The 144,179-nt window shown below is 46.6% G+C and overlaps 2 protein-coding genes across 2 annotated transcripts in view; one reads left to right on the plus strand and one right to left on the minus strand.

The window, feature by feature from the left end:
- Nucleotides 1-39,379: 39,379 nt before the first annotated feature.
- On the plus strand, nt 39,380-94,643 carry LOC144932397 (POU domain, class 6, transcription factor 2-like). Its single transcript, XM_078856409.1, has 10 exons — nt 39,380-39,425; nt 57,831-58,344; nt 61,025-61,128; nt 61,953-62,145; nt 67,901-68,157; nt 71,718-71,858; nt 73,310-73,528; nt 92,287-92,413; nt 93,158-93,326; nt 93,560-94,643. Exons 1-10 carry the CDS (start codon nt 39,408-39,410, stop codon nt 94,197-94,199), a joined length of 2,382 nt encoding a protein of 793 aa, XP_078712535.1. The 5' UTR covers nt 39,380-39,407; the 3' UTR covers nt 94,200-94,643.
- A 4,519-nt stretch (nt 94,644-99,162) lies between these two features.
- COL18A1 (collagen type XVIII alpha 1 chain) overlaps nt 99,163-144,179 on the minus strand; it is a 58,450-nt gene continuing 13,433 nt past the window's right edge. Inside the window, exons 3-44 of the mRNA XM_078856422.1 lie at nt 129,374-129,726; nt 128,010-128,198; nt 126,331-126,408; nt 126,119-126,235; nt 124,781-124,976; nt 124,486-124,548; nt 122,848-122,990; nt 122,018-122,044; nt 121,119-121,325; nt 120,719-120,745; nt 120,541-120,603; nt 120,276-120,362; nt 119,709-119,768; nt 119,190-119,327; nt 118,991-119,044; nt 118,825-118,869; nt 118,432-118,560; nt 117,568-117,630; nt 117,422-117,457; nt 116,934-117,005; nt 116,785-116,820; nt 116,245-116,331; nt 116,066-116,119; nt 115,691-115,726; nt 114,254-114,316; nt 113,969-114,058; nt 113,097-113,132; nt 112,916-112,969; nt 112,652-112,705; nt 112,443-112,532; nt 112,241-112,277; nt 112,039-112,128; nt 111,810-111,859; nt 111,577-111,714; nt 111,046-111,184; nt 110,847-110,917; nt 106,473-106,601; nt 105,951-105,992; nt 105,384-105,746; nt 104,363-104,560; nt 103,382-103,497; nt 99,163-103,154 (exon numbers count right to left, since the gene is read on the minus strand). Coding sequence (XP_078712548.1) covers nt 102,935-103,154; nt 103,382-103,497; nt 104,363-104,560; nt 105,384-105,746; nt 105,951-105,992; nt 106,473-106,601; nt 110,847-110,917; nt 111,046-111,184; nt 111,577-111,714; nt 111,810-111,859; nt 112,039-112,128; nt 112,241-112,277; nt 112,443-112,532; nt 112,652-112,705; nt 112,916-112,969; nt 113,097-113,132; nt 113,969-114,058; nt 114,254-114,316; nt 115,691-115,726; nt 116,066-116,119; nt 116,245-116,331; nt 116,785-116,820; nt 116,934-117,005; nt 117,422-117,457; nt 117,568-117,630; nt 118,432-118,560; nt 118,825-118,869; nt 118,991-119,044; nt 119,190-119,327; nt 119,709-119,768; nt 120,276-120,362; nt 120,541-120,603; nt 120,719-120,745; nt 121,119-121,325; nt 122,018-122,044; nt 122,848-122,990; nt 124,486-124,548; nt 124,781-124,976; nt 126,119-126,235; nt 126,331-126,408; nt 128,010-128,198; nt 129,374-129,726 — 4,340 coding nt within the window. The 3' untranslated portion in view covers nt 99,163-102,934. The remainder of the gene's footprint in view (nt 103,155-103,381; nt 103,498-104,362; nt 104,561-105,383; nt 105,747-105,950; nt 105,993-106,472; nt 106,602-110,846; nt 110,918-111,045; nt 111,185-111,576; nt 111,715-111,809; nt 111,860-112,038; nt 112,129-112,240; nt 112,278-112,442; nt 112,533-112,651; nt 112,706-112,915; nt 112,970-113,096; nt 113,133-113,968; nt 114,059-114,253; nt 114,317-115,690; nt 115,727-116,065; nt 116,120-116,244; nt 116,332-116,784; nt 116,821-116,933; nt 117,006-117,421; nt 117,458-117,567; nt 117,631-118,431; nt 118,561-118,824; nt 118,870-118,990; nt 119,045-119,189; nt 119,328-119,708; nt 119,769-120,275; nt 120,363-120,540; nt 120,604-120,718; nt 120,746-121,118; nt 121,326-122,017; nt 122,045-122,847; nt 122,991-124,485; nt 124,549-124,780; nt 124,977-126,118; nt 126,236-126,330; nt 126,409-128,009; nt 128,199-129,373; nt 129,727-144,179) is intronic.

Below are 144,179 nucleotides of genomic sequence, written 5' to 3' on the forward strand. Positions count from 1 at the left end.
GCAACAAGAGCTATCGTTCATCGCCAGAGCGCTCCAAGCCGGTGAGCGCGCACAGCCGCGTCGTCCAGAGCCTGAGCCAACACAGCCTGAAGTAAGGGCGAGTGTCCATGTGAAATTGGCAGCGATCAAGGAGAGAGCGACGACGATATCATCGCACACTGCCGAAGGCGAGCATCGTGCCGACTCAACAATCATCCAGCAGTGGAGAAGCCTGGAGCTGCCACCAAGAGAGAGAAAGCGCCATCGAATGCGCCGTGTGTTTGATACACACACACCGACCAACACCCAGTGAGAACAGACAAGACGTCCAGCAGCGACGACGGAATCATCGCGCACCACGATGGCGGACATTGTGCCAACGCCGCTCAATCGAGCAGTGGAGAGAGAAAGCAGCACGGGCTCGCTGCGGCCACGCCCAAGCGAGAGGAACTTCTCTGGCTGCTGGTTGTATCCTCCCCCACCCCACAAGCTCCGACACAGCGCCCTGCCTCTGCTTAAAATATTAATATTACAAGGGGACAACGCACACACAACACACACACGAATAAGACTTTCAAAAAGTTATCTTTGTGTTTCAAAAAGGGTTGCCATTTCAAGGTGGTGCGTTCAATATCAACTGATCGTGCTAAGCAGTTGCTGCCGTCGAGTTACATGAATAAGAATGTTTTAGTCATTTATTTTCGTTAATTACATAATCTTGCCGATGAATCTATTGACGTATACTTTTGCCTTTGCATATTAGATCATATGTTTGTTTAGAATTAAAATTGCTTAACACCAAGTGTTCGAGTGCGTCTTTCCCAGTCCATGCAAAACTGTCTTATTCATAAGAACTGTTACCTGCGATGAGATATGAAGTTGGAGACCTAACATAACATAACCACACTAAGATAATCAGTAAATGTTTAATCAAAAATAATCGTTTTATCCAGATTGATACAACTCTGGATAACGAAGCTAAGCCTAATTATCATAACTGCACACATTAACATAATCGCAAGCATCCGCATAAATTACTACGATTATCTCCGTGATTATCATAATTTATGCATATAATTACACACATTAACATAATTTATGCGATTTGCGCATTTTTTTTTGGAAAATTAGTAATTTTCATTATTTTTATTAAAATTTCATAATCCGGCATATACAACAGCATTACCAAACTTGTACTTTTTTCAGCAACATTTTCAAGATCATGTGCAACTCCATGCGTGTTTGCTAAAAATAGAATTCCAAACACTTCATTGAGGTGTGCATGGTAAGTTTATCTCGCCTCATTGTACTTGTGCATTCTGGAAATGCTAAATAAGTGAATAATATTGGTTTGTTTTTTGAGGTTAGATCGCATAAATGTGCCGTAAACCCGCCACCACCCGACACAACTAATTAGTAACATTTGTTACATGAACAGAACATACTAATTCGTTACTAGTGTAATGAGTGGCTCGGACACGATAAGAACTTGAATCGTTTATTAATAAATCTTCGGTACAGTTGGTTGTCTCTCGTCTCTCTCACTCGCACTACTGCTGCCCCACGCCATGTGGTGCTGCAGGCTGACGGGGCGCTAGGAAGCGGTTGAGCGGCTGGAGGTTGCGCCGCCACGTGGCCGATTGAGAGGTCGGGGCAGCAGCGACAGGGAGCTCCTCTTGCTTTTTCACACACCGACCCCGCACCTTGCTCCAGCCCCCGCTTATATACGCTCCCCGGCGACTAAACCCCGCCTCTGGCCACGCCCCTCATGAAACCTTCGGGAGCGTTCCAGAGGCTTCCCGGGTGGCTCCGCCCCATTACCTTTGGCCTAGATGTAACCCTTCCCCTAGATAACCCATAACTGCATATCACACAACACTCCACATAATACAGGAGATGGCGCTCTCATTACACTAGTACAGCACCACCAGTGTGTTGTAGAGCAAATTGACAATGTATTGACCAATACCCCCCGCTTTTTTAATTAGGTCGGATCTTCGTGGGATTGGGTGTACATTGGCGATGTTGCGTATCTATCTCTCCCTACTGTGATCCTTATCAATGCAAAGTGATTTCGGTGCTTGTGGTTATTGGCAAAAAAACATCTATAAATCCAACCTTACTTACAATGTTGCTTCTAAATTGTTAAATGCATAGTGTCACTTTGCTTCAATGTTTTATGATGCCAGATGACATGTAGAATTTATGGGGCTTAAACAGATTTAAGGGCTGAGTGAGCAGCACACATCGGGCCAGCAGCATGGAATGGTGAAGCACAGAAATTAATATATGCCCCCCCTCCCCCCCCGTTAAACATTTATAAATGAGACCTGGGGAAAATTTCACACAATCTTGTGGTGCAGCAAGTTGAAGAAACACAATGCCTTGTATTAATATTATAATGATTTTTAAGATTGTAATGCATTCTTAAGTGCAAAGCGATTAACTAGCTAATAATGAGAATAGGTTTTCCCCTTTTTTCTGGCAAAACAGGTGTTAAGATGTTAAAACACCAAACCGAAACCTTTTATTTTGGTACTGGCAAAGGAGGTCCCATGATGTAGCTAGTAATGCTCTGACATGATCCGTGGAATATTGTGAATTCATTTACAGTCCTTAAATTATTTGTTCTTGTTGTCGTTCCCACCACACCTTCGATGTGCATGGTTGACTGCTTACGGTGAGAAATAAGTTCACCATGCAGTCAACTGCTTTGACATCCTTGGAAATAATTTTATATATGTGTAGGGGTCTTACGGAGGAAATATGTGTCGAGCTGATATGTATGGGATCCTACGGGAAACTAGCACAGTGGGCGGGGCTACGTCAGTGCACGGGCAGGTGCCCTCTACGACGTCCGCGCTTCGGACGTTACGATCCCCCGGGGCCCCACCCCTCAGGGAGGGGGATGTATAAAAGGGGAATGTATCGGGGGGCTAGAGGAGAGTTGGGTTAGCTAAGAAGAGAAGACGGAAGACGTCCGAGATAGAGCCCTGGTCTCCCCCTGCTACGCCGTCCTTGTCAGGACCACGCAGGCTCGAGCCAGTGGCGTGGTGCCAGAGCCAGAGCCAGTGTTGGTCTGGACTCTGAGTACCGGGCCCAACTGACCAGTGTCGGGCCAAGATAGCCTCCCCTAGTCCACGAGAGGATGACTCTGAGGCAGGCTAGGGTTAGCTAGGAGGTGTGTCCTCAGATAGACGGGTGAGGGGGCCAATACCCCCTCAAGTGTGTATGTCACAACGTTTGTTGTAATAAATTTCAGTGTGCCTCAACCCCGGGTGTCGACCTGTATTCGACGGTACTACATCTGGCGTCAGAAGTAAACAACAACGAACATGGACACGCGCCGAACAGCTCGGGCCGGGGTGCAGGAGGCGGAGGACACCGCGGGAAGTGCGGTACCAGAGACGGCTGATGGGGGCAACGAGCAGCCGGGACCGAATGCGTCCTTACCGGGGCATCGGGAGGAAGGGGAGTTGCTGTCCGACGGGCTGTGGCTGGCGCACGCGAGGTTGGCGGAGCTGCTATACGCTGCTGCCGCCACACTCGAGACCATCACTCGGCTGGGGGCTGCTGGACCACCGCGGGGCGAGGACAGCCGACGGCCGTTGCACCTTCCCGCCATTTCTACCGACGGCACTTTTGAAAGTCCCGCCATCGCCGCAGCAGCTGCCGAGAGCGTGGCCAACCTCAACTTGGGGTCCGACATCGACTCCGCTGGAGCTGCCGCGTCACCGCCTTCGGACGGAGCGTCACTATCTGCGCGACAGGCGATTACAGCTGCCGTTCGTGCTGACGCTCGGCCGAGTCGCGGGGACATCAAAGTGCGGGCCTCCACGGCGGTCGCTGCACTACACCAAAGACTGCCCCCGCTAAAGGAGTTTGTGGCTGAGGAGGGCGACTGGGGGGGATTTCAGCGGCGCTTCTTCGCGCATCAAGAGATGGCGGGGTGGTCAGACGACGAAGCCCTCTGCGCACTACCGGCGCTCCTTGACGGCGACGCCCTCGCTGCTCTTACGTCCGCATCGAGGGACAAGCGCTCTACTCTTCAGATGGCGCTGCAATTGCTGGCTGGGGTTTACCGACCATCGGCGGAGTGTAGGCAGCGATTCTACGACCGCCAGCGGGGTGCGAAGGAGTCGCCCCTCGCCTACTGTACCAGCCTTCTGGCGCTCGCAAAGACGGCCTTCCCTCGTATGGATGACCAAGGCGTCGACGCCATGGTCACCGAGAAGATCCTTCTGCTGGCGGACGACCTGGACGTCGCCATTGTCGCGCAGGAGGACGTGGAGATGGGTTCCCTCCAACCGGCGCGGCTCCTCCACGCCAACCTCCTGTCGCAGCGAAGGAAGGCCAGCAGGGCAGCTGCCGGCCGTACGGTGGCTGCCGTCACCTCACCGACGGAGGAGGTCTACGCCGCCAACTTCCGACAGCAGCAACGGATGGGAGCACGGGCGGACCGGGATGGGCCGACCCGCTCCGACCGCCCGTCTTCACCACCTGCGCTCCCGCGCTGCTATAACTGCGGCGTCCGGGGCCACGTCGCCTTGGGGTGCCATTCCCCTCGACAGCGGGGGACGACGCCTCGCCGGGACGCCGGCCCTCCTCCTCCTCCTCCTCCTCCTCCTCCTCCCAAGCTCCACCGACATGACCCGGCGAGTCGCGGCACCCCACATGTTTGGCCAAAGCACACACCCGTTACACATGTACACACCGCAACGAACGGGGGGCCAACATTGCACACCATGGGGCCAACACGAACCACTATGGGGACCGAATTCGAACCCGCCCAGTGGTCCGTGTTGGCCCATCGCGTTCTAGCTGCGCCGTCGGGGTCGTCGGCCGTAGTAGGATATATTGACGGGGTCGAAGTGCGTATCCTCGTCGATACAGGTGCGTCGGCAACCATCATTTCGGAACTAATATACAACATTCTCCCTGTCCAAAGTCGTCCCTTGCTACCGGTTAATGTGCCATTCTACGCTGCTAACGGGGGCTCACTGGGTATCATGGGGCAGATTCGCGCGCAAATTTCGATCGGTGATATTAAATTGTCCGGCCCTATTTTTGTGTCCTCCTCGCTGGCGGTTCCGTGCCTGCTGGGGACGGATTTCTTGGGCAAAATGCCGATTTGGATCATGATTAACCAGGGTTGCATTGAACTCCCGTCGGGACGGCGGATGGCGTTTTTGCCTTCCCCTACTACGGATCGCTCGGCGCTCGCGACGGTACCCGCGTTTATAGTTCAGACGGTTCGCGTGCCGCCGGGGGCACAAATGTTGGTACCCCTGAAGCTTCGTAGGCCCTTCGCTAAGGGTGTTGGGGACCAGGGTGTCCTGCTCGGCCCATCTAGGGCTGGGGTTAGCGGGCCGCATTTGATTCCCGCTCAGACCATTGTAAGGGGGGACGGGGACCCATTCATCGCGGTCCTCAATGTGGGGTCGCAGGCCGTGGTAATTCCCCAGAGGACCGTGCTTGCTCACGCAACGCCGGTGCCCTGTGAGGAGTCTGTCGCAAATCACGTGCACGCTGCCACTCTGCCGACTCCACATTCGGACACCGATGAAGGGTGGCTTGAGGCGCTTTGTGCGGGATCGACGGACCTGTCGGATGTAGAGCGTCAAAAACTTAGGACACTATTGCGCGAATTCGCCGATGTGTTTAGTCAAAACAAATTCGATCTGGGCTGCACCCATTTGCTGCGTCACCATATTGATACTGGTGACAGCGCGCCCATACACCAAAATCCCTTCCGGCTGAGTCCCGCCGAGAAGGACCATGTCAAATCGGCTGTTGATGACATGTTAGCCGCCGATATAATTTCTCCCTCTACCAGCCCGTGGGGAGCACCGATCGTTCTGGTAAAGAAACAGGATGGATCGTTGCGGTTTTGCGTCGATTTTCGCCGCCTCAACAAAATTTCCATTGCTGACGCATACCCGCTTCCCCGTATTGATGAATCACTCGACGCCTTGGCGGGGGCGCGATTCTTCTCCACATTGGATTTGCTTTCGGGATTCTGGCAGCTTCCTCTGGACGATGAATCTAAGCCTAAAACCGCATTCCGTACGCCACATGGTCTCTTCCAATTTAACCGGTTGCCGATGGGATTACACTCGGCGCCGGCGACTTTCCAGCGATTGATGGAATTGGTTTTGGCTGGATTGCAGTGGGATTCGTGTTTAATCTATTTGGACGACGTTATCGTCTTTAGCAGAACATTCGACGAGCATCTCCAGAGGTTGCGGGCCGTTTTCCTCAAAATGCGGGCTGCTAATTTGAAATTTAAACCCCAAAAGTGTCATTTGTTGCGCGAATCAGTACGTTATTTGGGGCACATCGTAGGGCGCTCGGGTATTGCTACCGATCCCGCCAAAACGCAGTGCGTCAGCTCCTGGCCGACTCCCACCTCGGTGGGAGAGGTCAGGAGCTTTGTGGGTTTCGCGTCATACTACCGACGCTTTGTCGCGGACTTTGCCACCATTGCTAAACCCCTGCACGCTTTGACGTCAAAGGGGGTCCGTTTCCATTGGGGACAGGAGGAGGAGGCTGCGTTCCGCTCACTTCGGGACGCTCTGGTTAATGCCCCTCCCCTGGTTTATCCAGATTTTTCAAAACCCTTTGTGCTCGATACTGACGCGAGCAACACAGGTATTGGGAGCGTGCTGTCCCAGGTGGTCGAGGGCGTCGAACGGGTGGTCGCGTACGGTAGCCGAGTGTTGTCTCCAGCGGAGCAACGATATTGTGTCACGCGTCGGGAACTGCTGGCAATTGTCTACTTCATCCAGCAGTACCGGCCGTATCTGTACGGACAGTGTTTCACCGTCCGTACAGACCATGCAGCGCTACAGTACGCCCTGCGAGTCCAACAACCATCGGGACAATTGTCTCGATGGCTGGAGGTTCTCCAGGATTTTGATTTTCAGACCACGTACCGTAAGGGCGTTCGCCACACCAACGCGGACGCCCTGTCACGCATGCCGACCACCCCCGAATGCGCATGCCTCCTGGGGTCGGGTCGGTGCAGGCATCCTGCTGAATTGCCTGTCCCGGTCTTGGCGGCTGCTGATGACGCCGCATCAATGACTAATTCTATCGCACAACAGGGTTCTGATTCCCTGTTGGGGTTGCCTGCTACGGAATGGGGCCGGTTGCAAATGGAAGATACTTCCCTCCTTGCGTTGCGCCGCCGCGTCAGGGACCGGGGGCGGGGGAGGGGTGATGCCGACGCATGGGAAATGCTCGGTGGGTTGTTAATGCATTGGGACGGGAAATCCCATCGCCACCGGCTGGTGGTCCCTTCGGGGTTACGGGGTAGGGTGGTGTGGGCCGCTCACGAGCGCCTCCTCCACCTGGGTACCCAAAAGACCCTGGCCTTGCTCCAACTTGATTTCTTTTGGCCGGGCATGACAAGGGATGTCGGGGATCTATTAGGATCGTGCCCTAGATGTGCGCAGCGCAAACCACCAGCGAAGGAGTCGAACCCGCCCCTGCAATCTATCAGGGTTTCCCGGGTGAACGAACTCGTCGCGCTGGACATTCTAGGACCGTTCCCCGCCACCCCTAGGGGAAATAGGTATTTGCTAACCGGGGTTGAATATTTCACGCGCTGGCCTATGGCCTGGCCCCTGGCCAACCAGTCGGCGGCAGCCATCGTGGAGGCCTTTGTCCAGGGATACGTCCTTGACAAAGGTGCTCCCGAGAGGCTGCTGACCGACCAGGGTAAAATTTTTTCTAGCAAATTGCTCAAACAGGTCTGTGAGATCCTTGGCACTAAAAAGATTCGCACCTCTCCATATCACCCACAAACCGACGGGATGGTCGAGCGGTTGCATCGTACCATCACGTCGATGCTGTCGCAGCACGTTTCTGACTCACAGACGGATTGGGATTTGAAAATTCAGGGGGTCCTGTCAGCATACCGGTTGGCCCCCCATGCTGCGACGGGATTTTCCCCCTTTTTCCTTATGTATGGCCGCGAACCGGAGCCACCTGTTCAGGCCCAACTGCAGATCCCGGCGCCGCAGGGAAAAACTCAATTGGCCGAACATGTTAAATTCAACCTGGAAAAATTAACGGAGGCTCGGGATGCTGCCATGCAGAATTCTGCCAGGCGACAGAGGGCTAATGAGCGCCTCAGAATGGGTCGCGCGCATGTAATACAGTGGAAGCCGGGGGACAGGGCATGGTTGCACTGTCCCCAGGTACCGCTCGCGTCCTCCTCTAAACTGCTGCGACCGTGGCGGGGTCCCGTCGAGGTGGTTGAGGTCCTGAGACCTCAGTGCGTGCGCATTCAATGGGGGAGGCGCCGGTGGTTTGTACACCCTGCCAGGCTAAAACCCTTCGTTGCGGTGCGAGATCCCACTACACACGCGCGTGGCCAAGCATGTGGGGGGGCGTCCGACTCAGAGGGGTCTTCTCCGTTGCTCCCGCCTAACGTGCTGCCGGCTGTCCCACCCCCAGGCGCACCGGGAGTGACGGGCTCACGCCCGACGACCCCCGCAGGTGATGCTGAGGGTCTTGCGACGTCGGCAACAGACTCGCTCTGTGATGAACACCTGCCGGCCAACGACCTGCCGGCCGATGACCTGCCGGCCGCGCCTGTCCCGTGTGACGGGCCTGCGGTGAGGACGCGTGCAAAAATGCGCAAACTCTTGTGAAAAAAAAAGAGAAGAAAAAAATTTTTTTGCGTCTTTTGTGGCTTCTCTTTCCGGTGTACATTCGCATGTTGTGCTCACGGTGTGGGGCGTCCGTGCTGTGTTCCGGGCACGTGCCGCGCTGCGTTGTACGATTATTGGGTGTGTGTTGTGTGTGTTGTGTGTGTTGTGTGTGTTGTGTGTGTTGTGTGTGTTGTGTGTGTTGTGCGTCTTCTGTGGGGGGCTGGGGGGGGGGACTCCAGGAAAAGAAACACGTGTATATACGCTCGTCCTACGGTTTTCGTATTTATTCGCGGGGGGGGTTCGTCGGGTTTTTTTTCTTTCTTCCTGTTGTTCTTCTCGTTGCGTTATTGTTGAAAAAAAAAATGAGGCACACGCTGGGGTATCGAGGGCTGAATAAACTTTTATTGTCGATGTTGCAGCCGGGACGGCTGCGAGCTGTACAGGGGGGGGTGATGTAGGGGTCTTACGGAGGAAATATGTGTCGAGCTGATATGTATGGGATCCTACGGGAAACTAGCACAGTGGGCGGGGCTACGTCAGTGCACGAGTAGGTGCCCTCTACGACGTCCGCGCTTCGGACGTTACGATCCCCCGGGGCCCCACCCCTCAGGGAGGGGGATGTATAAAAGGGGAATGTATCGGGGGGCTAGAGGAGAGTTGGGTTAGCTAAGAAGAGAAGACGGAAGACGTCCGAGATAGAGCCCTGGTCTCCCCCTGCTACGCCGTCCTTGTCAGGACCGCGCAGGCTCGAGCCAGTGGCGTGGTGCCAGAGCCAGAGCCAGTGTTGGTCTGGACTCTGAGTACCGGGCCCGACTGACCAGTGTCGGGCCAAGATAGCCTCCCCTAGTCCACGAGAGGAGGACTCTGAGGCAGGCTAGGGTTAGCTAGGAGGTGTGTCCTCAGATAGACGGGTGAGGGGGCCAATACCCCCTCAAGTGTGTATGTCACAACGTTTGTTGTAATAAATCTCAGTGTGCCTCAACCCCGGGTGTCGACCTGTATTCGACGGTACTACATATGCATGGCTTATATTTTGCACAACTCCTGTATACCAAAAGTAGGTACACAATGTGTAAAATCACAAATAGTGCTGATTCTTTAAATTAACATTCGTACTCGGCACATGAGGTGCAGAATGATGAAGGTGAAGGGAAAATGCTAACTGCTGCTAGGGCAGGTGGCTTTAAAAATTCAGTGTGGCAAGGCGTTCTCATTTATTACGATTACCACTCTCATTGTCTGCAGGGAAGGCAGCCATGGCGTTCGCTCGCCTTCACTCTCAGAGGACAGAAAATCAATACTGTTTAATAAAACACGGCGCTGAGCCCCTCCGCTGCTCGTCCAACCTGCCCCGCTGAATTCACGCATCTGCACACTGCGATGTGGCCATGGCTGCACCGCTTTCACCCAAGCATCGCAAAAGGAGCTATATGGATGGGAACCCAGGCGCGATTTTTAACGAAGGTGCCATGTCCATTGAAACCCTCCAATCAGGTGAAGCATGTTTTTCATTTAAATAATTCTCAAATATAATGCATTAAGTGTAAAAATGTGTGGTTGTGACTTCAGAAATGTTAACCGAATTTAACTGCTAACCTTGTATAATTTGTTTTGTTTACAACGTGATTTGGTAATGCAGAAATAATAAAGTAACAATGTCAATGGATATATACTTGGACTAAAAAATAAGATGTTCCCATTGCCAATTGTATGGGTTGGTGAATGCATTTGGCAATAGACTACATTCTAATTACTGAATTTACAGCTATGGCTGTTAGTTGATTAACCAGTTCTAGGAATGTTGCAACTACATCAGCAATTGAGACTAGTTGATTGGTCCACACCCGAGACAGCTTTCCTTAGAGACTAGGCTCTAAGGAAAGCTGTCTGGGTGCTAGACCACCCAGATTCTATGGTCTTCCTCAAATTCATAAAGAAGGTACTTCACTTCGGCCCATCGTTTCCACTATCAACTCACCTACCTACAAACTGGCCCAATTTCTGTCTGAGACAAGACTACCTCAGCAGTACGTAACTCAGCTCACTTGGTCTCTCTAATTAAGGGCATCTCACTGTCTCTAGATGATTTGCTTGTCAGCTTTGATGTAGTCTCTCTGATCACCAAGGCTCCTGTACCTGACACCTTAGCAATAATTGAAGACTTGGTCCAACGTCGTACTCAAAAATTGTAAATGTTGTGGTTTCACGCTTCAACACACCGGTGGGCTAAAGTAGTGAACTATTTGTCTTTTGTCAATGTGACACTTTTTTGCTGATTGGCCGTGTCGGGTGGTGGAGGGTTACGACACATTTATAAATAACGCGATCTAACCCAAAAACGTTATTATGAATAATATTAGTCGCGAAAGCCTACGTGTTAAACTATACTGCATCTCCTTACTGGTAGGAGCAAACCATGTTTTTGCCATAGTGATACAAAAACAACCATAATCCCAACCAAGGCAATTTACACAAAGTATTCACAAAGTACCCACCATACTGCATGGTGTTTATTTCTTCCAAAAAGCGCAATTTGGACATGGAGTCACCGTGGAGTGTTCTCACGAGTAGGGGGTGCTGTTATGTATTAACCCAATTGAGTAACTTGCGGGTATTTTTTTTCACATTTTAGCTGACATGGAACAACAATGGCCTTACTCTGAATGACGTCGCGATCTTTAACATCCATGGAAATGTATAGCGAATATATTTTGGTTGATACGCACCATTTGAAATCGTAGATTTGGACCGTAAACCTCTGCAACGAGCAGCAAACATACTACAGCTCGGCTGCGTCATGACCCCAAGTAAAAGGACATTTGGGGGGGAAACAAAAAAAACCTTGTCACGCTAAAATTAAGGTATAATCGGACCCTTTAACAATTAATACTATTGTAGTAAGTATTCAGGAGGCTTTGGCGACGGGGTCGGAGGCACACTTATTTATTAACACCAACTTGTGCACAGTAACGGGTACACACAGTACTTAAGGGGGTATCGTCCCCTTCACTCGGCTAACAGGGAGACACAACATCTAACCCCGCTAACCTACGCCCAAGTCCTCCACTACGGAGTTAGGGGAGGCTACCTATCCCAGCCCTGGTCAAGCTGGGATCCCGGCACCCTGAGTCTCCAGACCGGCTCTTATAAGAACATCAGTCTGGGCTCTCGGGGCCACGCCACCGGCTTGCCCTGGTCGGCCCTGACAAGGACAGCGAGCCAGGGGAGCTCCGGGGCCTATTCTAGCTGGTCTTCAGTCTTCGCTGGTTTAAGCTAATACTCGACCTCGAGCCCTCCGGCTCACCACCTTTTATAGTACTCGGCCCCCGGGAGGGGCCCGTGGGGGATGCAGGTGCGGACGTCGGTGTGAGCACCTCCTCTGTGTACGGCCCTAACCACGCCCCTTGTGTTTGTTAGCCATCCGCGCCCATACACAATTACACCTCTACATCACCCCCCCCTGCACAGCTCGCAGCCGTCCCCGGCTGCAACAAAATCAAAATAAAGGTGCATCCCTCCCCAAAACCGTGTGTGCCTCGCGTAATTTTAACAAGAACAATGACAACCATAACAGCAACAACAACAACAGGAAACAGGAAGAAAAAAAATAACCCGACGCACCCCCCCCGAATAAATACCCCATTCCGCAAAACCAACATATATACACGCGCTCCGGACGCCTCCCCCCACCGTCCGCAAGGGCCCCCCAACGGCCGACCTCACAATAGTCTGCGCGTTTTGGCGCGCGTTCTCGCGGCGGGCCCGTCACAAGGGCCCGTTCCGGCACGCTCAGTGGCGGTGGTTGACGGTCCGGGTGCGAGAGAGTCTGGTTTCGCTGCCGAGTGACCCCCGACCCCCCCGGGAGGGGTTGGCGGTCGTGGACCCATCACTCCAGTTGCACCTGGAGATGGAACAGTTGATGTCAGGTTAGGCGAGAGCAGCGACGTCGGGGAGTCGGCGGACCCCTCACACGTTTGGCCATGCGTGTGTGTGTGCGAACCACGGGGCGGCGCAATGAACGGTTTCAACCTTGAGGGGTGCACGTACCACCGAGGCCTCCCCCATTTGACGCGTACACATTGCGGCCGCAAGACCTGTACGACCTCCATGGGCCCCCGCCACGGCCGTACCAACTTTGACGAGGTCGCCAGCGGCACCTGGGGACAGTGCAACCATGCCCTGTCCCCTGGTTTCCATTTGAACACATGTACCCGCCCCAGCCTAAGCCTCTCGTTCGCCTTCTGGCGGAGTTCAGAATTTTGCACGGCCGCTTCTCGCGCCTCAGATAATTTGCCGATGTTAAATTTAACGTGTTCGGACAATGTAGACTTCGCCTGAGGCGCCGAGAGCTTCAGCTGGGTCGTCACAGGGGGGTTAGCCTCGCGGCCATACATTAAAAAGAAAGGGGAAAATCCGGTGGCCGCATGGGGAGCCATCCTGTAGGCTTGCAACACACCGGCAATGCGAAGGTCCCAATCTGTCTGGGATTCCGATACCTGCTGGGACAGCATGGATGTGATAGTCCAATGCAGCCGTTCCACCATCCCGTCAGTTTGTGGGTGATACGGGGAGGTCCGAATTTTCTCCGTATCCAAGAGGTCGCACACCTCGCGGAGGAGTTTTCCCGAAAAATTCTTACCCTGGTCAGTCAGCAGCCGTTCCGGAGCACCCTTGTCGAGGACATAGCCCTGGACAAAGGCCTACGCGATGGCTGCTGCCGACTGGTTGGCCAGGGGCCAGGCCATAGGCCATCTCGTGAAGTATTCGACCCCTGTCAATAAATACCTATTTCCCCTGGGTGTAGCGGGAAATGGACCGAGAATATCTAGAGCATCGAGCTCGTTAACCCGGGAAACCTTTATGGACTGCAGCGGAGGGTTGGACCCCCTCGCTGGTGGCTTCCGCTGCGCGCATTGCGTGCACGACCCCAGGAGATCCCCCACGTCCTTTGCCATGCCCGGCCAGAAGAAATCGAGCTGGAGCATGGCAAAGGTCTTGTGAACCCCCAAGTGCAGGAGCCGCTCATGCGCAGCCCATACCAGCTTACCCCTCAATGCTGCAGGCACCACGAGCCGTTGGCGGCGGGATTTTCCGTCCCAGTGCATTAAAAGCCCCTGGAACAACCCCCACGAGTCAACGTTCGCCACCCCCTGACCAACCCCCCCGGTGCGATGGCGCAGAGCGAGGAGGGAGGTGTCCTCCATTTGGAGGCGTCCCCACTCCGTGACCGACAACCCCAGCAACGAATCCCTCCCTTCTTGCTCGATAGGACCCGAAGCCGAAGGCGCATCGGCGGCGGCCACGAGGACCGAATTGGTGGTCACGTTCGGGGGCCTACAACGCCCCGAACCCAAGAGGCAAGCGCACTCCAAAGTGGGTGGCAACCGCGACAGGGCGTCAGCGTTCGTGTGGCGGACGCCCTTATGATATGTGGTGACAAAGTCGTAGTCTTGGAGAATCTCCAACCATCGAGACAACTGCCCCGATGGTTGTTGAACCCGCAGGGCGTACTGTAGAGCCACATGATCTGTACGGACGGTGAAACGCCGACCGTACAGATACGGGCGGTACTGCTGAACGAAATAAGCAATTGCCAATAATTCCTGACGGGTAACGCAGTACCGTTGTTCCGCCGGAGACAGTACCCGACTACCGTAAGCCACCACATGCTCTACGCCCCCAATGAGCTGGGACAGCACGCCCCCAATGCCCGTGTTACTTGCGTCTGTATCGAGCAAGAAGGGTTGTGAGAAATCGGGGTAATTCAACGGCGGAGCCCCCACCAGGGCATTCCGGAGGGCGCGAAAAGCAGCCTCCTCCTCCGGCCCCCAATGAAACCTGACTCCCTTGGACGTCAAGGCATGCAATGGTTTTGCGATCGTAGCGAAGTCAGCCACAAACCGTCGGTAGTACGACGCGAACCCAATGAAACTCCTGACCTCTCCCACCGAGGTGGGAGTTGGCCAGGAGCTGACGCATTCCATTTTGGCGGGATAAGTGGATATCCCCGAGCGCCCAACAATGTGACCCAAATACCGCACCGATTCGCGGAGCAAATGGCACTTCTGCGGTTTAAATTTCAAATTGGCAGCCCGCATTTTGAGAAAAACAGCACGCAACCTCTGGAGGTGTTCCTCGAAGGATTTGCTAAAGACGATGACATCGTCCAAGTAAATTAAACACGAATCCCATTGCAAGCCTGCCAAGACCAGTTCCATTAACCGCTGAAAAGTTGCTGGCGCAGAATGTAAGCCCATCGGCAAGTGGTTAAATTGGAAGAGACCTTGCGGTGTACGGAAAGCAGTCTTAGGTTTGGATTCGTCATCCAGAGGAAGCTGCCAGAATCCAGAAAGTAAATCCAGGGTGGAAAAGAATCGCGCCCCCGCCAAGGCATCGAGCGACTCATCCATTCAAGGAAGCGGGTACGCATCTGCCACAGAAATTTTGTTCAATCGCCGAAAGTCGACACAAAACCGCAGTGAGCCGTCGTGTTTTTTCACCAAAACGATCGGCGCGCCCCACGGGCTGTTGGAAGGGGAAATGATATCGGCGGCTAGCATGTCATCAACAGCCGATTTGACATGATCCTTTTCGGCGGGACTCAGCCGAAAGGGATTTTGGCGGATTGGCGCGCTGTCACCCGTGTCAATATGGTGTCGCAGCAATTTAGCACAACCAATATCAAATTTGTGTTGACTAAAAACGTCGGCAAATTCTTTCAGGAGAACTCGCAGCTGCGCACGCTGCGAGTCGAACAGGTCCACTGATCCCGCGCAAAGTGCATCCAGCCATCCGTCATCACAGTCCGAATGCGGTCGCGACGGAGGATCGGTGGTTACCTGACCCACGAGTGGTTCCTCATAGGGTGCCGGCGTTGCGTGTGCAAGCACGGTCCCTTGAGGAACCACGGCCGTTCGCGATCCTACATTAAGGACTGCAATGAAGGGGTCCCCATCCCCTTTCACCATGGTCTGAGCCGCTAGTAAATCGGGGCCATTGACCCCGGCCCGAGATGGTCCCAACAAGACCCCCAAATCCGCAACCCCCGCAGAAAACGGCCGACGCAACCTAAGAGGGACGAGCATCTGAGCCCCCGGGGGTACGCGCACAGTTTTTGCCACGAGCGCCTGCACGGTCGCAAACGCCCGACGCTCCGTGGCGGGGGAAGACAAAAACGTTACGCATCGACCCGATGGGAGCTCGATGCACCCCTGGTCGATCAAGATACGAATGGGCATTTTGGCTAAGAAATCCGTCCCCAACAGGCACGGAACCGCCAGTGAGGAGGAAACCAAAACAGGGCCGGATAATTTAATGTCTCCAATGCAAATTTTGGCGCGGATTTGGCCAATGATGCCTAGCGAGCCCCCGTTAGCAGCATAGCATGGCACGTCAACGGGGAGCAAGGGACGACTTTGAACGGGAAGAATGTTATAAATCAAATCAGATATAATGGTCGCCGACGCTCCTGTGTCAATTAAAATCCGCACCTCTACCCCATCAATATGACCGACCACGACCGACGATCCCAACGACGCTGCAACGACACGATGGGCGAGCTCCGACCACTGACCCGGTTGGAGCGCTCGCCGCATTTCAGAACAATCGGACGCAACGGCCGTCGATTTGCGAGCCCTGTTCGGTTGAGCGCGTGAGTGTGTGTCGGATGTGTGCATGGGCCAAACGTGTGAGGTGCCACGACTCGCCGTATTTCTCTGCTGGAGCTTGGGTGGAGACGGCGCGGCGTCCTGACGAGGTGTCGCCCCGCGCTGACGGGGAGCCCGGCATCCTGAAGCAACGTGGCCTTGAAGGCCACAGTTGTAGCAGCGTGTGAGCGCCCCAGATGGCCTGGGCTGCTCCTGGCGGCTCGGTCCATTCCGAGCCTGTGGTGCCGCCGATCTCCATTCCCCCCGCCGCTCCACCCCGCAGACCTCCTCCGATGGGAGGGTGGTGGCCGCCATGGCATGGCCGGCCACCCCCTTGGCGGCCTTGCGACGCAGGGACCGCAAGCCCCCGTGGATGTGGCGCGCGACCAGCAAGGACGACATCTCTGCGTCGTCTTGAGCCAAGACGGCGACGTCCAGCTCATCCGCGAGTAGCAGCAGCTTTTCAGCCACCATAGCGTCCACTCCCTCCTCGTCCATCCGCGGGAAAGCTGCCTTTGCCAGGGCCAGGAGAGCCGTCCGGAAGGCCAGGGGCGATTCGTTGGCGCCCCGATGACGATCATGGAATAGCTGCCTGCAGTCCGAAGGCGGGCCATAGACAGCTGACAGCAGCTGCATCGCCAAGTGCAGCGTGGCGCGCTTTTCCTTAGGCGCCGAGGTGAGAGTAGCCAGGGCGTCGTTGTCCAGCATCGCCGGCAGCGCGCGTAGTGCTTCGGCGTCCGTCCAGTTCGCCATCTCCTGATGAGCGATGAACCGCCTTTTGAAGCCGCCCCAGTCTCCGTCCGCGCCCACGAATTCTTTGAGAGGCGGCAGTCGCTGCTGTAACGCGACGTCCGTGGCTGCGGATCGCGCTCCGTCGTTCCCAGCAGACGTTACAGTGTGGGCGGGCTGCGAGCATGGCATCGCCAGTCGCTCCGTTGTTGACGCGCTGGCCGGTGTTGATGATGTCACGGCTTGTGCTTGGCCCTCAGCAGTCACCTGACGCGGGCCGGCCCCGCCCTCTGCTCGCACTGTAGTGATGGCGGGAAATTTAACCGCGAGCCGCGTCGGGGTGGCGGGAAATGTCGCCGCGCGTCGGCTGCCGTCGTCGTCCCGCGCAGCCCCTCCAGCCCCCAGCCGCGTGATCTCCTCTAACTCGGCGGCCGCAGCGTAGAGCAGCTCCGCCAGGCGGGAGTGAGCCAGCCGAAGTCCCTCGGCCGACGCATCCCCCCCTTCCTGTCGTAGCAGCGCGGGTGTACTCGGCCCCGGCTGCTCCGATCCGACCTCGGCCATCTCTGGTGGCGATTCGGCCGCGGTGTCCTCCATCTCCGACTCCCTGGTACGTGTCGTCCCTCGTGTGTCCATCGTTGAACGTTTACTTCTGACCCCAGATGTAGTAAGTATTCAGGAGGCTTTGACGACGGGGTCGGAGGCACACTTATTTATTAACACCAACTTGTGCACAGTAACGGGTACACACAGTACGTAAGGAGGTATCGTCCCCTTCACTCGGCTAACAGGGAGACACAACATCTAACCCCGCTAACCTACGCCCAAGTCCTCCACTACGGAGCTAGGGGAGGCTACCTATCCCAACCCTGGTCAAGCTGGGATCTCGGCACCCTGAGTCTCCAGACCGGCTCTTATAAGAACGTCAGTTTGGGCTCTCGGGGCCACGCCACCGGCTTGCCCTGGTCGGCCCTGACAAGGACAGCGAGCCAGGGGAGCTCCGGGGCCTATTCTAGCTGGTCTTCAGTCTTCGCTGGTTTAAGCTAATACTCGACCTCGAGCCCTCCGGCTCACCACCTTTTATAGTACTCGGCCCCCGGGAGGGGCCCGTGGGGGATGCAGGTGCGGACGTCGGTGTGAGCACCTCCTCTGTGTACGGCCCTAACCACGCCCCTTGTGTTTGTTAGCCATCCGCGCCCATACACAATTACACCTCTACACTATGTTGCGTGTTTATACAAAATTATGTATACTGTACCAAAATACTAACCCAACTTCCAGAATGGAATGATGGCACAAGTGAAAATCGCTGTTTCCAATAATAATTGGGTTTCGGGGCCCAGGGGTGCAGTTGTGGGCATGATTTAAAAACCAACCCATTTTTTTGTATTAATGGATGTGACCTAGCAATCATAAAAAATATGTTTTAAGATAACCATGGTCGGCAATGAAAGTCTGAAATCCGGAAAAAGCGGTTGATTGGGGCTTGATTATCTCAGCTGGAGCTGTCTGGGTTCACGTGGGTTTGAGGTTATGGGGCCCTAGAAAATATTGCATGAGAAATTGAGATCTGAGATCGATGTTTGCAATTCACAAATTGTGGACCGTGGGGACAAACATGGAACCATAACGCATGAAAGCAGAATCTTTAAATTGGGTTTTTTGCTTATCCACATCTTAATGGCAAAAACATATATGTATAATTGGATTGAATTACTCTCTTCAGACGGCTGAAGGCGTTCATCCAGCAGTGAATAGATTCCTGCTGGATTTAGCTATTTGAAGCACATGCACCGAAGGCTTTCCAGCTACGTCGTCGGGTTAGACAGTCATCTAGTTCCTAAGTGCCATCCACAGTCTCTTTGATCTCAGGATTTAATTAGCAGAAGCCATGCATTTGATAAAATTGGTTTGACGAGACCCTCCTGGGGTCTTGATTAGTGTTGACCCCAAAGGCGCCACAACAAAGGGGTGCTCTTTGGTGAAATACAAAAACAAGGTTTTAATTCGAGGAATTCGTGCTTTGGAAGCACGTCGACAGGAAGTGTACACCCCCAGTAGGTTTTGGAGTTGAGCATGATAAAAAAAACTTTATATAGAAGGCTATATGAAGTATTAGTTTAACTACCCGGCTTCACCCGGGACTTGGATTCACTACGCCCGGCCGCCTTTGTCTCCCCAGTGGCAATGTTCACACACACCACACCAGTTACTTGTTTGAGGCTGAGTCGACCGAGGGGAGGCCCAGGACCGGTTCAAATAATCGTCACCGGTGGTGGCCGTGAGCAGGAATCGAACTCGGGTCGCTGGATTTGTAGCGCAGCGCGATAACCACTGCACTACCGCTCCCCAACAACCGCCATTCGCCACTAAGTGGCGGTGACGTCACCACGACGCTTGTGCCAGGCCAAGTGCACCTTGAGGCCACGTGAAGTGTCGAACGCCCGCTGGCAGGAGGTCATGGGGCAGACCCAGCAGGTGCCACGGGTCGACTGACCGAGTTGACCGAGATGACTGGCTGATGCACCACCTGTGCTCCCTACTGTGCCAACTTGCTGTGCTCTAGCCACCCGGCGCTCCGTTAGTTGTTGTGAGCGTCGCTCCTCCGCCCTCCGTTGTTGTTGGAGGGCGACTGCCTCCAACTGCCCAGTAGCGTCCTTCACGAGCCTCCTCCACTGAGGCCGATCTTGACACCGCTGGTACCAGTCATCGGCAAGTCCACTCAGCTCCAAGTCCTCCCGAACCACATCACTCCATCTCTTCTCCAGCCCGTGCCGCGCCCGTTTAGCCCCCTCGATCCGGCCGAACAAAAGCTGTTTAGGCATGCGGTGGCTGGGCATGCGGGCTACATGACCCAGCCAACGCAGCCTTGCCTGCCGGAGGAGCTCACCGATGGGACTTTGCCCAGATCTTTCAAGGATTTGTGAGCTCCTCACACAATCCAGCCTGGTTAAACCCAGGATGGATCGTAGGCAGGCCAGCCTAAATGTTTCCAACCGGCGAAGATGCTGCATTAGGGGGGTCCATGTTTCGCAAGCGTAGAGCAGGGAGGGAATGACCGTGGCCGAGAAGACCTGAAGCTTCGTGCGGAGCGACAGACCAGGTAGCTTCCACACAGCGTTACGCAACCGATGAAAAGATATTGCCGCTCGACTGATTCAGAGTGAGACCTCTGCTGTTAAACTGGAGCCGGTCATAAGCACACTGCCCAGGTATGGGAAACTCTCTACTCTCTCCACAACTTCCCCATCACCGATTGGGAGTTGTGGGGGTGGAGTGTCCGATGGTACAAAATACCCAGGCAGGTGCTTAGTTTTGGTGGGGCTGATGGTAAGGCCCCACCTCTTAGTGGCACGCTCCAGTCTCAGCAGCAGCGTCTCCAACTCCTCTTCTGAATGAGCAGCTATTACCAAATCATCAGCATACATAACTTGGTTGACCAATAGGGAGCCATCCCTTGATCGCACCCGGGCGTCGATCAGCCTCCCATTATATCTGTACCAAATGGAAATTCCTCCGGTACAGCTATTGAAGGCTTCACGAACTACGTAGTCGAAATAGATGTTAAATAATGTGGGAGCCAAAGGACATCCCTGTCGCACCCCAAGGTGTACAGGGAAAGGCTCCGACTCCCGGCCACGTAGTTTTACCCGGGCCCGCTCACCATCATGAAGGTCCTTAATGATCGTGAGCAGAGGGTCAAGGACTCCGAAAGCACGAAGAACACCCCAGAGCCCAGGACTATTGATGGTATCATAAGCCTTGACCAGGTCAATAAAGCAGAGGTGCAGGTCTTGTTGGAATTCCCTACACCTCTGCTGTAGCAGACGGACAGAAAATATGGCATCTGTGCAGGACCGCTCTTTCCTGAAACCGCATTGGGGTTCCGCAAGCCTCTCCTCAGCGTGCCTAGCAAGGCGATGTTAAATAATCCTTGCCAGGACCTTTCCCGGGGGCCCATCAACGTGCGGGGTCGGTGTGTGAAGATCAAGAGGAGCTCCCCGTCGCTGCTGCCCCGTCACCTCCACCTGCCACGTGGCGGCTCGACCTCCAGCCACTCAGCCGCTCCCTAGCGTATCGTGGGGCAGCGCAGCCACCCGAGTGGTCAACATCCGCAGAGAGAGGAACCGAAGCTGTACCGAATAATTTATTAATAAATAAATGGAAGTTTTACTTGTCGGAGCCACTCATTACACATTATCCCCCCCCCCAAAAATACAAAAGTCTATATTTATACTTTTTGCATGGTGTACAGTCTGTAAATTACCCACATGCTCCTCCTTCTCACCAGTGATAGCCAACATGTTCATGGAAAAGTTTGAATCAGACGCCATCCAGACATCCACCCTGCGTCCTTCCCTGTGGAAGAGGTATGTGGATGACACTTTCGTCATTTGGCCACATGGCCTCCCAGCATTGAACCACTTCTTGGACCACATCAATTCCAGACATCCATCCATCAGATTCACCATGGAAGTGGAGAAAGATGGTAAACTACCATTCTTAGATATTCTGTTTGAGAGGAGACCTGACAGATCCTTGGGACATTCTGTCTACAGGAAAGCCACCCACACAGATTCCTACTTGAAACCCGATGCCCACCACCACCCATCTCAAAATAATTCTCTCATCAAAACGCTATACCACAGAGCTCATGGCATTTCTGACCAACACCACCTGGCCAGTGAATTAAGACATGTACATCGGGCCCTCAGGATGAACGGATACTCTGACCGCACCATCCGCCAAGCTGTTTCTCCCACCATACAGAAACAACTACATGAAACTCCGATCAAAACTATCACGTTACCATACATAGCAGGCGTGACCAAAAAGATCTCCAAAATTCTAAACAAACATAAGATTCAAGTCAGATTCAGTACAGTACATCAAATCTGTGATCTAATTCCATCTGTGAAAGATGTCATTCCTGACTTACAATACCCTGGAGTCTACAAATTGAGTTGCAGTTGTGGTGATTTCTACATTGGAGAAACGAAACGTCATATCTCTGATCGTGTCCGCGAGCACAAGTCAAATCTGAAACACGGCAAAACTGATTCTTCCACCGTTGCCGATCATTGCTACAATGCTGTGGGCTCTCATGAAATTGTCTTTTCCGAGACTAAGGTGCTCTGCAAGCCTCCTGGCTATCATCAAAGGTTTGTACACGAGGCCATCCCAATATACAAACCCAGACATAATTTCAACCGTGATGATGGGTACAAACTTAGCAATCAGTGGAAAGATGTTATTAACCATGCAAAAAAGATTTAACTACACATATTTGGAGCATTCCTGGCAGCGATTTCAGCCGCACCACCTCTACATAACAAGAGGCTCAGTCAACCATTTTACACAACAAAGACTCATTTCCTGGCAGCGATTTAAGCCGCATCATCTCTACATAACAAAAAGGCTCAGTCCCTTTTACACACACCTTTACATCATCCACACCTAGTTTACACAACAAAGGCTCATTCCTAACAGCGTGCTTCAGCCGCACCGAACCTCACAAAAATAATATTCAGGGCCTACCTTGGCTCCTCCCACCCTCAACCAGTATATATACAAATACTGTTTCTTGGAATTTCTCTCACTTGATACAGCTATCGTGCTGTGACAGTTCCACCTGAAGACGGAAGCTTGTGTTGCCTCCGAAACGTCGTGATTTTTATTTTATTTTTTATTTTACTTTTATTAATTTTAATTTTTTACCTACGTGACTTTACCGAAAAAACCTAAGAATATGAATCCTTGCAGTCACGAAAGCTTCAAATCTAGAGCCAAATTTCAAGTTTGTTGCATGTCGGGAAGTATGCTAAACATTTCGAACAGTCACACATATTTACAAATTTCCCTTTTATATATAGAGATTTATGAAGAAGCCACTAATTTTGTTATATTCTCCACAATGACTACATTATAATTTTGTCTTTATGCATATTCATTTCATTGCTTATTTTTCCTTTAGAATCCCAACGAAAATGTGATCTCTAGAATAACCCGTAGGTGCCAGTGAAGAGTTTACTGAGTGTGTAATGCGCGCTCGCGGCACGTGGCAGGCAGTGGCGCGTCAACCGGGTTTCCATGGGCACAGGTATGTTTGTGTAACTGGGGTGCTGTGTTGATTTGAAGCCTTCGTGACTGCAGGAATCCATATTCTTTGGTTCTTTTGGTAAAGTCACGTAGGTATAAAATACAATTAAAATAAATCACGACGTTTCGGGCGCAACACAAGCATCCATCATCAGGTGGGAAAGCATGGTCTGCTGCTGAGGCAGACTGTTTTAAAAGGTTTGAAATGGGTGTAGCTCAAGGGTCATAAAGAAGTGGGCGGGGCTAGTGATGTTAATGTGTGAAATTAGCATGTACAGTAACTGTAAGATAGGGGAGCGGCCTCCTCGACGAGGACACGGAAGTAGCTATGTTATTAACCAGGTAAAGTCTTAGCTGACTGTGTTTCCATCCAACCTGCCTATGTCAGCTGTTATTTCGACTCTCTGTCTCTCTCTATGCCTCTCTCTTAGACCTCTCATGCTCACATGTCCGTTGCATTGCACTCTCATGCATTTGGATTGCACTTTCATGCTCATGTCTTTTGGATTGCACTCTCAAACTCACAGGCCCTTTGGATTACACCTGTTGGGTTGCACTCCCTCGTCGAGGAGGCCGCTCTTTATCTCCTTCTTTTCTACAGTTACATGCTAATCTCTCACATTAACATAGCCACTTCCGTGTCCTCGTCTAGGAGGCCGCTCTCCTATCTTACAGTTATATGCTAATTTCTCACATTAACATCACTAGCCCCGACTACTTATTTATGACCCTTGAGCTACACCCATTTCAAACCTTTTAAAAGTCTGCCTCAGCAGCAGGCCATGCTTTCCCACCTGATGATGGACGCTTGTGTTGCGCCCGAAACGTCGTGATTTATTTTATTTTATACCTACGTGACTTTACCAAAAAGAACCAAAGAGTATGGAGTGCAGTGGTTATGGTAACTGCAGTTCAAAATCTGTCATATTAATCGGAATCGCACAGTCACGATTGGAAAACAGCACAGACTGTTACATGTAAGTATTGTTTGCGATACATAGATACGCAATCAAAAATATACGTTTGCCAATACAGTATATATAGTATAACGCTATATTGTACTTATGAGCGACAGGTTGACTGATGTTAATGTAACAATGTTCCCGATGGGTTGGAGCCATGAAATGTCCATTCGAGCGGTTTCGTGCTCTCTGAGAATAAAAATAAACCTGACATCTGAACCGCATCTCCTGGGTAAAATAAACGGTAACCAAAAGGTCATATCCTAAATATATACAATTAGGTTCCCTCAAGTTATTATGACCCCCGAAAAAACACCACTTGAAAATAACTTCATTGGGGTCAAATGCATGGTATGTTTTCGCTATTTCCGGAATGTGAAGTCTTAAACGCGTTTTTAAACAACTGTCCGATCGGTTGGAATCGCAACAACGGCAAAGACTTTGGTCCGTGAAAACATCACGCATTCGTGATAGCTTTGCGCTATATAATATCACGAATACCAATAGTACACCTTATTTTATTGTACTGCACCTCTGATTAGCACAGTTGGCTGCGTACGGTGCGAAAGAAGTTAAAAAGATACATTACTGTTTAACACGAAGGATTTCGCGACCAATATCATCCATAATAGAGGGGTTTTTTTGGGTAAGATCGCGTAAATATGTCGTTAAAACCCGCCACAGCCAACTAGTAAGGGTTGTCACGTAAACAGAACATGCCAATTCGTCAATAGTACCGGTGTGTTGGAGAGCCAAGCCACAACATTTACAAACTGAGTACGACGTTTCGCCAGTAATTACAACTAGCTTCATCAGGCGACAGCCAGATTTGTGGAGAAGTCCACCTGTTTCGTTCCTTATATAGAGGCGTAGATATGTGAGTAAACGTACATTATGCATGTGCATTATGCGAGCCCTTTGATCTTGTCCTTCCTGTCTATTGTGTGTATTAAAATATCCGTACCAACGGTAATCCCTATTGCATCATCAAGACAGGAAGGACAAGATCAAAGGGCTCGCATAATGCGCATGCATAGTGTACGTTGACTCATTAATCCCCCCTTCCCTCCACTTTGTGCAAGAGCGCAGAAGTGTGGTCATCACATCGACGCCTATATACTGTATAAGGAACGAAACAGGTGGACTTCTCCACAAATCTGGTTGTCGCCTGATGAGCTAGTTGTAATTACTGGCGAAACGTCGTGACAACCTTTACTAGTTGGCTGTGTCGGGTGGTGGCGGGTTTTAACGACACATTTATATATTTATGTGATCTAACCCAAAAACCTCTATTATGGAGATACATTACTAACACCGGTTTTGAGTTCGAAGTATTTTGGCACGCAAAACTGTTTTTATGTGTCCGTTCTCTTAGAATTTAGAGTAGATAACATCCAAGTGTATGTGAGGAATGAACATCGGGGTATCTATCATCTATCTTCATACTCTGGGAGACCTTGCGCTGTGCTCGTCTCGGTGGTTTTGATTTAGGCAGCACATGTCATATCTGGGTTTCAATGCCGGGGTCTTGACCCTTTATTAACACAACCCACCTTTTGGCCAAGCGACGTAAGTCGAACCAAGTGGTGCTTATTTTATCTGCCGCAAACGGGACTATGATGACAATAAACTGTAAGTGAACTGTCGGGATTTGAAATTACCACCTTGATTTTGATCATGGGTTCCCACAATGTGCACCTGTATACATATACAGTCTACAATAGCCTATGTTTGTATATACTGCATCGCCTACACACTATGACATACAATACCTATGTATGCTTCGAGGATGCTGACTTCATATAACGTCCGATTGCATGAAAAATTTGATGCCAGCGCTAATTAAGTCATTGTTAAATATATATATATACTGTTGGATATATACTGTGAAAGTATGAAAGTAGTTTCTCCAGCGTAACCAGCCCGTGCATGGGCGCTGCGCGTCGAGGCGGATGAGCACGGGCCGGGATGAATCATGATGCCCGTGCGCGGCACAGAATGATGTGCTGATATAATTTAAAAGCGGGGTGGGGGGGGAACAGCCGTGCGGGGTAGTGGGGGTGTGAATGCAGCACCGCCTTGAGCACCAGTAAAACCGAGCCATTGTGAAGTACTTTAATAGGCTTCCGAGGTTACGGTGGTGGCGAGCATTAAACTGCTTTCGCTTGAGCCGTCCGGGACGTTTGGTGCTGGGCGCGCATGTGGTCATGTCCGTGGGAGGATTCGTGCCGAGTTCTGCCCCACAAACACAAAAGTTAATCTTCTGCAGCACCGGACGTGCCAAAGAAGGGCGAGTTGAGGTTGGAGCCCAGGTGCTGCTGTTTGGGGAAGGTGAGGTCTGCTGTGTACGCACGCATGGACCTCTCATTGTGCTCCAGTGTGACTCGACGATTAATTCTGCTTGCTACGTGTGCAATAATATAATTGTCCACTCATTGAATACATTTCCCGTCTACGGTGTTATCATTATCTCGATACTACTGCGTAGGCTTTTATCGCGGGGTGTGCTGTATAGCTTATCCGATGCATTTTCGAGTTGTACCGCCTGTTGTTCGTCGGGATGTCCGACGTTTCGTTCCACGTGCTGGGGGGGGGGCTACTTCAGGAACTTGATAAACCGAACCAATTCATTTGCTAAAGAAGTTCCCACTAGCACGTGCAGAGAAACATCGGATATCACGCTGATAAGAACACGCGGTACAATGCGAAAATAAATCGGAGAGTTTCTACTCCGTCGTCTTTAAACATCGCAGCGTCGTGCGCTATAGGGCTTGTGTAACGAGACGCGGAAGAGATGCCCTGCTGTCTGACAACTCGACGTGAGAGAGTTGCTGAGTGAATCTCTCTCTCGTGTGAGACACGAATCGCCCTCGTACAAGCTCTGCTGGTGCGCATTTTTTACACGTGTGATACGTGTGCTTGTAGCGGCCTTACACCCTACAAGTCAAGGTTTTTGTCCTACTGCGGAAGTTTTTGTGGGGTTTCTATGCTGCACTTTGATGTGCTTTCACGTTGTTCTGTATGTTGTTTGGTACAGTGGACGACGTTTCGCTGCACATGCTTGGGGAGATTCAACCTGGATAATAAATCAGGATAACTACATTTATCTTGTAGCCCAATGGTAGCATTTGCATACAATCCACAAATTGCACTGAAAGTAACTAATCAGATATTAGGTTTAAGTCGTCTTACAAAGTAGGGTCGCGTGGCAGGTAGGTGGTCAAGTCGTGTCGTCACTGATAATGTCGGTGGGTTAACGGAGATTATCCGCTCCTCATTCGGGGAATATATATGTTGAACTTAATTTCGCACCGTACGTAGCCAACCGTGCTAATCGGAGGTGCTGGGAAAGGACAGCAAACTAAACACATATGCTGTGTGAACACCGAACCTTGTGTAATAAACGACTCTGTCAGGCTCTCTTGGTCTCCGTTGTCGCTTATTTAGGTTCTTCGTATCGCACCCCGCTGGTCCTCGGCCGGACCCGCGCCGCCTCCGCCGCGCGCCCCGCGCAAGCTCCGTGTGGCCCACCAGAGGTGGGACAAAGTCATTGTTATGCAAGTCCAAGTCGAGTCGCAAGTCATCAAATTCATGACTCGAGTCTGACTCGAGTCCAAGTCACATGACTCGAGTCCACACCTCTGTGGCCCACACTCGCCACCAGCCACACCACTCGCTCCGTGTGCCCCGCACACTCCGCTAGTCACTCACTAGCCACGTGTGCCCCGCACACTCTGCTAGTCACTCACTAGCCACGTGTGCCCCGCACACTCTGCTAGCCCCTCACACACCGCTAGCCCCGTCTACCCCACGCACACCGCTGGCCGACGGTGTGCGTAGGTCTACGACCACGTGGCAGATGGCGCCGCTCCACCACGTGGCAGATGGCGCCATCTTCCGCACTGCCCAGCATGGCTTCCCCTATTCTCGCTCCGTTCCAACTCCTCGATCTCTTCCGGCTCTCTCCCTATATCCTTCCCCTCACGTGACCCTGACTCCTCCTTCCCGTACTGCCCCCGTCTCCGCCCCCCTTTCACCTCGTCTCCCATTGGAGCCGAGGTGAGCAGTGGCTCCTCCCACATGCTCCGCCGACCAGGCTCCGCCCCCCAATGCTCCGGGCCGTGTGATTGGCGCAGAGACCAGCAACCACCCCGTTTATGTTCGCATTACACTTGGAACACCAATACTTTAGTCGACCCCCACTTATTTCAACAGTACACCACTGCTGGTAGTAAGTCTAATTATACACTATGTAACACAATTTTTATTCCTGGGTACTAAGTGTTATTTTTTTATTTCTTATGCCTAAAAAGTATAGAAAATGTCTTATTATTCCCCACAAACTTTGCTTTTGTGACTAGGACTTTATGTGAGCGAAAGACAAATGCACACGTTTTCTCATTGAAAATAGGTATATTTCAAAATATCACTGTCCTGGTCACAAAAGCAAAGTTTGTGGGGAATAATAGCCATTTTCTGTACTTTTGAGGCATAAGCGATTAGGAAATAACACTTACTACCCAAGAACACGTTTTTTTTACACTGTTATACACGGAGCTGTGGTGCCAATGCTAGTCCACGCTGCGCTGCTGTGCGCGGATACATATGAGACTCCACTGGAGTAGTCACTATGGTGCATGTTTCGCGGTTGTGCTGTACAACTCCCCGATGTGTTTTCGGGTTGTATCGCGAATTGTTTGACATGATGTCCGACGTTTCGTTCCGCATGCCGGGAGCTTCGAGAAGTGCAGAAGCGAAGAAGGCCCCAGTCGCCTGCGAAAGTCGTCTGGAAAATCGGATGCTTTCCGTGACAACTTTGTTCCTTTCCTTGACTAATTATATGACTAATTATTCGTCTCTGTCCCTGTGAGAGTCTGCGTGTCCGTGTCTACTCAGGCATGCCCACGCAGCGCTGATGTAAAGACAGTACAGGGCGATAGAGGGACAGTGGCTCCCCAGGACCATAGTTACTACTTAATGTGCTAATGAGGATTGATGGGACGAACGTTGACAGGGTCACGTGAGGGGGGAGTGCGGGACCCAACGTCCGTGAAGTGTAATTGACAGAGCCACGTGAGAGTTCGGGAATAGGGGCGTGGCCGGGGCGTGCGAGGGATAAAAGCCGGCGCGAGCCGGAACTGGTGGCTGTTGTTGTGGAGAATCGCCGTCGTCTTTGAGTAGTCTTGATGGCTAGAGTTACATTGTCTCAGAATAGAGTCGTCTAATTACACAAGTGTATATAGTCACTCGCGGTTACGTGTTAAGTTGTCAGCGGACTTTATTCATAATAAATATAAAATAAAGAACAAGACTGTGTCTCTGAGAGCTACATTACACTACCATTAATCACGCCGAGTGGCTATTGAGAACAAAGGGGATCTGTGATAATGCGTGGGAAATTGGGCACAAGGACAAAAAAACAAAAACTCAACATTCGACAACGCCCATCATTGTTTTTTTTGTAAAGGACCATTTCCTAAACTGTCGCACATTATTACTATTATCATTTCTTCGGGGAAGTGTTATTGACGGTTGTGTGGAGTGCATTTTTTTTAACGGATGTTGTTGGTTTACGAGAAATTCGGGGGGACTCTCCGTGTACTGCGACTGTTGCCCTTCCTCTGAGGTGGTGGATCTGTTAGCCGTGGACCCGGCTTGGACACCGTGCGCCGGGGCTATCGTTTCCTCATGTGAACGCCGTTCTTAAACGTCTGCTATTTTAAATTATTTTCAAAATCATCAACGCTTGTGATCTATATACTGCTCAATGTATTGCCTTCCTACATTGTCGCTTAAGCATAACTCCTTGGAACGGGTGCTTGACCATACTTCATAACAATAGTAACTGTCGGTTTGAAGTCGCGCTACCTGACATTGGAACCCGGAATGAGATGTTAAACGATTACACATTTATTTCAACATTTGAATCGACGTATACCTACACACAAAACGAAATAAAAAGTACGTTGAATATAGCACTGCTTGTTTGACGTATGGGTAACAACACCTAGAAGTCCAAAACAGTATACACAGATGTATTTACTTAGGATTTTTTTTTTATAAGTGCATTAATTAAGAGTGGCAACCATCGTGTGATATAAAAGTACTGTTACTTTTTAAATATCTATTCACATCGGCACAGACGCATACTCCAGCTGAACCATATAAAAGCGAATCGGCACCTTCGGAGACAACCCCTTCAGAGTGTAGGGGTGTTAGAGAGAGAGCCGTTATGCATGGCAGCTTATGGGAAACAAACACAGTGGGCGGGGCTACGTGAGTGCACGGGGGGGGGGGTGCTCTCAACGACGTCCGCACCAGGCAGCCCGGGGCCCCACCCCTCAGCGGGGGTGGAGTATAAAGGGGGATGTGTCAGAGGGCTCGGGGCAGAATGCTAAACCAGTGAAGACCGAAGATCGTCTAGCTAGAGCCCTGGACTCCCCTGGGACGCCGCCCTTGTCAGGGCCGCGCAGGACCGAGCCAGCGGCGTGGTCCCGAGAACCAGAGCTAGTGCTCTGGGACTCCGGGTACCGTAGCCCGACTTACCAGTGTCGGGCCAGACAGCCTCCCCTAGCCCGTTAGTGGAGGACTAGGAGGTAGGTCAGAGATAGCTAGCAGTGTATTCCCAGCTAGCCGGGTGAGGGGGCCGATACCCCCTCCAGTATTGTATGTCCGCGGCTGTGACAACTGTTGCGGAATAAATACGTGTGCCTCAACCCCGGGTGTCCAAGAGTCCTCAACGGTATTACATCTGGTGTCAGAAGTAAAAATCTATGAACATGGACACGCGCCGGTCAGCTCGGGTCAGGATACCGAGGGCGGAGGACACCGCTGCAGTCGGAGAGCCCGGGACAGGTGAAGAGAGCACGGAGCAGTCGGGGCCAGATACGGCTACGCTGCAGCAACAGGAGGGTGGAGAGGTGTCGGCAGAGGGGCTGAGGCAGGCGCACGCCAAGCTGATGGAGCTGCTGCACGCCGCTGCCAGCATGCTGGACCACATCACTCAGCTGGGGGCTGCTGGACCGCCACGGGGCGACGAAAGCCGACGACCACAGCCCCTTCCCGCCATTTCGGCGGAACACCAATTTGAAAATCCCGCCATCACCGCAGCTGCAGTTGAGGGCGTGGCCGGCCTGAGCATCGCGTCCAATGGCAGGCATACAGTACCTGCCGCGTCATTGCCAACGGACGGGACGTCACCACGGGTGCGACCGGCGATGCCATCGGTCGTGCGCGCCGAAGCAGAGCCAGGTGAGGGGGACGAGGAAGGGCGACCTTCTGCGGCAGCCGCTGCGTTACATCAGCGACTGCCTCCACTCAAAGAATTTGTGGGCGAGGAAGGCGACTGGGGCGGCTTCCAGCGGCGCTTCCTCGCTCACCAGGAGATGGCGAAGTGGACGGACGCCGAGGCTCTCCGCGCGCTGCCAGCACTCCTCGACAGCGACGCCCTCGCCACTTTAACATCGGCACCGAAGGAGAGGCGCTCTACGCTGCAGACGGCGATGCAGGTGCTGGCTGCAGTTTACGGTCCGCCGTCAGACTGTCGCCAACTTTTCTACGATCGCCAGCGGGGGGCAAAGGAGTCACCTCTGGCGTACCGCACAAGCCTCCTGGCACTGGCAAAGGCGGCCTTTCCACGGATGGACAACGAAGATGTCGACGCCATGGTTACAGAGAAGATACTCCTGCTGGCGGACGACTTGGAGATCGTCATCGTCGCACAGGACGACGCGGAGATGTGCTCCCTCCAAGCAGCACGACTCCTCCACGCAAACTTGCTCGCGCAACGACGCAAGGCCAGCAAGGCAGCGAGCGGGCGTACCGTGGCCGCAGCCACCCTCCCGGCGGAGGAGATCTGCGCCATCAACCATCAACGGCGGCAGGGAGCGGGAGTACGGGCGGACCGGGGCGGCTCGAGCCATCCCGATCATCCGTCGTCGTCACCAGCGCTCCCGCGCTGCTACAACTGCGGCATCCGGGGCCATGTCGCCTCGGGGTGCCGCTCTCCTCGGCAGCGCGGGACGACACCTCGACGGGACGCCGGCCCTCTTCCCAAGCTCCATCATCATAACCCGGCGAGTCGCGGCACCTCACATGTTTGGCGCACGCACACACCCGCCACACACTCATACACCGCACCGATTGGGGGGCCAATATCGCGCACCATCGCACCAACACGCACCGCTCTGGGTACTCAGATTGAACCCAGCCAGTGGTCCGTGTTGGCCATTCGTGTTGTAGCCGCGTCGTCGGGGTCGTCAGCCATTGTGGGGCACATCGACGGGGTTGAGGTGCGCATCCTGGTCGATACGGGAGCATCGGCGACCATTATTTCGGAGTTAATTTACAATATTCTCCCTGCCCAGAGCCGTCCTTTGATGCCTGTTAACGTGCCATTCTTTGCTGCTAACGGGGACTCACTTGGCATCATCGGACAGATTCGAGCCCTAATTTGTATCGGGGATATTAAATTGTCTGGGCCGATTTTTGTTTCCTCCTCGCTGGCAGTTCCGTGCCTGCTGGGGACGGACTTCCTGGCCAAAATGCCGATTAGGATATTAATCGACCAGGGATGCATTGAGCTCCCGTCGGGCCGACGCATGGCGTTTCTGCCATCCCCCGGTACGAGTCGGACGGCGTTCGCAACGGTGCCGGCGGTTGTAGATAGAACGGTGCGCGTTCCTCCGGGGGCACAAATGTTGGTTCCTTTGAAACTTCGGCGGCCCTTCGCTAAGGGCATTGGGGCCCAAGGGGTTCTGCTGGGGCCATCTAGGGCCAGGGTTAGTGGACCTCATTTACTTCCGGCCCAGACCATAGTAAGAGGGGACGGAGACCCCTTCATCGCGGTCCTCAATGTGGGCTCGCAGACGGTGGTGGTCCCGCAGGGGACCGTGCTTGCTCACGCGACGCCGGTGCCCTGTGAGGAACCCGTCGCGAATCACGTGAGTGCTGTCCCTGCGCCGCGACCACATTCGGACAGCGATGAAGGGTGGCTCGAGGCGCTTTGTGCGGGATCAATGGACCTATCAAATTCAGAGCGTCAACAGCTTAAAACGCTACTGCGGGAATTTTCCGACGTTTTCAATCGGGACAAATACGATTTGGGTTGCACTCATATGCTGTGTCACCATATTGATACGGGTGACAGCGCGCCAATACGCCAGAATCCGTTTCGGTTAAGTCCCGCCGAAAAGGACCATGTCAAATCGGCTATTGATGACATGTTAGCCGCCGACATCATTTCTCCTTCCACCAGCCCTTGGGGAGCGCCGATCGTCCTGGTTAAAAAGCAGGACGGCTCGTTGCGGTTTTGCGTTGATTTTCGGCGCCTTAACAAAATTTCGGTTGCCGACGCATACCCGCTCCCACGGATGGACGAATCGCTGGACGCCTTGGCGGGAGCGCGATTCTTCTTCACATTGGATTTACTTTCGAGATTCTGGCAGCTTCCTCTGGACGATGATTCAAAGCCTTAAACTGCTTTCCGTACACCGCACGGCCTGTTCCAATTCAACCGGTTGCCGATGGGACTCCACTCAGCGCCGGCAACTTTCCAGCGTTTGATGGAATTGGTTTTGGCTGGATTGCAATGGGATTCGTGCCTGATTTATTTGGATGACGTTATCGTCTTTAGTAAAACTTTTGACGAACATCTCCAGAGGTTGCGGGCGGTTTTCCTAAAGATGCGGGCTGCTAATTTGAAATTCAAACCCCAAAAATGTCATCTGTTACGCGATTCGGTGCGTTATTTGGGACACATCGTGGGGCGCTCAGGTATTGCTACCGATCCCGCCAAAACGCAGTGCGTCAAGCTCCTGGCCGACTCCCACCTCGGTGGGAGAGGTCAGGAGTTTTATTGGCTTCGCGTCGTATTACCGACGTTTCGTCGCAGATTTTGTGACGATTGCGAAACCCCTACACGCTTTAACATCAAAAGGGGTTCGGTTCCACTGGGGTCAGGAGGAGGAGGCTGCTTTCTGCTCCCTTCGGGATGCCCTGGTAAAAGCGCCTCCCTTGAGTTACCCCGATTTTTCTAAGCCTTTTTTGCTCGACACCGATGCGAGCAACACAGGTATTGGGGGCGTGCTTTCCCAGGTGGTTGACGGCGTGGAACGGGTGGTTGCGTACGGCAGTCGGGTGTTGTCTCCGGCGGAGCAAAGATATTGTGTCACCCGTCGGGAACTGTTGGCAATTGTCTATTTCATCCAACAGTATCGCCCATATCTGTACGGTCGGCATTTCATCGTCCGCACAGATCATGCGGCACTGCAGTACGCCCTGCGAGTTCAACAGCCATCGGGACAATTGTCCCGATGGTTGGAGATCCTCCAGGATTTTGATTTTGAAACCACCTACCGTAAGGGCGTTTGCCACACAAATGCTGACGCTCTGTCGCGCATGCCAACCACCTCCGAATGTGCATGCCTCCTGGGGTCGGGACGTTGCAGGCCAGCAGGGGACATACCGGTTCCGGTCCTGGTGGCCGCCGGCCACGACGAAACATTGGTTCCAAATTCAATCGCACAACAGGGAAAAGATTCCCTGTTGGGGATGCCCGTCAATGAATGGGGGCGCCTCCAGATGGAGGATACCTCTCTCCTCGGGTTGCGTCGTCGCGTCGGCTGTGCTGCGCAGGGCAGGGGTGATGCCGACGCATGGGAATTGGTGCATGGTCTGCTGATGCACTGGGACGGAAAATCCCATCGACATCGGCTGGTGGTCCCTTCGGGGTTGCGGGGCAAGGCGGTGTGGGCCGCACATGAGCGCCTCCTACACCTGGGGACCCAAAAGACCCTCGCCTTACTCCAACTCGATTATTTTTGGCCAGGCATGACGAAGGATGTCGGGGATTTACTGGGGTCATGCCCTCGGTGCGCGCAACGAAAACCGCCAGCACGGGTGTCTAACCCACCCTTGCAGTCAATCAAAGTGTCCAGAGTTAACGAACTCGTCGCGCTGGATATTTTGGGCCCATTCCCCGCCACACCCAGGGGCAATAGATATTTGTTAACTGGTGTGGAGTATTTTACACGCTGGCCTATGGCCTGGCCCCTTGCCAACCAGTCGGCAGCAGCCATCGTGGAGGCCTTTGTTCAGGGTTATGTCCTGGACAAAGGTGCTCCGGAGCGGCTGCTGACCGACCAGGGCAAAACATTTTCCGGTAAATTGCTCAAAGAAGTCTGTGAGCTCCTGGGCATGAAGAAAATTTGTACCTCCCCGTATCACCCGCAGACTGACGGGATGGTCGAGCGTCTGCATCAGACCATCGCGTCAATGTTGTCACAGCAGATGTCGGACTCACAGACCGATTGGGACTTGCAAATTCAAGGGGTATTGGCGGCGTACCGGATGGCCCCCCACGCAGCTACGGGATTTTCACCCTTCTACCTCATGTACGGCCGCGAACCTGACCCGCCTGTTCGTGCCCAGCTACAGATCCCCGCGCCTCAGGGAAAAACTAAATTGGCTGACCATGTAAAATTTAATTTGGCCAAATTGACAGAGGCATGGGATGCTGCCATGCAAAACTCTGACCTCCGTCAGAAAGCGAATGAGCGGCTCAGACTGGGTCGGGCGCAAATGCTGCAGTGGAAGCCGGGGGACAAGGCATGGCTGCACTGTCCCCAGGTGCCACTCGCAACCTCCTCTAAGCTGGTGCGGCCGTGGCGGGGCCCTGTGGAGGTGGTCGAGGTTTTGCGACCGCAGTGCGTGCGCATCAAATGGGGGAAGCGGCGGTGGTTCATCCACCCCTCTAGATTAAAACCCTTCGTTGCGGTACACATCCCCACTTCACACACGCGTGGCCAAACATGTGGGGGGTCGACCGACTCACTGGGTCCGTCTCCATCGCGCTCACCTAATGCCTTGCCGGCTGTGCCACCTCCAGGTGCATCAGGAATGACGGGCTCACGCCCAAATCACCCCTCCTGGGGATGCCAAGGGTCACGCGGCGTCGGATGAGGACTCACTCCGAGACGGACAGTTGCCACCTGACGGTCCACCACCCGGGGTTACCCCGTGTGAGGGGCCCGCTGCACGGACACGCGCTATAATGCGCAGACTGTTGTGAGGCCGGAAGATGTGTACATAGGTTGTGTTCATTGCGTGTTGTGTGTGTGGTGGGTTCCCTGCAAATTGTGTAGACTGTTTTTACGGAATTCGTATTTAATCGGGGGGGTGCGTCGGGTTGTTTTCTCTTCTTGCTGTTGCGTTCTTGTTGTGTTGTTCTTGTTATTGTTGAAAAAGAGTGAGGCACACGCGCGGTCAGGGGGTAAATGCGCTTTTATTGTCGTTTTTTTTGTATGTTGGCAGCCGGGACGGCTGCAAGCTATGCGGGGGGGGGGGGGGTGATGTAGGGGTGTTAGAGAGAGAGAGCCGTTATGCATGGCAGCTTATGGGAAACAAACACAGTGGGCGGGGCTACGTGAGTGCACGGGGGGGGGGTGCTCTCAACGACGTCCGCACCAGGCAGCCCAGGGCCCCACCCCTCAGCGGGGGTGGAGTATAAAGGGGGATGTGTCAGAGGGCTCGGGGCAGAATGTTAAAGCTAAACCAGTGAAGACCGAAGATCGTCTAGCTAGAGCCCTGGACTCCCCTGGGACGCCGCCCTTGTCAGGGCCGCGCAGGACCGAGCCAGCGGCGTGGTCCCGAGAACCAGAGCTAGTGCTCTGGGACTCCGAGTACCGTAGCCCGACTTACCAGTGTCGGGCCAGACAGCCTCCCCTAGCCCGTTAGTGGAGGACTAGGAGGTAGGTCAGAGATAGCTAGCAGTGTATTCCCAGCTAGCCGGGTGAGGGGGCCGATACCCCCTCCAGTATTGTATGTCCGCGGTTGTGACAACTGTTGCGGAATAAATACGTGTGCCTCAACCCCGGGTGTCCAAGAGTCCTCAACGGTATTACAAGAGCATAGAGAAGTCAGGCTGAATGTTGCCAATTGGAGATATTGTTTGTTCAAAGCAGTACATTGGAAATAGATGACATTTCTAGGCAGTTGCTCAGCACACCACTTGTGTCTTAGCTGTCTCACATGATTTCCCAAACTGCAATCCTTGCGACAAAGCACACCGCCACGTCTTTTTGCGTTTACCAATTTACTTCCATTCAAATACAAGTTCAGCCGTTCCACGCTGCACTCGCCAGATGATTGTTAAGCACGTCCCACGTGACGTGCACAGCAATTGACGCTGTCTTTTTCGCAAACGCGCGTGCATACATACGGACACTGAGATTTCAATTTCAATTTGAATCGTCTCTCGATTTTAATTCTCAATTTTAATTCTTAAAATTTGTATTCTTAAAATGTATATCTGGGCGTCTGTGTACATGATTCCACGTTACACAGACAGCATTGAATTGCTAGGAATGTCACGTGTTAACAATTATCGGGTGCGTGGAAGGACGGAATATTTGGCGTAAATTTATAAACGCAGGAAATCAGTGGCGTGATGGGTCTCCATGACTGCTTTATGCCAGTTCTTGGTATTTACTGTATAGGTGAAACGTGTGCTGCTGTTTTTTTCTTTGCTACACCTTGACGAGCATCCCGCACGTGTAACAACATGCAGTATTGCTATCACTTTGAATCTTAAAGCATGGACTTTTAATTGCATAATTTATCGAGTTCCCACACTCACTCTGCCCCGCGCTGTGAGTTTACTTAAGTACTGATGTAACCTGTATGGAATAACCAGCATCGAAAAAAAGGGACATAATTATATTATAATACCATGCTATTTAACAAAGTAATGATGTTGAATTGGACATGCTTTGATGTTAAACCACGATTAGATATGTGCTTTGTAAAATGTGGATGTGACAAGCATTAGATTTGGTCAAGTGAAAATGTTAGACGTTTATATTTTATATGTGGTTCAGCACTTGCCTAGATTTTATCATGTTGAAATGTTACATGAATTAGGTTAATTAATTATCATAATTGCAATCCAAATTTAAATATTCATACCCAATGATCACATCTATGAAACCTACTTAAATCAGGAACAAACTTTTATTACGAGGCAAATGGCTAAATGTATCTGTAAATATTTCCATTCATCCGGTTTTTATAAAATTTATAAGAGTTACCATCATAGTTATTTTCAATGTGCTCATCTCTTGTACACACCTTTTTGTATGTGTAGAGTAATAGCGCTGGCTGCTGACAGAAAGTGGTACTGACAGCATAGGGCAGTATACACGTCAGCAGGGACAGTATATACTGGGAAGAAAATAACTAAGGGAAAGCTCAGGAAGGGGTCCATCTGGAAGCCACGGGAACCTGCTAGTAGGTTCCAGAAGGGGGGCGTGGCAAGGGTGGAGCGAGGCCACGACAGGAGGATAAAAGGGAGCCCTCGGCGAGAGCTCTGGGCTGTTACTGGAAGTGGATCCCCTTACTGTGTTTCTGTTCGTCACCTTCGTTGCCGTCGTCTTGACCATCACTGGGCACCGCTAGCTAGACAGCCTGTCAACTGTACTAGCTAGATAGTGCCGTCGAAATAGACGGATGTGCGATATATATAATTCGTGTGTAACCACGTCGGGCGTTTGTAGTCCCCTTTGCGTGCAAGAATAAAGAAGGTGCCTTAAACTATCACTGTCTCCGAATTGCATCATTACATATGTTTAACAATTTAGTAATTCAGAATTAGATCAATAATTTATACAACAGTATGCCGATGTGTAATTCAAATAAACCTTTTTATTAAAGACACGCTACAATAATCGTCAATATTTAGATCAGCATTCCAGAATCAGAATTCAGCTGTTTATAAAAAATAAAATAATCGACTTTATTGATTCATAATAATATTATATACATGGCATATTATAGGTTTTTTTTATTGTCAATTATTGAAATAAACATTTTAGGTACCATAACAATTCTTTATATTCACCATACTATTGCTTTTCACTAAAATTTGGAGAAGATCAAGATACCATAGTGGCCAAAGCTGTTGATGCCACCAAACCTTGCGAACTGTTCCCACCCTCCGCTGGATCTCGCAGCAGCTGTATGATCCAGCGCGACCTCCATCGTAGACACGCGACCTCGCCAAAACACGTTAATTTAAACCCACGTAATTTGTCAGAGTCCCTTTATATCTCCTCCACATTCCGCAGCCCACGTTTCTGTTAATGCGTGATATTTAAAAGTCCACGGCTGACAAAACTGTAATACCCATCCGGAATTTTCTCTGGCAGCACGGCGCACCGTGAAGGTCTGACCTCTCCCTTGACCACCATGTCTGATGGGGTTGGGGAAGTGTGGCAAGCCCCATGGAGCCGGGGCGGCCGTTCCTCTGGCTGAGAGGTCCGCGGCTCGTGGGGACGCTGATGACATCCAATGGACAGGTAAGGCTGATGGTGTCTCTAAGGCCGCATCTGTACTCCCTTCACCCTGCACGCAGCTCGTTACTGACAGCGCCGTGCAGCTGAGGTATGCGGCAGCGCAACCAAAGCGTGATGCTCATGGTTCAAGGAGCTTCTCTTTGGGAGATGCTAACTCTCTACACCTCTTGTATGTATGCTCTCTGTGCTCCCTTGTCAACGCCGCATTCATTTAAAGTGAATGCCATTATTACAAATGAGATTTATTTATTAAAAGTGTTCAATGAACATTATTGTCATGGTATAAAATTATCAGCTCGTTTAGGAAGTTATGTCAATAATAGTACATTCGAAACCCAACTTACTACTTGGATATAAGTTAAGGGTGGTGGTGGGGGTGGTTAAGTAAGTATTTGGTAATTGTGTGATAAGATAAACAACTATTTCCCTGACTATTTTAACGTTGTGTTTCTGGTGATAAATTATATATATAAAATGTAAGAGCCTTAAGCAATTACCGTCTCCATACGGTTTGTAAATCAAGATCTTTCACAAAGTCACCTTGTATCCAACCATTCTCCCACGATATGTCTTGTTATTTCGGAATTTAAATGTTTAACGCATTGGTTTTATTGGGCCATACTGAATAACTATATCTGCAGAGGTGTTGTATTTTCCATCATCCGATACAATAGTCATATGCTTTCAGATTTTTTACTCCAGAAAAAATATGAGATATGAAGAACGGTCAAACTATGTAACATTTCATCTCATTAAATATGTTCTAAAATTGGAAACATTGGAACAATGTCAAAAATCATGAGCTAGCCTGCGTTATTTTTTGTTCTTTTATTTTAGATTTCTCTTGATGTCTCTTTGATTAATCCGACGAGAGCAGGTTGTAGGTTAGACTTGTGGGCTGGCTGACAAATCAGTGGCGGCAGAGCTGTCAGACAGGATCAGAGCGAGCTTTCATCAGTGAGATTCGATCCACCCGATTCCCTGTACGAGCTTGCTCCTGTGACCATCTGCATAATATTTTTCAACAAATCTTTAATTTCTTAGTCACCAGCTTGCGTCGTTATGTTTCATCAATGCGTTGTATTAAAGTAAGACACTATTAACCTTTTACTTTTATTACAAAAAACATTTTCTTGTAAAAATATTCTATTCGAAATTGTCTTTCTGATTGCTGAAATTACATGGAGGGGAGTAGGGGTGTAATTTCGGGAGAGGAGAGGCAGCGAGTAATGCTACACTAGGTCAAAGGTCGCCCAGTGCCAGACCTCATCTGACATATGTCACATGTTTCCATGATAACGCTCTAAAAAGTGCCCCGTTTGCTGATATTGCTAGGACAGCTGGACCTGATAGGTTGCGGCTATGATGGATGTCCTACACTGGAGGACTGACCAGCATGCATTAAAAGCAGGTGTTTTATTAAATCTATTTTGATCAAATATGCAAATGTGGTAGCGTAATGCACAGTTTCCATGCATGTTTGCATATTTTAATTCATTTATTTACCAAAGAAATATGTTTTAATTAACGCAGCTTCCCCTTGAGTATTTCACGAAATATCCTTTTAAATTGTAACGTCCACTGCAATGAAGTGTAATGTTTCATATATTCCAATACTCGCATTGTTTTCTACAATGGAATAAATACAATTAAGTATTATATTTTTTAAAAATCTAGATGTGTTTTTATATACATCACAAAGTGCCGTAATCAGATGTGTGATGCTGTGTAAAAATAAATGCCCTTTGTTGACATATATTATATCCATTCAAATACAGATTTACACAATCGGCTCACGATCTGGTTTCTTCGTTCATAACTGGAATTTCAAGCCTAAAATAAATGTAACTATGCTGTAATGTTTAACACGTAGGCTTTCGCGACCAATATTGTTCATAATCAACGATTTTTGGGTTTAGATCGCGTTATTTATAAATGTGTCGTAACCCTCCACCACCCGACACGGCCAATCAGTAAAAAAAAAAAGTGTCACGTTGACAAAAGACAAATAGTTCACTGCTTTAGCCCACCGGTGTGTTGAAGCGTGAAACCACAACATTTACAATTTGAGTACGACGTTTCGCTGGTAATTGCATCCAGCATCATCGGGCAATTCGCCAGAATGGTGAGGCTCTGCTGTGTCTCCCGTTCTTATATAGAGCAGCAGCAGGGTGACGTCATCATTAACTCATTAACTCATCAGGTGCAAAGATTTGAGGGGGGGGGGGTTATTGTAATTATATACTTGATTAGTAATAAGGCTATTGTTACGATGCGAGTTGTAGATTAGTAATCATTTGGAATGTGTTCTATTGTGATTATGCTACATTAATAATCAGTTAGTGCTTGTTTCCCTTATAAGGAATTGTAATGCATCTTATTTAATAATACGCTTCCAGGCCGCACTAAGCCTGTAGCTGTCTGAGCGATTAAAGTTATTTCTGTTTCTCTCAATCTCAATGGATTCTCTAATTAGTCTTTGCCAGTAGTAACTAGTTTTACACAACACTTCAACGTTGTCAAAATCAATTGAGTGTCCCTGTTGACAAGCATGTTCTGCCACTGCCGACAGTTGTGTTTGCGATAGTTTAATATTTCTCTGGTGTTCTTTTAGTCTTACACTAACGTTACGCCCTGTCTGTCCAATATAGCATCTGCCACATACACAATTAATCCGATATACACCTTCTGTTGATAATTTAGGTAATTCGTCTTTAGTGCACGTTACTAATTGTTGAATTTTGTGTACTGTACCAAATCTTACTGTAATGTTTTGCTTTTGCAAAACACGGGCTAATTTGTCAGTTACTCCTGAGATAAATGGTATTTTTATTGTTTTAATAATCTGATCGCTTTCAGCAGTGTTGCTTTGCGATCGTGATATGAGCAATTCCTAATTAAGCCAAGGGCTTCAAAACCACCTAGACTGTATGGGCTACCAAAGATCCATAAAATCGGCATCCCTTTACGACCCATAGTCAGTACAATTGGCTCTGCCACATATAAATTAGCAAAATATGTAACTAAACAAATACAGCCCTACATCGGTAGGACATCATCATTCATAAGAAATTCAGAACATCTTGTGAATATGATCAAAGATATTAAGCTTAACCCTAATGATATTTTGGTGAGTTTTGATGTGATTTCGCTATTCACTAAGGTTCCAGTGAGCGAGTCGCTTAAATTACTTGATACACTGGTAAAGAATACAGATTTACCAAAAGATATTCCGAAACTCGCTGACCATTGTTTAAATAACACTTACTTCTTATGGAGAGGTGAATTCTTTAAACAAAGGGAGGGAGCAGCAATGGGCTCTCCTTTATCTCCTGCTATAGCAAATTTGTACATGGAAAACTTTGAAACCAGAGCACTTGCCTCGAGCACATTAAAACCATCCTTTTGGTTTAGATATGTGGATGACACTTTGGTTGTCTGGCCACATGGTAAAGATACACTTAACGATTTTCTAAATCATCTCAATGCACAAAACCCGGCCATTCAGTTCACCATGGAAATGGAGGTGAATAACACACTCCCGTTCCTGGATATTTTACTTGGGCATGGCCTAAATGGTAAAATAACACACAGCGTTTACAGAAAGCAAACACACACTGATGCCTATCTGAATGCGAAATCGCATCATCACCCAGCTCAGAAATCCTCTCTAATCAAGACGCTCATACATCGGGCTAAAACAGTGTCAGATGATGAAAGTCTAGTGAGAGAGATTAAACATGTTAAAGAAGCACTAAGACAGAATGGCTACAATAATGCTCAAATTAACAGAGCACTAAATGCCAAATCACGATCGCAAAGCAACACTGCTGAAAGCGATCAGATTATTAAAACAATAAAAATACCATTTATCTCAGGAGTAACTGACAAATTAGCCCGTGTTTTGCAAAAGCAAAACATTACAGTAAGATTTGGTACAGTACACAAAATTCAACAATTAGTAACGTGCACTAAAGACGAATTACCTAAATTATCAACAGAAGGTGTATATCGGATTAATTGTGTATGTGGCAGATGCTATATTGGACAGACAGGGCGTAACGTTAGTGTAAGACTAAAAGAACACCAGAGAAATATTAAACTATCGCAAACACAACTGTCGGCAGTGGCAGAACATGCTTGTCAACAGGGACACTCAATTGATTTTGACAACGTTGAAGTGTTGTGTAAAACTAGTTACTACTGGCAAAGACTAATTAGAGAATCCATTGAGATTGAGAGAAACAGAAATAACTTTAATCGCTCAGACAGCTACAGGCTTAGTGCGGCCTGGAAGCGTATTATTAAATAAGATGCATTACAATTCCTTATAAGGGAAACAAGCACTAACTGATTATTAATGTAGCATAATCACAATAGAACACATTCCAAATGATTACTAATCTACAACTCGCATCGTAACAATAGCCTTATTACTAATCAAGTATATAATTACAATAACCCCCCCCCTCAAATCTTTGCACCTGATGAGTTAATGAGTTAATGATGACGTCACCCTGCTGCTGCTCTATATAAGAACGAGAGACACAGCAGAGCCTCACCATTCTGGCGAATTGCCCGATGATGCTGGATGCAATTACCAGCGAAACGTCGTACTCAAATTGTAAATGTTGTGGTTTCACGCTTCAACACACCGGTGGGCTAAAGCAGTGAACTATTTGTCTTTTGTCAACGTGACACTTTTTTTTTTTACTGATTGGCCGTGTCGGGTGGTGGAGGGTTACGACACATTTATAAATAACGCGATCTAAACCCAAAAATCGTTGATTATGCTGTAATGATCACAAATGATAGATGCTCAGTTAAATAGTGTACTGAGGTAATTGCTGCGATATGTAACGCAAAATGGCTTTTGCTGTGAATTCAAGAGGCTTATGACTGGTAGCATAAGGTATGCAAAGAATGTAGTGGGTTTCATTAGAACCTGCTGTGCTTTGTGCTCTTTACCATAATAATAATAATTGTCTTTAGTGAAGTCTCATTAAATATAATGTCCTTTATTTTGTGGTGTTATTTATACATTTTAAGAATACAAGTTGTGAAGAAGCAAAGTTTCCTCTTGTAATAAAGGTATGCTGGACAAATAATACAATTTCTAAAATAACCAGAAACATAATAACTACCTTAGACAGACATATCTCTTGACGATAATTACGGGCAGCTCCTTGTGGCATTGCGCAACGTTATCACTCTGATTGTCGTTCGTATACAGAGAGTATCGTATATTTTGTTACGGCATTTTAGGTGAATTTAAAGGACTCGCATAATGCACATGCATAATGTACGTTGACTCAGTAATCCCTCGCCCACTTTACGCCACATCCACGCCTATATATATATCTGGCTGTCGCCTGATGAAGCTAATTGTAATTACTGGCGAAACATCGTACTCAGATTGTAAATGTTGTGGCTTGTCTCTCCAACACACCGGTGTGCTGTACTAGTGATGAATTGGCATGTTCTGTTTACGTGACAACCCTTACTAGTTGGCTGTGTCGGGTGGTGGCAGGTTTTAACGACACATTTATATATATACGCAATTTAACCCCCAAAAAAACTCTATTATGGATTAATTTTAACTGTGCACATCGAAAGGGATGTTTAAGAACAGATGCATGTGCGATTGTAATTCGCAAAATTGTATTTCTTTGTTCCTCATTATACTGCCGCATTTGTGTGAAACATTTAATGTAGTAAATACATCAAAATGCTTGTGAAGTTAAGTGCCTCGCAAGCACACATCCCATAAATACATATGAATAATAAATAATGGATGAGTATTTTTTTTTAATGACAAAAGGTGATATTAAATATTAATTAGCTATCAGCAAGCGTTTCGGAAGGGCCATTTTCACGGATACCTTTTCTGTGCTTTTAAATTACCCCCAGCACAAAAGCTGTGCACACAATGTTCTCTTTAAAGAGAGGCATTTTGGCTGCATACAGCAATTGAATGGCGATACCTTTTGTCACTTCACAACAGTTGTTATTTTATTTCGACAGTCGTTCTCGGTAGAGTGCTGTCACAAACGAGTCCCTGATGGTCCGGGACATTGTTCATCACAAAAATTGCTATCGACTTTTCTGAGGCACATTTAACGACAGCTTAAACTATTTTTATTGATTAACATTTTCATAGATTATATTCTGTCATGTCAAGTGGAGAGTATGTGGTAGTATAGGCTCTGTGTGAGCGACCCCGGCACACGCGCCACTTGTAATCCGAGGCTTGAGTTACCGTCGGGGTTTGCTCTGGTTGCGTTGATGTGTGTACCTGGCGGTACTCTGTGTGCGTTTGTGTACATAGCACTCTGGGTATGTGTACACAGTGGCACTCTGTGTGCGTGTGAACACGGTGGCACTCTGTGTGCGTGTGCCTACACAGTGGCACTCTGTGTGCGTGTGTACATGGTGGTACTCTGTGTGCATGTGTACACGGTGGCACTCTGTGTGTCTGTATGTAATGACAGTAGATTCAGCCTGCAGTGCGAATGGACTAGTGGCCACGGGAGGTAATGACAGGGGAGTCAGCTTGCAGTACCAGTGGACTGCTGGCTGCGGGAATGATCGAGAATAGGAGCGTGACCAGGTGACGAAAGAGGACGGTAGAGTCTGCTGGTAGAGCGAGCGTTTAGAATCAGCGAGAAGGTTCGGGAATGGGGGCGTGGCCTTGGACCGTATATAAGGGAGATGCGCGGGAGACTCTGGGCTGTTGCAGTGTGGTCTCCGCCTGTTCGAGTGTGAGCATGTGGCGCCTTAATAAAATATACCATCTGAAGACAAGTGCGTCGAAGTCGTCTTTACATGTACATGGTGGCACTGTGTGTGTACATGGTGACACTCTGTGTGTGTGTGTCGCAGCGTGGTTCTCTATTATCCAAGAACCTTGATGCAGGATACATGTTAAACTGTGTGTACCTTTGTGGTGTGGTAAGGTAGCATTTAGTGCACTGCACTACGAACCCGGTTACTCGAGTTCAATTCCCACTCACGGCCAACACCAGTGACAAACTAGGTAAATATCACCACTGGGTAGACAAAGGCGGCCGGGCGTGGTGTTGGCCACTCACCCCTCATGTGCTGTGCCGGCTTTCATCGGTGTTCGCTAATAGCACTTGCTCTAAAACTGTCTTTGTACCCATGTCACAAATAAGAAACACATTCCTGCGGAAGGAGCTGGTCGGAACGTTGGGTTCCTCCGTCAATGGCCAGGGTCAACGGCGGCGTGGTGTATTTCGCAAATATGCCCGACTGTGAGGGCGGGCACAAGCCGGCGTGAGTAGGTTAAACGTTGAGTTTTATAAGGGCACCACGGGGTGACCAGCCCCTCCCCACCCCCCACCCAGCCCCACCCTCCCCACCCAGCCCCTCCCCACCCTCCCCACCCAGCCCCTCCCCACCCTCCCCACTCCCCCCAGCCCCTCCCCACCCAGCCCCTCCCCACCCTCCCCACCCAGCCCCTCCCCACCCAGCCCCTCCCTGCATGACGGACGGACGAACACAATAATCCCCTGTGAGCTGGTGTAACCAGGAGGTTCCTATCAGTAAAAGCGAATTAAGCTTAAGCTTAAACAGTGAGTAAAAGTGTTATGTGCACGTTTATCAAATGTACGTATTTTTTTATTATTTTTCTATATACGGGGCTTTACTGAAAGACCCAAAGAATATGACAATGTACGTATTATTAACATATATTCTAAACAATTTAAACCAGATGTTTGAGTAAACCAGTCTATTTAAAGCTTTCGTGACTGCAGGGATTCATCTTCTTGGTTCTTTCGGTAAAGTCACGTAGAAGGGAAGTAATAAAATAATAAAAATTAAACATAATAAAACAATTCTCACGACGTTTCGGCCACAACGCAAGCAGCCGTCCTCAGGTGAAAACCAGGTCTGTCGAGGCGACAGCGTCTGAATGAAACAGCACACGTGCTTGGAGCATATATATAAGCTGGGTTGGAAGGGGGGAAAAGGGGCGCCTTGACAAAAGAATATGTATATCAATAGGAATTTAGCATATTTATGGGAAATGCAGGTATGTGATTAGTACTACTTATGCCCGTGCATTATGCAGGATTAGCAGCATCAAAGGGAAGGGATATGGGAAATGCAGGTAGTACTAATCACATACCTGCATTTCCCATAAATATGCTAAATTCCTATTGATATGCATATTCTTTTGTCAAGGCGCCCCTTTCCCCCCCTTCCAACCCGGCTTATATATATGCTCCAAGCACGTGTGCTGTTTCATTCAGACGCTGTCGCCTCGACAGACCTGGTTTTCACCTGAGGACGGCTGCTTGCGTTGTGGCCGAAACGTCGTGAGAATTGTTTTATTTTTATTATTTTATTACTTCCCTTCTACGTGACTTTACCGAAAGAACCAAGAAGATCAACCAGTCTAGACAGCAAATAAAACAATGTAAATTTAAATTTATCATATTCTTTGGGTCTTTCGGTAAAGCCACGTAGATAGAACAAATAATAAAATAATAAAAATAATAACAATATCACGACGTTTCGATCGCAACACAAGCAATCGTCATCAGGTGAAAAAATAGCGGGAGAGCTGCTGAGAATATATGGTGGGAGCGCTGCTAAGGAACGGAGTTATAAAGGTTTGAGATTGGTGTAGCTCAAGGGTCAGTGGGCGGGTCTAGAGATAACATTTGCATGTAAATGTAAAATCAGAGAAATCTTGACAAACGAAGCTGTGGGGGTGGCCATTGTATTGTGAGAGATTAGCATGTCAATGTAAGAAATTTGCTAGTAAATGTAAGCTCGGAGACAGCTCGGAAAGAGCCATCGCCACAAGCAAATTTCTTACATTGACATGCTAATCTCTCACAATACAATGGCCACCCCCATAGCTTAATTTATCAAGATTTCTCGGATCTTACATTACCATGCAAATTTCATCTCTCGCCCCGCCCACTGACCCTTGGGCTACATTAGTAAATGGCGGCTTGCCATCCTTTTCCACCTCCATGTGGTGATGGCTCTTTCCGAGCTCTCTCCGAGCTTACATTTACAAGCAAATTTCTAACATTGACATGCTAATCTCTCGCAATACAATAGTCACCCCCCACAGCTTCGTTTGTCAAGATTTCTCTGATCTTACATTTACATGCAAATTTCATCTCTAGCCCCACCCACTGACCCTTGGGCTACATCCATCTCAAACCTTTATAACTCCCTGCCTTAGCAGCACTCCCACGATATATTCTCAGATGCTCTCCCGCTATATTTTTCACCTGATGACGATTGCTTGTGTTGCGATCGAAACGTCGTGATATTGTTATTATTTTATAATTTGTTCTATCTACGTGGCTTTACCGAAAGACCAAAAGAATATGAGTTCCTAAAGTCACGAAAGCTTTAAGTCATGATTTAAAAAAATCATTAAATTAAATGTAAAGTTTGATTGAATTATACCCGCTATTTACATCAGCAAATATGTCTGACCTCGTGAGAAAGAGAAACGTGTTACGCGTGTTCATCTTCATAAATGTGATTGATTCGTCATTCTACGTCTGTTGTCCCCATTATTAGGACAGGGATAAGTCTGTATACATGTCGGATGTTTTTTTCTTTCTCAAAGGCAAGTGTCTTGCTGCAGTTGGTCAATTGATTATACTAGCAGCTTTCAGCTGCCACACCCATTTTAGCCCAGGCGAGGTGCATTAGCTCGAATATACTCATCGTGTCTCACTGCATTCAAAGTGGAGGCTCAAAAATGAATGTTGAGTAGTGGTAGAGGGGGCATAACTTATTCAGGCAAGGGATGATTATTTTATTTATTTTCCCTTACAGAAAAGTGCCATTGTCAGGTAGTGTTATAAATAGAGAGGCTAAAGTCAGCTTTCATTAAAAGCCACAATAGTTATGTTAGATGATCAACATATGGTATCAAACCATGTAAAGCCTGCATCTTCAACGCAATTACAACCATGAGGACAAATCTGATGAAAATGAACTGTTAAGTGGAAAGTGTTATTGGGTTTTCGCAGGTTTTTGAGACCGAGTTATGTATCTGTAAAATTAAATGTTTTACTTTACACGTAATGGTCACATTTAACATCTCATTGCTGTGTCGAAAATTGCACACCGTTTCTGGATCACAAAGCATCCTTGCTAAAACACAACATGTGTGTGAATTATTCAAGTATATTATATAACACAGCATAAGATGACGATTGTGTACTTTCATTGCTGTAAAAAATAAACGCAGCAGATGATTGAATGGAAAATATAAACACAAATATGAAGTCACATTCCTCTGTTCAAGTTATTAAAGTCATGCCGTATTTGCTTAAAAAATACATATATCAAAAGCTGTTATGATAAAAATGTAAATTCCCCTTGGCATATCGCGAGATAAACTGGATTAGTCCTAATACCCACTTCAGCGCTGATTAAAGCCAGGTTGGGGTAGAAGCTTGGCCTTAAACAACGGTAAACACTCAATCACTGCTCAATCATTTTGGGGTCAGGTACTAAATTGCAATTTATTATTAAGTCAACTATTCATTCAATCGGCTTTATTGGCTTCTGGTGACGTGAGCCCCTCAACCTCGGACTAACTTTGACCTGGGTTGTTTCTAATTTTATTTGTAGGTTACAAATGATGGAAATAGACTATATTAGGGCTTTTACATGTGAAGTATTGGAAATGACGGCAGGAAACTCCTTGACGGGTAACACACTTTTTATTAAATCTTGACTTGTCACAATACAACGTGTGGTCTCTATTCTTCCGACTGCACACTTCACTTAGCTCGTGTAGACTCTCTGCCTCTGGCTACACTCTTCACTTAGCTCGTGTAGACTCTCTGCCTCTGGCTACACTCTTCACTCGTCTCGTCTAGACCCTATGCCTCTGGCTACACACACATCACTCGTCTCGTGTAGACCCTATGCCTCTGGCTACACACACATCACTCGTCTCGTGTAGACCCTATGCCTCTGGCTACACACTCATCACTCGTCTCGTGTAGACCCTAAGCCTCTGGCTACACACTCTGCATGCTCACACTGCATGCTCACCCTACACTCCGCCTCTGGGTTACACAGAGTCCCGGTCCCCACAGGACAGCGGGACTGGGTACCGCAGGGCCCTATCTCTTCCTCTCCGTCTTCAGTCTTCGCTGGTTACACTCTCCCCGTACGCCCGTGCGCATCACCTTATATAGTCCCTCCTCACGGGAGACGGAGCGGATGCGGACCTCGACGTGAGCATCTCTCCTTAGTGAACCAATCACGACGCGCTATCTCTACGATCCGTTTTCCCCCAGCGCGTGTTTCCACTCCCCAACCAATCACGCCGCGCTACCACCTGGATCACTCCCTCTCCAGCGCGTCACCGGCACACAGCCAATCAGCACCACACAACCCACGACCCCGCGCTGACCCCTGATCCCTCACCGTCAGCGCGCGTCACCACACACACAGCCAATCACGACGCGCTGGCACCCGATCGCTACCCCAGCGCGTATCACCACTACATCACCCCTTCCCACATAGCTCGCAGCCGGCCCGGCTGCTAACCAACAACATCACACAACGTTAACACAACAAAACCCCCACCCCCCAGTGTGCCCCGTAACACAACACAACAACACAACAGCAACCTATGTACAATTTGACAACTAACACAAGAAAAGTCAACAATAACACACACAACACCTTATAAGAAGCTATATACAGCCCGACGAACAACATAATAAAAGCGATTTCCAGAAAATGAACGCGCCCAGCGTCTCTGTGACTAACGCAGTGACGAGGCGCTCCAGCTTCCTCGACTCCTCACATGGTAGGTCATGAAAAGTAGCGCGACCTGGCGCGAGTCCGTCTGGCCGGTCCGTCATATGGGACGGGACGCTGACGACCGTCCGGTGGTTCCGGCTGCTCTAGACGGCGTGGATCGGGCCTGAAAGGACCGGCCCCGCCGCGAAGATCCGGCCGCCGGTGGTCGGCAGCTGTCAGTTCCGACACACCTGGGAGGAGATCAGCCGGAAACATGTGAGGATCAGGCAGAGACATTTTCCCCTTTGGGTCGTCGGTCACGTCACATGCTCGGCCCTCACGACACAAGGGGAGGCCATATGGAGGCGAGAACGGTTTCAGTCGGGAGGGGTGGACGTACCACCGTCGCTTTCCCCATTTTATCTGAACGCACTGGGGGCGTGCAACACGCACGACCTCCACGGGTCCCCGCCATGGCTTCAACAATTTAGGCGACGTAGCCAAAGGTGCCTGAAGGCAATGCAGCCAGGCCCTGTCACCTGGTTTCCAGTCGTGCACGGACACCTTTCGTGCACGCAACCGCTCGTTAGCAATTTGGCGAGCCCGCAAATTAAGCCGTGTGGCCTCCCTCGCCTCTGTCAGCTTATGAATGTTAAATTTAATATGTTCTGCCAATTTAGAATTAGTTCGTGGTGCGGACAGGCCAAGCTGCGTTTCCATGGGCGGGTCGGCTTCCCGACCGTACATCAGATAAAATGGGGAAAACCCCGTCGCTGCATGGGGGGCCATTCTATACGCGGCGAGGACCCCCGGGACCTGCAGGTCCCAATCAACATGTGCCTCACACACCCGCTGGCACAGCATAGAAGTCAAGGTCTTGTGGATCTCTCCACCATCCCGTCCGTCTGCGGGTGGTACGGGGAGGTACGCACCTTCTTAGTACCCAACAGATCGCACACCTCTTGCAGCAATTTACTTGAAAAAATTTTCCCTTGGTCGGTCAGCAAGCATTCGGGAGCCCCCTTGTCCAGGACGTAGCCCTGGACAAAGGCGTCCGTCACAACCGCCGCCGACTGGTTGGCGAGTGGCCACGCCATAGGCCACCGGGTAAAATATTCGACCCCCACCAACAGGTACTTATTACCCCTAGGCGTGACTGGAAAGGGCCCCAGAATATCGAGCGCAACGAGCTCGTTAGTGCGCGAGACTTGAATAGATTGCAGCGGTGGATTAGCTGCCACGGGCGGTGGTTTTTGCCTGGCGCACTCAACGCATCCCTTCAGAATATTTACCACGTCGCTCCCCATTCCCGGCCAATAATAGTCACGCTGAAGCAGGGCAAGCGTTTTGTTTACTCCCAAATGCAAGAGGCGTTCGTGTGCGGCCAAAACAACTTTCCCCCTCACAGCAGAAGGCACCACCAGTGCATGCCGCCGGGACAAACTGTCCCATCTCATTAACATGCCTTGTTTAAGTACGTAGGAGCCAGTTCGCTCCTGGTCCTCTTTAGGACCCCCCACCCTGCGGCGCAATGCTAGCAGGGAGCTGTCCGCCATTTGGAGGCGGCCCCACTCACTCAGCGACAGTGAGAGCAGCGAGTCCTGATCCTGAGAGGTAGCGGGGACATCCCCGATTGGTGCGCCCGCGGTCGCAGCCAATGCCCCCATATCTTCCACAACCGGCGGTTTACAGCGCGCCGATCCCGATAGACACGCACATTTCTGACAAGGCAACAATCGCGACAGGGCATCGGTATTTGTGTGTCGCAACCCCTTACGGTATGTGGTCGTGAACTGATAGTCCTGGAGGACTTCCAACCACCGTGACAATTGGCCCGAGGGTTTGGCGACCCTCAATGAATACTGTAGCGCCGCGTGGTCCGTCCGGACCGTAAAGTGACGACCATAGAGATACGGTCTGAACTGTTGTACAAAAAAAACAATGGCAAGCAGTTCGCGACGGGTGACGCAGTAGCGCTGCTTCGCCGGAGACAACACCCTGCTACCATAAGCGACCACCCTTTCGACTCCCCCAACGACTTGGGATAGTACCCCCCCAATGCCCGTGTTGCTAGCATCCGTATCTAGCAAGAAGGGACTCGCAAAATCCGGATAGCGCAAGGGTGGGGCACCCACCAAGGCGTCCCGGAGGGAGCAGAACGCGGTCTCCTCCTCCGGTCCCCATCGGAACTTCACTCCTTTCGCCGTTAGAGCGTGCAAGGGTTTTGCAATAGTGGCGAAGTGCTCAACGAATCGGCGGTAATACGAAGCAAAACCGATGAAACTGCGCACGTCTGAAACTGACGTGGGTGTCGGCCATGAACTGACACAGTCCGTCTTCGCGGGATCGGTAGAGATCCCCGAAGAGTCGACAATGTGACCCAAGTATCTAACGGACTTACGAAAAAGGTGGCATTTGGCCGGTTTAAATTTTAATTTAGCCGATCGCATTCGTAAGAACACCCCTCTCAATCGCTGGAGGTGTTCCTCAAATGTTTTACTGAAAACAATGACATCGTCAAGGTAAATCAAGCACGTATCCCATTGCAAGCCCGACAAAACCAACTCCATAAGGTGCTGAAACGTCGCTGGAGAGGAGTGAAGTCCCATGGGTAACCGGTTAAACTGGAACAGGCCCCCTGGAGTCCGAAATGCTGTCTTAGGTTTAGACTCTTTGTCGAGTGGCAACTGCCAGAATCCCGATAATAAATCAAGAGTCGAAAAATATCGCGCACCAGACAATGCATCGAGGGACTCGTCCATCCTGGGGAGCGGATACGCGTCAGCCACAGAGATCTTATTCAGGCGACGGAAATCTACGCAAAATCGCAAGGACCCGTCCTGCTTCTTAACCAGCACAATAGGTGCTCCCCAAGGACTGGAGGAAGGCGAAATAATGTCGGCTTCAAGCATATCGTTAACGGCCGACTGAACATGTTCCTTCTCAGCAGGACTCAGTCGGAAGGGATTTAGCCTGACCGGTGCCGCATCGCCCGTGTCAATTTGGTGGCGTACCAAATTCGTGCACCCAATGTCATACTTATGTTTACTGAACACATCAGGAAATTCCATTAGTAACTCGCGCAGCGCACCCAACTGCACCGCTGACAAATTGTCCGAGCCCGCGCACAGCGAATGGACCCATTCAAGGTCCTCCCTCGGTTCAATGTTCTGCGTGGGGCTCGGATCAACGTGCACAACCAGCCGCTCATCCGCAGGGACCCGCGCCGCGTGAGCCAGCACGGTGTCCTGCTGAATGACGGCTGGCCGCGACCCAGCGTTTAAAACCATCACAAACGGATCCTTGTCAGCCCGAACCAAAGTGTGAGCCACCGACAAATCGACCCCCCCGACAGCCCTGTTAGAAGGACCCAAAAGCATGCCTTGTTCCGAAGTCCCCCCCACCCATGGTTTCCGCAACCGGAGGGGAATTAACATCTGTGAACCCGGGGGCACGTGCACGGTCTGTGTCGCCAACGCTTGTATCGTAGCGCACGCCGTCCGAATCTCAGTAGGGTTCGTCAAAAATAAAATACGGCGACCCGATGGTAGTTCAATGCAACGCTGATCGATGAGAATTTTAATGGGCATCTTAGCCAAAAAATCAGTGCCCAATAGACAAGGAACCGCCAAAGAAGACGAAACGAAAACGGGTCCCGACAATTTGATATCTCCAATGCAAATGGACGCCCTAATCTGACCGATAATGCCCAATGATCCCCCATTAGCGGCGTAAAATGGCACATCCACTGGGAGCAGCGGACGGCATTGGACGGGGAGAATGTTGTAAATGAGGTCCGATATAATAGTCGCCGACGCCCCCGTGTCCACCAATACCCTGACCTCGACCCCATCAATAGATCCCGTAACGACGGATGAACCCGCTGAAGCAGCCACAATTCTGTGCCCCAACTCCGACCATTCAATGTCTCCCCGGTCCCGGCCGAACCCCCCTCGCCGAACCGAATCCCCGAACCCTAACCGGCCCTCCTCCGCCGCCCCGCGACGGCCCATGCGTGTCGAGTGTGTGGGCCGAGCATGTGAGGTGCCGCGACTTGCCGGGGTTTGTAGGGATGACTTGGGGCCTTGGTCGTCGTCCAGCCGAGATCCCATGGCGCGCTGACGTGGAGCGCGGCAACCGGACGCCACGTGGCCCCGGAGGCCGCAGTTATAACACGTGATGAGGGTCGTCGGAGATCTCGGTTGCTCCAGCTTGCGGGCCGATCGTAGAGGCGACCGACCCCCCGACCTCCAGTCCCCTGGTCGTCCCGCGGTGAACGCCTCCTCTCGTGGGCTGACGACTTGGGGTTCGGTGATCACCGGACCCGGAGCTGAGGCCACGGCAGCGTTGCAGACGACCCCCTGTTTGCGTTGAAGGACCTCGTGCGCTTGTATACTCGTAGCGACCCGCAAGGAAGAAATATCGATGTCGTCGGCCGTGTTGATGGGGACCCCCAGGTCCTGCGCCAACTTAAGCAGCTGCTCCAAAACCATCGCATCCTGGCCCTCCTCATCCATACGAGGGAATGCGGCATCGGCGAGAGCCAGCAACGCCGTGCGATAGGCGAGCGCGGTCTCCGTGTCCGCCTTCCGCCTTGCATCAAAATGATGGCGACACGCCGAGGGAGGTCCGTAGACCTTGGCCATGAGACCCAGCGCTGCCTGAAGCATGGAGCGGTCCGACCTCCGTGCTGACATGAAGGCCGCGAGCGCGTTGTCGTCCAACATGGCAGGCAGTGCCCGCAGCGCCGTAGCGTCGGACCAGGCGGACATCTCCTGATGCGCCAAAAACCTGCGCTGAAATTGGCCCCAGTCCCCGCCTTCCGCCTTGAAGGCTGACAGTGCGGGAAGGCGCTGTTGAAAAATTAAGTCGTCCTCTGCCTCGTGGTTCCTTCCCGCCGCCCCGTCGGTGTGTAAGATGGCGGCCCCAGTGGCGGGTGTCTGATGGCGGTCCGCAGCGCGCGTTGATGACGTAAGAGGGCGCGCTTGGAGAACCGCCGCCACGTGGCGGTCGCCGTTCCCGCCAAAAGTCGACGCAGATGAAATGGCGGGAATCGCCAAGTCATTTTGGCGGGAATCTGCGGGGCGACCCTGTAGAATGTCCGCCGCCGTCCCCGCTCCAGCCGACGAGCTGATTTCCGCCAGGATGGACGCGGCGGCGAGCAGCAGCTCCGCCAGACGGGAGTGCGCCTCGCGGAGCACGGCATCGGTCCCCAGTCGCTCATCCGGCGCCGTCGGCGGATCTTGCAGCGTGGGCCATTCTTCGTCCTCGCCCCCCGATGGCAGCTGGCCCGGGTCGTCAAGGTTATCCTTGCGGTCAATCCCGTGGGTCCGACTGGTTTTCCTTGTATCCATGCTTGGAAGACTGTTTCACTTCTGACGCCAGTTGAAGTATTGGAAATGACGGCAGGAAACTCCTTGACGGGTAACACACTTTTTATTAAATCTTGACTTGTCACAATACAACGTGTGGTCTCTATTCTTCCGACTGCACACTTCACTTAGCTCGTGTAGACTCTCTGCCTCTGGCTACACTCTTCACTTAGCTCGTGTAGACTCTCTGCCTCTGGCTACACTCTTCACTCGTGTCGTGTAGACCCTATGCCTCTGGCTACACACACATCACTCGTCTCGTGTAGACCCTATGCCTCTGGCTACACACACATCACTCGTCTCGTGTAGACCCTATGCCTCTGGCTACACACTCATCACTCGTCTCGTGTAGACCCTAAGCCTCTGGCTACACACTCTGCATGCTCACACTGCATGCTCACCCTACACTCCGCCTCTGGGTTACACAGAGTCCCGGTCCCCACAAGACAGCGGGACTGGGTACCGCAGGGCCCTATCTCTTCCTCTCCGTCTTCAGTCTTCGCTGGTTACACTCTCCCCGTACGCCCGTGCGCATCACCTTATATAGTCCCTCCTCACGGGAGACGGAGCGGATGCGGACCTCGACGTGAGCATCGCTCCTTAGTGAACCAATCACGACGCGCTATCTCTACGATCCGTTTTCCCCCAGCGCGTGTTTCCACTCCCCAACCAATCACGCCGCGCTGCCACCCGATCACTCCCTCTCCAGCGCGTCACCGGCACACAGCCAATCAGCACCACACAACCCACGACCCCGCGCTGACCCCTGATCCCTCACCGTCAGCGCGCGTCACCACACACACAGCCAATCACGACGTGCTGGCACCCGATCGCTACCCCAGCGCGTATCACCACTACACATGTAAAAGACTGGCCAACATCACCGCATTTCTGATCAAGCTCGGCTACATTTAAAAGCATGAACATGCCACACAGGCCTACTTAGATGCAATATTACGACTTAGCAGTGTGAGTTTAAAAGTAACGTGGCACCACAGTCCCAAATCTGACAAATTATATTTGATTTGTGTGACATCACCATTGATCAATGTAAGTATGGTTCGAGACATATCTGAATTTGGAAAATAATGTAAATACAACATACCACCTACATACGGCCACACGGCAATTTGACTGGTGTGAGATTATTGTCTGGCTCGCTTTCCCCTCCGATTAGCACAGTTGGCTACGTACGGTGCAAAGGAAGTTCTACATACATACATGTAATAACTTAGCCACCCTTTTGTGTTGTTTTGTTATTTTGTGGTAGGATGCAATGATCTCTGAGCAGCATCGCCAGCTGAACAGCAAGGTTCCGCCTCTCAGTTCATCCCTGCTATTGAGTGGCAACTGTGAAAAGAGACGGCTGTTTGAAAGTTCAAAGGACACACAGAACATTGTTTTGGCCAACACAGAGAGACTTCCCACGTTCAACACTCAGGCAAACGGCCGATACCAGTCGACAGTGTTCACGGACCAGAGACAGAAGCTGACGTGCCTGGTAGAGACTCAAGACCCCTTGCTGGATTGCAGGGAAAGCATGAGAGCAACAAATAGCAGAGCCGAGCTGCAGGATGCAAACGAGCCGGGCAGCTGGGCTGGGACACAGACACCCGAGGACGGAATGTGCAACATTAGACCACCAGCAGAGAGCCAAAATGTGCAGCTGCACCTGGGCGTGCCGAACATGGTGGAGAACAGGAGTGCAGGGTTGAAAGAGCCCATGATTATGACCATGAGATCAACAGAGGGCCGACTGGAGGAAGAGACACACGGCAGCTTTGGTGAGTGTTGAAAACTCGTTTCCTATTTTGTTCATTAATTGCATTGACATATTGCCACATTAGAACTAAAACTTGATTTGGCGCTTTCGTGTCTGCAGGAATTACTCTTTGGTTCTTTCGGTAAAGTCACGTAGAAAGAGAAAATAATAGCATACGACGTTTCGATTGCAACACAAGCAATCATCATCAGGTACAAATGACAGAGAAAACAAAACCTAGTAAACTTAGAAATATAATGTAATACAACACAGATAGTCGGCAAACATAACAGTCGTTTCTCTGTGTGCCTATGTGTTTGTCTCTCTCTGTGTATCTGTGTTATCTCTCTCTGTTTACGTGTCTGTCTATGTGTCTCCTGTTCTGTGTTTAATCTCTCTCTCTTAAATGTTGCAATCTTTGGAAGAACGTAATCAACCAGGTATGGTGCTGACTGTTATGTTAGCCGACTATCTGTGTTGTATTACATTATATTTCTAAGTTTGCTAGGTTTTGTTTTCTCTTTCATTTGTACCTGATGATGATTGCTTGTGTTGCAATCGAAACGTCGTTTGCTATTATTTATTATTTTCTCTTTCTACGTGACTTTACCGAAAGAACCAAAGAGCAACATTAGAACTGACAATGTCCCCGCAACTTTTTTTTAAGTACAGCAAAAACACATACTTTATGCACTTAATATCATCATCTAATAATAATAATAATTTATAGCTCTGTCAATCCGCTGCTGAATGAACGCCTCCTCACATTGTGTCGGTCGGGGGGTTATTTAAGCACGCTTCGTGCTAGTCAGCATGGGTTCGTGAGAAAGGAGGTACCATGACTGATCTAGATATTACTCTCCACTGATGTTAGCTGGGGCCAGTAATTGAGTTCAGTTTGCCAGGTTCGTCGCATAGTGTGCTAATCCATGCACGACTACTGTTGAATGTCAGTTCCATAGAATGTAAGGTAATATTTGTAACTGGTTTTCAAGCTTTTATTTTATCAAAATAAGCATCGCTCGCAAAAATGTTTTGTGTTCTAGTAATGTACATCAATTGTGAATGTGTCATTTCCTGGCAGTGATTTTCAATTGTATGGTCAAATCTTGTATACATCGAGTTATGCTTCAAGCATTTAGCTTGGGTATTGTCTAAGACAAGTCATGCCGAGTTCCTTTAGCTCGAGAGACTAGCTGTATCGGGATCAAACTGATGTAAATCAATAGGCACTGATACAACATAATTCATTTATTTTGCTTCTGCCTTTATTTGCACACCTTAATTAATCTTATAACATTTTGTGTGTTTATAAAGAAGCCTGTTGCGAGACATAGGATGCACAAATTAATGTTTAAAAATGCTACTAAACACATTCACATTGTTGACATGTCCTCAACTTATGATTAAAACTGTCCTGCATATTAGCCATAGCCATGATCAATTAATTGACTTTCAGAACAGTCCAATTGTGCCAAAGAGTTAAATGCCCAATGCATTATTTGTTTATGTAAATAACAGGCATTGTTTATAAAGTTAACACTTAAAACGTGTATTTTTCAGGAGGAGACAGTGGTGTAGCGTATTTGTTTCTTGTTCATGCGAGTGCTTGGGTTCGGGGAACACTTCATCAATCTGACATTGGGAGGTTGGGCAGTGGCAAGTTATATGACTGTGGAGTTGGTGTATTTTATAACCATTTTTCACTTGTCTCTCTGAGTTGGGGGAATTTCTGACAAAAGAACAGAGAGCTTCAGGGCCTCCTCCACAAGAAGTGTGTGCGTGAAGTTCATTAAGGAATAGATATTAGAAATGTGTACAACCATTGGTACGTTTAATTTATTATTCATTCTTACACCCATCGCACCTTTATTTGTGCACCTACAAAATAATAACGAATTGTGCATTGTAAATATAGTTTAAACTCTACGTTATGCAATAAACAAAACTCATACGTGCGTGTTTCACCGGAAAACATGTATGCTCAAGCGCTGGTGTGCCAACAGAATTACTCATCTGCGACTAAGAGCGCGTTGGTAATTTGCTTCCTTTTCTTGCGCTGTCTTTGAGCCCCACGAGCCACGCAGCATCCTGTGATCCAATTAACTTTCTCACAAAGATGCACGGATCCAGGCTCAGCGCCAATGACTACTTTGTTGCAAGAGCTTTGCTAATCAAGTCTATTTAGAATCTTTAAATGCCGTGCAACTGCGTTCTAAAACGTGACCAAAAACAAGTGATGCACTCGTGTGGTAACAGGTTTGGACATTTTGCAACATGTTCTTTTTTTTGGGAGAAAATAAAAAAGAAAGTCAGCTCTTGGTTGGACCAAATGGAGATTTATTCTGACCAATGGAGAGAAAATGAAGTGCACTTTTAAGTTGGCACGGCCCGATTCCGATTACCTGGGACACAATGCGTGCATGAATAATTCCAACCGACCCAGTAATGGGAAACCCTATTTCACGGTGCGCAAGGTTTTCCCCGCAAAACAGCCAAAAAAAGTTTACTCGTTTTAGCGTTATTAATTTAACCAAGTTACGTGCCAGCGTTGATATGATGCTGCATCTGAAAACCTGCCACCCAATCGACCAGTTGCACTCTAGTGTCGTTCTTATTGTTTCATAATACGTCACCTGACAATAAATGTTGTCGGGTGAGGTTTGCTTAATTGTGCACCTGCCTTGTGGTCCGTGCTGAAGAGTCAACGGGAACGCCGTCCTTGCCGGCAATGGGGACGGCCGAACAGCGGGCATCGCCAGCCCTGCAGCACCTGGCCTGCCAGAGCGGGCCATCCCCCATACAGGTAAAGGTACAGCCATGAAATTTCTTGCTAATGCCACTTCTTGCAGAAGGGACTCCACTACAGGGAGTTATAGATATCCTCCTTAAGATGGTATTTGGACTAAACTTTGATTCTATCCAGACATTTTTGAAGAGGTGGGAGTACTCACACTTTACCCCACCACAAGCTACCTGCTGGTCAACTGTGGTTTACTCGTTTATTCTGCTGATTCGACAGAAGTGGTGAGATTCAAGAAACTTGTGCATTGTTTAAAATAACAAAAAAATTTGTTTTTGCTCCATTTTCTACATCAATGTACAAGTTTACAATCAATGTCACAATACAATATATAGATAACTGCAGAGTAATTGTTGCCACCGGATAACTGTCTGGCAGCCTTCAAGCGTATCTCTAGTTCCTCAGTGATTGTGAGATGCAGTTTGTATGAACGACGCGATATAAAATTAATCAGATTTTTTTTATTTCTTTCAACAGGGGAGTTGACAGGGGAATTTATTTTGCATATGCTCTACGAACACAAGCATATAATTGTACTTTTTTATGAGCATTTGTTAAATATTAAAGTTAACATAATAACTAGCATCGTTAGAAGTATTTTGCCACACTATTATTGGAATCGCATTCAAATACTGCTGCCTAGATGTTTTCCGGTCGTGCATGATGTCGACGTGGAGCAAAACATTGGACATCATACCGAACAACACTCGGTTCAACCAGGAAACATTGCAGAGGCTATCACATTCAAATATTTATGTGGAATATGGCATTCGGAAAAAAAAACAAGCTCACTCCCCTGCCGTCCCTGATGTTTTCTGTGTCGAAAGCTCATGACTCCGCTGCTGTTACCATTTGGAATGGCGGGGGTGGGAGCCGGTCTGGGCGGCGGTGCGACGAGCAGAGTGGGGCACCCTCAAGGCTTGGTTCTCACACTGCCCTCACCTCGGAGCCTCACTACCACAGCAGCAGCAGCGTCCAGTGGCCTCTTGGCGCTACCGCTACCGCTGCACAGCCTGCAAGGTACCAAAGCCGTCAACACGTCAAAGCGCCCTAAAACACTAAATCAATGTGAAGTACGGAAACTACGGAACGCAATATGGAGAAAAATAATATCTAGCAAAACCAGAAGAGGAGTGAACTACAAAGAAATGAATTGCGTAGAGTAGTGTATTATTACGCAACGAATATAAACCATGACTATTAAGACTTGGAGATATCCCAGGAGAGGAATCTGGAAAATTAGACAATGGAAAAACCAGGACAGGTGGTAACCCTAAATACCAGTGTCACTTGTTGTCAGTCTCACAACAAACGCAAACACCACCCTCACTAGTAATACCACTGCCATCCCTCATTAAACATTTAATATATTGCTGGCCAATGGTATTTTGGTATTTTTGGCCTGTGCTGAGCAACCCCAATAAAAAAAAACTGCCACCACCTCCGTCATTGCCGCAACAACGTGGTAGTAAATTCACAGTATCAGATTGTCAATTCATCTTATGATATATGGATACCTCCATATGGAATGCAAATTGTTATGTGCTCAAACAAATTGAAGTACAGCTTTGACCGTGTGATGAGAGATGTTTTGAGCACTGGCCTCAAACAAAGCATGAGACAAACATTTCGTACAATCTCAGCCATTTTTACTGAAAGTAGCTCATACTATGTCAGTCCCTGCTTTTAAGCTTGGTTTCTTGCTTCTTAGGTACTCAGAATTACAGGGTTGTTTTATTTTGCTTACTGTACAATGGATTAATATTATACATAATAGGATTTAAATGTGTTGTGTGTATATTCTATGGTCTTAAATATTGTTGAATCGAACAGGAATAGCAACAAAAATGCATTAGTGTTTCCATCACAGTGATAACATTCTCATGCCAGCATACCCCATATGATGGGAACTGATTTATATATCATTCCTTGCTTGTTAAATCTGATCAATGGGTTATCTGATCCAATTGCTTAACAACTAAATACAATCAAGTTCAGATGATGAGGATAAGATTTTAAGGCAAGTATGCAATACTGCATTACTCAAATAGTTGATGTATGTTGAACTTCAGATAATAGTAACAGAAACATGTGTAGCTAGCAGTCATGGACTATTTGAACAGACTTGTTAAGGATTTAGTTATTCATTAATGTATCAATTAAAATAGATTCTTACGCTCACAATCCTTGCATAAGATCAGACACATCAGAAGTTTTTATGTAGGATTGAATTGCTTTTTTATACCAATATAGACTCGATAGATGAATCCCACGTTATAGTTTATAGATTCATGTTACTGTAGACTCAAATCCAGTCACAATATAGATGCTTGTATTGATTCACATCACTATAGCTATATCACCTGTTTGCATTTTCTCCGATTAGCTGATGAGAATGTGACCTGATATTGGTCCGGTCAGATTGCAAACCCTGTGCTATTGGTCCAATCATCCTTGAATTTAATTATTCCAAGAAAGTAGATTTAATAATGGCTGTCGGTGACATATTTTCAGAGATAAAAAAAACCATCTGAAATGCCACCTTAAGGCTTAAATATTATTGAGTGACCTTTAATCACTAAAATCCAGCGACCACGTTGTAGTCCATTACTGTGCATTCTAGAGCAATTACACACGTTCACAAGTGACTGCAGAGAAGGAGCCCGTACAGTTGTATGCATCAACGCTAAAATTAATTGGCTGTTAAATGCCAGTTTTGATTGCCATAGATACAGCAGCATGGTCCCAGAATAGCACATTGGACTGGTGCACATCCCTGGAGGGTTTTGTTCTGGAAATGGTCTTCAAGGACAATAACAGGTTTGTTTCTAAGATAATTATCCATGGTCATGCTGGAATGTAAGTGCATCGTCTATTTCTGTAATTTTTCAAAATTAAAAATCTTAATTTGCAAATGAAATGTATAAACAATGGTCAATTAAGTATTCATAATATAACTTTGAATATCATTAATTAAGTAGTATTGATTTGTAGACATTGCATGAAAGCACAATACCATTTAGGACATTTTAGTGAGTGAGAATTCGAATGTGTGTGTATGACAAATGTACAAGTCTACAAGTTATATCATGGTAGAGGCATAATCTGTCAGACACACAGACACATTTAGTTTAACACGTCGTACTCAGTTTGTAAATGTTGTGGCTTGGCTCTCCAACACACCGGTATGCTGTACTCGTGACGAATTGGCATGTTATGTTTACATGACAACCCTTACTAGTTGGCTGTGTCGGGTGGTGGCGAGTTTTAACGACACATTTATATTTTTACGCGATCTAACCCAAAAACCTCTATTATGGAGAGATACGTTTAGATTCAGCACAGGAGTGAACACGATACACAAAACGGACAATGAAAAACCAATACTGTGATACTAGAAGTGTCTGTGTATGATACAGCTTATAATCACAACCTTTGTTGAAATGCCATCATATTCATGCAACATAATTGGGAGAAGATCCATGTTTTTTTATTAATTTGTTTACTTAAAGTCAAGATCTTCACTAGTGCTTGCGTTTGTGTTCCTTTAATATAATTTCTGATGTCACATGGAAAGATTTGGCTTTTGCTCTAGCTTCATCATAACGTGTGTTTCAAATCCACAAGGGAGTGCATTTAAGTACTGCTGCCAGCAGACGGCAATCAGAAGCAATTATGATGCTTGATCAAAACTACACTACTTGAATGAACAAATCGGTTCAGGAGGTAGGTGTAGTGGGTATGATTGAATGTTACGACCTAAATCTATTACTGCTATTCATGCTCCAATAACTTTGCTGTGAAATCGATTGAAAGCTCGTCTTGGGCACTGTACAGGTAAGAACCCTCTTAGAGGTTTTGTATTTAATTCTCAAGGGTCACCCTCGTATTCGAGACACAAAATTAGGTCATTTATGACAACCACCTAAATAAACAAATATTTAAACCAAAAAGTATACTTTTCCAATTCAACGTCATCTCTATGGGCCATCAGCTGGTAAAATATATTCCAATGAACTGAAATTAGTGGACACAATCAAATTACCCCATACATACTTGAAATGAAAATCCTCATGCTGCAGCAACAGCAGTGTTCAGCATCAAATTGTGATTGTTGCTTGTGAATAAAGTTTGCAGAGCAGAAAGTATTGTTTTTTGTATGTCTTTGATCTTTAATAAAAATTTGCTCCTGTGTATATCAACTCTTTTAAGCATGTTAGAGTTATTTCCATTAATTTGAAGTTGTCGGTCAGGGAGATAAGAGATGGCTTGCCATCCATCATTAACGATCCTGCAGCATGTGCCTGGTGCTTTATAAGGCGGCCTGCTATCTAGGGCCAGTGAAAGGTACGTTTGATGCCTACAGTTCACATTTCCAACACATGCTAAAAAGAACCATATTACTACCATAATAATGAATGGATCGTGATTCACAACCGAGCCCCTCAACACTTTTGCTTCAAACAGGTGTACATCTACACGCAGAGCAACAAAAAAATATATTGAAGTGCAAATATTTTAAATGTATATCACGTGGGGCTTTTCTGCGTGAGTTCCGAGGAGGAAATAGAGGAATTCGAGAGGGGGGAGGCTAACAATAGGCAAACCCAAACATGTACACACGACGGCACGGCCTCCACATCCCACACGGCGCCTCGCGACCCTCTGCGTGCTGACCCCATCTGCCTCAAAAACCCATTTTACAGCAAGCGTGGCGGTATCGATTCTTTTTCCCCTCCAACCCCCTATTTTGTGGGTATAAAAAAATCACCACGGGAATAAATTATGCATTGGGCTTTGGTGTGCGGTGCGAGGAGTGTGGTCCTGACAGGCGTGGGTGTGGCGGCTGGGTACGGCTGTAATCACACTGTCTCCTCCGCTCAACGTGACGGGACGAAGGATCAATCCCGTCACACAAGCGCGATCGCCTCCATGACACTGGTCTCAGCCACAGCAATGACCGCCAAACACAAATAAGGCCTTCCTGTGGGTTTTTTTTCCCACTCCCACCTTTGGATGTCTGTCCCTAAAGGAGTTTCAAACAAAGCTTTCGCGTCTCTAACTATAAACGCAATGCCGTGTACAAAAACGTTATGACGTTATTGTTTATATTTGAATTGTTTAACTTCATTCTGTTGTACCTTGACTATACTTGTACAATATTGTACCGTTTTATGAAATGTGCAGACATAAAGTGGATTTTAATTGTTTATTTATTTATTTTTGTTTACCAAATTTGGGGATTAGCGCAACGGTGATGGAAACTTTCTATAAGTTTCGTTGGCAGTGCAAGCACGAGGCAATATCACGAGGCGATATCGGACCTTCCTTCTGCAGCCACTGTGCACTGAATGCCAGAGGTGTGGACTCGAGTCATGTGACTTGGACTCGAGTCAGACTCGAGTCATGAATTTGATGACTTGCGACTCGACTTGGACTTGCATAACAATGACTTTGTCCCACCTATGAGATGTGGACTCGAGTCATGTGACTTGGACTCGAGTCAGACTCGAGTCATGAATTTGATGACTTGCGACTCGACTTGGACTTGCATAACAATGACTTTGTCCCACCTCTGCTGAATGCTCATGCAGCAGCGCGTTTGCACATGATGAAATACGCAATGATCCCTTTACGAGTGATGTGCTGACGATCTTGCCACCATTAAAATTGTATTTCGCTTCAGAACTATCGATTTCCCTTCACGTTTGGGGCAGCTTAAACAGCGACTGTCAAGCCGACATCATAAAGCAACCGTATATCATGGACGCTGTAAGACTTGGGCAGAGTGCCTTTAATGGCTTTGCTCAAAATGCCACTTCTGCTGAATGCACTATAATGGTTGTAATTTTGATAAGGCGTTTTTGTCATTTCCGTTTTTTCCTGTTCAATTATTTTCTTTTCTTCTCCTGAACATAGTATGGCTGCAATAAAAAAAAGTTTGCAGAATAACAGCCAAGGTAAAGGATGCAACTGAGATGCTGCACACTACGGAGATGGTGTGATGGGGTAATTTTAATGGAAAATGGTGTAACGAGGCCTTCATCCAGAAGTGGATAGACCATGGCTGATGATAAACATGATATATTTTAGATGTTAACATGGAAATGCATATTTTTGATGGGTATCAATATTATCTCTGAATTCAAAATCTCCATATCGATGAATGTTAACATCTTCATGTCTCAAGCACCAATGTATAGTTTATAGATTTTCGAGAGTCATCATCACGATCTATGGGCAGATAGGCCGCAGGTGTTTGGTGCATATTTCGTTATTTGTTTCCACTTTCTCTGAGAGACATAAGCCTTTTTATTAAAAAAAAACTATTTCATACCAGATACAATTAAAGAAGATGCATATGAATGATTTGCCCATAAGCTTTTGTCATGAGGTCCATTTGGCTGAAGAATTGAATATCTCCAAAACAAACATTATTGATAAACCATTTTGCTTTAAGTATTTTGAGAAATAATTAGCCACATAAACAACAATTAAAACACCACAAAAGGGTTCTTGAAAGATGGATACACACACAGACGTCATCAACCATGATAAATACACTGCTGGATGAAGACCTGCCCACGCGGTCTCCATCGCTCACAATCCTGCAATGCAGCAATCCACATGCACTAATTTCATCACTCCATCTCCTTGATCGAATTACTCTCGGATACGTTCCATACAAAGATAAGTGAATGATGATGTAAAGGAGTTAAATTATACACTGTTTAAACGTACCAATACAGTAGTGTAACGACGTTTTCCATTGCAGCTACCTCCTCTCTCAGTACGCACCTCCAGCATCTGCACCAGCTGCAGATGCTGCACCAGCAGTCACAACAGAGCACCCCTCTGAGCTTCCCTTCCACTGTGCCGCCTATCGTCGGTGCCCTTGGGCAGCCCTCTTGCAGCCAGGATGGCGTCCTGCCAGAGACCCACAGCCACTCGCTCAGTTGCATCAGCAGTGGCGGCGGCAGCGGAGGAACATGCCCAGTGGCCGCAGTGGAAGACAAGCTCAAGTACAACAGAGTAAGTTACCAAAACCCGCGTAACATTCACACAACTGGCATGGCTGGCCGTTGTGGTGAAGGAAATGCAAATCCTTATCATTAAAAAAGGTAAAAGTGCAGCCCTGAAATATCTTGTTCATACCACTGATCATGGAAGGGCCTCCACTCGAGGGCATGTGATCTACTTTTCCACACTGACCAGAGGTCTTGGAAGAGATTGGAAACTCTATGCTTTAACCACACCAGACGTGATCTGCCGCTTGACTGTTTTCTCCGAAGGCGATGTTGTCTATTGTAGCACAGGAGAACAAAAGGCCCACAGCAATTTCCATTATTAAAGAAGGAGCTCTTAAAGGTAGTTTGTAATGTACTTCTCTAAACAAGGAGACATAAAGCAGAATGGACCATTTTAGATTTACGAGGAATATTGGGGATGACTTATGAGACTTAAAGGTTTATTTTTAAAACTATGAAAGAGCCAATTTCATGTGAGAAAATAAGGTTTGCATGAGAGTGATGAACATAAATGTTTGAATAAGAGCTACATACTTGCATAATATGTCTGCAGTGGTCTTACACAGTATAAAGTACTATAATAACCTTAATTCTAGATTTGAAGCTTTCGTGACTGCAAGGAATCATATTCTTAGGTTTTTTTTTTCGGTAAAGTCACGTAGGTAAAACATCAAAATTAATGAAAATAAAATAAAATAAAAACATTAACATTAAAAACCTTATTCACACTGTTGATGGGAATGGAGACGATGAGGACTATAGTGGCAGCATTTATTAAAACAAATGTTACATAATTTCACTTCCGCAAATTACATTTGAGAATGCAGGAGTGTTAATTTCTGAAATGTGATCACTTTGTATAGCTAAAAATCCTACAGCAATACTAAATTTGAAACTAGTTATTGTATATTAAAAATAATCAAAACTATTTTAATTTTAGCAGGTAAGCTCACTGACTTTACATATTGTAGATCTTTTTCAGAAATGACCTGGCAACAAATGATAGCTCATCGAAGTGGCTTATCATGTGAACATGAAGAGCAGCCAAATACCCTAAACGCATGTTTCTAAATGTGGAGGGAAAAACCGAGGGACCCCGGAGAAAACCCCACGTGACCACAGGGAGAACATGCAAACTCAAAATATACAAAAGTCAGGTTCGGAATCGAACCCACGACCTTCAGTATACCAGGCGAGATAGTTAACATCTCACCACCGTAGCACCCCCTTATATAAATAATATAAAAGGTAGGGCATAAAACTACAATGATAGAACCTGAAGAAAGTTGAGAATGCAATTGGATCTTGAAATGCTTTTAAAAATACCCAAGCAGCTTAATGCACACTTCGACGTTGCTATCATATGTCAGCATACTGCCTTAGAACTGCAGTAATATTTCGTGCACTCTTCTCCTAACATGTATATAACTCCAAACCAGTGTAAATAAACCTTCTCCCTTGACACCCGTTCCTCCCCTGAACACTTCAGTTCCAGAAATCAACATGCCCAATGAGCAGTCAGGGGCAGCATTGAGTATATGTATTTGTACCTGGCATGGGCCTTTCTAGTGGCTATTTTCCCTCGAATATATTTTATCAGCCAATGTAAGCAAAAAATCAAGGCCACTGCCAATACGCCCAAAAATCTGTTGATTGACCTGTACATTTGGTAAAATGTGTGTCGTCACAATTCGCTCTGAGAGTTCGGCACTGTGAAATTGCTACCAATGCTGCTTTGGATCCACTGTTTTGGAATAAGAAGCTTAAGAACTATATTTGCTCAGCAGTTTGTTCCAGATGAAGGCTCACTTTTTACAAATGCATCTCATGGCTGAAAATCCAAGTGTAATTTTGCTTGCATTAATTTAATATTGATATTACATTATAGCAAACGCTACGGTCAGGTAATGTTTCAACCAGGCCAATATTAAATGAATACAATCCGTACTCATATTCCCTGTATGACCACTGGCGGAGCCAGTGGGGGGGGGGGGGGGGCACGTGCCTCCCCCCAATGATCCGATCGAAATTAGGGATTTCGATGGGGATTTCGATCGGATCATTGGGGGGCACGTGCCACCCCCCCCCCACTGGCTCCGCCAGTGGTCATAGAGGGAATATGAGAACGGATTGTATTCATTTAATATTGGCCTGAAAATACTGGTTCCGCCATTGTCTATGACCAATGTAATACTCGTGGGATAGAATAAAAAAAGGTTTTTTTTGCAATTTTTCATAATTACTTAAAGTTGCCATGTTATCTATCTCATTAATAACAAAAAGGTATATGATTAATTGATCAAAGTGTGCTGAAGGGATGGTTAGGGTACCTATGCCTGATTAAAACCCTCTTTGAGCTTAATGACAACCAAAGGTATATATTTAACTGTACCAGCATTCTCCAAAGTTCAGCTTATAAATTAAACAATACCAACTTTAAGCAGTACCGAATGTAAACGTCATAATGGATTTATGTAATATACATTTGTCTGGGTTAAGCACCGAAGCAGTCTGAATACATGAATATAGAAAATAATTAGTTAGTTACATTTAATGCTCATGTTTACACCTATTTGCCACGAAATGGAAGGTAGCCCAGAGGGAAAATTGTTCGTGGAATCTTTCAGTCTGAGAAGCAGAATGACTGCACTAATTCGTCACTATTGGCCCAAGTACCTCCTTAATCTTCATATCGTGACATTGTAATATGAAACATTTTTCAAAGGGTGCCGACTTTACTGTTGGTAAAAGTTGTTGTTGAACCGTGTTTAATTAATCTGATTTAATTTACTGACAACATACATGATACATATCCTATATGTTGTCTCTATTTAATTTAAAACTGCCATTAAGATGACTTTTGAGGTATTTTGGCATCCTGATCAACGAGATGTAATTCAACATTTGATTATATTAATACCGTTATCAGCAGTGCTGCAATCTGTGCTTCTCACTGGGTGAGATGGTTGACTTAAACAGATGCTTCATGATTTTAAGAAAAAACCCATTTTCACTCTGTCAAAACCAGCAATTCAGCAGTCTTGCGCCTTTGGAATTGCAAATCTATATCTAAACTAGACTGCAGACTGAGCGTTAGTCATACATTATACGTAAAAAAAACTGATAATTTTTCCATTGAAGTATATCTGCAGATTTTCAGTTGTGTCATGCCATCTGCACACAGGATCCCAACTGGCCAAGCCAGAAGCTTTGATGAATATTTCAGATACCGGTCACGAGAGTGGTTTAATGTGCCATTCTTTCGGACCATCATCTGATCAAAGTCAGCCGTAACACTTCTTCTACTTCTGCAATTTCTCTTCCCACCTGGGTGTTGCCGTTTTTGTTTGAAGCCAGAAGAGTAGCAGGTTTATAATCCATCACGCCTACAAAGGGAATTAAAAGCAATGTCAGTTAAGAAAAGGGCAACGTTGCAAACACATCCTAGCCAGGCACTAATTAGAATGTTTGCAAATCCCAGAATCCATTGTGAGCAATGTATTTCACGTTAATACGAATATAATAGTATTATGACCTGTGTTTCATGGTAACACCATCTGTCAGTTGCTGGCCAGCCAGATGACACCGTCGGCTATTGCAGCGATGGCTGCCAGCTTCACTCCATCCTCCAGCCAAATACTGGCGAGCACCCTGCCCTGCCTGACGGGGCTCACTGGACAACTGGTCACCACCGCTGAGGGCCAGGTGTGTGGAGCAGCAGCAGTGTCAACAGCACTCACCCAGCCCAGACACATACTACCTCCCATACTCATCATCATCAGCCATGATCAATCCTCTGGTGGATAAAGACCTCTCCAAGCCATCACTATCTCTCAAAATTGCACAATGTAATAGTCCACCTAACACCTGAATAGGGGTTGGTTTCCCTCTTGTACCTGACTAAGAATAGCATAAGCATGGTTACAAACTTGTCACCTTGTTTGATGATGCAAGTTATTTTATGATGCTGCATTGGTAGTGGTGTACGAGTACAATTGACAAAACATCTCCACACATACGTGAACAACAATGCCTTAACATAATAAAATATAATCAGTGAAGTTTCTGGCAATGGCCTTTATAGCTCATTATAATAATGATCATCATGGTCATTCTCAAGATCATCAATCAATAATTATCATAATCAACTAATTGATCAAATACAGATATATTATGGACATACCTGATTCTTATTCATATTTCTTAACTTTCGAGCTACAGCTGTAAACACATTCCCTCCTATGCTCAACTTAGATAACACTGCACAATGGCATACAACCACCAAGCTCAAGCGAGTGTCCCACTGGGAGAAACACCATAATACTTGACCATCACCAATACTGCACTTTCCAAACTGTTGGGTTTTTTCGTTTTCCAAAGTAATACTCTTATATAAGCGCGCAACTTTATCTATCTGTAATGAATGCTGTCTTTCCGTCGTTTTCATGCAGGGGGCGCTGCAAACCTACGCGCCCCCTGCATGAACGACGGAGGCACAGGGACAGACGTTTGATTATGTTGGAATCGATCTGCAGATGGCGGTCTTCTCGCACGGCCAGCTCTATGTCGCCTTATCTCGATCCCGCAATCCCAAACAGGTGAAAGTCCGAATCGAGCCGAACCCCTAGCAAGGCTATCTACTTAATGACGAGAGAAAATTCACACGAAATGTCCTTTTCAATTAAGTCTTCCAGATGTAAAATGATATAAGCTTGTAATGAAGAAATAAAATGATCTAATTCAAAACATAATACAATTCAAAGATGTTTCATTTTTAAACTTCAAAACGGAGCATCGGATGCTTGCGTGAATGCGTCATTCGTGTGCAATTTTTTTGTGACTTTCCTGGCCGAAGGCCGTAAATGGTTGTGAGGGGCGCCACAGGTGCCCCCGAACAACTCCTTGTATTTTAATAAACTTGCAAATGTACAGCACACTCCAAGGGCAAACACAAAAGCACACATTCATGCACATTGTGCCATGTGTGAATGTAAGGTGAGCTAAGCAGGGGGGTGGGGGGGGATGAGGCATAAAGGGAGATGGGGCGTGGGGGGGAATCTAAGGTAAGACTCCCTTGATAACAAATGTCCTCTTTTGCTGTGTTTTTTTTGTTTAGAAACATGTTTACTTACAAATGCCACCATTGTGAATTTCAGATCATCGGAGCCATCCCCCTGGTAGGAGGTGCAGCTGGCACTGCGGCTGGCTCAGCGGGGAGTGGGGTTATGGGCGTCCTGGCAGTGCAGTCCATGACCCCGCAGATCCTGACCAATGGACAGGGCCAGGTGGTGGCCACCGTCATCGGCAACCAGATCCTGCCCGTGCTCAATCCACAGGGCATCATGCTGTCAGCCATCAAGGCCAGTCAGCAGCAGGTAGGCGTGGTTTCATGACTGAGAATGTGAATGGAGGAGTCACGGAAATGCCTCTGAAAAATATTTACTCTCATAATGTCATCATCCACAATCAGTTTTGTCAGGACTATAAATATTTAACATACACACACGCACCATTCATGTCTATACAAGAATCATTTATGAATTTGGTAACATGTATCCTTTACACTAAATACACCATAGCGTATGCACATCTAGAGAAAATAAAACACTGTACTCACAAAGTTTCCGATATACGTACGTGTTTAGCAGTATTTATTATATAAAAAATAAAAACATGATACTGTTGCCAGTGGTGTACAAGTGTATTGACTCCAACACGTTGGTTGTAGAAAAGGTGTGAGAAGATTTTATTATCTTCTGCAGCGTGCGTTCATGTAAATTTCCACCATCAAAGTGCCCCGAGCCTTCCCTGATCCTCTTCCCGCTCTTTCTCTCCCATTTTCCTCCATCCAATCACTTCTCTCCTCCCATCCCTCATCACACCTCTTCTCATCTCCCATTTGCTGCGCGCACCTTCCTTCCGCGTCGGGAGGTACAGTGAGGGAAAAAAGCATTTGACCCCCTGCTGATTTTGTACGTTTGCCCACTGAAAAATAAATGATCAGTCTATAATTTTAATGGTAGGTTTATTTGAACAGTGAGAGACAGAATAACAACAAAAAATCCAGAAAAACACATGTCAAAAATGTTATAAATTTATTAGCATTTTAATGAGGGAAATTAGTATTTGACCCCCTCTCAATCAGAAAGATTTCTGGCTCCCAGGTGTCTTTTATACAGGTAACAAGATGAGATTAGGAGCACTCCCTTTAAGAGTGTGCTCCTAATCTCAGCTCGTTACCTGTGTAGTGGTGATACGCGCTGGGGTAGGGATCGTGTGCCAGCGCGTAGTGATTGGCTGTGTGTGTTGGTGACGCGCGCTGACGGTGAAGGATCAGGGGTCAGCGCGGGGTCGGGGGTTATGAGGCAGTGATTGGCTGGGTATCGGTGACGCGCGCTGACAGCGATGGGATCCTGGGGCAAGCGCGCGGGGATTGGTCAACTAAGGGGGATGCTCACGTCGAGGTCCGCATACGCTCCGTCTCCCGTGAGCGGGGGCTATATAAGGTGGTGCGCACAGGCGCACGGGGAGCGAGTGACCAGCGAAGACTGAAGACGGAGGAGGAAGAGATAGGGCCCTGCGGCACCTAGTCCCGCTGTCCTTGTAGGGGCCGGGGCTCTGTGTGACCCAGAGGCGGAACCCTGGGACCCGGGGCCGAACGTCCGTGTGAGGGCCGGCCCTTGGGACTCAGAGGTTGTGGCCCACGCCCAAGCTGGGGTGGGCCTGTAGGCTCCACGGACGTTACGGGCTGGAGTGCAGTGTGAGTATGCAGTGTGAGCATGCAGTGTGAGCATGCAGTGGGAGCATGCAGTGTGAGCCTGCAACGTGAGCCATAGTAACTACACGTGTCAGGTGGAGTGTGTAGTGGGAGAGGTAGTGACCACACGTGTCAAGTGAAGTGTGTGTAGTCAGAGGAATAGTGACCACACGTTGTATCGTGACAAGTCAAGGTTTAATAAAAAGTGTGCTACCCGTCAAGTGGTTTCCTGCCGTCATTCCGAATACTTCAACTGGCATCAGAAGTGAAACAGTCTTCCAGGCATGGATACAAGGAAGACCCGTCGGACTCACGGGATTGACCGCGAGGATAACCTTGACGACTCGGGCCAGCTGGCATCGGGGGGAGAGGACAAAGAAATGCCGACGCCGCAGGACCCGCCGAGGGCGCCGGACGAGCGACTGGGGACCGATGCCGTACTCCGCGAGGAGCACTCCCGTCTGGCAGAGCTGCTGCTCGCCGCCGCGTCCATCCTGGCAGAAATCAACACGTCGGGAGGAGCGGGGACATCGGCGGACATTCAACAGGGTCGCCCCGCAGATTCCCACCAAAATGACTTGGCGATTCCCGCCATTTCAACTGCGCAGACATCTTTTGGCGGGAACGGCGAGCAACACGTGGCGGCGGTTCTCCAAGCGCGCCCGCTTACGTCATCAACGCGCGCTGCGGACCGCCATCAGCCACCCGCCATTGGGGCCGCCATCTCGCAGACCGACGGTGCGGCGGAGAGGAACCACGTGGCAGAGGACGACTTCATCTTCCAGCAGCGCCTTCCCACATTGTCAGCCTTCAAGGCGGAAGGCGGGGACTGGGGCGCATTCCAGCGCAGGTTTCTGGCGCATCAGGAAATGTCCGCCTGGCCCGACGCTACGGCGCTGCGGGCACTGCCTGCCATGTTGGACGACGACGCGCTCGCGGCCTTCAGGTCCGCACAGAGGTCGGACCGCTCCACGCTTAAGGCTGCGCTGGGTCTCATGGCCAAGGTCTACGGACCTCCCTCGGCGTGTCGCCATCACTTTTACGCCCGACGGAAGGCGTACACGGAGACCGCGCTCGCCTACCGCACGGCGTTGTTGGCTCTCGCCGACGCCACGTTCCCTCGTATGGACGAGGAGGGCCAAAACGCGATGGTCTTGGAGCAACTGCTCAAGTTGGCGCAGGACCTGGGGGTCCCCATCAACACGGCCGACGAGGTCGATATTTCTTCTTTGCGGGTCGCAACAAGTATACAGGCGCACGAGGTCCTCCAGCGTAAACAGGGGGTCGTCTGCAATGCTGCCGTGGCCTCAGCTCCGGGCCCGGTGGTTACCGAGCCCCAAGTCATCAGCCCACGAGAGGAGGCGTTCACCGCGGGACGACCGGGGGACTGGAGGTCGGGGGGTCGTTCGCCTCTGCGATCGGCCCGCAAGCTGGAGCAACCGAGATCTCCGACGACCCTCATCACGTGTTACAACTGCGGCCTCCGGGGCCACATGGCGTCCGGTTGCCGCGCTCCACGTCAGCGCGCCATGGGACCTCGGCTGGACGACGACCAAGGCCCCAAGTCATCCCTACTACCCCCGGCAAGTCGCGGCACTTCACATGCTCGGCCTACATGGACGACACACATGGGCCGTCGCGTTGCGGCGGAGGAAGGCCGGTTAGGGATCGGGGATTCGGTTCGGCGAGGGGGGTTCGTGCGGGACCGAGGGGACATTAAATGGTCGGAGTTGGGGCACAGGATAGTGGCTGTGTCGGCGGGATCATCGGTCGTTACGGGATTCATTGACGGGGTCGAGGTCAGGGTGTTACTGGACACGGGGGCGTCGGCGACTATTATATCAGACCTCATTTACAACATTCTCCCCGTCCAATGTCGACCTCTGCTCCCGGTGGACGTGCCATTTTACGCGGCAAATGGGGGCTCGTTTGGCATTGTCGATCAGATTAGGGCGTCCATTTGCATTGGAGATATTAAATTGTCGGGACCCGTTTTCGTTTCTTCTTCCTTGGCGGTTCCTTGTCTGTTGGGCACAGATTTTTTGGCTAAAATGCCCATTAAAATTCTCATCGATCAGCGTTGCATTGAGCTACCATCGGGTCGCCGTATTTCATTTTTGACGAACCCTACCGAAATTCGGACGGCGTGCGCTACGATACAAGCGCTGGTGACACAGACCGTGCACGTGCCCCCGGGTTCACAGATGTTAATTCCCCTCCGGTTGAGGAAACCATGGGTGGGGGAGACCTCGGAACAGGGCATGCTTTTGGGTCCTTCAAATAGGGCTGTCGGAGGTCTCGATTTGTCGGTGGCTCACACTTTGGTTCAGGCTGACAAGGACCCGTTCGTGATGGTTTTAAACGCTGGTTCGCGGCCGGCCGTTATTCAGCAGGGCACTGTGCTAGCTCACGCGGCACGGGTCCCTGCGGAAGAGCGCCTGGTTGCGCATGTTGATCCAAGCCCGACGCAGAACAATCCATTGAGGGAGGACCTTGAATGGGTCGATTCGCTGTGCGCGGACTCGAACGATTTGTCAACGGTACAGTTGGGTGCGCTGCGTGCGTTGCTGATAGAATTTTCTGATGTGTTCAGTAAGCATAAATATGACATTGGGTGCACGGACCTGTTGCGCCACCATATTGAAACAGGCGATGCGGCACCGGTCAGGCTAAATCCCTTCCGGCTGAGTCCTGCTGAGAAGGAACACGTTCAGTCGGCCGTCAACGATATGCTGGCGGCCGAAATTATTCCGCCTTCTTCCAGTCCCTGGGGACAACCTATTGTGCTGGTTAAAAAGCAAGACGGGTCCTTGCGATTTTGCGTAGATTTCCGTCGCCTGAATAAAATCTCCGTGGCTGACGCGTATCCGCTCCCCAGAATGGACGAGTCCCTCGATGCATTGTCTGGTGCGCAATATTTTTCTACTCTTGATTTATTATCGGGATTCTGGCAGCTGTTACTCGACGACGAGTCTAAACCTAAGACAGCATTTCGGACTCCAGGGGGCCTGTTCCAGTTTAACCGGTTACCCATGGGACTTCACTCCGCTCCCGCGACGTTTCAGCGCCTTATGGAGTTGGTTTTGTCGGGCTTGCAATGGGATACTTGCTTGATTTACCTTGACGATGTCATTGTTTTCAGTAAAACGTTTGAGGAACACCTCCAGCGATTGAGAGGGGTGTTCTTGCGGATGCGATCGGCTAAATTAAAGTTTAAACCGGCCAAATGCCACCTTCTTCGTAAGTCCGTGAGATACTTGGGCCACATTGTCGATTCTTCGGGGATCTCTACCGATCCCGCGAAGACGGACTGTGTCAGTTCATGTCCAACGCCCACGTCGGTTTCGGACGTGCGCAGTTTCATCGGTTTTGCTTCTTACTACCGCCGATTCGTTGAGCATTTCGCCACCATTGCAAAACCCTTGCACGCTCTAACGGCAAAAGGAGTCAAGTTCCGATGGGGACCGGAGGAAGAGGCCGCGTTCTGCTCCCTCCGGGACACCTTGGTGGGTGCCCCGCCCTTGCGTTATCCTGACTTTACAAGTCCCTTCTTGCTAGACACGGATGCTAGCAACACGGGCATTGGGGGGGTGCTCTCACAGGTCGTTGGGGGAGTCGAAAGGGTGGTCGCCTATGGTAGCAGGGTTTTGTCGCCGGCGGAGCAGCGCTACTGCATCACCCGTCGCGAGTTGATGGCTATTGTTTTTTTTGTACAGCAATTTAGACCGTATCTCTATGGCCGTCACTTTACGGTCTGGACGGACCACGCGGCGCTTCAGTATTCATTGAGGGTCGCCCAACCCTCGGGCCAATTGTCACGGTGGTTGGAAGTCCTCCAGGACTATCAGTTCACGACCACATACCGTAAGGGGTTGCGCCACACTAACGCCGATGCCCTGTCGCGATTGTCGCCTTGTCACAAATGTGCGTGCTTAATGGGATCGGCGCGCTGTAAACCGCCAGCTGCGGAAAGTATGGGGGCGTTGGCCGCGACCGCGGATGCACCAATCGGTGATGTTCCCGCTACCCCTGAGGGAGAGGACTCGCTGCTCTCACTGTCGCTGATTGAGTGGGGCCGTCTCCAAATGGCTGACAGCTCCCTGCTAGCGTTGCGCCGCAGGGTGGGGGGTCCCGAGGAGGGCCGGGAGCGAACTGGCTCCTGGGTACTCAAGCAGGGCCTGTTAATGAGATGGGACAATTTGTCCCGGCGGCACGCACTCGTGGTGCCGTCCGCTGTGCGGGGGAAAGTTGTCCTGGCCGGACATGAACGCCTCTTGCATTTGGGAGTAAACAAAACGCTTGCTCTGCTTCAGCGTGACTATTATTGGCCGGGGATGGGGAGTGATGTGGTGAATATTCTAAAGGGGTGTGTTGATTGCGCCAGACGGAAACCGCCGCCCGTGGCATCAAATCCACCGCTGCAATCTATTCAGGTCTCGCGCACTAACGAGCTCGTTGCGCTCGATATTTTGGGGCCTTTTCCAGTCACGCCTAGGGGAAATAAGTACCTGTTGGTTGGTGTCGAATACTTTACCCGGTGGCCTATGGCGTGGCCACTCGCCAACCAGTCGGCGGCGGCTGTGACGGACGCCTTTGTCCAGGGCTACGTCCTGGACAAGGGGGCTCCCGAACGCTTGCTGACCGACCAAGGGAAACATTTTTCAAGTAAATTGCTGCAAGAGGTGTGCGACCTATTGGGTACTAAGAAGGTGCGTACCTCCCCGTACCACCCACAGACAGATGGGATGGTGGAGCGACTCCACAGGACTTTGACTTCTATGCTGTGCCAGCAGGTGTGTGAGGCACATGTTGACTGGGACCTGCAGGTCCCGGGGGTTCTCGCCGCGTATAGAATGGCCCCCCATGCAGCAACGGGATTTTCCCCATTCTATCTGATGTATGGTCGGGAAGCCGACCCGCCCATGGAAACGCAGCTGGGACTGTCCGCACCACGAACGAATTCGAAATTGGCTGAACATATTAAATTTAACATTCATAAGCTGACCGAGGCACGGGAGGCCGCACGGCTTAATTCGCGGGCTCGCCAAATTGCCAACGAGCATTTGCGTGCACGGAAGGTGTCCGTGCACGACTGGAAACCAGGCGATAGGGCCTGGCTGCACTGCCCTCAGGCACCTTTGGCTACGTCGCCTAAATTGTTGAAGCCATGGCGGGGATCCGTGGAGGTCGTGTGGGTTGCACGCCCCCAGTGTGTTCAGATAAAATGGGGAAAGCGCCGTTGGTACATCCACCCCTCCCGACTGAAACCGTTCTCGCCTCCATATGGCCTCCCTTTGTGTCGTGAGGGCCGAGCATGTGACGTGACCGACGACCCAAGGGGGGAAATGTCTCCGCCTGATCCTCACATGTCTCCGCCTGATCCGCTCCCAGGTGTCTCGGAACTGACAGCTGCCGACCACCGGCGGCCGGATCCCCGCGGCGCGGCCGGTCCTTCCAGGCCCGATCCGCGCCTTCCAGGGCTGCCGGAGCCACCAGACGGTCGTCAGCGTCCCGTCCCATACGATGGACCGTCCAGGCGGACTCGCGCTAAGTCGCGCTACTTTTCATGACCAACCGAATGAGGGGCCGATGCGGCCGGAGCGCCTCGTCACTGCGTTCCTCATCGGCTCGACCGCTCTATCACCCCGGTGGAGGAGCGAGCGGAGGGGGGGGGGGATCAATAGTCACAGAGACACTGGACACGTTCATTTTCTTGGATTTGCTTTTATTGTGTTGTTCATCGGGTTGTACATAGCTTGTTGTCTAGGTGTTGTGTGTTGTTGTTGACTTTTATTGTGTTGGTTGTCGGTTTGTACATAGGTTGTTGTCGGGTGTTGTGTCGTTGTGTTGTTGTTGTTGCGTTACGGGGCACACTGGGGGGTGGGGTTTTTGTTGTGTTGATGTTGTGTTGTGTTGTTTAGCAGCCGGGCCGGCTGCGAGCTATGTGGGAGGGGGTGATGTAGTGGTGATACGCGCTGGGGTAGGGATCGTGTGCCAGCGCGTAGTGATTGGCTGTGTGTGTTGGTGACGCGCGCTGACGGTGAAGGATCAGGGGTCAGCGCGGGGTCGGGGGTTATGAGGCAGTGATTGGCTGGGTATCGGTGACGCGCGCTGACAGCGATGGGATCCTGGGGCAAGCGCGCGGGGATTGGTCAACTAAGGGGGATGCTCACGTCGAGGTCCGCATACGCTCCGTCTCCCGTGAGCGGGGGCTATATAAGGTGGTGCGCACAGGCGCACGGGGAGCGAGTGACCAGCGAAGACTGAAGACGGAGGAGGAAGCGATAGGGCCCTGCGCCACCTAGTCCCGCTGTCCTTGTAGGGGCCGGGGCTCTGTGTGACCCAGAGGCGGAACTCTGGGACCCGGGGCCGAACGTCCGTGTGAGGGCCGGCCCTTGGGACTCAGAGGTTGTGGCCCACACCCAAGCTGGGGTGGGCCTGTAGGCTCCACGGACGTTACGGGCTGGAGTGCAGTGTGAGCATGCAGTGTGAGCATGCAGTGTGAGCATGCAGTGTGAGCCTGCAGCGTGAGCCATAGTAACTACACGTGTCAGGTGGAGTGTGTAGTGGGAGAGGTAGTGACCACACGTGTCAAGTGAAGTGTGTGTAGTCAGAGGAAGAGTGACCACACGTTGTATCGTGACAAGTCAAGGTTTAATAAAAAGTGTGCTACCCGTCAAGTGGTTTCCTGCCGTCATTCCGAATACTTCACCTGTATAAAAGACACCTGTTCACAGAAGAAATCAGTCAATCAGATTCCAAACTCTCCACCATGGCCAAGACCAAAGAGCTCTCCAAGAATGTCAGGGACAAGATTGTAGACCTACACAAGGCTGGAATGGGCTACAAGACCATCGCCAAGCAGCTTGGTGAGAAGGTGACAATAGTTGGTGGGATTATTCGCAAATGGAAGAAACCCAAAAGAACTGCCAATCTCCCTCGGCCTGGGGCTCCATACAAGATCTCACCTCGTGGAGTTGCAATTATCATGAGAACGGTGAGGAATTAGCCCAGAACTACACGGGAGGATCTTGTCAATGATCTCAAGGCAGCTGGGACCATAGTCACCAAGAAAACAGTTGGTAACACACTACGCCGTGAAGGACTGAAATCCTGCAGCGCCCGCAAGGTCCCCCTGCTCAAGAAAGCACATATATATGCCCGTCTGAAGTTTGCCAATGAACATCTGAATGATTCAGACGACAACTGGGTGAAAGAGTTGTGGTCAGATGAGACCAAAATGGAGCTCTTTGGCATCAACTCAACTCGCCATGTTTGGAGGAGGAGGAATGCTGCCTATGACCCCAAGAACACCATCCCCACCGTCAAACATGGAGGTGGAAACATTATGCTTTGGGGGTGTTTTTCTGCTAAGGGGACAGGACAACTTCACCGCATCAAAGGGACGATGGACGGGGCCATGTACCGTCAAATCTTGGGTGAGAACCTCCTTCCCTCAGCCAGGGCATTGAAAATGGGTCGTGGATGGGTATTCCAGCATGACAATGACCCAAAACACACGGCCAAGGCAACAAAGGAGTGGCTCAAGAAGAAACACATTAAGGTCCTGGAGTGGCCTAGCCAGTCTCCAGACCTTAATCCCAAAGAAAATCTGTGGACGGAGCTGAAGATTCGAGTTGCCAAACGTCAGCCTCGAAACCTTAATGACTTGGAGAAGATCTGCAAAGAGGAGTGGGACAAAATCCCTCCTGAGATGTGTGCAAACCTGGTGGCCAACTACAAGAAACGTCTGACCTCTGTGATTGCCAACAAGTGTTTTGCCACCAAGTACTAAGTGATGTTTTGCATAGGGGTCAAATACTTATTTCCCTCATTAAATACAAATCAATTTATAAAAAAATGTACATGTGTTTTTCTGGATGTTTTTGTTGTTATTCTGTCTCTCACTGTTCAAATAAACCTACCATTAAAATTATAGACTGATCATTTCTTTGTCAGTGGGCAAACGTACAAAATCAGCAGGGCATCAAATATTTTTTTCCCTCACTGTACATCTGACGTCATTCGTCTCCCTCTACCAAAAGCAAGTGAGCTTATTCGTAGGTGCTCTCTTTCAGCCAATAGGGATCCATGTTGCTCGTTGGCCTCTGTTGTTACTGCCGCGCCTGAGGGAGGGGGCGGGATAGGTGAGAGAACTGGGGTCTACAACATTGACCCCAGATGTGGCGCCACATCCAGGCAGTGATGATGAAGTGGCAGCGAAGATGACATGTAATGTGGCTTAAGATGGCTAGGATGTACGAACCATCGACGATGTCCCAGTTGAATCTGCACACATTGAGGCTTTAGCACATCCACAATCCTAACAGGCCCTTGCCAAGAGCGATGCAACTTTGGTAATGTGCCTATCGGAACCTGAGGACAATGGAGCCATGCAAGGTCCCCCACCTTGAAGGGAACCGGAGTAGCACATGCCAACCTCCGACGCTCATTCGCACCCTTTTCCGCAGTCGATGACGTGAGAGCAGCTGTACGAGCCTCCTGCAGTCTCTACAAGGGCAGGCGAAGAGCAGCCGACCAAGAGACCAATGTGCTTGGAAGTTGGACTAATTGACTGTCAATGGGTGGCTCTGGTTCTCTGCTGTACATTAAGTAGAATGGTGAGAACCCCGTGCATGCATGTGGAGCCAGGCAGTAAGCCGCCAGTATACCTCGTATATGCATGTCCCAATCTTTTTGGAAGTCTGAAACAACATGACATAACATATTGGACAAGGTGCGATTCAGTCTTTTCACCATGCCATCCGTTTGAGGATGGTAGGGAGACATTTGGACCTTCTTGGTACCCAGTATGTTACAAATGTCCTGCAGTAGTTTGGAGGAAACTTTCTTTCCTTGGTTTGTAAGCAGCTGTTCTGGCGCTCGCTTGTTCAATGCATACCCCTGCAATGAAAGCAGCAATCTGCTCGGGTAAGGGCCATGCCATTGGCCAGTGGGTAGCATATTCCAAATCCATCAACAAATATTTGTTACCCTTTGTGGTGCGTGGAAACGGGCCAAAAATGTCCAATGCAATGAGCTCATTTACCCGTTTTACTGTAATGGACTGCAAGGGTGGTCATATGGGTTGAGTGGGTGGTTTCCGGCTAATGCACTCCAGGCATTCCGTTACCCATTTCTGCACATCTGCGCCATGCCCCACCAATAGTAATTCTGTTTCAAAGTGAAGTGTCTTTCGGTGACCCAGATGTACCAAGCGGTCAACGTGGATTTCGTGGAATAGTTGTTGAAGCAGAGCTTCTGGAACTACAAGACGCCTCTGAGACTTGATATCCCAATACATAAGCAATCCGTTCCACACAATGAAGTGCAGCTCTGGTAACGCCTCCCCTTGCAGTGTGCTTGTCTCTGTCCGTTTTCGTAGCACTCGCAAGGAGCCATCGGTCGATTATAGCATGATCCATTCAAGTGTAAGTGCCAGGTGACAGTCTGTTGGAGCCATAGCGTGACCGTCCCCTGTAGACTGCACCGGCGCAAGTGGACAACTGCCAGTAGCTCCTTGCAGGTTACACAATAGCGTTACTCGGCCGGAGACAGCACGTGACTGAAGTAGGCTATGACCACCTCTACTCCATTCTGCAATTGTGACAAAACTCCCCCGATGCCTACATCAATCGCATCAGTGTCAAGAATGGATGGCAGAGAAACATCAGTGTATGCTAGAGGCGGAGCCTTTGGCAACTGTTCACGCAAGGTAGTAAAGGCCTTCTCTTCGGCCTCCCCTCAGTGAAACCTCTGTTTTTTGGCAGTCAGTGCATGCAGGGGCTTGGCAATGCTCGCAAACTGCAGCACAAAGCAGCGGTAATACGACACAAAGCCAACAAACCTCGTGACCTCGGCATATGAAGTTGGTGTCAGCCATTCCCAGATGCAAAGTGTTTTCTCTGGTTCTGTGGCAACTCCTGTGGCGCTAATGACATGTCCAAATAACGAACGGACGACTGCACTAAGTGACATGTGGATGGTTTGAGCATAAGCTGGGCAGCACACACTCTAAAGAAGACCTGTCTCAGTCTATCTTAGTGCTCCTCGAAGGAGAAGCCAAAAACAATCATCATCCAAATATATGACATTTTCCCTTTTAAGTCCTGCAAGCACCAATTCCATGAGTCTCTGAAACATCACCGGCGCTGTAAGTAACCCCATGGGTAATCTGTTAAATTGGTAAAGTCCCTGGGGTGTTCTGAACGCTGTCTTTAATTTAGAACTGTCATCCAATGGCATTTTCCAAAACCCTGATGACAAATCTAATGTCGAGAAGAATTTTGCCCCTGCTAACACATCCAAAAGAGTCGTTAATGCATGGCAAGGGATATGCATCAGCTAGCGTCACCTTATTCAGGCGTCGGAAGTCAACACAAAAACGTAATGAGCCGTCTGGTTTCTTCATCAACACAACAGGTGCTCCACAGGGGCTCATCGATGGATATATGATGTCTGCCTGCAACATCTCTTCCACCTGCTGAACATGTGCTCTTTCTACTGGCCCTATCCAATAAGAATCCAAGCGAATTGGCCGTGTATCGCCTGTATCAATGTGATGTTCCATTAGGTTTGTATCGCCCAAGTAATATTGTCCTTTACTGAATGTCCTGGAACTCCCTCAGCAAGTCAGTTAGTTTTTCTTTCTGCATCTAGGATAACTACAGGTTCTGCATAGAGATGGCTTCCGTCCATGAGTCATCTAGTGGCACCCTTGTGTGGTATCAACGTTTGCATTTGTGTGACATGCGCCAGCACCGTCCCTTTGTGAAGGACAACTGGTGTGTCAGCTGTATTTAGAACCTGTAGAAATAGGTTTTGGTGGCGACAGAGGACTATATCCGCCCCTACCAGTTAATGGTGACTTGCCACCCCGGCCACTGGAGTAACCTAAATAGGGGAATCTGGCCGTGTTATAACAAAGGGGTTTCGATATCGAAGAGGGACCAGCATCTGTGCTACCGGTGGAATAGTGACAGATTCTCTAACCTGAGCCTGCACAGAGAGCTGGTCTCCCTTCCCAGCCTAAAAAAATACAGCCGACCCCCAGACGGCATTTCTAAATTACCTTGATCCGTGAGGGTCTTGAGGGGCATCTGGTTTAAATAACATTATGTAACACAATTTTTGTTAATGGGTAGAAAGTGTTATTTCGTAATTGCTTATGCCTAAAAAGTATAGAAAATGGCTATTATTCCCCACAAATTTTGCTTTTGTGACCAGGACAATGATATTTTGAAATTTACCGATTTTCAATTAAAAGAATGGTGAATTAAAGTAATACAAATATTACTACAAAATATTTAGAAGTGAGTAGTTTTTCTAGATTTATGATTATACTTTAAAACACTTTCACGAATCAGCCCCCAAATGTAGTCTCCCATCATGTTCTCGTTATACTGTCCTTGGTAGTGGCGTTCAAAGTCCAGTATATCCTGGTGGAAGCGCACGCCTTGCTCCTCCGAGTACGCTCCCATGTTCTCCTTGAATTTATAAAGATGACTATCAAGAATATGGACTTTGAGGGACATCCTACAGCCCATTGTGCCATCATTCTTCACCAGAGTCTCAAACAGCTCCACATAGTTTTCGACCGTTTGATTGCCCAGGAAGCCACGAACCACTGTGGCAAAGCTGTTCCAAACCGCTTTCTCCTTACTAGTGAGCTTCTTGGGGAATTCATTGCACTCCAGGATCTTCTTTATTTGTGGTCCGACGAAGACCTTTGCCTAGAAAGCTTAGGGAAGATGTCTTGAAGGGACTTCAAGGCTGCTGAGTCCTTATCTACAGCTCTGAAAGAATTGTTTCATAAGGCCCAATTTGATGTGCAGTGGTGGAATCAGCACCTTCGGGGGGTCCACCAGTGGCTCCCACTTGACGTTGTTCCTCCCCACAGAGAACTATGTCCGCTGTGGCCAGTCCCGCCTTGGTGTCCCTGCTGTCCCAAAGGCAGGGAAAGTTGGTAAAACCACCTTGGAGACCCATCAGGAATGCCACCATTTTGAAGTCTCCGATGACCTCCCAGCCGTACTCATCATACTTCAAGGCGTCCAGCAAGGTCTTGATACTGTTGTAATCCTCTTTGAGGTGCACCAAGTGAGCCAGGGAAAGAGACGGGTACATGTTACCATTATTGAGCAGCATGGCTTTGAGGCTTCTGGATGAGCTGTCAATGAAGAGGCGCCACTCATTCTGGTTACAGGTGATTCCAATTGCCTCAAACAGACTGGTCACATTGTGGCAGAAGCAGAGCCCATCTTGACGGGTTAAGAAGCTGCAAAAAGGTTGGTGACACTTCCTCTGATCTGCGACTTGCACACTTTCATCCAACAAGTTCCAATGGTTGAGCCTAGACATCAAAGGCGCGGCATTGGATGTGGTGAGACCAAGATCTCTGATCAAGTCGTTGAGATCTTTTTGGTTGTAGTATGGGGTCCTCTCCTCAGCTCCACCTCTGAAATTGTCATCTGGATCTACAATGTCATCCTCGCTCTCTGAGTTGCTGCTCTCTGAGTTGCTGCTCTCTTCGAAAGACGGCTGCTCTCTCTCCAGAGGAGTGGGTACGGGGAGCTCATGGCAGTGTGGCACCGGGGCGATGGCTGAAGGAAGGTCCGGATACGTGATAGCAGGTGCATTCTTGCCAGTCCGACGTTTAGAAGGATCCACCATGCAGAAGAAGCAGTTGCTTGAGTGGTCAGTGGGTTCCCGCCAAGTTCTTGGGATAGCGAACTTCATGGCTCTCTTTTCCCCTCTGTACCATCCTACAAAAATACATTTATTTCACCCATGACTAATGTGTAAGAGATTCTCGATACATTTTTCATGTATATATTTTTTTCAATAACATTGAAAATTGTAAAATATTATGAAAGAAAAAACTTTTACAATTTTTTTTAACAAATTGTATAACATTAAATTCCGAGCAACAATTGTCCATCTTACCTTCCAGAGTTTTTTGCATTGCTTGCAGGTGAAATGAGGTGCCCAGAGTTTATCTTGATCCCCGACAGGCATGCCGAAATATGCCTTATAGGCCTCACACATCTTAGCAGATGCTTCCACAGAGTACTTTTTCGCTCTTGTCTTTGATAAATTGGCCGCAGACATAGCAAAATGCGTCTGTCAGATGCTTGCAGCCTCTTGATGCCATCTCAGAAAAATGCAGATATGTATCCACTTAGGCAGCTGGAACTAAACTGGTGGGCTTAAGGCCCCTGTAATTATACTACTGTAGTGAGTTCAACTGAGTTGCAGACGTACTCTTTGGAGGCAACACATTTATGAATACCAACACAAGGGGTAACTGCCCCTTAACAAGATAGCAACCTAAGGTGGTGGGCCACCAGGCTAACTACACTAATTTCACCATAACTAGCTACAACGGACCGGACCACAGCTCGGGTCCCGGTCCATGTGTTGGTGACTCTGTAGGACGTAGAACATAGATTCTTCAGGATGAACAACAGCAGCCGGTCCCTCTCGGGGACCTGGTTTATATCCTCTGTGGCATGGCTGGCCCCACCCTTAGCGACGACCACCTTCTGGAATCCTCGAGCAGGATCTTGACCTGACATGTGACCACCCCTAGCCCCCACTTGGGGGCCCTGTGTAGACTCAACTGGTCAAGTGTCCTCTGGGGTCAACCAGTGCCACGGCCTATAGTAACCCCATTCCCTTGGCCGGTACTCTCACACCCTGTCCTGTAGAGCAGGGGTCCCCAACCCCCGGGCCACAGACCAGTACCGGTCCGTGGCCTGTTAGGAACTGGGCCACACAGCAGGAGGTGAGCGGTGAGTCCGCGTATTGCCCGCCCATTATTTTATTTACCACTTCCATCCGCGCCTCTTTCCTGCACTGCGCACTTGTCTCAGTCACAGTTTTGGTAAGCCCACAAGCTAACCCTAGCCAAAGAGTAAAAAACAAACGTCGCTGGAGAGCTTCTTTGAAAAGGGGGAAAGACCCAATGATGAACCCCCCCGCCCCCACCCCCGCCCCCCCCCCCCCCCGGTCAATGAAAACATTGTCTTCCACGAAACCGGTCCCTGGTGCCAAAAAGGTCGGCACTGCACGCAGAGCGTGGTGCCATCCAGCACTGTCAGTCAGCGCTCACCGAGCCCCTCTGGGGCTGGTACTGCACCCATATATATGTGGTGTCCGCGATATCTATACATCGCACGCCGTGCCTCTCTAAGGCCAGCATTACACAGTGACATCCGCAATGTCACTACACTGTTATTTATATTATTGTAAAGTTCTAGAATGTTCTAGAAGTTACTCCAAGTTTACTCAGCACTGCATCTATCTGGAATGTTCTGAAAAACAGGTAAATTTCAAAATATAACTGTCCTGGTCACTAAAACAAAGTTGGTGGGGAATAATAGCCATTTTCTGTACTTTGAGGCATAAGCAATTAGGAAATAACATTTACAAAACATTTAACATGAAATTCAACTTCCGTCACGGTACCCCAATACCCCCCGCCTCTCCTGCATAATGAAAAGATGTTGTCAATCGTCTTAACTCAGCCTAGCATCCGCTCCCCCCCCCCCCCGATTCCACACGGCACCCCCCCCCCCTACCGTGGCTCCTCCCCCCTCTTACCCTATATAGTCGCGTTTCTCTATTAGCTCTCTTCACTTACTACAGTGATTTTGGCTGTAACAGTTCCACCTGAAGACAGAAGCTTGTGTTGCCTCCGAAACGTCGTGATTTAATTTAGTTGTGTTCATTTATTTTATTTAAATTTTTTACCTACGTGACTTTACCGAAAAAACCAAAGAGTATGAATCCTTGCAGTCAGGAAAGCTTCAAATCTAGAAGGAAATAACACTTACTAATTCTAGATTTGAAGCCTTCGTGACTGCAATGATTCATACTCTAAGGCTTTTTTGGTAAAGTCACGTAGGTAAAAAAAAAATAGAAGTATTAATAGAAATAAAATAATAAATCACGACGTTTCGGAGGCAACACAAGTCTCCGTCATCAGGTGGGATCGTCACAGCTAAATTTACTGCATCAAGTGAGGCAATATTCCAAGAGACAAGCCCTTAAATACAAGTTAAGGGGGGAGGGGCTTATCTGAATGTGGTAACCAGGGAATGGGACGTGGGGGTGGTGGGCGGGGCTACAAGAAAAATTGGCGAACGTCGACCTGTGCAATTAATTTTATTTTATACTTCTATTAAATATTTTTATTTATTTATTTTTACCTACGTGACTTTATCGAAAAAGCCTAAGAGTATAACACTTACTACCCAGGAACAAAAATAATTGTAACACAGTGTAATCAGTCCCCAGTAGGCAGGGAACAGCCAATTTAGAAGAGACGAGAAACGGGCCCGTAACATGTAACTCCCCAATACAAATTACTGTATTTACTTGTCCTACAATTCCCATGCTTCCCCCATTCGGGGCTACAAATTGACTCTCATGGTTGCTCCCAACGTCGTTGCTGAGGCTGGCTCGGACATTATGGAGGATCTGGTTCCCAATGGTTCCTCGTGTGCTGGACTACCGGCCCCCTCTTCCACTTCTCCTATGCATGCAACCACTCATGTTGGCTTCTTCATATCCTCCTGGATCCTGATACACTTAACCATCCCTAGCGACGTTTGCTCCTCCTCTGGCAATATCGGAAGAAATATACCCATCTGTTGAGTCTGCCAGCAGTCTCTCTGCTACCAAGGAGTCCCAGGCTGCATCGTCCAGTCATGGGAAGGCGGCTTGGGCACGAGAAAGGAGTGCCCTGCGGTACGCTAAGGGCGACTCCAACTCCTTACATGATCGGTTCTGGAATCGGCGCTTCGCACTGGATGGCGGGTCAAAGACCTCGGCCATCTCCCGATAAGCATCCGTCAGTGTGGATCTTCTTGCCTCTGGAATTGTTAAGATGGTCAAGGCGTCATCGAGGACTGTGGGTAGGGCCTTCAGTGCCGCCTCCTCCTCTGACCAGTCCAGGCTCTTGCAGGACACTTCAAATAGCCATACAAAGGCGCAGCAGTCACCTCCCGCCACCATAAACTCCTTCACGGGACCCAGCTTGTGGTTCCGGGTCCTCCTTCCATGGTCTCATTGTTCTTCACTTGGAGATGGCTGTCTCCTACTTGCCTCTCCTCTTCGTCCTTGTCTGCCCATCCTCTGTGACTTTCGTGGTGACTCCTCTTCTTCCACAGGTATATTCACCTGCTGTGACTCACTCTCCCCGAGGAAGAGAGAGCGATTTATCGGTTCTCCCTATCCCTACAATCGGGGATTCTCCCTTGGTAGCGCGGTAGCCTCTGTGGCTCGGCCTATGATGGTGGACACCATCCCCGACGGCAAGGACCGCCCGACGACATGGTTCTTCTGGCTATCCTGGAGGTGGTTCTTATTGTGGAGTCACCTGTCTCTGCCCCCTCCCCTTTAGCGGCAGTCCCCTTGCTTGACCAGTTCCCTCCGAAATTCGTTGTAGTAGCAGGATGACGTCTGTGAGGCGATCCATTCGCTCTTCCATCCGTCTCCATCCCTCAGCCATTTGTGGCCCTTCTGTATCCAGCATCTCTCTCCTCATCTTACTGCCTCAGCTCTGTCCCTTCGGGAAACGTGGCCGCCAACGGGCTTCTTAATGGTCGGCCTTCTGGGCCATTTCGGCCCAGGGTGCTTGGGGTTGCCACTACCCCAATCCTCTACTTCTCCTGGAGTCTCGATGGGGTTCCTTTAGTGACCAGCGCGAGACATCTTGTAATCGATCCCACCACTGCCACCGATCTAATGACTCCAACACGTTGGTTGTAGAAAAGGTGTGAGAAGATTTCATTAAAATCTGCAGCGTGCGTTCATGTCAATTTCCACCATCAAAAGTGCCCCGAGCCTTCCCAGATCCTTTTCCCCTCTCTCCCGTTTTCCTCCATCCAATCACTTCTCTCCTCCCATCCCTCGTCACACCTCTTCTCATCTCCCATTTGCTGCGCGCACCTTTCCGCGTCGGGAGGTGGTACGTCTGACGTCATTTGTCTCCCTCCACCAATGGCAAGTAAGCGTATTCGTAGGTGTACTCTTAAAGCCAATAGGGAGCCATGTTGCTCGTTGGCCCCGCGTTCCACACGCTGCTCACGCATGTGTCTGACCTGCCTCTCCGTTTGTGCAGGTAAGTGCTCTATACAAGCACAAGCAACAAAAACTCAACACATTCATCAATAACACTGCCCTAAAAAGAAAAAAAGATACGAGGCGACATCTCGGACAACGGCCCTTCATCTTCTGCTGCTATGGAGAAGGGTGATTGTCCCAAATGTCCCCGATTGTATACTTGTTTTTCCTTTTAGGGGCAGTGTTTTTGACACGTGTTGAGTTAATATAAATGTATGTTCATGTTGGTGCTGCTGCTAATTCCAGCAACTCCAAGGGCAACACAGGAGCCAAGTTTCCCCGCAGCACACCCTGACGGTCGGACCGAGCCAAGGATCCCCAGTCCCACAGCCTCTCTCCCCAGCCTCGCCAAGCATTGGGCCGGCAGTCCACAGTGAGTTCTGATCCACTGTTCAATAAACTAACACGTTCCTTCGGAGTGGGCAGGTAGGAACTTGGTTGGACAGCGCATTCGTGCGATCCGTGTCACGCGGCGCAAGCTGCGTGGGGCGGCGCGTCACGTGGTGCTGAGCCCGCCCGAAGCGCTCTATGAAATACAAATCGAGGGCGTGGCTATGCACGAAAGACAGACAAATAATCCCTGGTGGGCAGTGTGGAACTGTTGTTCCTACCTGTATCAAAACTGTTAAAACGATGTATATGTGTTTTACCAGGTAAGGCCCACTGAGCTAGATAGTTATTATTCAGAAGCGACCTCGCCATAAATGATAGCCTAATGAAGTGGCTTATTTTGTGAAAATTTATAACAGCCAAATACTTTAAACGCATGTGTGTAAATATGGAGGGAAAAACTGGGGGACCCGAAGAAAAATCCATGCGACCACGAGGAGAGAAACATGCAAACTCCAAATATACAGGCGTCGAGGTCGGGATCAAACCTATGACCTCCTGTATACCAGGCGAGGTAGTTAACATCTCGCCACCGTGGCACCCACAAAGACGCACCCACTCCTGAAGGCTGCCGCTACACTACAGGAAATTGAATTAAGCAATCAAAAAGCACACGATAGAACAATAAACAATGATCTGTAAGAAGGAAACTTGAGAATCTGCAGTATTAATAATATTGTACAGTAATGACATGATGCACAAATTACCTGTGTGTGTGCATGTTCAGACCCCCAGGGTGCTTGCAGCGATATCGACAACGTGAAGCTGGAGGAGATACGCGAGTTCGCTCGTGTGTTTAAGATCCGCCGTCTCTCGCTGGGGCTCACGCAAACACAGGTTGGACAGGCCATGAGCAGCACCGAGGCGCCCGCCTACAGCCAGTCTGCCATCTGCAGGTAACTGGCATGTAATCTTGACAATTTTCACCATTCTCAGAGAAACGGTTCATTCGGTGATTTAATTGGTAAAACATCATGTGAAAGCTGCAGCAATGATGTGATATTTAACGCTACTACAATACATTTTTCTACATCGGGTTCTTCCATATATCCAATTTACGTGAGTCTATTAAAATTGTTACAGTGCAAGCAGCCAAGTGAGACTCTCTTCTCTCTCCGACTCCCGGCAGAAACGCCCTCTTCATGCGAGCCGACGTGTTCCTGCCGGCCTTCGGAGCAAGAAGAGGAGAAGGGATTAGCGATGGCTGGCCTCTTGCTAGAGATAATGCTAGCACTACTAGCACAGCCAGTTCCACACCGCCCATCAAAATGAATCCCGGGCTTTTATGTCCCGCCAGGTTCGAGAAGTTGGACATCACACCTAAGAGCGCGCAGAAGATCAAGCCTGTGCTTGAGCGCTGGATGACGGAGGCTGAGGCTCGGCAGCGCACCGGCCTGCAGAGCCTGAGCGACTTTGTGGGGAGCGAGCCATCGCGGAAGCGCAAACGCCGCACCTCGTTCACGCCTCAAGCACTGGAGGCGCTCAACGCTTACTTTGAGCGCAATACGCACCCGTCTGGCCAGGAGATGACGGCCATCGCCGAACACCTGTGCTACGAGCGTGAGGTGGTGCGCGTGTGGTTCTGCAACAAGCGGCAGATGCTGAAGAACACCATCAAGAGGCTCAAGACTCACGAGCAAACGTTGCCCATGCCGGACAATACGTTGGTCGTGGCCCCCGTGGAGACGACCATGGATGGCGGTGACTCCAAACCAAAGAAGACATACACCTCTCGCCCGTCATCGAGACCACTTCCCCCCATGCTGTGAACAGAGGCGCGTGCGCAGCATGAAGAACGTCGAACGTGCACAGAAAGATACGCAGCACTCACACTCTCGGTGCTGTGTGCTGCATTGTGGTGTAGAGACCTACTTTGAAAAAGTAAATTTATAGACAGGGCATGCTTTATACCGTATTCTTCATATTCTAATAAACCTAGAGGCAATCAAATGATAAACACATTTTATAGGTTTCACGTGCCATGTTCTTACAACACAAATTAACTGAACAAAAGACATTAAACACATTTGTGTCATGTTGGCAGATACTAAAGGACAAAGCACCTATCGCTCTTAGCTACCAGAAATGGCAGCGCATTATGCCATCAAGAGTGACCTATGCTTCTCATTTCTATGCATAGCTTTACCTGCAGCTAAGCATATTTTAGAGGAAAACATATGACATACACATTTTATCCCAGCGACTTAGATATTAAGGATATCCTTGTTTATTTAAGGAATAATTGACCATTATTGTGAAGCAGTATACAATATATTTTTGGTCTTTTTTATATTGTATATATGGGAGGGTACCCTACTAAGATCTACCTGTGAGGTATATCTTCACTGTTGCAGTGTGCAAGCTTTAACATTACAATTGTGTTGGTGAGAAGTTTCGAGCCAAAGAAAAGTCTAAATAAACCAAAACCAACATCACAATGAGAAGCCACAGAACAATCTTAACTCGTTTACAAAGCGGAGTAATGATTCTTCACGAGAGGATGCTTGCGCACCATTTTGGTCAGTTAAACATGAGCTCAATATCGCAGAGGTTGTATTTGTATCAAAGGGAGACCCCCTGACATGAAGAGTGTAACATTCATGAGAGCTTTAACCAAAAGAGTTCGTGTAGTTTTGCACATGAAATGCTACCTCCGTAGCATTGAATTCATTTGGACTAAAGTGTTGTGCTCTATGCAATCATTGAACACGTAAGACGAACTTCACGAGACTATGTAACAAAACATGTTTAGCTTTAATAAAATGTCTACAAGAAAAGCAAAACACAGGCGTTAAATACCTCAATGCAGCCTGTCCTTCAATTACGTACTGTATCACCAAAAATATATTTATTTGCTCTTAAACATAGTGTATTTTTCCTGAACGGCAGGTGGCTCACTGCAAATTGACTGTTTATACCAAGGAGGAGATTGCCTTTAAGGAAACGAAAAGTAAACCAAAAACGCCCGAACATTAATGCAACTGTGAAGGAGTACGAATATTGCCGTCCAGTACGTTTTGGGGCTGTACCGCGTGTTGTTTGGCACGGTGTCCAACGTTTCGCTCCTCGCTCAATTGAAAACTTCCTTTTAGTTTCTGAAATCAGAGCTGTACAGCCCAACCGTGAAAATGCACACAGAGGAGATTGTGAATATTGATCTGCTCTATGTGCTCAGTGCTAACATAAAGCGGTGTGCTATATTTTAGAACAGCTATTTAGATATTACGTGTGTTACAGTATCGTATAACATTTGTAATCCTCTACAATTTCAAATTTGATCATTGTAATAATATTTATAAAGTTGTATAATATTTTGGAAGTATTTCCTTTGAAGTACCTAATTACCTAAATGTGTGTGTATATATGATGTGTTAATATAAACATAGGCAAATAAGAAATGTAATTGGAATTACTCTGAGCTGTGATTTTTAAAATATTAATGCCAAAGTGTTGCTCTGCATCCAGGAGATGTATACAAGTTAAAGCAACCATTTCAGTATGTTCTGTCTGAAGTAGTTTATGGCAAAGCTTGCATGCCAAAAAATAGGCAATTAATGACAAACAATTTCGACGTTTGCCCTTCTTACTACGGCACGCAAGCCAAAACAATGTTGTTTTTAAAGTAACGTAAATGTATATGTATGCTGAGTCACACGTACAAAACTTGGGAGTAAATTTATTGAAGTTAGTGTGACCCGAAAGTAAGTTGTATGTATGTTAAACTTCTTTTGCACTGTACGAAGCCAACCACGCTAATCTGATTTGCGGGGTAAGGACAACTAAACACTAAAAGTAGTTCTAATAATATATAATGTGTGGTGCCAACATAAGGATGATACGCGCGTTTTAAATGTCTCACGTTTTGTTCCCCGAGGCGTGTGCGTGCGTGTGTCTGCGGTTGTGCACCTGTTCGCGTGTGAGAAGAGTATTGTATACGTGAGCATGTCGTACGGCATGGAATAATGTAAGGTCCCAACACTCCCCAAGTGTACAGAGTGCACATTGTTCACTGGGTTGAAAAGGAACCAAAGCAAATTGTAGATTAGATTTGTCATTTTACGTGTTTACATGACTGTAATACTGTGTTTTCAATGTAGTGATTTTAACAAAAATAGCATAGAGCATTTGTATAATAAATATACAATGGAGCACTCGTGTGTTCTTGGACAGTCTTGCTCATAGCGCTGCACTCTATATGTCAGATCTGAGTTTAGATATTTTTTTTTATGTCATTAGTGCTGTTTCCTGCTGTTTTATAAGTAGCTTTAAATTTCCTTTTAAATCCAAGATATAGCAACGGCAGAAAAAAAATGTACTTGCACCTTAACATATTTCCCATATCCCATCGTCCACAACGCATGGCACACTATGTAACTAAAAGTCAATTTTAATTGGTGTTTTATTTTTTTTTACAGATAAGACATTTAGATGTTTTTGGTTGATACTTAAAAAAAACCCTGATAATTGGTGTAAATGTATTTCATACCCCAAGTGTTATATAGTTAGCAATTTTTGTATTGCTTCATCTAGACCAGGGGTCGGCAACCAAAATAACAAGAAGAGCCATTTCTTTCCAATTCGGTACAAAATTAAGTATTTCAAGAGCCGCAATGCATCTATGTACATACGTACATATCGTCAAGAAGCAGCCCGTAAAGAGCCGCATGCGGCTCCGGAGCCGTAGGTTGCCGACCCCTGATCTAGACTTATCATTTGTGAACAGTACATAACGATGCACACTTCTTGTTACGAGTGCTTGATATTATAAGTTTTGTGGCACAGCTTATTATATGACAATTGACAACGTGGCATCCGTTTATAATGATAGCATTGATGCTGAGGCACCAGACAAATACAAATTATCTCTGGCTGCAGTCCAGGCTGCAAGAAGGAACTCGGAGTAATCATTGAAAAGTCCCTACACCTTGCGCATCGCTCCTCACTGGTTTCCATGGGTACAAGCACGGCATAACTTTTGTTCACAAGGCTCCTGTTATTTAATTGTTCCTGGTTAAGCATGGCCACAGCATATCGTGCTACATTTATTGTAAAGGTAACATATGTTGGTGTGATGTGGCAAAACTTTGCGTCCCTGGTTAGGACATTGGTCAGTATCATACGGCACGGTATATATTATTATGGCATAATGCTGTCTTACAATATCATATACCATAGAGCAGAACATGAGGCCAGTGACATGCAATCATGCATGATGGCACTTACCCGGACCAGCCTGTATGAGGTTTCGAACACCTGGATCTTTGCCCTTTTTTAGGTGGGAATGCCTGGAACTGCCACTGCTGGTGGGAAGCTCCGTAAAGTCGACGAACGTATGACATTTATATATATGCTGTTGTGGTTTAGATGCGCTTTCTGTGCCAATATATCACATCATAGCACAACCGCTGTTGTGACATGTGACCTCGTCACGTGCAAGTCCATTGGCGGATAGTGCGGTCAGAGTATCCGAGGCCCTCAGGATGAAGCTGTTTCTCCCACCACACAGAAACAGCCACATGAAACTCCGACCAAAACTATCACTTTACCATACTTAGCAGGCGTGACCAAAAAGATCTCCAAAATTCTAAACAAACATAAGATCCAAGTCCGATTCAGTACAGTGCATAAAATCCGTGATCTGATTCCATCTGTGAAGGATGTCGTTCCTGACTTACAGTATCCTGGAGTCTACAAATTGAGTTGCATTTGTGGTGATTGCTACATTGGAGAAACGAAACGTCATGTTTCTGATCGTGTCCGCGAGCACAAGTCAGATCTGAAACACGGCAGAACTGATTCTTCGGCCGTTGCCGATCATTGCTACAACTCGGTGGGCTCTCATGAAATTGTCTTTTCCGAGACCAAGGTTCTCTGCAAACCTCCTGGCTACCATCAAAGGTTTGTACACGAAGCCATACAAATATACAAACACAGACATAATTTCAACCGTGATGATGGTTACAAACTGAGTAATCATTGGAAAGATGTGATTAACCATGCAAAAAAGATTTAACTACACTTATTTGACCAATCTTATTTATTATTTGACAGACAACTATTACAGGTGTACCATGTTTACCATGTTCACCATGTTTAGTTGTCACAAACCATAACAAAGGCTCACCCTCTTAAGCCTCACCTTACCATATGAATAAAAAGTGTGCTGTACTTGGCCCTTCCCCCCTCTCCAACCATTATATAAACGGAGTGGTAGCTCCTGCAATCTCTCATTTACTTGATACAGCTGTCGTGGCTGTGACGGTTCCACCTGAAGACGGAAGCTTGTGTTGCCTCCGAAACGTGATTTTTATTTTATTTTACTTTTATTAATTTTAATGTTTTTACCTACGTTACTTTACCGAAAAAACCTAAGAATACGCTGCCAAGCTTGGTGGTGTTCATTCAGACGCTGTCTTTCCGACAGACATGTTCTTCACCTGAGGATGGCTGCTTGCGTTGTGGCCGAAACGTCGTGAGAATTGTATTTTATTATGTTTTATTTTTATTATTTTATTATTTCCCTTCTATGTGACTTTACCGAAACAACCAAGAAGAATGCATATATTATCAGAGTATTTTTTTTTTATTCTGACCACAAGTATTGTGGTTAATGCGGACATGATTCCTTGTAAAAGGTGTTTTTTTGTTGCCAGAAAAAAGGGGAAACCCCTTTTCTCATATTTTGGTATTGGCAAAGGAGGTCCCCTGATGTAGAGGCTCACCGAGCTCTCATTACTTTGATAGTGCATTGTCTTTGAGCTGTACGCCTTTTGGCATCCTCTGGTCTAACACCGTTTGAGACGAGGCTCAAAAGAAAGCTGTCTCTGGTGTGGACCAATCAGTTTCAAAGACAATGCATATATTATCAGAGTATGTTTTTTTTGCATTCTGACCACAAGTATTGTGGTTAATGCAGACATGATTCCTTGTAAAAGGTGTTTTTTTGTTTAAAAAAAAAAGGGGATAAAAACTATTCTCAACAGGTAAGTCATTTATCATAATTTCAAATGCTAAACCCAAAAATGTATGTTCTGTGCTTCATATTTTCCAATTCCTTTATTTAGTTCCAGTGTATACATTAATATGGGTCCTTTACAGTGACATAAAGCTTCAAGAATATAAAATATATCTTCAAAAGATACGTTTTTTAAAGAGTCTGTTATTAAATTAATATGCATTGCATGCAAGCTATGATATTAAAACATGACACCAATTTCTTTTTAAAAAATCACAAACCATTCCTCTTGCTATTAAGAGATCTCCTAATGGCAATTTTAAGCACAAGCAGTAATGATGGTTCACATGAAATGTTACTTTTAATCTCTACAGACGTAACATAAGCACCAGTGGATTATTAAGGCCACTTAAATGTTACAAAATAAAGTAAACTACATGGTATTGCAATTTTTCATACAAAAACAAGTTAGTGGCTCATTAAATATTCCAGTTATACCGACCGATAGGTGTTGGATACAATGTTTGGTCACTGTTTTTCAGATTAATTTGGCTTTGCTGATCACTTTTGACGGATTATTTTTAATGGGTAAATATATTAATTTGCCACCTTACAGTAAGAGTATTTGGATACAATGCACCGGGCAATATATAGTAGGTTACTGTCAACTTTTGGTTTTACAGTCAGCCAGGGGTAATATGTTTCACACCAGCTTGCATATGCTCTTAGTTGCAGATAATTATATAGTAAATCCATGCCCAATCCGTGCTACAGGCATGTGGATTTCTGTTTGAAAATTGCACCACACTCTTTGTCACTTAGAATTATGACAAATGCACAACATAGCAGAGCATTGCAGTATGCTTCTACCAGTCACAATGAGTACAATGTATATTCAGAGCACAGCTTGAGCAGATGACACAATTATTTTTCTTGCAATTTTAAGCTTTTATGAGACTTGTACACTGTTTCACCAGCCTGTATACAGCTATGGAATTAGCTGTCATTTAAGGGACAGTTAAGATTGAATGCCACATGTTCTTATCAACATTACAAAATTATATATTTCGAGGAATTTATAGCGGAATCGTTTTTCTAGCGAAATGATTAACTTTTTCTGCTGTCATTCAGTTGCAATTTGCACGTTATTTTTTGCAATAAAAGATGGTCAACATAAAATAGACAATGTATGTCTCAACTGCTTTATTCAAAACCAGATGGGCATGTGTCCTTTATGATGGTACAGCGCGAATCCATTCCATAGCCACATTGACCTCTACAGACACAAGCTCCAAACTGAATGTATTTACTGTGGCTTGGAAATTCAGAACCCTGGGTACGTGCACATGTCTGGGATGTACAGCGTGTTTTTCAGCACAGTCTTACATATCATTGCACCTGCTGAGTGCTGCATCTGAAACTTCAATCGGCTACTGAAAAAGCTCTGAACAGGTGGAGCGATACGTTGGATACGTTGGACATCGAGCTGAACAACACGCTGCACAACAAGAAAACACACGAAAGAGCTGTACAGCACAATCGCGAAAACCTACCCAGTGGCGAAAAGTAGTCGTTAAAAAAATCTGTAGTTTAGCAATTTATTTTATGTACGACCGCTGATTTGTGTTCAGTATGATTTGTCAAACAGGCATGCTGCAACGTTTTGGGCAGGATCAGAAAAAACAGCCAAAAATCCCGAGCAGAACCCTCCAGAAAATGTCATTAGACTCATGAGTTTTCCTGGGATAAAACACGTTAGTACAAATGTAAAGTTTAATCCTACGTCAGTCTTTAGTCACCTAACTCACACTTGACCGGTAAGGGTAACTCCACAGCACTCACCTGATATTTTAAAATCTGCATTTAATTGTTTAATTTGTGCCCCAATATATATTTATAGACATGGCAGTGCATGGTACCCTTGCTTAGATTCATTAAACGTATAGTCTCTTGCCTTGTTGTTGGCGCAAATTCGTGTGAGCCTGTGGGGATATTTAAGATAAAACTACCATTTTAGTGGGGCATAAATACAATAAACTGATGTACATTTACAAAAATATATATTCCTCACCGAAACGTGTGTAATTTCTTTAAAATCAGACAAAATTTCCCAAATTATTTACGTAATTTAATTAGCAAAACATTGTTGTACTCGTAATTTGTTGTACTTTACAAGATTTAAATATCACAAAGATGTTCAAGTATTCAGAGCCTGGCTCTGTGGGACCGACACACACATTTTAATTCTCATCAATTGCTGACCGAGGCATCACTGTTTAAGCCTGCTACCGCACAATAATGTTTCATGCTCTAACAAAACAAAGTTTCCAATTCAGCCATTTCCCAACTGATGAATACTTGGATATTAAATTCAGTGTTTCCAATACATGTTGCATTGCATTCATTGTGGTTTCTCTGATCCACTACCCTCCCTCTAGCACAGCCACTCTCCCCACAAAGAGTTCAGATTCTGTGGGAATCTGCAATACCACAATGCCAATAAAAATTGGAATTCATTTTGAAAATAACATTATAAGAAATAACGTGGAATTTCGGCTGGGTTATTTTTCTCTTCCCAGTGATGAGCAAATCGGATTGTCGGCTTTCTCTGCATTGCCAGTACATCAATGGTGGTTAGTTGTTTTTATTGGGTAAGGATTAACAGATAAGATAAGCTCAGCTGAATCTTAAGAAGGGCTTTCTTAATGATTGCAATAAACAATCGTTATAATATGTTACAAGACTTTGGAGCCCACGCACTAATTATAACACAGTAATAATAATATATTTCAGCATCGCTTAGCAGAGTTATATGTTTTATCCTTGTCCACACAAAAAAAACGTGCCTTAGAAATTATTAAATTGCCCAATGAACATTCCATGATGATAAAGTGCATTAATAATGTATCTGCTAATCATTCTGTATATTTTGTAGATTATTGATCTTTTGCACTTGAATATTTTTACTCTTTAACCAACTTGTGAATTAAATCACTTATTGCTCCATTATATGCAGTGTTGAGTCACGTAAAATTATTTAATTGTAGCATTAATGATAACAATATATGATTATACATTATATTACTGCATTATTATTATCAGTCGTAAAAGTAGTAGTATTAGTAGTAGCAATAGCAGTGTCCATAAACGTATTGGCATGTAAAGCACCCATTTGTCGTTTGTGCTATATCCTATCTACTGTGCTGTTTCATACATGTAATGGACACTTCTTCGGGCGAGTTTGATTCTCTGTGAAAGCAGAGAGCGAAAGTCGACTCAAACTCTCCTCGTCAGTGAACGTCACTTGCTCACACCGACGCCACATTCTCACAGCCACGGCGCAGGGAAGGGACGCGGGAGGAGGGGATGCAGTGCGAGCGGCTCGACGTGCCCTCCGCAGGATGACGGCCACCGATAACAAAACGTAACCATTGCGGTGATCTCCAAGCAGTATCCACGTAAACACACGCGTGGGGGGGGGGAGAAGAGGAAACGGCAGGGGAGGGAAAAAAACGCAGGGAGGGAACGCGGAGCTGTGGCTGTGCAGCCCTAGCGCCTGCGAATCTGCTCGTGTGCGCCACTGTTCTCGATGCACAGCACTGCCAGGGCGGAGCTGCAGCCGAGGGGCTGCTGCTGCAGGAGGCGACGCGAGGCGAGTGGGGAGGCCTGGCCTGTTACGGCGTTGTCGCCCACACGCCACATCTCGCAGTACTGCGTGACAAGCCGGCGGCCGTGTGCGTCCGAGCCGTGCCATACGTGCTTCTGGGACCTGGGAATACCATGCGCCACACACACACACACACGCGCACGCATCCACGTGCGTACGCGTGCAACATGATTGTTAAGCTGCCCACTACAGCAGCAAGCTTTGGGATCACTTCAGTGCACAACAATCAACATGGACAATAATTGAATGTCACCGAGGTTATGCAAAAAAAATATCTAATCTTTGTAACCTATTCAGAGAGTATGAAAAAAAACCAGCGACAACCTTACCATGCTGGATCCGTGAGGATATCTCGACCGTCAAATGAATAAATGGGAACATTGTAGTTCAACTGCCCCTCCGAGCCCGAGAATATTTCATTCCAGTTCCTGTATAGAACTTCTCCCTAAAAAATCACAACAACAAAAACACAGGAATGAAGTGCAATGCCTCCTACTCATTGCACTGGGTGACTGATGACGATTAACACGTGATTGTGCACAGCAAATAATTTGTGGGCCGATTAACAGCAGGTCTTCGTATGCCAAGGTGAAACCACAGCAACATGAAATCCATGTATAGCGAGGTTATTAAGCCATTCACTATCCCTTTGAAAGCTTGGTGGATGTCGTGATACTTTCCACAAATCGGCAGTGCAGGGAGTGCTATATTATATAATCCATGTTCATTTAAAGCTTTCGTGACTGCAGGAATCCATACTATTGTTCTTTCGGTAAAATAAATATTTAATTAAAATTTTCTACCTACGTGACTCTACCGAAAGAACCAAAGAGCATGTAATCCATGGTCTGGCTTTGGTGACAGCAGCACATTGCAAATATTGCAAATTATTCTTAATTATTAATTTTATTCTTGATTTTATCAACAGCAGGTGCTATCATCAATTCAGCACAAAGTGGGATTAAATTGAACTGAAAACTGAATTTGTGGTCGCTAATTATGTCACAATAAATGGCTTTCTGTTTATATGATGTTCAATTATAGGGCAGTGTTTGTCATGACAATGGCAGCAAAGCATATTAAGCTTAGCTCTCGAATGTGTTTGCAGGTTGGACCAGAAAGAACATCAGACCTATAGGGCACAACCAGAAAACCCCCACGTAGGAGCATTTCAAACCTGTTCTTGTGCTACACTACACATTGAGTGCACATAATTTCTTCTCACAGCAAGTCCAAAACTGCTAGGTTGGAGCTAATTCAGAGGACCGGTGAGATGATGAAATGTCCGTGGCAGGAGTGTAGGCACTCACGCGGAGGTTGATGATGGGCATGGAGTCTCGGTCGGTGCGGCGCACGATGGAGACCAGGTCCTGCACCTTGGAGGAAAGGAAGGCACGGAAGGTACCGTGCAGGCCGATGGCGCGTGCCTGCTGGAAGCACTGGAAGTCGACGCCGCGGATCCCATGCATGGCTCCGGGCTGCGGCTCATTCAGTGCTATCAGGTGCAGCTGTGCGCACACATCATGGCGATCGTTGAAGCGAGATTCTGAATTGTTAACTTTTATATGCGCGATTTATTGTATGCATGCACTTTGGTGACATGGCACAGCCCAGCTTGCGTATACAATTTTCACAGTTAATTTCACACTATTCTACATGTGACCTGAAAAGATTTCGGCACCTGGCACACCACAATCGGTTTACCTGTTGCTATGGCTGTGGCTACTATTCACCTAGCTACTCCAGTCTACCAGTGATAAATCAATCCCTGCAATCAAGCGAAGGGAACAAGGACAGAACGAAAATAACCTTCACACAGTCCATTGGTTAAGTGTATTTGTTCCGGAAATGAAAACTATTGTCATCAAATTGAGAACATCCATGCAGCTTACCCCAAGGCGATCCTTTCACCATCAGACTTGGACGTGTATGTATTTTTTACTTCTTTCTTACCGTGCATAGCCAACCATGCTAATCGGAGGTGCGGGGAAAGAACAAACTAAACACCAAAAGCAGTTCAAAAGAAATGAGCTGTCAATCTAGATTTAAAAGTGCATAGCTACAGTGGCTTCCTAATATTGGAAAGAAGAGCATTCCAGACGGCCGGAGAAGCGCATCTGAAAGTGCATGATACAGTGACTGTTTTTGTTCTTCAACTAGGTTTTCAACTTTATTTGTCCTGCACTTCCGATTACCATAGTTGACGACGTACGGTGCGATTTAAGTTCAACATGCATACATACATACATTCGATGGCTAGCAGATATATGTATGTGCTGCTTAACAAAGCCATACCCAACGGACAAGAGGTAACGGGAAAACAGAACCCACCCCGGATTGGCCACTGCCGGGAAGTACTCGTGGCGGGCTGTTTTCGTGGTAGCTGATCTCGTGCGACCGGTGTCCCGAGCTGCTCGCTGCAGAGCCATGCCGGTCGTCACGCCAGTCTCCGTGCCCCCCACCCCCGTGCGAGGGCTGTTGCACCCCCCCTTGTGATGCGTGCTGCCCTCCGCTCCCGTGTGACGCACGTTCCACGTGGGAGGTGTGGTGCACATGCGAGCCGCGGTCGCCGTGTGGCTGGGGCAGATGGTTGTCTCCCCGGTTGCCACTCTCCCTCTGGTTGTTTGTGGGGATGCGATCCACTACGGGGAACCGTGGCAGAGGATTGACCACATTCACCACCCGTGAAGACACCTACGTGACAAACGGGCACCATAGAATGCCCCGTTACTCCGACGGAGGTGCGATTCAGATTTCAGTGTGCATCCCCGCTGCTGCTATGAAAGTAGTTTTTAACTGAATCATAAATATTTACACGTAATCAAACGAATATTTGACAAGAATTGGCATTACATTGAGAAGAAATAAAGAGTTTGAAATGCCATATACAGTACTCACAGATTCATCATCTTCTCTGGGAATTGGAATTACTTCTCCCAGCTAAGGAAAGGAAACAAGATAAAGTTGATCATTTAAATACCGCTACTCCACATACACAATACACACTGCACACACTACAACATGGCCGCTCCACACACACACAACACTAAAAAACAGATCCTTCGTATAACCTTCAACAGACTGTTGGGGCAAGTGCTGTTAGCGAGCACCTATGATGGCCCGAACGGTACACGAGGGGGTGGGTGGTCTGCACCATGCCCGATTTCCTTTTTCTCGCTAGTTGCGATGATTTTAAACACTGCACCAGGTACTCATTTAAGGCTAAGTCAACATAGGGGTGGCCCAGGACCAGTTAAGATAATCATCACTAGTGTTGGCCGTGAGCAGGAATTGCCGGGTTCATAGCGCAACACGCTAACCGCTACAACACCGCTCCCCACACAACACCACGACTTCACACACACACGCATACAACACCAGAGCTCTACACACTCAACGCTACTGCACTAAAGCACTTACACTGATCTGCCTCCAGCCATCTCGCACACGCATGTACACCTCGCTGCGCTCCATCACGTACACCAAGGAGCCCTCGACGGAGGAGGAAGCCACGCGGCCCAGCATTGCGATGCTCTGCACCGAACTCACCTGGAGCGCACAATGGAAGTGTGGTCAGCAATCTACATCGGCATACCTGTCAACCCTGTATCAGTGCCTACCTTATTACAGACGAATTCACACCTATTGGTCACCCCGTGCCCTTGTAGTGACATAGAACGGTCACTACTGTGTCGGCCTGTACGAAGGCTGGGGGCCCCAAGGGGGTGCCTGGGGGGTCACGTGGTGAAGGGATCCGGACCTTCCCAGAGGTGGGGGAAGTGAGGCGTGTCCTGGGAAGGGAGGCGTGGCCTGAAGAGAGCCAGCCACGCCGGGGCGGAGCCAGCCACGCCAAAGCAGATATAAGCGTGGTGTGAACGCAGAGCGAGGCTGTTGTACTGTACTCCAAAGAGAAGACATCATCGGTCGTCAAGTCCCGAGTCGTCGTCCTGGGCCAGGCAGGCCGTTGCCTGCCTGGTCCAGTCTGTGTCGCGTTCCAGAGTGTTAGTGAGTTGAGGAAGGTGGTCACCACCTCATGTACAGTGTTATATTACTTACCGTTAATAAATAGTGTTGCCTCCAAGCTGCGTGTGTGTGCACCTAATTCGAACCCACTACACCCTTATAAATCTCAACGTGATCCTACAATGTCCCATCACAAGGGAGAAACACCAATAAATATATTATTATATATATTTTGCCAGTATTTAAATAGCTGGTTTAACACGTAGGCTTTCGCGACCAATATTGTTCATAATCAACGATTTTTGGGTTTAGATCGCGTTATTTATAAATGTGTCGTAACCCTCCACCACCCGACACGGCCAATCAGTAAAAAAAGTGTCACGTTGACAAAAGACAAATAGTTCACTGCTTTAGCCCACCGGTGTGTTGAAGCGTGAAACCACAACATTTACAATTTGAGTACGACGTTTCGCTGGTAATTGCATCCAGCATCATCGGGCAATTCGCCAGAATGGTGAGGCTCTGCTGTGTCTCCCGTTCTTATATAGAGCAGCAGCAGGGTGACGTCATCATTAACTCATTAACTCATCAGGTGCAAAGATTTGAGGGGGGGGGTTATTGTAATTATATATTTGATTAGTAATAAGGCTATTGTTACGATGCGAGTTGTAGATTAGTAATCATTTGGAATGTGTTCTATTGTGATTATGCTACATTAATAATCAGTTAGTGCTTGTTTCCCTTATAAGGAATTGTAATGCATCTTATTTAATAATACGCTTCCAGGCCGCACTAAGCCTGTAGCTGTCTGAGCGATTAAAGTTATTTCTGTTTCTCTCAATCTCAATGGATTCTCTAATTAGTCTTTGCCAGTAGTAACTAGTTTTACACAACACTTCAACGTTGTCAAAATCAATTGAGTGTCCCTGTTGACAAGCATGTTCTGCCACTGCCGACAGTTGTGTTTGCGATAGTTTAATATTTCTCTGGTGTTCTTTTAGTCTTACACTAACGTTACGCCCTGTCTGTCCAATATAGCATCTGCCACATACACAATTAATCCGATATACACCTTCTGTTGATAATATAAGAACGGGAGACACAGCAGAGCCTCACCATTCTGGCGAATTACCCGATGATGCTGGATGCAATTACTAGCGAAACGTCGTACTCAAATTGTAAATGTTGTGGTTTCACGCTTCAACACACCGGTGGGCTAAAGCAGTGAACTATTTGTCTTTTGTCAACGTGACACTTTTTTTACTGATTGGCCGTGTCGGGTGGTGGAGGGTTACGACACATTTATAAATAACGCGATCTAAACCCAAAAATCGTTGATTATGAACAATATTGGTCGCGAAAGCCTACGTGTTAAACTGACTAACCTCTATGGGGAGGATACTTTTCTTAAAACCAGAAAATTGGAGAAGCTCCGCATTAAGCGGATGAAATTGATATCTTCATTGGCGTTCCTCAAAAGGTGCAGAGATTCGAAGGTAATACCAAACGCAGTTAAAATAACACATCACATAAAGTCTTCTAAAGCTAACAAAATACTACACAAAGCTAGCGAATTATTATTAATAGAGAGAATACAACACAACAGGAGTGAATTATCCAGCATTTCTGAATCGCTAAAGCATTTACATTTAAATATAAGCAATAGTGTGTCCATGCATGATTGGAATATAATCGATACTATAACACAACAATCGGCTGATAATGTGTTTAATCTAACAAATGCTAACCAAATTAACAAATTTTCTAGACTTTACAATAAACAAATCCCTATTAAAAACGAACAATTTAAAAACAAAACCGTAATGAACTTGACTAACACTGATTTAACCACTGACATGATTTCTGTCCTTTCTAAAGGCCTTAACTTTGCCGTTACCCCACGCACAATTCCAGTGGATGAGATAATTGCTGAGGTAGAATCAGCAGTAAGACTTCTTCCACATAATGAGGCAGAGATGACTAGACACGAGGTTGCCAAAATAATTGAGAATAGTATGAACAATTTAAATAGCTGTACGCCGTATGGACTTGAAAACTCAATTTCCCTGTACAAGAATACGGATAGACCATATGTGTCTTGCCTCACGGCAGATGGGGAGCGTACGTTCACAGGAAGTTCCTGTTTTTTGATGCTAATGTTGGTCACGTGACCAGGAAGTGACGATGTTAGATTTCCACTGTACCACGCGGGCATCAGCCATTACACAGATAAGTCAAGATGGCGGCACGCATCGCATCTCAGTGAGACCACAGCCGCACTTGTCCATTGTGGGAGCTTAAGAAGCATTATCTGTAAGTTGTTTATATTCCTATAATATTGGAAATGCTGTTGTAATGTTGGAATGACCGTTATAGCAATGTAAATGCCTTTATGGTGCCGTTAAGTTGTTGTAGTAAATAAGAGGCCTAGTTAGTAACGAAGCCTGTGACTTTCCTTATTGTGGATGTTACTTGTGATTTAGTAGGTCGAGTCAGACTTGTGCCTATGTTGCGATCCTGAGAGTGATGACGAAGTATCTCATCCACAGTTTAGTGTTAAGTGTAATGCTGTACATTTGGGGTGCAGTGGGATGAATACACCATGTGCCTGTATGCAACGCACCAGCTTGTGCCTTTGTCTAGTTGTTCAGGGGTAATGTGGGGGCCTGGTCCTTCCAGGATCTATTGTTATCTGAGACAATGTTCTGATGCTGTGGTGTTCATTGTGTGGGTGTTTCCGAATTATAACAGATACTGTATCTGTGTTTTCTCACCAGTTTTACCTGTTACAATCAATAAATGACGATCGGAGTTGGACGGTCATCCTGGCTCCGAGGGTTTATTGAACACATGGTTATCTACTCGACTAGCGGTGCAACACAGCGCACGGCGAGGCCGAGATAATATGGGTTGACAGGTATACATCGGTCTAGTTTAAGATAACTCTTAATCACTACCTTCTATGCAGCAGAGCCCCATGAAAATGCATAGTGTGTTCTGCCCTCTTGGGCAATATTTGTGTACAATTGATGAACATTACTCTAATAATTTTGGCTAATGATTTAAATCATCATTAGCCACGATCAACCCGCTGCTGGATGAAGGCCTCCCCATATTGTCACCATCCCGCATGGGCCTGCGATGGCAAAACTTATCCCACTCTTGCACATTAATTAATCCCATTGCTCCATCTCTGCTGTAGCCATGATATCAGCTGTGTTCGTTCCTTTGTCTGCTATTCCATCATCAGTCTCTTCCATTGGCTATCAGCCACTTCTAGCAATGTGTCCTGCCCAAGCCCAATTACTTATCTCAACAGTCAATGTGATATCTCTGACTTGCATGTTCTACAATCAATGGTTCCATTATTTCCGGTCTCTCAGCGTGATCCCAAGCTTCCACCTTTCTATTTTCTTTGACAATGTCCATGTTTCTGATATAAATGGTATAGCAGGTCATATACACCGATGAAAATGTTCTTATTTAGGTAAATTGGTATGTTGGTTTTAAAATAGAAACTTCATCAGTTTTATCCCAGTCTGACATCAATAACTTCCCTAGGTATACATACTCTGATGTGTTTAACGGTTGATCCTCTCTGTCAGGTATTTTTGTTCATTGTATGTAAACTGTACTTACGTAAGCAATTTTTCTCATACTTATTGAACTTCACTGCAGCTTTCTTTGACCCGTTTTTCAATACTTTTTAAATTATTTACTTTGCAAGAATCACAGTTCATTTTAGCTTGGCAATATAGCTGAAAAGAAAATGTACAAATCTGTTATTTATTAGAATATGCGTAATAAAATATTTTAATTGAAATATCGTACCCCACTGGCTGACCCAGGAGGCCCAGGGGCGCCAGGTGGCCCTGGGTACCCGGCCGCTCCCAACACACGATCTGCACACAAAACCACCACACGTTCATTTACACACGGTTTCGCAAGGCCAAACAACACTTGCATAAAGGATCAACCCCATCCTTGCTGGAAGACCCGGCCACTGGAAGAATAATACGGCCGCACTAACCACCGCCGGCAGCGTAGTCTGATGATCCGGGCAATCCGGGGGGTCCGGGGGGCCCAGGAGGTCCAGGATGGCCGTAACCAGTAGGGCCAGCAGGCCCCACAGGCCCAGGCAATCCCATGGGCCCGGGCATGGAGTCACCCTTAATGCACCAAACACACACGCACGCATCTTTGCATGAACTTTTGTCATATTTTACACTTTTAATACACATACGTAACTGTACAAACATTGTAAGGGTAAAAGTGCTGCGCTGCAATTTATTGCTCATTTTAATGCCACTGCTGGTCCAAAGACCACCACTAGATGCAACTCAAGAAAACTCCTCTAGATGGCATTTGGCTGACTGTTCCAGAATGGCCATATGTATTAGTGCATACATATATACAGTGCAATATACAAAAGTAACTGATTAAAACACATTCACAATTCACCGAGAGGTAGAGACGATATTGCCTCACTCGTTTACATGGCTGTACCCTTAATTTAGTAAACATAGAGGATATAAATACATGGGCTCTGACTGTGACGTACAGGTGGCCCGGGCCTGCCAGGATCTCCGTCTCTTCCAGGCGGCCCGGCAGAACCTGGGCCTCCTCCTGACCAGTGACCATACCCTCCACCTCCGGGCTCCCCTTTCTGACCCTGGAGACCAACATCTCCCCTATCTCCCTGCGCACGACACAGGGCAAAGTGCAGTGATGAAGACAACAATAAAACAATAACAGTGCTGCAACGTTAAGATTAAGCACCCAGACGATCATTACCTTGGCTATGTTGCCTCCAAACTCGTTCAGGAAGTTGGAGTAATGGGGTCCTAGACAAAGACAACAACAAATGACAATCATGGCACAGAAAGGGGTCACAGCAAGATAATTGCTGTATCAGGTCATAAAAAGCAGTTTAGCTCATCAGATTCCTCCAGAATAAATAAAGATTTTGATTCTGTGAGGCAGCAGTGGTGTGCGAGTGCGCGAGTGCGCGAGTGCGCGAGACCTGGGGGCCCAGGCTGTCCTGCCGTCCCCCTCTCTCCTTTAGTTCCCGGTGTCCCAGGAAGCCCGGGGAAGCCACGCTCCCCTTTCACAACTGCAATGATGAAAAGTGTTTGTGAAGTTTTAGACGGAATGTATCAGGTATAGCCGTTTACTGAGATAAGACATTTACTGCTTTAACATGGAGGAAATTGGATGCGACTTACTTAAATCTCTTCGAGAAAACTCGCCGTACGTTTCAACCTGAGGACAAATCAGGAGGCAGAGCTTTTTATTTCAAACTAATTTCACCTTTCACAGCACTGAAAAAAAAAGTGTGTATTCTTTACAGTTAGAAACAAGTTAAGTGGCAAGTAGTTTAACAAATACATACACCACACAAAACGAGATGTCAAAAAAAGTGAGAACCTGGTTGGACGAGAATCCATGACCACTGGGCAATCCTGGGGGGCCGGGGGGGCCAGGAGGACCAGGGGGCCCAGCTGCGCCAGAGGATGACTGCAACGCAACACAATTCGGATTCACCTCTGCTGCATTGTCTTTCCCTATGCAACATGTGCTGTGTTGTACAAACCGAGCTGAAAATTACATTTGAAACAAGGTAGTGGGATGCTTACACCAAATCCAAATCCTCCTGGCTCTCCCTTGGGCCCATTGACACCAGGCCGACCCTGAAATTCACAGACAATGACAAAAATACCACATCACAAACATTGCATTGTTCTTACACTGAAATTCTTCATGAATGCCTTCACTCTAATACTCAGTCATAATTATTGATAATGAATGGATTAAACCCATTGACCAATAGGTGTTTATATTACTTTCGTATCGATAATTTGCTCATTTATTGGAAGGTAAGCTGACTATTCATTTCCTACCGGACGTCCAGGTAGTCCTATTTCCCCTTTTGTCCCTTTTGGCCCTTCTGGTCCCTAAAGAGGAAAACAACATAAAATTACATGTTGACATGTGTTATATACAGTAATCACAGTATAAAGCATTGAATGAGAAAGTAGTGTAAATACAATTTAATTCTTGCTAATAAAGTCTGAAAGGTACCATCAATCCTGACGACCCAGGTAATCCGATATCACCCTGTAAAAGAGAAAGAAAATTCTTTATGAACCTCTGAAAATAAACACTTAAAAAGTATTGTACATTATTATTGTTGTATTCTACTTATAAACTTTGCCAGATACCTTAAATTGTTGAGATAACTTGTATGTAATATTCTCTTTAACTTATATTTATCTTGAGGCCCACTTTGAAGATTTATTTATTTTAGTAATTCTATTATTTCCTGCAATTCATTTCAATTGGTTGTCATAATTAAATCATAAGACATTTTGAGATGATCAATATTTATGTATTTTTATGTATGTTTATGCCGTGATTTATCCTATGCAATTTCTACAAGATATCTTCCCATGTCACTGCGAGTAACTTTGGTGAACACATACTTATTTGACCTGAGTCCCTTTTTGAAGTTTTTTTGTTACTTTCGGAGAACAAGGATCAGAGAACAAATGCAACTTAGGGACATCGTATTGACTGCTAAGGAACGTAAGTGGCCTCAGGCATGACACATCACGAGAAGGGATGATGGCCCATTGTTGAGACTGATGATAAAGCAGCAGTCAAAGAAGCGACCACGCGAAGAGAAAGACCACAGCGGATATATAACGATGAGATCCAGTCGTGTACAGAAGCCAGATTACTTGATGCATCTTTAGATTGTAAGGAATGGTTACAACTTGGGGATGCCTTCATTAGCAGTGGATACATTATAATTGACGATGTACTACCTTTTTTTTTTACCACAGACTCCCTTCCATGTTCCTTAAATGTTGTATTAACATTCGGTCTGGAAATAATTGCAAGCTATTTTTACATGCCTTAAGTAACCATGACATACATACAAACACACATACCTTCTGTCCTTTAATTCCAGGTGGTCCTGTAATATCACCCCTGAATCCATCGTCGAGAGCAAAGTAACCTCCAGATTCCCCTTTCTCACCCTAAATAAAAAAAACAATGTAATCAGTGTGAAAGAAAAACGATAAAAAAAAACATACGCAATGAATACATAATCACAAGAATACCTATTTTCTATTCACTCAAACATTAGCTGCTCAATATGTGACATAAAAGGGATAGTTATCTGAGAATGAATAGGACATGAGCTGAGCTAAAAGGAGCAACGCTGTTCTCACCTTGATACCTGGCAGTCCGGAATGCCCAGTGTTTCCAAGTTCCCCCTTGGGACCGCGAGGCCCCTGCCATGTAACACGCACGTGCATTGTTAAACACAGGTCCCATCAATCTTGATTTGAAGCTTTCGTGACTGCAGGAATTACTCTTTGGTTCTTTCGGTTAAGTCACGTAGAAAAAAAATTAGATTACGATGTTTCGATTGCAACACAAGCAACCGTCATCAGGTGAGAACTGTATGCAAATGCAAGCTCAGAGAGAGACACATACAGAGAGAGAGAGAGACAAACACAGACATGGAGAGACACGTACACAGAGAGAGAGAGAGAGACAAACAAAGAGAGACACACACAGAGGAGAGACACATAGATTGAACCACCTCTACGGGGAGGATTTCCACACAACTCATACTTAACTTCAAATTTAGCATTTTTGGAAGAACGTAATCAACTGGGTAAAGTGTTAACTGTTGTGTTAGCCGACTCTCTGTGTTGCATTGCATTACATTTCTAAGTTTGCGAGGTTTGATTTCTCAAACTTCTAATTTCTCTCCCCCTGGCGCAGATCAAGTTCCCCCCTTGGCTCTGCATGCCCCCTGATGCAGATCCCATCCTCCCCTTGTCTCTCATTGACATGCTAATTTATCTGCCCCAACCCCCACCTCTCTCTCCCCCATGCCGCTGACTTCTCCTGTTACTGCAGCCCCTTCTCCCCACCCCCGCTCCCTTCCCCTCTGGGATCTATATAATACCTCGTCACAGAGGCGTTGTTTCTCTGTGTGTCTCTGTGTGTGTCTCTCTCTCTGCGTGTGTCTCTCTCTATATGTGTCTTTCTCTGTGTGTGTTTGTCTCTCTCTCTGTCTCTCCTTGTGTGTGTGTGTGTCTCTCTTGTGTTTGTCTCTCTGTGTGTGTGTCTCTCTCCGAGCTTGCATTTACATACAGTTCTTACCTGATGACGGTTGCTTGTGTTGCAATCGAAACGTCGTAATCTTTTATTTATTTATTTCTACGTGACTTTACCGAAAGAACCGAAGAGACAGGTCCCATCATTGCCTGGTACTGTTGCAGCATGGTCTTAGAGGAATAGGATGAATCAACAATGTGCACAAAATCCTTTATATGTCCGTGTATGGATGAGGCTTTTTTATTTACTGAGAGTAGTCAACTTTTTTAACCACGAGATGAAAAACAAGCCAGTAAGTCGATTCCCAAATTGCACGTAAAATAAAGCAGCATCAATACAACAACTAAAACCAAAGCAAATCTAAACACGACAGTGCGATTGCACGTGAAATTCAGAATAAATAAGTAATAGTTAATAATTAAGTATAATGCTAAAAATTACATTGCTCATTCATAAATAATATAACATATTTAAGTTACGTACCCACTTAGTTTGCATAAACAAAACTTTGCTGTGATGTGTTGCGTTCAGCTTACCGGGAAGCCAGCTTGACCGGGCATGCCTTCTGCTCCCTGCATGAGAAATTACAGTGTTAGTATTTATATGATGCATCGGAAAAACGTTCATGCAAACAACATAGACACCAATAGTTTTTCTGCAAATGATATACTCCATAATTAATCAAATATTGAGACGCTGAATAAGATAGCAGATGGTTTTATGCAATGGCAATTCTTAGGAGCAATTGAGAATCTTTGTTAAATTTACAATCAACAAGATTACTAGAATAACAATTAGTTTGTCTATTTTTTTATTGGAATGCTTTGACATGAAAAACATTGTCTGCAATTATTGGCTCTATATAAAAGAGCCATCATTCCATTCAAGGCAGTAAGCCTTGACATTCATACCGGAGGTCCAGTGTTTCCTGGTCGTCCCAGAAGTTGCTCAATATCGTCCAGCCCCTGTAGACACAACATCACGGTGAGTAACTCTCCACAACGCAGGTTCATGGAAAAGGTGAGCATGCAATAACCGAGAGGATTGTTTTTGTCACTCCACTTTAGAGAGGGAAGGGCAGTAGGCTCACATCCAGGATATTTGTCAATGGTGGCCCAGGGGGGCCCGGTGGCCCAGGCAGCCCAGGCATGCCGATTCCATCCTGCCCTGGCTCTCCCTGCAAAAGCAGAAAATGCAGTGATTTGGAGGTGCAGCCCAACATTCGTGTTGACAAACGTAATCTACTGTTCTCTCTTTTTATATGGAATAATGCTGTTATTCTAGATTTGAAGTTTTAGTGACTGTTTTTTTCGGTAAAGTCACATTTTAAAGATTGTCTTGTTAAATGTTTTATGTTTAATTGCCCTTGTTTCTTGGTCGATACGAATGCAAGTTCTTTTGAGCTATTCATTATACTTTACTTGAAATATATTTTACTGAAATATGAAGTTCTGTTTAAATGTTAATAATTATTATTGCAAAATGTTATTATATTTAGGGTTTTTGTAATAAATGTTATTACCACGTTTACTATATTTCTTTCTTTGGCCCACATCCTCCTTCACAAAGACAGTTCATAAAAACATTTGATTGAATACATTTGGAATTAACATTTATAATCTGTACATACCTCATGTCCCGTTTCCCCCTTTTCTCCTTTGATGCCCTAAAACACACCAAAATACAATTAAGGAAAAAAAAACAAATTAAAAAAAAAACTTTCTTGTAAAACAAAGGCCCATTTAGAGCAGGACTCAGCACAAAAGGGGGAAAACTCACTGTGGGACCTGGCAGGCCAGGACGGCCATCTTGTCCACTGGGTCCCATGGGTCCCGGTAGGCCGGCCGTGCCCTGGGTCACAGACACGAACGTCACACAAGGTGCTCGGCGTTCACCGCGCCGTGTCGTACCACTTCTCAATACTCAGTACGCACATCATAAAGAGAGGCGACTTTAAAAGTGAAACATTTTTTATATGTATGTTGGACTTCTTTTGCAACGTACGTAGACAACCGTGCTAATCGGATGTGCGGGGGAAGGACAACAAACAAAACACAAAATCAGATTTTAAAAATGCGTTTATAAAATAGTTAAAAGTGCATAGCTCCGGTTGCTTGATAATATTGGAAGCAAGAGCGTTCCAGACAGCTTTAGAAGTGCCTCTGAAAGCGCGCGATGCAGTGGCCATCTTTGTTCGATGGCTAGCCAAAATCCACTGCGATGATGCCTGGATTAAATAATGTGCTGTAGGAAAAACAATAACTCACATCAAATCCAGGTGTCCCTGGATCACCTTTTTCCCCCTGAAATCAGAAAAAAGTGAATATAGAAAGAGATGTCTCAGTGTCAAGCCTATGGTACAGTATGTTACCAGTGATGCGTGCGACATGAACGTGTGCTCTGCTACATTCACCATCGGCCCAGGAATGCCAGGCGATCCCTGAGGTCCAGCAATCCCATGAGCTCCCGGCTCTCCCTGCAACACCAGCAGCACAAACGCTGTTTTCTCAAACACCAGGGAGTAAACGTATATTTGAACTAAACTGAAACTGTTCAAAAATGCATTCAGGATATAAATAATCATACAGTTACTTGAGGACCCTAACCAAATGGCTGAGTGTCAATTCAACATGCAGTAAAACAAAACACGAATGTTCTGCTAAATGATAGCTGGGATGTAGCACAGGTGGCAAAGCTTACAGGCTCTCAATCATGAGATCAATATAAAAAATTCAAAACAAGTTTGAACAAGCCCATCATTCCTTCAGGATCTGCAAATTCAACACCACAGAGTAGAGGTGGGAGAAGTCATGTTCATATGACTGATTTAACAGCATGATAAACTGAAGCAGTTAGTTATGAGAATAGTTTTTTTTCCGTTTTTTCTGGCAAAAAAAGAACACCTTTTACAAGGAATCATGTCTGCATTAACCACAATATTTGTGGTCAGAATGCAAACAAAAAACATACTCTGATAATATATGCATTGTCTTTGAAACTGATTGGTCGACACCAGAGACAGCTTTCTTTTGAGCTTCGTCTCAAACGGTGTTAGACCAGAGAACGCCAAAATGCGTACAGCACAAAGACAATGCACTATCAGAGTAATGAGAGCTCGGGGTGAGTATCTACATCATGGGACCTCCTTTGCCAGTACCAAAATATGAGAATAGGTTTTTTTCCCCTTTTACTGCCAAAAAAATTTGTTACGCTTCAGAAAATGTGTTTTACACGTAACACCGTGAGATTGTAAAGCCGCCAGATACCCACGTCTCACCGGTTCATAAAAGCCAGCAGTGGAAGACACAGCAGGACCTGGGGGGCCAGGGGGGCCAGGTGGCCCAGCGTTCCCAATCAACCCTTGGACCCCAGGAGGTCCCGCTGCTCCTGCCACACCAGCTTCTCCCTGTGCAAACGCACACAGATGCCACACGAGGATCGTTTCTCCACTTGCTGAAATCGACTGAACATCTGCATTCATTCAGAATATTTAGCTCTCCGATGTGTTTTGGGCCACACTGTGGTGTGTTTGCCAAAAACACATCAGAGAGCTTTACAGCAGAGGTGTTATAATATTTAGTTAATTCATATCAACATTTTCAAAAAAATTGCGTAATATTTTTACGAATATTATTAAACACTCAGGTAAAATTTATATTTTCATTCTTACCTTGGGTCCAATAGGTCCAGGCGGCCCAGCTTGGCCTGGGTCACCCTGTTAAAAGGACAGTCATTAAATTGCAAGACTTAAGTAACATGTGCATAAAATTACAACAAAAATGTAACTGCACACACGAATAATGTTATACTTGAGGATGAAAAAAATATGTACTCACATGTTCTCCTTTTAAACCGTTTAGTCCAGGAGCACCATCACTCCCAGGAGGTCCCTGCAGAACGCAATGCCAGTGTGATTGCAGTGCCACGTGAGGTTTACGTGGTATGAGAAAGAAAAAAAGAATTCTCTCAATGCAACTGTGGTCCTGTGGATGGCTGCATGAAGACCGTTACCCTATTAGCATAGCAGTCACTTACTGGAATCCCAGAAAGGCCTGAGGTTCCAAGTTTGGCAATTTCTGAGACGTTCATCCCAAATATCCCAGGCTTCCCGGGTAGGCCGGGCACTCCTGGGGGGCCTTGAGCGCCTGGTAGTCCGCGGGGACCGGGGGGGCCCTGGAGTTTGGGGGACACAGGAACAAAATGGACAAGCAAGAGGGAAACATAAGTTTGATTGTAAGATAATGTTTTCATCATTCGAAATGACAAAAACGTCATGCTGAACAACTTGTGCTGAAATCCAAAATAGCCAAAACCGCGAATCTTACGCAACAATTTAAAGATAATTTTGCCAATACATGTTCATAATTTTTGTGTCTAGTGTGCCAACAATGCAAAACTGCAGAGAATAATGGAATTTGTCAAGAGAATGTCATTGCTTTCATCTTAAAGCAGTGTAATATTTAAATTCAAACATTACATCTATGAATTTGATATATTGAAGGCCGAGGACAAGCCAAAAAATAAACAAAATAAAAAACAAGATGCCGCACTCACTCGAACCATGTCCACATCATCGTCTTCTGAGTATCCTGAGCCTTCAACGTTCACCATGTTCTGCAAGCAGATTAGTGACAAAGTAAACTCCGTGTGGAGTGGTGGCCTGACAGTAGCCATTCACATACTTATCGAATGTAAAGTGTTATCTGGTTTGAAATAAATACGTATAAAAACACACACACTTGTGTTTAACGAACTAAGCAATATTTACAATACTGCATGTAAAAAATACACATGAAATGAAATGCTGTGTTTGGTGTGTATTTACCTTTTGTGAGTGCAAGTGGCTGTAAAGACTTAAAACTCTTGGAGCACCCCACCTGCCACCACCCTTTCCCCCCCTTACGTTTGTTCCTCTTCCCGTGCCTTCCCTTCCCCGTATAAAAACCTACGTTCCCACTCACAGTCCCTACACAAGTGGTGCAGTGAGCCCACTTTTCTCCCCTTCCCTCAACCCATAAATATTGTGTTCAGGTTTCTGTCCGTGGAATTTGTGTGCCCCCTTCCCTTGTTACGGTTCGTGCGCTGTATCGGGCTCTTGAAAACCGGCATTGGAGCACATACCACTTTGCGTCCATGTCCTCCCAACCCGGGAGGGCCTGGAGGGCCTGGAGGGCCTGGTGGGCCGGGTGCACCCACAGCAGTATCGCCCTACACAACAGCACCAATGGAGGCACGCATAAAGCATTACTCTACAGTGCTGCGTAAAATGATTAATTATTCATATGCCCATTGTGAGACAGCAGCCAAGGATTACAAAGAAAAAATACGTTCCACTTTCAGAATAAACATGGCCTGCATTATGTTATCTATTATGATCAAGTCTCACCTTGTTTCCTTTAGGGCCTTTGTCACCTTGCAGTCCTGGAAATCCCGGAGGACCTTTTTCCCCCTGCACACAAGTCAGTTAACAAGATACCTTCATTCATAATAGGACACAAAAAACACACAGCATAGGCATAGATATAAAGATTATATGTATATTATATATATGAGGCACAACTTACAGGGGATCCGTCTTCTCCTGGGTCACCCTGGAGAGGAACATAAAAATACACGCCAAGGTAAACAAACCTTTACAAATATGTATTTTACTTACCCAGGAAATCTAACTCAGTCTCAAGAAAAATAAACAAGAGGGTTTTGTTTGGGATGTTTGGTCAACTCTTTACAAAGTATGCTTGAAGGAAAACCATATTTCCCTGACAAAGCCCTCAAATACGAGAGAAGAACACTCAACATATCAGCCCTGCAGGTGGATATCACACACCTCCGATTAGTACGGTTGGCTATATAAGATTAAAAAGAAGTTCAACATACATACATACATACACCCAGAATGAGCCACCTCAAAATCATCAGATTTACATGCGCCACCACACACAACAAAACAGCTCTAAGACTTGCCGGTTCACCCTGTGACCCTGGTTGCCCTGGAGATCCCAATGGTCCTGCTTGGCCTGGTGGACCCTGAACCAGTTGTGTGACAGTGCCATCCTCCTGCTTGACCAGAGAGGCGGCTGGGCCTGGGAGGCCTACTGCGCCAGGAGGCCCTGGTGGGCCAATGTCGCCCTTGCTTCCTTTTGAGCCCGGATACCCGAACCCAGAGGAGCCCTTCATGTCAGACACAAGGCACACTTGGTTTGATCTGGTTTTGTAAACAGATTAAGATGTAGTCAGATAATGCATAATGCGACTACTCAGTATCTCAGTTCGTCACAGCACTTGATAATATATTTTTGTTGTTACAGAACCTACAGTATTGAACAAGACACATGAATGACCTTTGTAAAAAAAAAAACACAGTGACATTGCTCATCGCAGCAATTGGTGCACCACCTAGCATCATGTGACTTCCTTAAACAACCTGCGAATCTGTTAGGCACAGGCACTTGACAAATTTTCACTTTCTGATCACTCATGTCATGCAGTGGCGTGGTGGTGGAAGGGCAGGGCCAATAATGAGGGGAAAGTGAAGCCGACATAAGGGTGGCACTGATGAAGATAGTTGTGCAAAGGACATTTCTTGAAAAAGGGCCATTGTCTGAAACGTGACATATTTCTCATTTTTACGGCAGTGTTATAGACAGATCTGTCACATTTATTTTTGACGTGGACATATGAAGAAGCATTTTCTGCTCATCTAATTAGTTATTTGTATTCTCCACAACAATTTTAATAGTTTTGATTAGAGTGGGGTTGAGTTCAATGCAATAGGGGGTGGGGCAGGGCTCACAGGGAAGATTGACCCCATCCACCGCATAGGTTGCTCTCTGCTGTGGTGTATATTCAGTAGTGGTACGTACCTTCATTCCGTTTTCTCCTTTGTCACCCTACCAACGAAAACCACAAAATTTCTTTTAAAAAACTAAAATCTTTTTTTGTTTCACCAAAACCTCTCTCATTCATCAAAATGACATCATGTCTAGTCATGTATATATGAGCATATATTCCAGATATGACATCGAATATCATCCCAGAGGTGGGACTATGAGGGTGAAAAAATGCAGCATGGTAGATATAATACATTCCATTATGACATACTTAACTCGTGATTTGTATTTATGAATAATTTATTTTATATATATACGTGTATACGGTGCATGAAGGACTAATGTCAAGGTGTTTAGATGGGAAATAGGCTTTCAATTTCTGTTCACAATCAGGGTGGGGGTAATTCAAAAAAATGTATATTTTTATTTTACCAGGTAAGACCTACTGAGCTATAAAGCTATTTTTCAGAAGCAACCTACCCACAAATGATGTATCAACGAAGTGGCTTATCATGTGGACATTTATAGCAACCAAATACTTTAAATGCATGTTTCTGAATGTGGAGGGAAAAACGAGAGGACCTGGAGAAGAATCCATGTGATTATGGGGATACCATGTAATCTCCAAATATAAAGGGGCCAGGGTCGGGATTGAACCCACAACCTCTTTTATTCCAGGCAAGGTAGTAAACATCACATCACCGTAGCGCTCTAAATTTAAACTCTGCAGCTTCGTCGATGGGAAATCTGTGCCAAGCCTTGTATTTAAATGGACACTTTTGTAATTGCTGGAAAGATTTGTTTTGAACAGCATCCGCTCACTGACACTGATAACACCAGCAGCAGCGACATATCCTCCTCACCTTTTCCCCTACGGTGCCACCCTCACCGTTCGCCAAAACCAAGCCGCTGTTGCCCTTAAGGCCCGGAAGCCCTTGCAGTCCTGGTTCTCCTTTGAAGCCCATCTCACCCTTAGTGCCCTTACTCCCCCCATCCCCTTTAGATCCTGGAGATTGGGTTGGGAGTAAATAAGAGGCACAGAGGAAACACTTTTGAGTTACAACAAAGAATGAAAAAGGCAATCCTACGTATCCACGGTGTTTCCCTTCATGATTGAACCTTATGACGGGACCCTAGGGTCCCGAATAAACGGAAGTCAAAAGCGCGATATATTTATTTATTTGTTTATTTTTGGCGACTCTGTCCCACTGCGCACATAAACGCCGCGACCCACCTGGCGCTGATCATTATGTTGTCATGTCGTCCAAGCGCAGCAGTGAGGACGAATGCGCAGAAGAGCTGAACAAGCGAATGCATTCCATGCTCGGGTATGGGCAGGATCTTAAGTCTTATCCAAAGCTGCTCAAACTGCCTACACGACTTAAGTCCTTTATTTGTCATAACGGTATGCATAATACAGTGAAACTGCTCACTTATCTTCATTATTATTATTTATGACCAGGATCAATCGATGACAATCCTATTATCTACAAATATTTAACAGATGAGATGCTTTGCACCGTTAATTTCTCCTGTTTAATAATACTTCTCTTATCCATAAGCACCATGCATTTACTTTTTTTTGCGGTTAAGCCATAGTCCCCACATACCGCTCTGAATCAATGCGGATAAGAGGAGCTGCGACCCACTATTCTGTAGAGTAACATTGGTATAAACGCTTGTAACGATATGAACAGCACATTGAAAACGCATACTATTTTATGTACTGTTTACAAAGTGTGTTCACAAATCCACACTGAGACACACGATGATTGACAGAATGGTGTACATTATTTTTTCGATAGTGTATTTAAATAGAGGTACTGCAGGTAAGTAGTTTTCAGTTTAAAAGGCATAGTTTAACAAGACAACACTTGCCACCATCCTTCAAACACATTGGAGAATAAGTATAACCCGTAAAAACAAAGTTTTTCACTATAAATCCTTTATATGCGTGGCAGCGAACTTAATATAAAGGATTTAAAAATATATTCGCCTGTGGAGGACGCGGGGATCGATCCCGCGACCTTTGGCATAGCAAGCGAGGGCGCTACCAACTGCGCTACTCCGCCACGGCCTGTGGAGGGGTTACGCTCTGGGCTCTTATACTGTGACGTTCAGCCAAAGCCATGAATGAGTTATATTTGAATATATGTAAAATAATTTTTGTTTGCCTAAAAAGTGTAAAATTTTGGGAATTTTTTTTCACGAACATTAATTGTCTCGCACAACGAGTCTGTGTGGAAAATGTCAGCTCGATTGGATCACGGGAAGTGGGTTAAAACACGACCGAAAGATTTGCACGGTCGTAAGCAAGCAAGCAAGCACGCAAGCACGCAAGCAAGTGAACTTAATATAAAGGATTTAAAAAGGGCAAAGTTTTTGTTTACATTATAATTTAATGTTTATGCGAGAGCCGGGGGCTTATGGGACCCCGGGGTCCCGCCATGAGGTTCATGTGACGACGAGAAGGGTCACGCCCATGCAAGGGGATGACTCACCAACAGGCCCAGGAGGGCCACGTGGGCCCAGAGGCCCCAAGCCACCTCCACTGCTGGGTTCGCCTGGAAAACAATGATCATCAAGAGCAGTCACCAGGGATCAGAAATAAGATGGAAATTACGATTACTATAAATAATGTCTGGAGCTAAATTATATTTTGAAACGTCATCTTGGACAAAAAACCCAGAGTTGTTGGGTTTTTTATTCATTAACCTTCATATAAATTCTGGATAATTTATGTATACAACAATCCTATTTTATTAGTTATCGTGTCAATATATCTGAACGTCTCACCTTTCTCTCCCTTGTGTCCAGGAACACCTGGAAAGCCATGGTCACCTTTGTCTCCCTTGACCACGTGGCTCTGAATGATGGGTGAATCCACGTGTCTGTCTTCAGCATCTGGCCTAGGTCGATAATTCACGTCTGGCTGAGGCCTAACTCTTGAATCTGGGGGTTGAAGTGGCCTTGGGGCTGGGGCAGCCGTCACCTGCACAGAACACAAGTGATGTGGGTGTTTTTGGAGCAAAGGTTTGGCGTTAGTTGTCAATGTCATTACGTCTCATGGTTTAAATCATAATTTTATGTAATATGTGCCAAGTGCACATTCCTATATATACACAGTAATTGTTTAGTTAAAAAAGGCTCTGCTCCAGGTGTCGGCAACCTATGGCCCGGAGGCCGTATATGACAGAAGGCTTGGTTTTATGTGGCCACGAGGGCTATCACTGCTATGCCCTCGAAACAACATTTATCTGTCACTGCAAACACCTGAGCCACACAAATCAGGCAGTAGAGGAGAGTATTTTTGACATTGTTCTCATTATTTTTTGCATTACTGTGGGATAACGCTAAAGGGTGCATTAATATGTGGTTTTAGTTTGGTGTTTTAACAACTTAACACCTGTTTTGTTGCCAGATAAAAAGGTATAAAACCTCTTCTCATATTTTAGTACTGGCAAAGGAGGTACCATGATGTAGATGCTCACCCCGAGCTCTTATTACTCTGATAGTGCATTGTCTTTGTGCTGTACGCCTTTTGGAGTCCTCTGGTCTAACACCATTTGAGACGAGGCTCAAAAGAAAGCTGTCTCTGGTGTGGACCAATCAGTTTCAAAGACAATGCATATATTATAAGAGTATGTTTTTTTTGCATTTTTACCACAAGTATTGTGGTTAATGCAGACATGATTCCTCGTAAAAGGTTTCAGTTTGGTGTTTTAACAACTTAACACCTGTTTTGTTGCCAGATAAAAGGGGAAAAACCTAAAACATAATGTGTGGTTGCCCACCAATGTTATATTGTGAATTGGCCCTCGGTATGAAAGGGTCCCTTCCCCTCCCCCGTTCTGCACCAGATGAATATAAACCACAGCTCATGTATCAACGCCAGAGGGCATGCTACTGAAAACTGATGATGCGCACCAAGTCATCACTGTCACGTAAACTACATGTTTATGAGTTTCATTGGTATATATAACGAAGTACACATATTAAAGGAGTACTTCTATTGAGTAATACATTTTTTGTAATGTTTGTCAATGCTACATCTGCTATACAGTACACTTTTGCCACATTACCGACGTCTGAGTGGCATAGATTCGGAACAATTATAAAAGCTAGAGGGCTTACCGACAGTGTATGGCCTCTAGAAGTGTCCTCATCCTCATCATCATCCTCATCCTCGTCCTCATCCTCATCCTCATCCTCCTCATCTTCAGACGCACCACTGATTCCATCCCCAGATACCTGCAGTCCACACAGATGGTTTAAACACCCACCATCACCCTCCTGCGATGAGGAGCTGTTCAGCTTTGTAAACTGAATGAGCGTGCGTGTTGCACCTGCTCTTGGTCTTCATTGTCGCACTGAGCAGAAGCTGCCTCTGGGTCCTCTTTGATAGACATCTCCTGGATGGCTCCCTGCAAGCACACACACACACATAAGCATCTATGCACTTGAAACACTTTCACACATGGACTGTTTAAGCCACACACAATTGTAAATTTTCTATATTTTCATTTATTCTTGTTTTTTCACATATCTTGCTATTGCACCTGAAAGCTTGCGATTACACTCGAATCTTAGCAGACAGCTCCTTTCTTCTTTCATATTGCTCCGGTCTCATGGCAAAGGAGATGAGTTGCCTTCAAGGACTCTGATGTGATAAGTAAAGAAGCGACTGATTGAAAACTTACTTTAAATATTATTTTTTCTATTTTCCTCTTACAAATGTTTCATCTTCCTTATACATAAAAAATATTGTGCCTACCTATGCTCACAAAAAAAACCACAACTATTTTGTTGGTTGGCAGTTGGAGTTCAAAAATGCAAACTCACGAACATATGAACACTTTTGTTAGAAGTGGGTACAAAAAAGTCCCTTTAGGCATTCAAGGGTATATTGTTAAATTTTACAATGTTTGTTAATTAACTGGAAAATCTTACAAAAGGCCAAGCCCCACTGACCTGACCTCACTGTCAAAAGGGGAATCACTACACTGAGACAGAGGTTCTGAAGTTGAATAAGGACAGCCTCTTCATTGTAGTGCTAATCTGCATTGGAACCTCGGTTTCAGTTTACACAATCTGTTGCAGTGTGATAAAACATCAAACCAATCTACAGCTTGGTTTTAATCCAGCTTTACTCCTGCTGGCTAAAGCAAAATCGTTACGTTCTTGTGGTGGCACTGTAACATGGAGCAAGACGATGTTCGTCCATTGGTGCTGATGATAACATTTTATCACAATTATCTGTTTGTTAAATAAACATATAAATACGATATACATTCATGTAAGTTGTTTGTACTTGTTTTCACCCAATCATGGAAAAAACAGGACTGGAGTAATTCAACTATTCCCATGAGTCACCTCCTTTGTTTGCCTCGTGCAGCAGAATACATTTGTCAACGAGTCATTCAGTGATAAAATTAGCAATGTGTGGCTATTATGCTCCTCTAAATGCCATGAATATTGATTTTAAGAGAATAATTTCATGTTTGTCACAGACGGTGGTTTAATGGAATTTGTTTCCTTTGTTCAGCTGCCAACTGTCATATTTGAACTAATAGATGCTAAAATGCAAACCATAAAAATCTCACTCAGCAGCAGTTCCGAACGTTCTTTCGACTTTAAATTAAGCATGTAATCATCAAAACAATAATTGCTGATCAATCCACTGCTGGATGAATGCCTCCCCATGCTGTGTGAGTCATGGACATTTTTTGACCATACACTGATCATCATGGATCAAGGAAGTCCAGCACTGGATTTGATATCATTTGCCACTGATGTTAAACGTGGCTGGAAATGTACTCAGGTCACTGGGTTCATAACGTAGAGTGCTACACTACTGCTTCCCCAAATCATTAATGACACGTTATTATGATTATTATTTGATTGTTTATTATTGATTTATATTAAAAAATCATCATCCAATTGAAATGTATATATTTTTTAATCCACAACCACCTAAGAAGGGCAACAGCAGTGCTCAAAGCTAGTTTTTGCTCGGGACACTTACAACAAACTTATCGGTGTCAGCTCCCCCAGCCTGAGCGATGAAGATTCCTCCATTCGGGTCAAAGCTCAGGGCATGGCTTGCGCGTTGGATAGCGGCGCGCTCCATGAGCTGGCAGCCCATGTAGAATGAGACTGTGTCCTCCGCCACAGACAGCGCCAGCCTCGTCCAGCGATTTGTCATTCGAGGGACCTGGTGTGCACAAAGACAAAGATCCCCCTTGTAGGCTTGACAGACTATTGGGGCAGGTACTGTGAGCTAGCACATATGAAGGCCAGTACAGCACATGAAGGGTTGACAATATTTACACACCGCACTAGGTACTCATATGAGGCTGAGTCGACCTAGGAGAGGCCCAGGACTGGTACAGATAATCGTCACGGGTATTGGCCATGAGCAGGAATCAAACTCGGGTGGTTGGGTTTGTAGCTCAACACGCTAACCGTTACGCTACTACTAACCACAGCCACACACGTGCACATGAGGCCACTCCACGTCAATGCAAATTGGGTGGAATATTAAAGACGTTAATTTGCTCATTTGGCTTTTGTGGTAATACATGTGTAGTGTTTTGAGTTATACTGCGACAACAAGTAAGAGCACAACTACGAATATTTGTCACACAAGGATTTATGTGGAGCTACAGCAAATGGAAGGAATATATGCTGCCTTCATTTGCATCACCAACATTTGTTTTCATAAATAATATAATTAGATGATTCTGTTTATACAAATTTGCAAACAATGACTACATTGCTTCTTTCCTTGCACTGTTCACATTTGGAATTCCCTCCCATCGCCACAATTAAATAAGGCAGAGAAGAAAACAAAAATTGTTCTTTAATACAAGAAACGAATTTACTCATCTATTACACCATCAAGAGTCCTAACAATGATTTGGAGCTTTCGTGACTGCAAGAATTACTCTTTGGTTCTTTCGGTAAAGTCACATAAAAAGAGAAAATAATACATTAAATAATAGCAAAACGACGTTTCGATTGCAACACAAGCAATCAAGAGAAAACAAACCTAGTAAACTTAGAAATATAATGCAATACAACACAGAGAGTCGGCTAACATAACAGTTATATTAGCCGACTCTCTGTATACTGTTATGTCAGCCGACTCTCTGTGTTGTATTGAATTATATTTATAAGTTTACTAGGTTTGTTTTCTCTTTCATTTGTACCTGATGATTATTGCTTGTGTTGCAATCGAAACGTCGTATGCTATTATTTAATTTATTATTTTCTCTTTCTATGTGACTTTACCGAAAGAACCAAAGAGTGCTAACAATGTCTGAACTCTTTGGGCTTTTCTTGGTCTGTCCTTAGAAAACCGTGATAGATAAATAAATAAAGCCTTACGGGGAAGGCGGCGGCAACGCGGGTGTCAGCGCCGCTGGGCTCCGTGTAGAAGAGTACTATCGTCTGCTCGCCGTCCTCCACCGGCATCAGCTTGAGCCCCAGCTGTACCATCTGCTGGAAGGAGTCCGTGACGGCGAACAGCACACCGCCCTCATCCGTGGCTGGGCGCACTGTGGCCAGCAGCGAGAAGTCGCGGGACAGCGTCCGAGGGAGGTAGGTCCCTGCGGCGCGCCCCACGTTGGCATCCTCGGAAAACTCGTATGCTGGGAAGCCCTTGTAGCCGGCCGTGAAGGAGACCGGGGGAGGCAGCGGGACTCCGATCAGCTGCAGCAGGTCCACATTTTGGCCCTGGCCTAACGATTGCATATGGACAGAGAAGAAAACAATATTTCAAAGATATTTGAGATTAATTCAAGCCATTTGTTGGGCCTGCTACGCCTTATAATAACGTAAGTAGTAATATAAATAATATGACAAAACTATCGGCAAGCCTAGCTGTGTAGCAGTGAGGATGCTGTGACATGCAAAATTATGAAGCTTCGCAAAGGCACGCGCTAAATATATACTTTTAAATCTGAATTTTAAAGCGCCACAGTGGTATTTTATAGTATGTTTGTCAAATCTAAGTAAGTTTTAGTTTGTTCACACGAATCTCTTTATATTTTTTAAGTTTATAAATTCATGAAGTATATTTTCACGAAGTATTTCTTTCAAATTATATATTCACAACAATATTATAAACAATTTCCTTAAAATGTTGTACAAACAATTTTGTAATATATAAATGAATATAATGCTAGTACCTCATATTTGCTGATCACAAATCATTATAACAACCAAGTTAATTGACTACAGGAAATTGTTGAAGAACTTAATTATAAAAAGATATATATATTTTTTAACAAATATAACAAGTTCACGAAACAACTGAAGGTATCCATGAGAGGCACTCATCTGGAAAGGCACTCTGCTTGAAATCACAAGTACAGTATGTACACCTAGGGCAGTTATTTAAGGTGGACTGGGATCAAGATGATAAATTAAAGAGGCCGATGAGAAAACTAAAGTTGTCAATGGAACGCAGCATATCAATGTGGATCAGAAACATGAACACTGACAAAAAACGGAACAAAAGTTGGAAAATGCTCAAAAGACCGTATACATGCTTGGCATTACACTGAGTGGGACAGCTGAATCAGAGGATATAAAGCAAGGTAGAGACATCAAGCGGCAGTGCAAATGGGCTTGGAAAGGACACATCGCTCATGGTCAAGGCTAATGGTGGAGTGACAACCAACGGAGGGAACACTCAAGAGTGCGTACATCAATGAAATGGAGCGATCAAATCAGCTCCTGTGGAGATGTCTTGTTACGTCACAGTTTTGTGAGAATTGGTGAAGGCTTTGGAAAGCTTTCATGCAGCAGTAGATATATCATGGCTGATGACGATTAGATGTTTCACCACGTGTACAGGGAAATGTACCTTGCATTACAATGCCACAGGGTATATAGGGGAGCTCAGATGTGATTTCCAAAAACAGCTGGTGCCCGCATTGCCATGGAAGCATTAATCTTCTTAAATCAGCAGTTGGTCAAACACGTACCAGCAATTGTATTTGTACAAAAGCCAAGAACAAGGTTTACATTTTTACAATGCTCCTGTAGTTAATCTTAAAAGAGCTGCTTATAAATATAACATGTGTGGACTTACGCGTAGCAAATGTGACCATATTTTTCCATCAAAAGTAAACATTAAATATAAAAGGTATCCATAATAAAGGTTTTTTTGGGTTAGATCACGTAAATATAAATGTGTCCTAAACCCACCACCACCCGACACAGCCAATTAGTAAGGTTTGTCACAAAAACAAAACATGTCAATTCGTTACTAGTATAGCACACCGGTGTGTTGGAGAGTAAACCCACAACGTTTACAATTCGAGTACGACGTTTCGCCAGTAATTACAACTATGTATCATAAAAAGGTATCATGCATGTATATCAAAGGTACAACTATTTAAGCATGTGAAATAATGTTTTGGATGAATATACAAAATAAATTTCAGAAAACATAGAGAATATATGGCAAGGCTAACTATAATTGAAGTATTCAACTTATTTCGCAATATCACCATTAATATTTTTAAAATGAGCTCCCAAGTGCTCCTGTGAAAACTGACATTACTGAGTAGTAAACAAACCAAAAAATTACATGATAAAAAAAAATCTATGTCATTCACATTTTTTACAAAAAATTTGTATTTCATTTTGTTCTCAAGATACCAAGGCCTATTGATAGATTTGCAATTCTCTCAGTGCGTTCGATCCATTAAAAGTGACACCATGGTGCAATACCAACCATCATGTGTCTCTGTGAAAGGCCCAAGAGAAAATGCGTAACATTTTTATTAATTCAAATCAAAACTGATTTTGTGTTTAGCTTTTTGTCCTTCCCCTGCACCTCCGATTAGCACAGTTGGCAATGTACGGTGCAAAAGAAGTTCTACATACATACATATGCAGGTGCACACACACTGACACACTCCCTAGGAGTCGGAGTGTAAATCACCCGAAATACCACCTTACCCTGCGGCCCGCGAATCTGCAGCTGTGCGGGGATAGCCATGACTCTCAACATGGGCGCGAGGACTACTCTTCCCACTGCAGCCGAGGTGGACAACACGACCCCACTTTCAGTCGTTCTTCTCGTCAAGTTGCCTGCGCCACCAGTCCCTACTGTGATGCTTGTATTGGTCACGGCACCGGCTCGAGCCATCTCGTCCTTCAGAGTTTCATCGACGGTGATGTCCAATGTGCTCTGCTCAAGTGGTTTCACTTCGAAGCTTGGGTTGGTTACCATGCTGACTTCTGAGTGCTCGCGAGTGCTTGAAGCAATAGTTGTCGGCTGCTCTCCTGCAGTACTTTCTTCCAAGTACCTTTGCTGTACATCAGAAGATTCTCCTTGTGTCATAAGAGCTGAGATGAATGTGTTACTGAAAGGTTTTGAATTGATGCCAGGTGCAGTGCTGCTTTTATCCTTCTCCACTTCAGTTGTTGCAGTAGGGGATGCTTTTGTTGCACCAGTCGTCTTCACATCGGTGCCTCTAGCGAAAGGCCTTGTGTGCCATTGTTTCCAAAACCACGTAAGCTGCTGAGCATTCCCTATGGGGCTTACCCACAGAAGTGTCACAATCCACATGAGGCGGAACCAAGTTAACCGGCAGCACATGGCGCTGTCTTAAGGCGAAATCTTTGCAAGGTACAGAGCAGTCTTTAAATGTCCCTTTGTTTCTTCAACAATGTCCGCTGCTTGTGACTATTATACCTCCTGCCTTCACACATGTGGCCTCCAAATTCCAAATGCTGCTAATTATGGACTGTGTATCATCAAAAATGTACCATAGTGGACACTAATAGATTCCATTCGTAAATAGCTATGGCTGACCGCACACACACTGCATGACTCTCAGCAGCAGCCTCAGTCACACCCTGCAAGTTATGCAAGGGCCATCACCTTGGCTCTAGCTGCTGTTCACCATCCCAACCTCCACAACAAAAGGAGTCAGGGCTGTCATCTGTGTGACTATTAAAACTGGTAACAAGACTCCTAACAATGGACTCTACCATTACTTGTGCACCATGGATTGTGGGAGGTTTCTTTTTGAACAGAATAAAAAACACATGTGTAACCAGACACGTTAAGACAATAAATCTAAAAATAAATCCCCATTGTCATGTTAATGTGGTTGCTGATAAGTAAAATAAAGTCATAGCAATAAAGTATCCTCAATTACTCTTGCCTGACAAATTGTGTGGTAAGTTGCCATAACAACAGGCCAGCATTTGTCCCTAAGGATTGACCAAGGGGAGGCAGGCGATGTCCTAAAGACAGCATCCCACTTCCCAGGGATTAATTATCTGCTTGTTGGTGAGGCTCTCTGATTCCAAAACAGCACAATGGCATCTCCCCCAGCCAGCACCGCCAACCAGAATGGCGCAGAGGCAATGAAAAGGGGTGGGCTGGCGCTGTAGAGAGAGAGACTGAGACAGCAGGCATACTGATGCGAATTAACTGTGGGCTGGCAAGTCTTTAGCATGGTGTCCTCACACATTTGCTCGTGTAGCGTATACAATGATTTTAGCAAGGCTCGTAAACATGCAGCACTTCAATCTTAATTTGGAGCTTTCGTGACTGCAGGAATTACTCTTTGGTTCTTTCGGTAAAGTCACGTATAAAGATAAAATAATAAATTAAATAATAGCATACGACGTTTCGATTGCAACACAAGCAATCATCATCAGGTATAAATGAAATAGCAACAAAAATCTAACCAGAAAACTATAGACAGACATAATCTTAGGTTTTTTCGGTAAAGTCACGTAGGTAAAAAATTTAATTAATAAAAGTAAAATAAAACAAATTAAAAAAATTCACGACGTTTCGGAAGCAACACAAGCCTCCGTCTTCAGGTGGAACCGTCACAGCCACGACAGCTGTATCAAGTAAATGAGGGATCACAAGAAATACTACCCCGTATATAATGGTTGAGGGGGGAAGGGCCAGGAACGGCACACTTATTTATTAATATGGTAAGGTGAGGCTTAAGACACAAACACGAAGATCTCTGCCTGTGTATCGATCTTCGTGTTTGTGTCTTTCAAATTTCACACTTAACTTCTAATTCAGCAATTTTTGGAATACTACTCACTGTATTGTATGTGTGTGTGTAGGCATATATGCCTACATCATTTTTTTGCGGGGGGGGGGGGGGGGAGTGAAAAAAACGTTGGTGTGTCGACTAACTTGTTGGATCAACTTTTTACCCCCACATCTGGAGGGGGGTCCACTTTCTATAACTTTTTGATTCAGGCCTTCTGAAAGGCTCTTATAATTTAGTTGACAGACAAATTGACAAATAGAACGCCGGGCATTTATAATAGACTAGTATAAGTACCCGGCGTTGCCCGGGTGAAAAATATATTTCTTAATAACCTTACATATATACACAGATGTGCTGCTACCTCTGCCCCCCCCCCCCCCCCAGGCATGATCTCCTCGGCCGCTGTGCAGTAATATGTACGGCCTATAGTGTGGTGGGGTGTCGAGGCCTAGTACCGTGCAGAGCCTCCGGCCTCACCTAGATTGCCCACCTGGCTGAGGCTGGGTACCGGGGCCGTTACCCACCCCCCCCCGCGCTACAATAATACTGTCTAATCGCTATCATTTTATAATCTACCGACCCTATAATAGTAATTGCACCCATTGTGGTGGGGGGGGAGTGAAGAGGACGTGAAACTTTGATGAATTTACCTCAGTCGCGTGTTAATGCGTGCGCATATTTTTAACGGGAATTAAAAATGGCGTCCACCCTGCAGCGAATGCGTCGCTACCCGTTGCCAGGGGCAACCGCCGTCCAATGAAACTGCGTATGGTCCGGCGACACACAGACAGACAGACATATTTGCGATTTTATATATATAGATTGTCAGGACTCACGGTCACAACCGGTTCAAGTATAATTTATTTAACATTGTGGTTAATGGAATGAAAACGAGTGGTTGCAGGGGTAACGTGAATTAATTTGTGTTTACAGCACATATACAGTATAAAAATGGAAAACATACATTCTGCAACTATGGTGGGTTCAAGAATGGGGCACCACAGTGGCGAGATGTTAACTGCCTCGCCTGGTATACAGGAGATTGTGGGTTTGAGCCTGACCCTGACGCCTGTATATTTGGAGTTTGCATGTTCTCCTCGAGGTTGCGTAGATTTTCTCCAGGTCCTCCGGTTTTCCCCTCCACATTTAGAAACATGCAATTTGAGTATTTGGCTGCTATAAACTTCCACATAAGCCACTTCGTTGAGATATCATGTGTGGTCAGGTCTTACCTGGTAAAATATATTTTATATATATAGTTTTACAGTTTAAGAATTGATATTAATCAATCGATGCATTATTACAGTGTCAATGCAAAAGCACTCTAATGTATAGTGCATGCAACATGCAGGAGAAAAAGAGAAGAGTATGCATAAGGCACTTGTCATGCATGCATTGAGCTCAATGAACACTCAGCGGGGCACTTCTTGAGAACTCATGGTGGATCTGTTCGACATGTCTTGAAGGCATACGTTTCCGTGGCATGAGCGCACGTAGATGTACAACAATTTTGTCAATCCACTGCTGGATGAGAGCTTCTCGATACTGTGTGGGTCATGGGGGTCATTTAGCCATACTTCACCACGCTGTCTCTGTGTGTGCTGATGAACTCGGGGAACATAGACATGGGAACAGAGTACAGCACAACACTGTTTCCCCGTAGGTCAGGGGTCGGCAACCTACGGCTCCGGAGCCGCATGCGGCTCTTTACGGGCTGCTTCTTGACGATATGTACGTGAGTACAGTATGTACTCAGATGCATTGCGGCTCTTGAAATACTGAATTTTGTACCGAATTGTAAAGAAATGGCTCTTCTTGTTATTTTGGTTGTGGCGAGATGTTAACTGCCTCGCCTGGTATACAGGAGATTGTGGGTTTGAGCCTGACCCTGACGCCTGTATATTTGGAGTTTGCATGTTCTCCTCGAGGTTGCGTAGATTTTCTCCAGGTCCTCCGGTTTTCCCCTCCACATTTAGAAACATGCAATTTGAGTATTTGGCTGCTATAAACTTCCACATAAGCCACTTCGTTGATATATCATGTGTGGTCAGGTCTTACCTGGTAAAATATATTTTATATATATAGTTTTACAGTTTAAGAATTGATATTAATCAATCGATGCATTATTACAGTGTCAATGCAAAAGCACTCTAATGTATAGTGCATGCAACATGCAGGAGAAAAAGAGAAGAGTATGCATAAGGCACTTGTCATGCATGCATTGAGCTCAATGAACACTCAGCGGGGCACTTCTTGAGAACTCATGGTGGATCTGTTCGACATGTCTTGAAGGCATACGTTTCCGTGGCATGAGCGCACGTAGATGTACAACAATTTTGTCAATCCACTGCTGGATGAGAGCCTCTCGATACTGTGTGGGTCATGGGGGTCATTTAGCCATACTTCACCACGCTGTCTCTGTGTGTGCTGATGAACTCGGGGAACATAGACATGGGAACAGAGTACAGCACAACACTGTTTCCCCGTAGGTCAGGGGTCGGCAACCTACGGCTCCGGAGCCGCATGCGGCTCTTTACGGGCTGCTTCTTGACGATATGTACGTGAGTACAGTATGTACTCAGATGCATTGCGGCTCTTGAAATACTGAATTTTGTACCGAATTGTAAAGAAATGGCTCTTCTTGTTATTTTGGTTGCCGACCCCTGCCGTAGGTCATGAACACACAAGATTAGGGTTTCCACCTGTCTGGGTTTGATGCAGATAATCCGGAAATTGGCAAAAATGTTAAAGTGGAAGGAATGTATTTGTATGGAGATCTGGTAGCGGTATTGTGTTGCACATTATTGCAATGTCCTACACATATGATAGACATAGGCTTATGCTATAACCTTTCTGTGCAGTCTGAGTGCTATCCCAATGTTTTTGCGAGTGTTCTTTGCCGCTCTGTGGAAATAATGACGCAATAAAAACCCACTTGAAAAAATGTAACATACTTGTACGAATGAAGCCCATGTTAACACAAAATCGTAATTATAATTATTACTGATTTAGCAAATAACATATTTGCCCATCTATGTCCAGTAAAGCGAGCAGAACAGTCAAAAAACAAGTATCTATGTACTGCACAGGACATTCGCATACTATTTATGCGCAGTGTGATATGACATCAGCACACTGCGAAAGAAGCAAACGTGTTTTCTGACACTGCTTTTTGGCAGTGGTGTACAAACGCACCTCCGATTAGCACGGTTGGCTACGTCCAGTGTGAAAGAAGTTCAACATACATACAAATAACAAAAAACTTCACGCACTTGTCAATAGAAGTGGCCTCAGGAGGGAGATGAGCCATTTCCCAAAACGTCACCTATCATATTTTCCCACTTCATGGCAGTGTTATTGGCGAATGTGTTGAATCTATTAGGACATTAGCACACTGGTAGAACATTTGCAGACTGTGATAGGCATCCTTTATCGCAAGTCCATTTGACCTGCGGTGCTCAATTTGCAACGCAGCTCCGCCACGTCGCTTCTGGCGCCACCTTGTGGATAAACAAAGGCGAGTCAAAGTTGAAACTGTCAAAGGGGCTTATTGTAAAGGGGACAAAGGAAGGTTACAAATCTATCGCACACAATATTCAATGCGCAGTCCGGGAATTGCCATCTGTGTTCGGGTGACCAGAATTGGTTTGAGCCGAGTTTTGGTACCGGTATTGTGCTGAACTGTATTACAGTCCAGTGCGCAGTTTTTGATCGACTGAGAAATGTGTCCGAATTTGGTTTAATGGAAAAGGTGGCAACCCTACTTACAATAAAGTACAGCAAATATGTGCGGAGTTTCAGCGCTCTCGATACGTGCGTGTGAAGTGTTCTCTCTGACGCTCTAGTCTTTTTTGTTTTCTTTCACACTCAGAAAGTCAGAAACTGTAGACCCGGTACTCAATGAACGAGTCAACAGGAAGGACACTCCCATGACATACAGGTCATTGGCGCTCAGCGGTCAGAGTATCTCCAGGTTAAGTCAATAATGTAAACAATTGACAGTGTCATGTAAACACGTGAAAGAAGGGAGTGCGCACCTCGCAAACAGTGATTATTGAGAAAGAGTTTAGTGGTTGCAAAGTGTAATGAATCAACGACCCTTCCCTCATTTAATCACGCAAAGGAAAGAGGGGGAGGTGGGAGTTGAGCGTGGTCACACGATCATTGAGCGTGGTCACTGGATCATTGAGCCTGAGATGGCAGTGGCCAATAGATGGCAGCAGCCGCACGCTGGCTTGCATCACGACCTGTGGGTAATTTTTGTAACTGGCCCGCTGTCACAAACTGCCTTGCCAAATCTAATTAGAGTACGGGGTCCCAGCGAAATGTCATCACCCTGGGATAGACATTAAGTGTGAATATCATGCTGCTTTTAATGTGTAACTTTCAGAAAGTTATAATCAACATTTTTCATTGTTTTATGTATGTGTAGTGCCTGAAAGTACGCGTCACGCGCGGAGGTCGGTGTGCGCGCACGCGGCGTACAGTGGGAGCAAATAAGTACACGGGGCGCTGATTGGCTGGTTGTTGTTGTCGAGATGTAGGGCCGCGCTGTCTGAGGATGGTAGCAGTGGAGAAGAGTAGGGTAGCAGTGGAGAAGTGTAGGGTAGCAGTGGAGAAGTGTAGGGTAGCAGTGGAGAAGTGTAGGGTAGCAGTGGAGAAGTGTAGAGTAGCAGTGAGACGACGAAGCCAGTAGAAAGCGGCTGGAGTGTGGGAAGAGAAGCTGGTATAGTTACGACAGAGTGGGACGGCGGAGCTGATAAAGAGCAGCTGAACTGTGGCGGAAAGAGTGGAGAGGAGAGTCGACAGAGGAGTGATGGCGGAGCGAGTGAGGCCGGCGGATCGCGGCGAGCGAGCGGAGAGCGCGGAGGAGAAACGTGGATTGGTGTTAGCTGGAGGAACGTTGAGCGATGTTGGATGGAGGAGTGTTGATCGGAATACGCGGAATAAAGTGAAAGAGGAAAGACAAGAAGCTGTCGTATCGATTCGAGCACTACATATGTATAATGTGAAGTAAATTGTATTGGATTACAGCAGGACGTTTCTGGATACAAGTGAACACAATATAAGCAAAAGACACTTAAAAAAACAGTGTTAATAAATAAAAGCTACTTCGAACGTAACATTTTGACAATAAAAAAAAACAATGTTCTTTGGGTCTTTCGGTAAAGTCACGTAGATAGAACAATAAAGTAATACAAATGAAAATAAAGATAATAAGCTTTAAGTATAAAAAAGAATGGTTTACACCAAACGATTAACCTAAACCGACCTTACACTGTTGGCTTGCGTTTGGCCACGACGAGACAAGAATTAATAATTTCACCCCTCCAGCGAAAATACCACACTCTCCAACCAAGCAATTTCACTAGTACAACGACTATTTGTAGCTCCACAAAAAGCCAGGAGAGAAGAATGAAGTTTAAAGCTGAGCTTCACGTACAAAACCAATACAGAAGGGGGGTAACTGCATGAAAAAGCAGCCACGAATGTAAACCGGTGCCCACAATGGCAGGAATGTATAAGTCCGAGAGCTTAAAGAGTGAGCTTGGGTATTCAAGGTATTCTCACACTGTTAAATGTGTATGTACACTCTGTGCATATTCACCTCAGTGTTAAGAGGTCTTCAAATGTTTAACCAATGTGCTGAGCTAATGATCGTAGAAAAACTCCTGCAACCTTGCCAGATGCTAAGAAATTTCATCAGTTTGATGAATACTGTCTAATGCACGGGTAAAAAAATCACATTAAAAAAAGAAGAGCCTTTTCAAATATCAGTGTTTTTTTTCCAGCCCTCAAGACATTTTTACGAAATGTCAAACCCTAACTACTGTACAACATGAAACGCTGCAGGTTCACATTCAAGTTTTAGGACTGGCCTTAAGATGGTTATCTGCCTTCAGTGTTAAAATGTCACTTTCTATATACTGGAATGTAAATCCATGAACAGCATTGCCTTTCAACGTGAGCTTTAAGACTGGCAGATCTGACTTTTATAACACCTTGTAATAGCCATGTTGCAGTTTTACGCTTCTGAAAACCGGTGTGGAATGGATGGCATGCTTTCTCAGTGTTTCTAAGATACCAACACCGTGCGTTGCGCATGAAACATATGACCCAAATTTAATTACCATGCCTCGTGCACTGTGATACCACTGACATTGAAGGCAGCTTAGCAAAATGTGTGTCGTAAATGCATGTTGGTGATCATTGGAGTTAAAAACGTGAGACCTAAATATTGGGAAGATCATAAAGCATTCAGAAAAGTTGGACTTATTCTAAATTCTGAACTCAACACATGATACAAAAAATTGCCTAAATTTGTCAGGAAATGCTTAAAGTATATGTATAATATTACTTACTGTAAAGCATACACAGAAAATGTACATGGGCCCTTTTACATTACGCCAAATATAATCCACAGTGTCCTCTACATAAAGTATGTTCACTGACGTCAATTCATCACACTTCAGCTAACTAATATCTCTGGGCAAAAACAAATGCCTTTTGTCTGACACCTCTCACAGTGATCAATGTAGGCAAAACTGGCAGTCTGAGCTTCACTAATGCTTTTTTGACTGGCGCTCAGGGCCAAAGCAATAAGACTTGCAACGCCATTTGTAATAGTCTGAGTGTTAAGTATTTTTAACACATTTGTCACCAATATAAAACCAGAAAAGAGCTACACTTTAATGACTGGCTGATGCATCTGGTTATAAACCATATTTATGGCACAATGGGAGAGCAAGACTCCAGACCGTGCATTAAAAAGTTGAGCACATCCTGTTTTTATTACAGTTTTAATAATAAGTTTGTGTGCTTACATTCTACAGTGACGTGTAGGAATTACATTTTCAAATCCCGTTTGCGTTAGTCAGTTGGGTATGAAACTAAAATGATAGTAGAGGATACGTATCCACAAATGTGTTATCTGCCCCAGACCTCGAGAATGTTGTCATGTAGTCATGCAGCAGTGCACACGCGTCTCGGGAGCGACCCCGCGCCCCTGAGATTACAGGCATAGCGACAAGAGGTGCCCAACTCAGGACCTCTGACACCGCGCTTGCATCTCGTTTACATCACTTGCCTAACAACTTCTCGACATAGCAAATCACATTTTCTCCCACCAATGCCATCCAATATTTGAACATTGTAAGTAAAAGATTGGCCAATGCGCAGCGCATGCATATCATGATATTAAAATATAGTGCAATGTTTGATTTATTCAACAGTATCGGGTCAACATTTTGGCCAGTTGGACTTTATGAAATCTCAGTATTTAAATAAATACATTGGCAGAAAGTTTGGCATTTTTACTATTATACCAAAAATAATACGAAGGTGTAATATAAATACTATAGTATTAACATATATTTTCACACCGGAAATGTATAGAAGTATTGGAATTGCTGATGCTTCCATTACATGTTTCAGCATGCATGTCACTCTTCTGTCAGGCACATACGAGTCTTAACTCTAAAGGCAAAGAGAACAATCACCCCCCTTTATAATGTTGTTTATACATACACATCGAGCAAATGACAGGTGTAGATTGCCATGCAATTTTCAGTTTAAAAGGTCAAGAGTCAGAGGTCGAGGTATCCATTTTCTCGGCTTATTGAAATAAACTGCCCGAAAAAAAAACCTGTCCGCATACTCTTCTCTTAGAGAGAAACGAGGGTAATGACTCTGCTATCATCGCTGTTACCACCTTCACCATTAAATTCACTGTTTTTAAACCGCATACGTAGATTCAGGCAGTAACAAATTGGTGAAGGAAGCACATTTCGTCTTGCACCCCTAGTCAGTACCCGACTGGTTTGGATGCCCCCACCACACGATCCAGTATCGCTGCTCAGGTCCTCGAAGGCACTCAAGCTTCTTCACCACGTCAAGGCAGTGTTCCATTTAAGAAGACAGTGAATATATGTATTGCACTTACATAATCATAAATGTATACACATTGGGAAAAGCAGTTTCTTTAATATGTGTATCTATGTAACAAAAAATTGTGGTCAAGTGGGGTAACAGTTTTGCTGTTTAAACTCGTGTATTTTTGTAGGAGGACCAATGCTTGAGTAGATTATAGACTCCTTCATGACAAGCCTAAATGTCTATGTTTAATTCTCATATTAAGCAGCTAAGCACCAGTAAAAAATAACAGCTTAATAAATCCTCTTAAGAATGAAACAATGAGCGAAGTGATAAAAAAAACTTGACCATTGACATAGGCAAACGAGTTCCGATTTTAATGGCACTATCTTTACAAATGTAAACAGTTGGGCAAACACCCCGGTGATTTCCTTTGGCACCCGCTGTACCTTTATGCAGCTGCTTTGATTGTTTCAGAGCTGTCGGGGGTTTAATAGTCGACAAATGTTTGCTCACTGTGAAAACACAAGCGCTGCCAGTCCTTGTGAATATAAAGGGAAAACGTATGCTTCAGCAAAATAAACAGGTGTAACCAAAGTTATACAGCGTTAAATGGCCATAACTAATGAGTAAAAAGTAAAGTGGACAGAGAGACATCTCAACTTCAAACAGAATTCACAACATGATGCAATTACGTGTTAAAAATGTGCGTGTATATATTACTGTATGCGACGTGACATCGGAAAAAAATCTGACACAACTGCAGTACATATTTTATAAGAAAAGTTAAATGTTTAATGGAATTGGTTGCTATTAAGTGTAATTAACTAAGTAAGTCATAATAGGTAATGATGGCAACTGCATGAAGACTGAAACTTAATTTTAATAAAAAGTCAATTGTATTCCTAAAGGCTACGTGTGCCAATTTGTAACATGCCAAAAAAATGGTTTAATGTCATATACTATATTCATGTGCACAAAACTGGGAAACTTTGATAAAGAGGCACATGCAACCACATATTTAACAAAAAAAACAATACGGTAATTGAAAGCAAAGTATTCACGTTTCACATATAATGTGCACAATATCTATGCACTCAGGGTGTCACCACCAGATCGGGTCATGAAATCGGATTTGCACAATCCTTCACCAATCTGATCTTGGCAGTACGGGAGATTGACCGAGCAAAGCTGTTGCTGAGTGAGCATCATGCGAAGATGGGCAGAAACACAGTGCCCCAACTTTAGTCTAATAGTCTCGAATGCACAGTACCCTCAATGTACATTATTGCTCTCCAATTGCTGTATACGTTAATTAACCGTTGAATTTCTACAGTTCTTGTATTATTATTTCAGTAGTGTATGCGCGTGTAAGTATGTATCTGTTATTTTACTCGTACAATATTATTATTATTACGGTATTCAATTTTTATATTATTTATTCATGGTCTATTACTACAAGTCTGGGAAGGAGAGGTGACATAGTGGTAAGCGCACTACGGTCTGAACAGATCCACATTTACCAGCATAGTGAAGTACGGTTAAACAAGCCTCATAAGTATCATGGCATGGGGAAGCCTTCATCCAGTAGTTGATTGCCAAGAGCTGTAAATTGAGTCTAAAATCCAATCAAATTCTGACCGATTTTGAACCGATTACATGACATCGTGGATCAAATTGGATTTGTTTGGTGTTTTAATTATTTTCAATAGAATCCGGGCCACTTGATCGCTCAAAAAACCCTAACTGTATACCTCTAATATTCAAGTTTTTGTTGAGTACTGCTATGATTACTCAAAGGCATAATTGAAAGCCTGCAATAAAATCAGGCCGTACAAACTTTAGGCATGAATGACATTAGGCACATGTACACAATACAATGCATGAATAAATTAATAAATGAGTGCCAAAGGTGCATTTGTTTGCAAAGACGAAATCAAGTGCATACTGTGATTGTGCACAGCATTATCCCAATTTCATGGCAGCATCGCGGGTGCATGCGATGCTTTGTGGGAAAGCGTGGCCCGCGCCCGTGTTTAGAGAGGAAGAACTCTAGAGTGAGGCGGGTGCAGCTCCGGCTGCTCCTTTGTGCCACGATCTTTTGACACGGAGCCATTAAACAGCATAAGGCAGCTTCGGTACAGTTGTTTAGACAGCTGCCCCTAGTTACCATAGTCTGCATCTCACCAACAAATCGCGTGGCTTCATCCGAACAATCCTGGCCGATTTCAAAGCGAGTTTACATCCAGGTGACTGTTTTGATTTAAATTGTG

This window comes from Lampetra fluviatilis, chromosome 1 (genome assembly GCF_964198595.1).
Source record: "Lampetra fluviatilis chromosome 1, kcLamFluv1.1, whole genome shotgun sequence".
In the NCBI taxonomy this organism is placed as follows: domain Eukaryota; kingdom Metazoa; phylum Chordata; class Hyperoartia; order Petromyzontiformes; family Petromyzontidae; genus Lampetra; species Lampetra fluviatilis.

Bases quoted from the DNA above. Each gene is read 5' to 3' on its own strand.
- LOC144932397 (XM_078856409.1), top strand. The intron at 92,414-93,157 runs GTGAGTTCTGAT...GTGCATGTTCAG, and splicing joins CATTGGGCCGGCAGTCCACA to ACCCCCAGGGTGCTTGCAGC. The intron at 93,327-93,559 runs GTAACTGGCATG...GACTCCCGGCAG, and splicing joins AGCCAGTCTGCCATCTGCAG to AAACGCCCTCTTCATGCGAG.